Raw genomic sequence first — 136,256 nt, forward strand, 5'->3', positions numbered from 1 at the left:
CAAATGTTTACCTATCAATCTCAGAGATTGTCGTTTTTCAAGATGGCATTTTTGGCATCATCGGTTTGGCCATCCTTTCCTCATATTATATTCCTCTATATAATATAATTTGCTTGTTTACTCCCTGTTGTTATATATTAAACAGGTTGATGCTCTCATGCCGTGCCAATCCACCCAGCAGAAACTAATGTTAATCTAAATGGTCATGCAGACTACAAATGTAAGCTTTTAGCATCATAAATAATGAATATATTGTGTTGCAGGTTGTGAAGGACATTTTTAAAAGCAGTTGCCATCGTTGAGGTGTATTGTGAATAAGAGGGAGATAAACAGACATCAGGGCTGTCTGTGTATAATAGAAGTGGTGAACTAGTGAAGTATGTAGTATGTGAATGTGAATCATGAATGTATATACTGTGTCAGTACTTATATCAGGGGCCCTGTCAATGTTTTAGGGGGTTCACCTATATTGAATGGAAAACAAATGTGATATTTGATGTTTAAATTGTTACTTCATTGTTGTTTATTTTTGTTTTTTGTTTGCTTGTTAGTTGTTTTTTGTAAATATATGCTCATTCCAAATGTGGTCTCTGTAACATCTTCCAAAAATTTGGCATATAATCATGTTTACAACTACATTACCAACTACACACACATTTTCCAAACTACTTATCCTTCTGGGTCATGGGGTGCTGGAGCCTATCCCAGCAGTCATTGGGCAGGAGGCAGGATACACCCTGCACAGGTAGCGAGTCCATCGCAGGGCATGTTACCAACTGATCCAGTTGGTAAAATCTTTTTTGCCATTCTTCCATCATATTTCCAAGTCATCAGCTGTGAGCCTCTGTTTTCATATTTTGTGCTTCATAATGCCCAAACTTTTTCAATGGGAGACAGGTCTGGACTGCATGTAGGCCAGTCCAGAACCTATGCTCTCTGATTACGCAGCCGTGACTCTGTAGGACATGCAGAATGTGAATTGTTGAAATATGAACATCCCTGAAAAAGACATTGTCAGTGTATGTTGCTGTAATATGTTCAGATATTTCAGCGTTAGTGATTCCTTCACAGATGTGAAATTATCCATACCATGGACACTAACTCCAATGCCATAATAGACACTGGCTTTTAAACTTGATGCTGGTAACAATCTGGTCCTTTTCTTCTTCAGAAAACACAACAACTATTATTTATAAACAATTTGAGTGGTTGACTTGTTAGACCACGATACATGTTCCCACCATGCATCAGTTCATTTCAGGTGAGCTCAAGTCCAAAGAATTTGGCTGCGTTTCTGAACGTTGCTGACGTCTTTCCCACCCTGCGTAGAACAGTCTTAACTTGCATGTGTAGGTGTAGTGCATGTTCCCAGACCAGTGTGGTGACATCCATCACAGAAGCATGCCGGTTTTCCATGCTGTTCTGTCTTAGGCACTGAAAGGGATTGTGGTTTTTTGGCCTTGCCTTTTATGAACAGAGATTCACTGAGTTTTGAGACTGTGCAACTACAGTCACTCACTAAGGAACATTGCTAAACTGCTAGATTAATTGGTGATGAATTTTGTGCTGAGCAGGGTTAGGATGTAATGGAATACAAGTATACAGAATACAAAAATCCATAGTATCCGCATTCAGTCAGAGTAGTTTTTTATTTAGTATATTACATATTTTTTTATTTAATATTTTTGTTCACACATATATATATATATACCATCTTTCAAAGAAACACCATCACTATTTAAGTGAAAATGGATGCTTTAGAAACACTGAAGTTTCTTCTAGAGCTTGAGTGGACTGATAAATCACTGCGTTGACGAGTTACTGAACTGAAGAGTCTCCTCAGTACTGCACATGTTCAGGAGTGATAAGCTCAGCTTTGGTAATGCACTAGGCTTGTGCATGTGTTCTGTGGCAAGGTACATACATTTTATTAACTGAAATCACACAGCTGCTCACATTAAAGTCAAATTTGTAAGATTTTGTTATTGGGACGTGGTGAACTGTTGTTTTAGGTCATGATAAGGCAATGGAATTATGGGAGCAGCAGTGGGGTGAAGCAAGTGATGAGTCAAAATAAGAGAGAATTTTGCATTTGTTTTGTATTCATTTGAATTTTAATGAAACATATTTTCAGAAGAATTATCTGAATAAAACTGTCAACTAGTAGCAGCAAGGCACACACACACACACACACACACACACACACACACACACACACACATATTCTAAGCCGCTTATCCTTCTGGGTCGTGGGGGGAGCTGGAGCCTGTCCCAGCAGTCATTGGGTGGAAGGCAGGATACAACCTGAACAGGTCGCCAGTCCATCGCAGGGCAGACACACACACAGACCTATACATTCATCCCAATACTCACACCTAGGGGCAATTAAGCATGTCCAATCAGATTGACTGCAAGTCTTTGGACTGTGGGAGGAAACCTGAGAAGCAAGGAACCTCGACCCCCATCTTTGCTCACGAACACTCCTTGTGTAGCCAAGCATGATTGCATTACTTGTTTAAGTTGTTTTTTGAACACTACGAAACATTTTCAGTCTTAAATTGCCCTTTTTTGGAATCTTTCGCAGACATCAATTTCATATTAATTGTACACAATAAAGTTGATAAGGTAAAACATGAAATATCTTTTCTTTGTTCTGTTTTTATTTGAATATTATTTGAATAATATTGAATATATTATTGAAACCCAGTGAGATTCATAGATTATCTAGGCTCCTAGACTGCCTAAATACTATTAAGTATTGAACAGCAGACAGTTTCTCACAGCTCAATGCAGATAAGACAGAGGTTTTGATTGCTGCTTCAGAAAAGGTTACCCCTGTGATTAAGTCTTGGGCTTCTTTCCTCTCCCGCCCACTCTTACTTGCATAGGCGGTATTTTTAATCAATCCTTGTCGTTCAATACTCGTGTTAAGCAGCTGACCAAATCTTGTTTTTCCTTTTTAAAAGAATATTAGTAAGCTGAGATCTGTAGTTTCACATGCAGAGCCAGAGATGCTTCTACACACCTTTATTTCATCTCACATTGACTGCCGTAATGCTCTTTTTTCCTCAGTTAGCACATCTTCAATGGATTGACTGCAGGTAATTCAGAATGCTGCTGCATGACTACTTGCAAGGTCTAACAGAAGGAAATATAAAGTCCTTTATTAATATTTCTTCACTAGCTTCATGTTGTATATAGGATCTAGAGCACTGCAAGGTCAAGCTCCTGAATATGTCCATGTGATCCACTTCACCCTTTATTTATCAGCTCGTTCTCTTATGTCAAATAAGTTAAATTTACTGTCTGTTCCATGTAACTTGCTTTAAGACTCATGGTGATGGAGCATTTGAGGTCATAGCACCTAAACTGTGGGACGCTCTGCTCACTCCTTTAAGGTCGGCTGATAAATGAACTACTTTACTTACTTACTCAGAGTTTTCTGTTTATTTGTGTTTCATAAACTGTCCAAGCTTTTTTGAACAATTTACTCTGTTAAGAGTTAAGACTAGATTTTTTCATAATCATTAGTAAGCTAATTGTCTGGAAATCATACTGCATTTGCACTGTAATCAGTTTTGCATTTTGATTTTAGTTTTTTTTTTGTCATGAACACATGCAGACTTCATTAAACTTCATTAACTGGAGGCACAGCAGGGCTAACATATGAAAGTGTGCATTTTCAGTTCTCCTCTGGGAATTAGCTTCAGAATTCATTTTGATTTTCTTCAGTAATTACACTCAACAAGAGAAAAAAGAAGCAGCACACCGAAAGAATTATTACCTGAAATTGAAATTCATTCATTCCTGCCATTCAAAAGCGTGTGTTTGTGCAGAGTGAGTGAGTAATCACCTTCGGCTCATTTTTAAAGGGATTACAATGCGTCCCCTCATCTGTGCAGCGCTGGTCTGGCGGCTCTAACACTGTGTAATAGGTATTAATGAAAATCATCACCCTTAGGGCTGGGGGAGTTCTCCCTCTCTGTATAGGCGAGCTTTGAGGCGTCCGTATTTTACATTCATGTTCATTTGTGAATAAACCTCGTCAAAGGGTTGGCAGAAAGAAAGCCGTCCCTGTTTTTCCCTGTTGTTAATGTGTCATCTTCTTTCTGCATTGCAAACCAGGACAAATGCACTAAGCTGTGTACATGAGCCTGTGGTGCATTCAATCTGCTGAACATCTAACGGTTTCGGGTCGTGTTATTGACCAGCGTTCTCTGTTTACATGGGATACAAATGAATGCAACCTGTGCACATGGCTGGCTACTTGCACTGAGGGTCCACATGTGTTTGTAGCATCTCTGCTGTTTTCCATTCATAGTGAAATTGTGGATGAACAGAGAGAGAGAGAGAGAGAGAGAGAGTGAGAAGGGGGGGGGGGGGATCGGTGGTTACTCTCAGAGACTGGTCTCCTTTACCACAGTAGTCTGGCTGCTGGGCCTTAAAGTACTCAGTGAGTAGCAGATCAGTTGCTGAAGAGCGCAGTCTGTATTAAGAGGATTTACCCTCTAATACTATGCATGACCTCTCCATCAAATGCATTTGTTCTGTGCAGAAGTCTTAAAACCTGTATTTTGTACTGTCTTGGACAAATGTTTATTTTGAGGACAGGACCATTTATTAGGACAGGCTTTATTTTTGGGTTGATATCAGCCTGAAATGAATGAAAGTCAATAGAGAGTCTCTCTCTCAAATGGCCTCATTTATATGTATGGTGCCTCCCCAAGTTTCAACTTCATACTGCTGTGAGTGCAGGGACTAAACGAACTCCTACTGAGTTCAAATGTAGGAATTAATATTACACTGCAGATTTTACTCTGAACAGCCTTTACTAAGTTTATCTCAGAGCAGAATTAATTTGATGGTTGATTTCATGGTTTTTATGTATATTAACTCATATGCAATTATGAAATTATCTGCTGATGATGCATTGAGACCAATGTTTGTATGGACCACAGCCAGCGTGAACGAAAAGAAGCTCATGTGGTAATGAATTCCGCCCCAATCCAGTAATCATACTTACCGCCTACTGAGCTTTCTTGATAAAGACAAATTTCAGTGTTTAAAAGGAGTCAGATATAAAGATGCAACATTAAAGTATTAAATGGAAAGCTAATAGCTCTCTTGAGCACATGTAATCAAAGGCAATATCTTTTCCACATGGTCTGAAATATTTATAACATCTATGACATTATCCTTTGGTGATGTATTCATCTCAATGAAAATCAGCTTACTGCTGACAGCAGTTAGAAGAATATATAGGAATGCATAGACCTTCAGAGCTAAACCTTTTTTAATTACACTATGACCAGACGTATCCAGACACCTGACATCATTAATGCTTCTGTGACTGAATGCAGTTAAATTCCCCATAGCAGTGTTTTAACATTGTGAAGCCTTTCCAGAAGAGTAGAGGCTGTTACTGCAGCAAAGCAGGGAACAAACTCCCTATTAATATCCCTGATTTCAGAAGAAATGTTGTATAAGGAGGTGTCTACAAACTTTTGCAGCTGAACTACAGAGACCAAGGAAGCTTTGGAGAATTTTAAGTCATAATAAATGCAGCTTCAGCAATAAGATATGACCTATTTGTGCTTAGAGTTGCACAAATCACCACAGATAGCTCAGCATCTTCAGAAGTACACTCTGAATACCCGGAATTCTTGATAACATCACTGTGTACATCTGGCAGACCTGCGTGAATGTGAAAAAACTGCTGAGTCGTGAAGACACATTGAACTCTAGCCTCTCCCAAATGGTGCTGACTCAGATCTCCCAGTGTTCCACTGTCCTGATTTATGAACCCACTCCATTATGTCCAGCTATTAATGTAATACCTTTGATTTTCCAGCAGTGGAAAAGCAGATGCGCCGTGTGGCACCTAATGACAAAGCTCGCACACCTCTCTGAAGAGATCTGAGCACAGAACTAAGAAATGCTACCAATCGACCAGAGCTCAGCCGCATCACCATTTCTGAGACCGAATGCAAATTAAGTAATATCATATAATTGTAATGTTACATGAGCTGTTGCACTCTCAGTAGGAACTGAATGACGCAAAGAAGTGATGGGGCACATAATGCAACTGTTTTAAAGGGAGGAAAAGGAATCAAGCTCGAAAAACATGTTTGCGCACTGAAAAACAATGATACAACACTGAGTCAGTGAAACATTTATTAACCACATATTTTTATTTATATAATACTATTTCATAATATTTCTTATAATGATGAAATCTAAAAGCAAATGATTCTCTCACAGAGGAACAGATTTAAAACATGGGATTTGTCCCACATTGAATTTAAAAATACAAAGCAAAACAAAAAAAAACCCAAAACAAAGATACATTCTTTCTTGAACTCACTGGATCACTGTACATACATCAAGTTCAGGTGGTCAACCTAAATGACAGACATGAGACAAGCTGTAAATCATCTCCAGAAATACTTCAAACAGCTGCCATAAACAACAAGACTAGAACAGTTCATTTTTTTTTGCTTCAAACACTAAGCACTATCCACATCAATGACATAGCCATGGGTCAATAAGAGAGAGGGGCAGTACATGCACACATTTCAATGGCTCAGCCCTGAACATGTACACATGTGTACAGCTTTAATAAGAATTCCCATACGTCCTCATCACAAACTCTAAAGCCAGCGATCATGCCATCCAGCATCTGAACAGTGTTCCTATTGATCGCCTTTCAAGTGTAAACAAGCCAATAAGGATAGGACTATAAAGACATATTGTGGGTAGCACTGGCAAACACTGTTTTAAGAATGGAATAGTACACATAAGCTATTAACAAGGTCTATGATGCATTTCTACAAAATGCCTTTGTAGAAATCATGTTTACCTTTTTGTTGTGAGGCAGACTGTACCCGTTAGTTTCAATTTTGTATCACTTTATTCTAATTCAATTACTTTTGATCATCAAACTCCTTACACAACTGCAAAATTAGGAAAATAAAAACAGTGCATGAGTTCACATTCCAAAAATACTGCATATAATTACTCACAAAGCACTGCAACCCAAACATCGTACATGCTTGTGAAAATACATCTGTTTAACAAGAACTCATATAAAGTATGGAATCTATTCTTGATATATAGTGTATTTATAGAAACAATATATGGAAATAGCAAAGGTCCAGCCTCAGCTTTAGTCTACATAAATTGAATTATTTCTCTCAATTCCAAATTTTGCAGTGGCCAGTTTCCAATATCAATTTCTCAGTTTCCACCAATATGGCAGATGAAAGATAACAAACACCTCCTTTGACTTGTATGAAGATGAACACTACACTATTTAAATCCATAGCCAAACAGCATTGCCAAAGTGCTTTAACATGCTCAGAGGAGAACACCAACTGCTTGACCCAAGAAAATAACAATAACTGGTGTATCTCTCTAGGAACATGGAATCAGGCTTGTATGAGTCCCACAATCAATCAGGCTTGTATTCTCATCTTAAGGAACCCCCATTATGGATGGCATGTAGTAGAGCTGGTACCAGCTGTTGGGCTCATCTCTGCAAACCACATTTTTATGCAAAACCTTGTATCTATGAAGTGGTAAGTTGATAGAAGGGAAAACATTCTTAATTTTAATACAAGTTATTTTAGACCTCTTCTGTTTTTCCAATCATCATGAAATGTTCCCACACAGAAAACAATGGAATGGAGAAAAAAAACGTCACAAGATTTTGATATGTCAGCATTTCAAATTTAAGTTTAAAAAGCGCTTTCCTTTCCGTTTCTTGACATCTATTAGAAATTTCTCATGAGCTTGTTGTAGTAAGCACATAGGGGACATGAAAAAGTGCAGAAAAACTAGTTTTGGCTTCATTCTTCTCACCACAGTGGTTCCAATTTGATATCAGACATGTGGCACACCAAATATATCATTTTCAAAATCTGCATATAAAAGGCTATACTTCTCTGCTGTTTACTAGGGGAACTAAAATGACAACACACAGGAGCACAATCCACAGCTGGAAACCCAGAAGTCACAAACGACATTTCAGACTTCTTTAGAAAGTCATGCATCAAGTCATCAAATACTACAGTTCAGCACATGAAGACGAATTGTAAACAATAAGCACAATGAAATGCTTCAGAGTGATGGAAACTGTGCTCAGGAGCCATCTTCTCAAACAGGAGGCAGAAGAACATTATTTACCACACATTCTCATCCTTTTCTCTATGCGAGGGACAGCAGGTCGCATTTCAGGCAAGTGTTTTGCACCACCCTGAAAATAAAAAGTAATACTGTTCGATGCAGGGAGCTCTTGTGCCTCAGTGACTCTGCCATCAAACTCCCTGAAATTCACCAGTCACATTCTTCTCTTTCCCCCTGAAAATCTAAGGACCCATCAGGGTTTCAGATTTCCATTCCTCACTCATATCTTAGATATCAGTGTCTTAGTAGCTACTGAATCATTCAACGTACTTACTAGCAAGGCCGTATTAAGGCAGTCTAGGGCTTTGGGGTGACATGCACCAACACATTCATCACAAATGAGAAATGCTGAAAAGACCACTTGACACTGACATACAACAGAATAAAAAATGGCTTAAATTAGTCTCACTAATGCATGGCCTCTCTCCACTAGCACTGATTACATGCACAGGTTAGTAAGTAAGGGGTAGTAAGTAAGGGGGGGGGGTCTTTTTATTTATATTGTTCTAATTTTGATCTGAGAAGTCATCCAGTTCAGGGTACTCAGTGACTATTGCAGGTCCACCTTCCATTTGATCTGACTGGTGAGTACAGGAAAAATGGCTGTGAAGTAGTCTACTTGAAATTTTCTCAACTCAGTGTGGCCAGAGTGCTCCACACAAAAGATAGCCGCACCCAGCGCGTCCGTCTAGTGTGCAAAATGAAAAAAGAGGAAAAAAGGCTTGGTGTACAAAAACGTCCAATGTGAACCCCCACTAAAATGAACATAGGGTAATGCTGACTAACAGTAACTACTTATGTCAGTAATTGTACGCATGTCATAAAGTGAGGTCAGATGCAGTGTAAAAGAAAACTGCCTGTGATACTTTGGATCTAAAATCTCTATCAATATTAGCAAACCTTCCTGATCTTTTCGTAGTTCTTCGATTTACAATAATGCTTGCTGGATCCTCTAGTGGTAGAGGTCCCTAAAGCCCATTAAGTTAATATAGCCTTGATTACCGGAAAAGAAGCCTTGAGAGTAATAACTGACTAATAATTCTAGAGTTTAAGGGGTTCAGCCTCTTCATGAGTATATTGAGCATGCCTCCCAACATTACACTAGAACATGACTTCCTCGCAGCTGCCATAGTCACTCTCCATCATGTCCGAGTCTGCGCGGCTGCGGGGTCGTCTTGAAGGTGACGTGTGGCTGGAGGAGCCACAGTCTGCATATGAAGGCTGGGCCACGCTGAGACGCACGCTGAGCCGTTTGTAGCCAGCCGAAACATTGTCCATGCTACGTGTGTGATGGGTAGGGTAGTAACTGATAGCTGTGTATTCATTTGGACACTGCGAGCTGGGCAGTGGCAGGCCGTCTGGCCCCAAGAAGTCATCCAGGTTCTGGTTACTGTAACAGGGTGGTAGCGGTGCGCGTCGGTCATTGCGCTCCAGAGGGAACGGGAAGCCCCCGAATCGAGAGTTTCGCCGAGAGTCTGTGGATGACATGGTGGGGTATGTGCTCTCTACAATGTCGAACTGTGGGAACTCCTGCATGGTTGGGCGCCCAAAATAGTCTGGATCAGCGGGGTACACTGCAAAAAAGAAAGGAGAGGATGTTAAATTCATGCACTCATTTATAATACATCTGTCAAAAGTTTTAGAACACCTTGCCTTCTTTATAATGTTTCATTTCCACTCAAACAAGTGACAGTTTAGCCAAAATTCTAATTTACACAATTGCCCCTCCTTACACTAAATGCAATCCATCATTGAAGACATGTTTGGTGTCTGAATATTTCAGACTTTACACTTTGACATGCACGAGACAAGTCAGCAAGAGTTTTATTAACATAAACAAACTTGGGGTATATTTTTCAATACTCAACTTCAAACTTTCCTTGATTTTTAAATAATAATTATCAGTTTTCTTTTCCTCTAAACTTTAAATAAATTAATGACTGCATTTCCATCAAGATGTACATACGTAGATGAAGGATTTGATCATTTTTTGTATTATTATATTATACATATTATATTGTTCAATTGTCTGATACAAATTTTTAGGTGCTAAAATTCAGATAACTGATAACATCAGTCGATATGCATTTAGAATTACATTACATGTTATTTTTAAATATACTTATTTTATAGAGGTTTTATTAAACATTCATTTAGTGACTGATATGATTGTCAGTTCTCAACTCTCACATTTCTTAAACAAGCACAAAATTTCAATACTATACATATTGTACCAGAATTCTTTGTTATTGGTTGTGGTTTCTGTTACTTACCTCCAATTTTTCTCTTTATAAAATGTTTTTGTGTGTTAGAACTAGTTATTCGCTAAAGCTAAAAGCCTGGGTTTGGATACATTTATCAGATTTTTTTATTTTTATTTTGTTCAGATTCTCCAGTCTAGCCTGTATAGCCGTCATAGAGTTAAGCAGGGGGTGATTCACACTGTGGGCCCCACAATGTTTTCTGTGATAAAACTGTGGGTGCTCAACACAGATATATCAGTCAGGCTCTAGTGGTAAAGATACTCTCGTAATGAAAACACATATGAACAGACCTTGAAGCTGTGATGTGAAAGCATATTACACAGGGCAGTGTGTAAATTTTGATAAAAGGTGCTCAGTCCTGCTGGTTATGGAAGCAAAAAAAGGGATTTTTTTGCGCAGGTCTCCCCAAGTTATCCGTCCTTCAAACTACCTGAATATCTAAATTTAAACATAACAAATCATAGACTCACCTTCATAACTCGCCTCCCAGTTGTTTTTCACGATGGAATCGTTATCAGAAATGGAGGAGGGAGGAGGTGGGAGGTTAGGGGCCACGCTGCACACCACAGGGCCCTGAGCCTTCTGGGTCCGTGAGCTTGACTGAGCCAGCTCCCTCTGGTCACGTGGCTTCAGGGAGCGGAAGGGGCTGTGGTCCAGGTCATTCCCCGAGCCAATCAGGGTGCTCATCTCCATTGGTGGTGTGTCCTGTCCGTCACGCATCATGCTCTTGGTCAGGCCTGTCGGAAAGTAGCCGTTGGAGTCCTGCACACAGCCAGATTTGTGCTTCTTGTGGCTGATGTAACGTTTCCGAACGCACACAAAAGCCGCAACCAGAAACAGTAGCCCCATCACACCCGCACAGATCTCAGCAATCTCTACATATCCAATTCCTCTTGATATCTGAGGTAATGGATCACAATGGATGGAGCCCTCTGCCATTTTACAAGCAAAACCACTGGGGCAGGGGTTTGGAGAACAAGCGTCAATCAAGGTCTGACATCTGCACAGATAAAAACAAAGGAAAAAGAATGAGGCTTTTAGTGTGCTGTTTTAACCCAGTACAAATATTGTTTCAACTTCCAACATTTGCAAAAATTTAGAAGTAACAGGAGGAACAAATTGCTAAAAATGACAAAAAAAACACTCGTTACTATGCAGTTACTGTACAGTTACCTGGTGTTTATAGGCTCTATGACTGGTTTCAATTTGTCTTTTAATAATACATTCTGGTTTAATAATACATTGGTTCAATGTTCTAAAAACACTGATAATACACTCAAAAAGTGTACAGTCACATTATTTATCACAATAATATGCAACATATCAAATTGCCCACCCCATTCCATATCCTATGGCTCATTATTCATTTGTTACATGCAAAATAATGTAAAATAACTGAAGTTTAGGGAACATTTTTGGAGACCTCTCTGGTGGAAATGTGAAATTGCCTGCAATGTGTGTTTGTAATAGTTGTGCTTCAGACCCCTTCCCTGAGTGGATGAATCTGATGATTGTGAACACACTGAAGAGTATTTATTTAGAAGTTAGGAGTGAAGAATGCGTGTCTGGAACCACAGATAGATTTTTGAAGTTTAAGGGATTTATTAGGCATCCTGCAGTGCAGGAAATTAATTTATTCATTTTTTTGTGGATAAGGATGAATTCATTTATACTGGTTCCAGATGTTTTTGAGCAGCAAGCCCCAACGTGTGAAGTAAGTGAGATAAGTGAGTTTCTGTGTGCTATTACTGAGAGGTACTAAATTCATTATAGAAATGCTTTGTGCATGAGATATGTAAAATAATAATTGCCCTGCAAGGGGTTATTAAATTTGAACGTTAGTATTATTTCCATGTTCAGTAATACAGTCCATACATGAGTGTTCAAAAGCCTGTGAGAAATGTTTGAATGCGAGAGAACAGGAATATACTAGTGAGTTTTATGTGGCAGCTGCATATGTCACTATGCATTCTAATTTTTCACCATCCTCAATATGAACTGACATGCTGGTAAACAGTACAGCATGGTAGTTGGGGGTACTCTGAAAGATGTTGTTCTTTAGTTTATCTCTGTGGGAAATTAGAGTCAGAAATTTTCAAAGCTTGAGCCAATTAGCCAATGAAAGAGGTCAGATATGCGTTGAATTGTAAGGCACTATTCCATTAATTCAAAGGCACAGAAATACATCTGACAAATGCTATAGTGTGCGCACAGATACACACACATATACCCTCACACAGACAATCTATATATACTGTTTGGATTTTGCATTTATGAGGGAAAAGAAGAAAAGCATATGGAGGCATGGTGCTAATTCTCATGCAAACTGTGCTGAATCCACAGTGGCCTTGCCAAGAACATGACTGAGATAAGGTATGTGTGATCACACTGAGCCATGCTACAGTATGTGGTTCTTACCTGCTTCCAGCAGTTTGTTCAGGGCAGTAGCACATGTAGCCTTGGAACTTTGGTACACACAGGCTGCCAGGCAGGCATGGCTGAGACGCGCAGGGGTTGTTATCCAGCTCACAGCGTGCACCAAAAAAGCGCAGTGGGCAGCTGCAGCTCAACTCTGGAGAGCAAAATTCAGAAAACATCGCGTCTTAACTTCAGAAAGAGAAGCTGTCATCCTGGCACTGGCACATCCACAGAGATCCAAACAGAGTTATTTGAATGGAGATCAAACACCAGGACGGAAATCACTGAGCCTGACGTACTAACACATCTTTTGAAAAGGAAATACATTTGGGGTTATTATCTCCCTAGCTTCATTTCCATAATTGTGTTGCAGTGAACAGTGCTTCTGCATACAAATACACATATAGAAATTTCAGCTTAAGGTCACAGTTATGAGAGCGTTCTGAGAGATGCAGCTCAAATAAACCAACATCAAGTGGTCAGATTGGTTAATTTTGTTCCCACTCTTGGTAGCATGCTCACAAAGAAGTTACTTATATCCAGCACAGAGGGATCTTCATCACTTTTTTAAGGGCAATATCATAAAAGAAAGTTGCATTTAAAAATCAGTTACTTGTAGTTTTAAAAGGCCCCTATCCCACATGCTCTACAATTTATTTTTTTACACCAAAGTACACTTCACATTTTTATGGCTTAGAATTAAACAGACTGTTTTATTATAGTGCCGTCAAGATCTCCATACGTAAATGGCCGCTGTTCTGAGTGGCTCCTCTGTAATGTCCCTATTTCAAAAAGAACTTCAGGCTGAAACATACCTTATAACTGCAACATGAATGGCTGGGCTAGTCATGAAGTGCTACAGGCTGAATAGGTGGATAATATGCAAATGCACAAAAAGTAATTTTAAAACTGGCTGTTTATGCTGCTTAGTTCTCTTATATGTCCTGTATTACTTGGGAGTGAATGGTACATTCTGAAACTTTTAGGTAGCAAATGTTTTTGAAACAATTTCATAATATGGGTCCTCTAAATACTTATTATACATGCTCGATAAACAATTTCTGGAAACTTATTTGTTGTTTAAACCTACATTGTCATTAATTTCGTGCTGTGTTAAATATTTCAGGGAGTGGGTTAATATTGCCATATGACCATTCAAGGGCAAATAAGAGCAAAAAGCTCACTTTATTGCAGATATTCTGTTACTAATTAGTACTTTTCATAATGATATGGCAATACAAAATGCTAAAGAGGGTTAAGAGGGCATTATCCCTATTTTAATGCATGCTCATTAATGCATGCAGTGCAATCCTCACCTCCGTTAAAGTTTTCTTCACATGTCCCTCCATTCTCACAAGGGTTACTGGCACAGCCGTCCACTCTGCAACATTGGTACATGCCAAAGAGTTGGTTTCTCTGTGAACCCAGGCGTGTCAGCCCCTCCTCTCTCCTCAAAGACTGGCCGTTAAACTCCACACTGTCCAGACAGCCTTTGAAGCCTGGTGCATGGGCCTCTGCACTGAGGTAGGGGCTAGCAAGCAGCAGGGCCCCACGGGCCTGAGTCAGTCTGCAAGGCTCTGGCAGGACCACAGAATTAGAGTGGGTGCCGTCCACAGTCAGCCTGAGCACGGTTCCATTGATCTCCAGAGAGACATGATGCCAATGTCCATCAGCCACTCGGTGGCCCCTCACGTGTAGGCTTCCAGGGAGAATGTTTCCACAGCCGTAACGGAACAGGACCTCCCTCTCAACCACCTGATCACAGGGAGGCATGTTAAAAAGTAGTCCAAAAAAACATGCAGGCAATGATGAGCTAGAATAACACATTTCAGTATAGAAAGATTATTTGTCATCATTTTCCACATTTTAGAATGACAGTAAAGTTTATCAAAAGACTATTAAAATTATGAAATAACACCTATGGAAGGACGCAGTGACCAAAGATGTGTTAAACAATAAAAAAAATTCTTATATTTTAGATTCTTCAAAGTAGCTCCTCAATGTCTTCGAACTCTCTGAACCAGCATCATAAGTTGCTACCTAGGAATAAATTGCTGCTTTTCCAAAAGGCTTGAAGAAGCTCTACATATAAAATCCAAAATCTATTCAAATCGAGTGTGTCCAAATGTTTGTCTGGTACTGTACATCATCTAGCTGGAAAAACACTTAAAATATGGAGAATGATTTTAACACTACACAACACTCAGTTGGACCTCAAGTTTGTCCTACACAAATTAAATTTGGAATTTGGGCCCCGACCCTTTAAACCTCTAAACATTTCAGTAAAGGAGGTTTTGGGAAAAAACAAAAGGTTTTAGTTGCACTTCATGCATCATACAAAAAGGCTACTTCAAGTTTTTTTTGTCATTGTGCATTGTGAAGTGCGCACTCTATCTGAGTCTAAAAGTGCTTTGAGTGGTGTGCGGGTAGTTCAGGAGGAGAGGTCCCCGGAGCCAAAGAGGAAAAAAAGAGTCCCACCCCCCACCCCTCACCCCCCACCAAAAAAAAAAACCCAGACAGACTGAGCAGACGTGTCAGTTTCTGGCTATTATCAGTGCTCATTAAGCTGCACCTTTTAAAGACTCCAATTACTAACAGCTGTGTAGAGTCTGCTAGGGATGTCATGAAGTGCAACTGCAACAATCCTAGATGATATGCTAGATTACAAATAGAAGAGAAATGTCAGAGAAATATTTCAGAGTCCATTAATCAATCAAATAAATAATTATGATTAAAATTGTGTAATAAAATCTGCAGAAAATATCATATTTAAGTTTCTTCCTTGTACAGGATGTGTTAACATATTTTGATCAACAAAACATCTCATTTGACTGGGAGTGTTTCAATGTTTGCACATGACTGTAGATAAATGTATGATACAGATGTCAGAAAACTCATACTTTTGGTGTAAGGATAAACCTATATAAATTTGACATACTTGCTGAGCTATTCCCTTAATGAGGCCTAATTTTGTTTAGCCGTAGGCTAAATGTAAATGTAAGATTTGTGAAAGAGCAGGCCTGCTTAATTGCCAAGTTCAATCATGCAGAATTAAATAATCGATATATAGTTTGCTTTAACCTGCCTCATACTAGGTAGTTTTAGGTCTGTGGTTTTTCAGTGATTGTGAATGCCGTGAAAGCACCACCGCACAGCTGTGTTTTTTTGTGCAATGTGAAGTGCACACTCTATTTGAGTCTAGAAGTGCTTTGAGTGGCACGTGGGTAGTTCAGGAAGACAGAGGTCCTCTGAGCCGAAGAGGAGGCAGCTTGCTTTCAACCGCATTGGGGCTCCGGGATGCAAGGTCATGATCAAATCAGGAGCATTAGCATGCACATGGACATTTTTTGCTTCCTCAGCGCAGCACTGATAAATAATGAAATCACTTCGGCCTTTCATATTTTTTCATATTTTCTCATAGGTTTCCTTCCATGCATTAGCTCTTCTCTGACTTTCATTAAAAATGCACTGCTTTGCGTACACGCCTTAAATTTGCAAGCATCATGTTAATTTCCAAGAACATGTATTATTAATCATGATCATCTTCACACTGGCCACTTAATTGCTGTGGTGGATTCTTCAGAGAGTTTTGTGGTGTGTGAAGTGCATGCGGCCTCTGATGTATCAGGACTCAGCCCATGGGCTTTGCTCGTTTTCTTTTATTGGTCTGGGCCTGCTGTTTTATTTTCAGTGAGTTGCTGTGTTGGCCTGAGTGTGCTGTGCTGGGGGTAGTGAGCCTTGCGCTAATGGAAGAGGTGCTTTACCCTGGAGGGGAGGACAGAGCGTTTGGGGCGGGGGGCATTCGATCAGACTTTTAAGCTCTTTGACGATTCTGACAGGTAAAAAGGCTGTTTTGGTTTTTGATGTGCCCACATCAAAAAGCAAAACCGCTGGACCACAGAGTAATTGCGGCTAGGCTACAAATTAGCCCGGGGCTAAAGCTAACACCTTACAAGCTGAGACACAGAAAGTGCTGCAAATATTAATTCCTCTAAAACCATTAATTGTACAGCAGTTCAGTAACCTGAAGGTGTCCATGATTAGAGAAATATAACCACCTTACTGTTGAGATCAAAGCAGTGTCTTTGTTGATGATTGGCTGGTGCTGGAATTAAAATCACCTGATTTTTCATATTCTTAATTTAAGGCCCAGAGTAAGGAGAAGCAAACTAAAAACATATAGAACAGGTACACTAAATCCACTTTGAAGGGGAAATAAACATGATTATCACAATTACAGCATCCTATTCTGGCTTCTTGGATCATTTACGGGTATCTGTATCAGATTAGGAATCTTGTTCCCTTTAATAATGTTAGATTGTAGCTGTCAGTTTTCATAAATGTTACAGCAGCTTAACTGACAAGTCACCTTTTCTTCCCTCTGTCTTGTCAGAGGTGGTCTTATTCAAAACGACCCAATTTCCATTTGAATGGTAATTACTCCAGAGGTGTGAGTATAGAAAATAAGAATTAACTGGGGGATAGGTCATTCTAATTCCTGGAGGTTTCCAAGCAATGTACTGCCTGCTTTTTTAACCTGGATATTGATTAGGTCTGTGAGATGATAATTTCCTAAGGCGCAGTGGAGCATCACCACCACTCTGGAGAAACACAAACTGTGCCATGTATCTTGTCACCACATGCGTGGGAGAATTCTTGGATGACCATGTTTAACGATTCTTTTTGAAGCCTTTCTCTAACAATAATACAGACTAGCACTGCCAGGATTTAGAACCCCGAGGCAAATCTCAGAAATACAGAGATGACACTTTTGATATCTCCAGTCTTTTAAACTGAATATTCGATTATGATGTATAAATGTGGACCCTGTGGGAGACATCATATGACTTTATATAGGAGGTTGAGGTTTTAATAAGTAGTACCATGGACATTCTGTATCTTTATTCTTCCTGCCACAAACAGTTGTGGGAATCTTTCTTTTCATAAAGTCTCTTGTGTGGCATCCCCTATGTGTAATTCAAGCTCTAAACATTCTGAGGCCCACAAGGTAAATCTACTTAAGATAGAGCAAGCATGCCCTCAGTACCCGCTTTTGAAAGTATAGAAGGAGAGGCTTCGCCATAACATGGATTGATTTACTGCTTGTGCTATCAAAGGTGCTATAATCTAAATTAAAACATTCTTTGAGATTCACATGACTGATCTAGTCATTCAGAGAATGAAGATGGAAGACACACCTGAAAAATACACTGAGATTTTAAATGATAAGCTTGTCTTGATGTCAATTAATATTTATTTCTCCCAATCTACTTTCTTTTACCCAACGACTGCTGGGATATGTTCCAGCTCCCTCTGCAAAGCAGAAAGATAAGTGGCTTGTGCGTGTACTTTCTTTCAGCCTTAGCAGCTGTTGATTGTGAGCTGTAATACCTGTAATGTTCCCCAGTCAGAAGTGTTAGCGGTCATCACTGTGCCTTCAGCATCAGATGTCTTAATTCGGAGGGACAGATGGAAGTTCTGTTTTTCCTCCTCCATCCGATAAAGGTACTTCAGATAACCATGCCCGTCAAATCTCACAGCGGACTCTAAAATACAGAGAGTGTGAACTGTTAGTGCAATCCAGACTACCTGGGATTAGCAGAAACCGATCAATGCCTTGCAGGTACTTTCTGATGTCACTGCCAAAACAAACTTTTGGCTATTATGTTGAATACATACAAATAACACCTGACCATTACATCAAGAACATAAAATACAGTGAAAACCATCCATATCACTGGTTCATGCAATTTACTCAGACATCAATACATTTATTTGAACACATGTACAACTTTTTATCTGCCCTCTGTTCTTCACATGACGAATCATTGTCTCAACCAGCTATTCGTACTACGTGGTAAACGTCAAAGGGATATTTTTATCTGCTTCTTTATCTGCATGCATCTCCAAAAGCAAATCAAATTGGTTTACAGACATTAGAGAGATGTGTAAAAGCTCTATATAAAGCTGAATTCCTCACACTTTCTTCAGAATAACCAGTATTGTTTTTGTTAGGAGAAAAACACATCTTTATCACTTAAAATATATTTTCAGGCTTTAGATCAAGAAAGAAAAGCTAAGAGTTGGTTTCTTGGCTAATCTCAGTTGTGAAACTTGGTGCAAGGCAGGTGTACTTGAGAGTCTCCACTGATCTATATTGAGTATATGTACTATATATTTTTAGACCACATATTCTCAGAACACTTACATCTTCTCTGACCCAAGAATGTTAGAATTCCTTGTTATCTCTACTGATACCAGAACGGTCATAACAGAGGTGTGGTCAAATGATGTATGATATTGACACTAGCAGCCCTTGGATCTCTGCTAATCTACATTGGAATGTGGCCAGTGTTTAAGAGGCAGGCGCCTACCGTTACAGGAGCAGACACTCTCCCAGTTGTGGCGGGGTGTGATGAAGCTGGCCCTTGCTGTGCTGTAGTGGCTCACTCTCTCCTCGTTCATCAGCACAGAGCTCCTGCAGCTTCGCTCGCGGCAGTCATCGCCCACACAGCCATCCGACCTCACTCTGAAAACGCTCAGGCCCAGGGTGTCCTCAATTTCGCTTAGTGCTACGTCCAGACGCTGAGCACCCACAGGTCGGGCTGAGCCATCCTGAGCCCGGCGCACTAACAGCACCTGCAGGTTGACAGAGTCGGGATCCTGCTGTAGGCTGGCAATGTGTAGCTCCTGCCTGTGGACAGGGATACAAAATTAGTTCCCCCTTTTTTTTTACAGTGTCAATATTTAATTTTTTAACTGACTTTTTAAATTTGATATTGTTAATAGCTTTACTTTGCTTGATATTAAGAATAGACGGCATTTCTGAATTTTTTTCCCCCTGATGAGAAAGGCGGTATTCTATGTGATGTTATCCATGTTGAATGGCCATGCTTTTATTATCTACTAAGTCATGAAAATAAAAACTAACCTAAGAACTGTCTCTAACTGAGGCATTTACAAATGCAACACTATATCAACATACCCCACTTACAGAGGGGGGGGGGGGGTAAGTATTCAGACACTTTTGTTGGTTATATAAATAAATATATACATATGAACAAAAAAGTTAAAAAAAAAAACTGATAGGGAATAAAGTATTCAAACACTATAGTACAACATACATATATGTAAAAGTTAAAAAAATTAAGTCCTATATATTCATGCGTTAAAATAGAAATAAAAACATTCTTGTGGAAACTGAACCACAGGTGACAGGTGTGCCATGCAAAATTTCACTGGGACTCAGGCTAATGATAAGAAAAGTAAGTAAAACGCCAACAGCCACTCAAAAAGTAAAAAGCAGGAGGAACAACAGTTGCACAGAGAACAATAAGCAATGAACTGCACTGTAATCTTCCCTGTTCCTACACCTCACACAAAACTTCTCTACTAAAAAGCATATATGTAAAACATATAAAATTTAGACAAAGCAGAATTATTTTCGGACAGTCTACTTTGGTGAGAGGAAACAACAACAGAACTCTTTGATAACTCAGGTAATAACTCAGCTCAGCTGAAAAAGAAGGTCTGTGAGTATGATCCCAAGAAGACCACACCCACAGTGAGGTAGAAGCATTATGATATGGGGCTGCAAATCTCTGCAAATAGTACTGGTCATTACATATTATCAAAGAAAACACAAATGGAGTGGCATACTGGGAAATTTTAAGGAATAATTTAATCTCAGCCAATAAACTGAATCTGAGGAGAAGATGGACATTTTAACAAGACAACAACCCCAACCACATAGCCAAAATAACTAAAAAAGAAGGTGTGCTTGTATGGCCTAGTCAGTCTTCTGTCTTGAATCCTATTAAATTGTAAGAGACTATCCTTGGAAAATTGTTTTTATGTTCATGATAATGAATTCATCTTTACAAGTGCAAAGTCAAAAGACATTGTGTGTATAAATTGTAAATCTAAAGAGGGTATGTGCCCTGGAACTGTGTTAAATAACAAAAAAATGTCCAGATATTTGTTTACTTACTGTTTCTTACTGTTCTCTTAATTAACTCATTTCTTTTTCTGCTTCATTATCATGAAGCATTTTGGAAAAATACATTTTTCCCATATTGCCCAACTCTACCTGGGGATGTTGAGCTCCGTGCCCAGGCTGCGCTGAAGGCTTTTCCAATGGTCTGCCACAAACTCCTCAGCGGACACCCCAGCCAGCTGCAGGGTGAAACCGTGGTCCAAGGCCTGCTGGGAGGCAGCCCACACATGCACCCGCACACCTGCAAAGACACTGAACTTGCCATCAGACACGCTCACGTTGAGGGAATAAAGGCCGGCCCGCAGTGCCTCTTCTGCCACAATCTTCCCATCCACAGAGTCCACAGAGAACAGTCCTTCATGTGTGGATTCCATCTTGTAAGACAGGATGTCCTGGGGGTCCTGGTCAGAGGCATGAAGCTTGCCTATGACTCGCCTTGGGAAAGTCTCCTCAGTGGTGGTTATGAAGACCTCCAGTGGGGCCACAGTGGGAGGGTACTTGCTCTCCTCAGTGACATTGATTTTGACCACACATATTGATGACAGTGGGGGGTGGCCGCTGTCAGTGACCTGTTAGGGTAACATTCAAACTATAAATTAAATATAGAAAAGTTGATATAAGCTATTATAATAGTGACCAATAATCAATTAAACCATGGCTGTAAAGGTTCTTTTTTCCATCTCCTTTGCAAGTTAATTTCCAACCAGTTGTGAGATTTGAAGAGTAACTTCAAATAAATTGCGTTACGAGTTATGAGACTAAGGTTAGCCACTAATTAACAATGTGCAAATCGCATATCTCTATCATCACACATCTGCCTTAATTTGCACCAATTTGTAAAATAATGTCTAATGTTTTGTTAGTGTACTTTCTGACATTGTTAATTATACGAATGGACAAATACATGGACAAAATTCAGTCATCAGGATTTCTGTTACTGCTGTTTTTAGCTATACAACATAATTTGTTCATTACTTAAAGTGGTTACGTTGAGGTAAAGAGGCAAGACGCAAATAAAAGAAGCCAACTTCACATGCCAAACATACCTTGGCTGACTTACTATATTTAAAAACTGTAAATTAGATTTTGTGCTGAACAACTACTTTAACAAGAGTTAGAGTATAAATCTTTACCTGAATTTTGAGCACATGTTGAGGCTTTCCTCTCTTTGCCAGTGATGAGGAGAGGGACAGAAGACCCCCCTGGTCCACATGAAAGTGTCTGCCTTCGTTCCCTGACACAATGTGGTAAGAAAAGGGAGGGCCATTCTGAGGCGTGTCCCTATCGCTGACCAACAGCTGCAAAATGCTACTGCCCACAGTGTCCCCTTCCTGCCACAGAATAACACAACAGTTAAGAACATGTAGATGCTACAACTTTTCCATCACAAAACCAATGTACAAACATAAGTGGACTTCAATAATCCTCACTGCATAGTGCACACTGCACTCTGGTTAACATGGTGCATGCTCCTATTATAATATACTATTACTTTTCCATGACTGGAGTAAACAGTTGCTCAGATGAAGACCAACAGTGACAAATAAAAAGAATTCTTGAAAGAAAGTAAAAATGATCAGTTTGTTATGTTGCACGTCTGTTTAGCTTTTTCCAGCTCTGTCAGATCAAGAATTTGTCATCAAGATGCCTTCCAAAGCCAAATTCTTCTAGAACAAAAATGAAAACAACTAAAGCTGAAGATCATATTCAAACAATGGGCCTTGAACCACATGCGAGCAGATGGAGATAGAGATTCATATCAATGAGTCTGCATTTGTTGGTCCACATGCTCCACATGCTCCCCAAGCATGGACACCTAGACTGTCCCTATTCCATTCAAGCTGACACAACTGGAGCAGGTTTTTGAAGCAGAGTGCTCAGTTGGCAGAGATAAGCCTAATTGTCACTGACCACCTCCATTGTGCCAAATAGTCTGGCTGCTTGGAAGACACAGACGCCTTGGGTGGAGGCAAATGGGCTGTGAAAAGGATTTCCATGTCAGCAGAGTTGGCCCTATAATTAGAGGAGCTGAATCGGGCTGGGTCCAAAGGGGTAAAAAGCCAGAGAAAATACCACTGTGGACAAAATGGCGCAGGAGCAAAGCTGTATTAGGCATGCCTGACAGGCTTTTGGGGCTGGTGTCTTGTCCCTCCTGCACCTCTGAGCAGTGCTGTGGACCTGTATTAACTCAAAACAAAGATGGGCCCCCTGCTCCTCCTCCCATACCTGCAGAACAAGGCTGTGGGTTGTCTGGGAGAAGACAGGCGGATTGTCGTTGACATCAGTCACTGTAACTGTCACCTGCACAGCTGAAGACAGAGGTGGCTGTCCCTCATCAGCAGCCTGGATGGTTAACGAGTAGTGTGTAATCTGAAATAAGCCAGAGTCAGGATTTAATTAACACAGCTTCCTTGCGTTTCTGCTTTTACACATATGGTACTGTGCGAAAAGTAGGCCTGAGAAATTTATATTTTATGCAGACAACATTTGTTTGCTAACATGAGAATAAATTAAAAAAAAAAAACATTATTTCAACAAATAGTGATTTTATGTCTGTCAGCATGTGAGTTTAACCATTTACAAACCCCTCTTTAAAGCAGCCCAATATTTGTGGCTGCCATCCAATATCGGGTTCAGCTTATCAATACTTCATTAAAGTATTTAGTTCAATCAGGTCATTTGGTGGTTGACTATATGCATGCAACATCTGGGATATATTGAGAAGTCAAACCAAATCTGTGTTCTTCTAATCATCTAACAAGATGTCAACAAGAATATTTTTGAAAAGAGGCAATTCTTGCTCATTTTTACCATATTAAAGGAATTTACCAGGGTTTCTGGTCTAACCTATATCTATATCTGTAACTACATCTTGTAGCATAGAGTTAATTATTCCTTTCCCTGTTTTTAGAAAAGGACAGAAAACTCAGTGACTTGTAACACATTTATAATAGAAGTCATTATGCCATTGCTGAATTCAGATAGTAAAACTTCATGCAGAACACATTTTTATAAACACTTTTATTAATTAAGCTTGAGGAAAGATTAGTTTTCCAGAAGAAAGAGTCTGTGGTCATACATTATCAGCATGTGGTAAGGATGGAATCTTTACAGGCCTCTGCAGGTCTTTAAATCTGTGTTAGAATGTAATGGTTGTACTTTCGGATTTGTGTTATGTAGATATGTATTTAAAATGTTTACTGAAAGAAAATACAGCATATACAGAATTGTTTCCATTATAAGTATAGTAAACTTTAAGACAAAAGGTTTTCAGTTCTTTCATAAGAGAAACACATCAAAATTATCGTCTGATGTCATCGAGGTACTGATGGTATTATAAGTATCCTGCAGTAATAGATTACAATGAAAAATGCAGGAATTTTGTTTTTATGTATATGCACTTATTCTTATATTATGCAGCAAAATTACCCAGATAAACAAGTTTCAAAGATATCTTGGCTAGCTCAAGCCCAATTACATAAGCAAGCTTTAATATTCAAATTATTGTTCTCTGATGAACAAACTATTCTCTTCTGATGATTAAGACAAACAAAACCAAAGGAAACAGGTCCATGCTCATTGTGGGAGGACAGGAACGGCCTGTATTTCTATTCTGGCTTTTCACTCTTCTACAGTGGATGTGCCTACCTCTTCCCTGTCCAGTGCAGAGCGCACTTTGATGTGACCAGTGCGAGGATCGATGCTGAACTGCTGCTGTGGGTCGCCACTCACGATGGAGTAGTGGATGAGGTTGTTTGGAGGCCCATCAAGGTCGACAGCTGTCACCTGTCAGAGAGAAAGAGAGAGAGAGAGACAGAGAAAAAAGAGAGGAGGGCAAAGAGGGATAGAAAGGAAAACAGAAGGGCAGAGAGGTAGAGGGAAAGAAAAGGAGAGAGGGAGGGAGAGAGAGAAAGAGAAAGAGAGAGAAAGAGAGAGAGAGAAGGAGAGGAGAGTGGGCGGCAGAGAGCGAGAAGGGTGAGAGACAGAGAGGAGAACAGAAGGGCAGAGAAGGAGGTAGAGAGAGAGGGAGAAAAGAGAAGGTGAGGATGAGGAGAGAGAAGGGTGAGGGGTGGGGGGAGAGAAGGGCAGAGAGAGACAAGAATGAGGAAAACTTACTATGGCTGAGTAAAGCTGTGTGAACCTCTCTTGGATCGCTGTGTGTGCTTAGGATGGAACAGCTTACAGTATCACACTAACACAACAGTCTGACTCATACAACCACACAGTATCATTTAGTGTGTGTCCAGCCTTTAGGTCTTCCATTTTCCAAACAATCGCAATTACAAATTTAGACTCATGAGTTCATAAAAAATTGCTCCAAATCTCAAATGTCTGGTTTTGATGTTCTAGTGTATTTTTTAGTACATATATTCTCGAATCTCTTGAAGATGAAAGCTTTAGATACTGTTTATCTGATGGTGATGGCTTGCTGGTCTACCAGGTCTTCCACATTATTAGGACACTCGATGTCTCAATCTTTTTTTGTTTTGAAGATTTGAATGGCAGTTTTAGAAACTCCTGTTACTTTCCCTTGACTTTCTCCTTCCCTATGCAAGTATATTATCTTATATCTTATTTCTGAGAAGATATCTCTTTAGCCATTTTTGCTGCACAAAAGAAAGAAATTTGCTGAGCAGCTAAGGAGAATTTGGGTAGTTGCTTCCGTGAATGTTAGTGTCTATTTGAAGGGGAACACAATGTCAGTGATTCCTTTGGGAAATTTCTGTTGAGAGGACACATCCGTAACTGGTTGGTTTTAATATTTGAAAGATCAAAGAGTTAATGTGGCAGTATATGCACAAAATAAATATAGATTTGAAATGTTCCTTTGTGTGAAGCTTTTGTGTAATTTTCTGTTCAATACCTACTTTTTTAAAATTCCTACTTTTTTTTCTAACACTGTAAAATGACTTCATACACAAGCTATATTAGCCTCGCAACTCCATTACAGAATTGTGTGAATTTTTCTTATCAGATCATGTACAACACTATGCTTCAAAAAACACTCAAAATTGATTCAGCAAAAATGAATGACAAATATTAGAGTTGAGGTGAACATCAGCCTTTAAGGAATGCTTGACTGGCTGAGCATGTCTGGGTGAATCTGTCACAGTACATAGGCGTGTGATAGCAGGCCAGGTTGGGGCAGGAAGTGGCCAGCCCTGGCTTCATTTGATAGCACTATCATTGAAGTGGCAGTGACAGGTGAGGGAGGCAGTCAGTGATACCTGCATCACTATGTCTCCAGGAGAGATATCCTCTGTGATTTCGGAGCTGTAGTCTCTACGGCTAAAGACGGGTGGGTTGTCGTTGATGTCAGTGATGTTGATAATAACCATGGCGATGTCAGCCAGCGACGCCTTCCCTCGCGCACCCTCCACTGACAGGTAATACTCACGGCACAGCTCAAAGTCCAGAGCAGCGCTCACCCACAGCACACCTGCAGCACAGAGAGACAATATCACCGTCACTCCTGAGAGCTGTGCTCTCCACAGAAAATGTCCTGGAGGAAAGACAATGTCACATTTGCCTGAGCTAAAGAACAAAGCCCAGAAATCCATTCGATGGCTCTCTGGGATGAAAGCCACTGTGTGATATAGCTCTGTAAATGCAAAGCTACCGTTGCGAATGTTCTTGGCAGAATGATCACGGTGGGGGAAAAGGGCAGTGGGCCGAGTCAAATCAAAGCATACTTCTACCTTGAAAAAGCACAGTTAGCAATTCACTGGCGATGGCATCCAATTAGAGAGCATTCTAAGTTTGAGAAAGATCTAAGGAAGGAAACCTATGACTGAGCTTGGCTTTCATACAAGCGTGAAATGATGCAAGATCCAGTTTTCGGGCCTGTGGTCCGGGAGTTTCTTTCTGGGCAAGTCTGCACTACTGTTTACTGATTAAGCGACAACTCTTCAAAGCAAAAAATGACTCAATAAGTATCTATGAACTTCAAAAGAAACAGTGCAAAGTGTGTTAAAATGAGCACAGAAGAATCGTAATTTACTCAAATTGTTTTTCACTAATAACTCTAGTACTTCATCGTTCATTTTCAGGGGCTAAATTAAAAGTAGGCCACTTATTTAAGAGCTGCTTGTTTCCTTTTCAGACTAAAAGAAAGTCAATCACTTTCAAACAAAAATTAAATAAAATGAAATTAACAAACAAATGGTATGTTAACAATTAACAGAATATATTATCTCCTTTCTGGTCAGCAGTAGGTCTATATTTCAATATGTGCTTTCAATATAAATTTCTCTGGCAGTAGTACACAATCCTGGTGCTAAAGCCACTCTGTCCAACACATTTTAGTACAAACCAAATTCCAAAAAGTTGTAACAGTAGATAAAAAGCTATTTTTTACTTTAGAACTTCACTGCATTTTCTAAGTGCATGCTCATTCTGAAATTGATGCCTGCAACATCTTCCAAAAAGGACTAGTACTTCATGAGCAAGGAAGGGTCAAGACTTGCCACTTAAATAACGTTCCTCGGTGAACAATTACAAGGATTTTAGGTATTCCCTCTACAATGCATAACATTAAACCATTCAGGGAATATGGTTTAAAGGACGGGCTGAAAACCACAAATTAATGCCCTCAGATGGTACTTCACTAAAAAGCAGCACGTTTTCGTGATGGATATCATCGCATGGGCTCAGAATCACATTGGAAAACCACTGTCAGTGAACATCGGCTTTCACTGTATCCATAAGCAAATTATAACTGCACTAAGCACAGTGGAAGCCACATGTCAACAGTGACCAGAAATGCTGCATATGTATGGTTTCAATATAATGGATGCATAATCAGAGAGTGTGGGTGTTTGACTTGCCTGCCTGCAGCCCAAAACTGCCCCCCATGAAAATGTTTTGCAGTTTTAAGCTAAAAAACACAACAATAAAGTCCTTGTACAATTGCACAGCTAAAGACTTACATAACACAAGAATGACAAAAAAAAAATCAATTTCAAATCTGTATCTATTTATGTCTTCATTCCACACATGATTATTAAGTGTTGTTAAAAGGAGAGGTGATGTAACACAAACATGCTCCTGTCCCAACTTTTTTGGAACATGTTGCAGGAATCAAATTTGGAATGAGTGTTAATTTTACAAAAAGCAATAGACTTCATACATAAAACATGAAACATTGTGTTTTTGTGCTGTTGTAATACAGGTAAAATGGGGAAGAAGCACTCCACAGACATTACAGAGAAACACTAGCATAAGGTGTATAACTGAACAGTCAAGATTTTAGTTCCGTACAGACACAAATATTCATTAGGTATCATCCTCTCCACTTCTCTGCAGAAGATTGTGAACACAAAAGAACAGGTTGAGTTTACTAGGCCTCCTGCCATTCTACTTGCACACTTCATTAAAATAAGACTAGATGGCACAAAACACACACAACTAACTGCATTACTGCTTGTTGCTAGAATCCAGGTTTCAACAAGTGCAAAATTGCTCTCCGCAATCTCTCTTTTTATTGATTTTAAAGATCAAGGGCTCTGCTGTGTCACTTAATGGCTTTTCCCAGAGCTCAGCTGCCATGTTATTAACAGGACTCTGTCTGTCCTCTACCTCCCCTCTGTCAATAAAGGTGTGTTTGCTTCTGTGTTTGTATACATGGCTTGTTTTCTATGCAAGAGTGGACAGAGGCGCTTGCACACAAGCCTCTGAGAATAAAAAGTCTTGGTCAATGTCACTGCACTTTTCTATGATCACGATGGTGAAAAAGCATTGAATTCCTGGAACACGTTGTTAAGTAGTGAGAACTGGGTGTTATGGCAACAAATGGCTCATCATTCATGAAAAATGACAGATCCTTGCAGAGTGTAATAGACATGCCATCAGTGCCACACAATGATAGAAAGTTTCAGTGCATTCTCACATTTCTGCATTTCAGGGACCACGCTATTGCTGAAATAGACATGCCGTCAGTGCCACACAATGATAGAAAGTTTCAGTGCATTCTCACATTTCTGCATTTCAGGGACCACGCTATTACTGAAATTGCCCTTGCCTCGTCTCTACACGCATTATGTGGAACCTTACAAAAGGTAACAGCAGAGATAAAATGTGAAACTGTGACATCTACTGGAAGATGCCAGCACAGAATATTACATGGATTTTAACACAGCAGTTAAAAGCTGACTGTAGTTTTAGTCTAGCGGTCCTCACTTTTTGTTACTCTTTATGTTATAGAATTTGCAATCCACAAAAAACTGGATCTGCAAGAAAGCACTGCTGAAGCTGCATTAAACCTTTTGAACTTGGATATTCTACTCCTTAGTGTTTCACATGAACTGAAAATGGAAAAGAAAATCCAACTAAACGGTTGTCAAAAAGATGTTTCCAGCTTGTTTTGTCCCAAACATAATGCAAACCCTGCGTACTAGAGCTGAGGCTGCGTTTAGGCATATAACCAACCATTCTGTGGGCTGATAGCTTTTGGAACGCAAATTACATCTAAATAACCAATTGATTTCTTCAGCAGAATGCCTGGTAGTCGGCAGGGTTTGCAATTGTGAACTGTTAGACAAACAATGAATAAAGAAGTTGGCTCAGTCCAGAAAGAAAAGCGCTGTGGGCTGAAGGCTCAGAGGAGCGGAGATAAGAAAACAGAGATGGGGGGGCCCTAAGCAGTAGTGAACAGAAGAGAAGAAACAAATAAGAGGTTTTGTGGTTCAAGAGCAAGTTAGTACAGGCTCTCCAGCTCTGCCCTTACTAATCCTCAAGTAAAAAGCTTACCAGGCTCTCTAGGTGCAGGGTGCAGTGTAATCTACTCAAGACAACAGCAAGAGACAAAGACTCTTCATAGTCCTGTAAGTCCATTGTCTGTTATTTGTGAAATCGTATCTTGTTTGTTGTCAAGATTGCAACATCTTGCACAAGAGTCACCATTCAAATATAGCCTCGACAACGTTTCATTGCAACTCATGCATTAATATTTACCTGCACAACACACTGCAAGTTACTCGGTTATTGTGATAAATTATAGTCTCACCATCTTAATATGAGTTATAGCTTAATTAAAAGCATGCGGCTAAATAAAAATGCATTCAACTAAATGAATGCATTTGAAAAGTGAAAACATTCTAATGAAAAGTAATGAAATTACTATGGTTATGCATTAGTTTGCCAATTGTGTTTCTCCACGTTGCTAATTAATAAAACAAATGCCATACTGGTGATTATTGAATTAAATCGCAAAATCCACAGGGACAAAAACAGCAATGCCCACTGGTCCCAATGTATTATGTATTTCTAATATGGGACAGACTTAAAATGCATTGTAATAAAGTTGGTCAGGGCAACATTTATCATAATCAAATAATTTATCATGCTAACGCTGGTTAACGCCATGGGGATGGTATGCTACATATTAAAGACATAAAAGGCAGCCTCACCGGTCTCTGGATTAATTTGGAACCTTCCATCCTCGTTGCCAGAGATGATGGAGTATCGGACAGGCTCATTGCCAGTGCCATCTCTGGTGAGTGCGGACACGCTGAGTACTTCTGTCCCTATTGCTGAGGATTCTGGGAGCTGGGCTGTGTACTCAGAGCTCAGGAACACAGGCTGGTAGTCACTCAGGTCAACAACATGCACGGTGACTGTAGTTGTGGAAGAGTGATGATGAGGCAGGCCTCTGTCTGTGGCTTTGACTCGCAGCTCAAAGGTGGACTGAGCCAGCTCATCAGCCAGAGAACGCTCCAGACGTAGGATGCCTGAAATCTCGTCCAGAGAGAAGAAGCCGCTATATGCTCCCTGGAGGGAGTATCTCACTTCTGAGTTTATGCCTGTAAAAGAGGATGAGAGGACACCAACCTCAAACAGTGAATAACAATCATCTTAGTATGTCAATAAAATTCAGCAATTAATAAAATTTCAAGCATGCAGTCATTAGATTTGAAATTAACTAAGATTTATTGTTAATCCTACATTAAATACGTACATTCATGTCCACAAGTATTCAGACAGTGACAAGTTTTTTTGTAATTTTGATCTGTACACCAGCATTGGTAAGCTCAGCAATACCAAAAGGACATTCTAGAGAAGGTTGGCATACCATTGTGAAAGTCTACAATCAAGAGACACCTTCATGAATGTTAATACAGAGGGTTTAACCCCAAAATACTAACTACTGGTAACACTCTAAGAACACAAATTCCATCTAAAAAAGCCTGCCCAGTTCTGGAGCAAGATTCTTTGGACAGATGAAAGATTAACATGTACCAGAATGATGGGAACAGTATGGAGAAGGAAGAAAGGGCCTATGATCCGAGGCATACCACATCTTCTGTCAAACATGGTGCAGGCAATGTTATGGCATGGACATGTATAGCGCTCAATGGAACTGATTCACTGGTGTTTATTGATGATGTGCCAGCTGACAGAAGTAGCAGGATGTATACATCTATACGTCACAGCACAGATGGATAATGATCCCAAACACACATTGAAAGCAACCCAAGAGGTTCTTTAGTGAAAGAAATGGAATGTTCCTAAATGGCCAAGTCAGTCACCTGACCTCATCTATTGGAGCATGTAATTCACCTACTGAAGACAAAAGTGACAGCAGAAAGACCCACAAACAAGCAGCAACTAAAGGCAGCCTCGGTAAAGGCACAGCAAGGCATCTCAAGCGAGGCAAATCAGCATTGGCTGATGTCCATGGTTCCAGTCACTGCTTGCCAAAGAATTGCATCCAAGTATTAAAAATAATTGTTGTATTTACAATTATGTTAATTTGTTCAATTACTTTTAAGCCTGTGAAAATGGAGGGACTACGTAAAAATGGCTGTAATTCCTAAATTGTTAGGGCAATACTTTTGTCAAACCTCGTAAATTAAAGCTGAAAATCTACACTTTAATCATATCTTGACTGCTTTAATTCAAGTCCATTGTGGTGGTGTATAGAGGGAAAATTACAAAAATTGTTTCACATTGTGTTAAAATACTTATGGACCTAAAACACATAAATACACCTACGTTTGTAAAGGAATCACTGACTGGTACAACATAACAAGCCAATCTAAACAAGCTATTTCTGGTTCCTTGTTTTGTAACCAGAACTGTCAGAAGAAGTGAGTAAAAAACTGAAAGTGTTTCATAGGTACTGATGCAAAATGGGGTCAAAGTAGTTCACTGCCGAGCAGATACCTTGGGCCAGTGAAGCAGAAATCATCTAAGCAAGTCACTAAACTTCAGAAATGGACAGAATTTCAGGCTTGTTGCTATTAGACTGGTAAGTTACCTAAAGCATTAAAACTAGAAATTCAAACATTAACTTAATTACAGTGATGCAGGTGTAGTTTTATAATGATCAAAGTAGTACAGGCTTTTTCTGGTCCCTGGTTTTATTACTAGTCAGAACTGTCAGAAGGAATAAGTAAAAAAAAACAGTATTTTACTGCTAATAGTGTTTTCATGGCTGCAAACACATATCTGAGCAGAAGCCTTTGGCCAGGAGCTACAGAGGATCCTGTACATGTTCCCACACATCACCAGGTGTGGTCTGGCACTCCCTAAAAGTGTCTTTCTATACTGCGCTCAATTCCAGATCAAACATTACACACCTTCACTCTCACTCCATACTGTTCTGGCTCGGGGAAAGAAATGGGATCCTTTCACGAAAAAGTATTTACCAAGTGTACATTATCCAAGATCTTTTTGCTCAGTATTACTGATACCAATAAACACTATTTTGGACATTAAAGACATCACAACACGTTTCACAACATGTAGCACAACACGTGCTACTATATTATGGTCACGTATTTAAGAATTGGCATACCTGTGTCTGGGTCTTTGGCATAGATGACTGCTATAGGTGTTCTAACGGTGGTGTTGTCAAACACAGTAACCTCATAGTGGTTGGTGGAGAACTGTGGTGCATTGTCATTCATATCCTGTATCATAAGCATAATGTCCGCCTGACACGAGCGTCCACCACCGTCAGTTGCCTTGACAACCAGGTCGTATTCGGCTTCCTTCTCCCGGTCCAAGACGGAGAGGGTGAACAGCTCCCCTGTTTACAACACAAGCTTGTTTGTGTTATAACTTGTTGTGAAATGTTAGTCATAGACCAGGAAACATGAAGAACATTTCAAATATCATGTTAAGACAGGTTACTTAATACAAATGCTGAGGTGACTCCCTCCAGCACAAAAAAAATATTTCTGTAGCATTCGTAGTTTGTGAGTGAATTTTTCAAAAGGTCATAAAAAGGAAAGATGCATTTTGAAATTTTTGCAATCTTCTTTATGCAGCCTAGTTCACAATTCTATACCTGAATGCAATTCACAGTTCTCCATGCACTGAAATGCATTTAAGATAATTCCAAACAATTCTCATCTTGGTAACCTGATATAGCATGCTGTTAGATTATGGGCTTAGATAGGATGCACTTGAAACCATCAGGACAGATAAAACACAAACCAAACAATAACGATTGATGAGAAGGATAAACATAAGATTTTTAAGCTTTTAAGATGCTTTTAAGATGTTGTGGATGATGTGCTTCAAAAGTAAGAAAAGAAATACCTGATCTCTAACAATATAAAAAAATACCCAACACGAGCAAGAGAAGTCCAAGGAAGCATGAAAAAATCAGTTTTACCAGTTTTGGGGTCAAGATGAAACTTGTCTGCATTTGGACCATGAAGAGTGAAAGAGACTTGTCCGTTGGTGCCAATGTCTGGGTCGGAGGCAGACACCTTCAGAATGAACCGTCCTGATGCAGAATTCTCCATGACTGCTTCAGTGTACAGCAACTAAAAAATGAAGTGTAGGAATTGCCAAAAGCATATTTTTGCATTTAAATATCTTCAGCTCTTAAAAGCACAAATACTAATTAATTTTATGCCTTAACTGAACAGATAAACTCAATGTTTAATCTCAGCATTGACTATTCAGCTTTTTTTTTTTTTTTTTTGAATAACTTACTTGCTCACACAACGGACTGTTGTCATTGATGTCAAGAACATGGACCTCCACTGTGGCAGCTGTTTGAAATTTTCCATCTGTGGCTAAAATCTTGAGTACGTGTTTGTCTTTGACTTCCCTGTCAAGTGAACCTTTGGCAGTAATTCTCCACTCTTCTCCCACTGCGATGACCGAGAATTGGCCTAGTGGGTCACCATCTTTCAAGAAGGTCAAGATAAGACAGCAACATTAAAAATATTAACTGGGCATTTAAAACCACTATAAGCTTCCAGGGGTCAAGCACACCACCATTAGAACACCATCTTAATAATCACAGCAAGACACAATACTGGACACACTTTGGATAGAGATTTGGATTTGGAAAACTACTAATATCTATGCCCCGAAGTTACAGAGCTAAGATACTGTGAACTCTCTACTGCCACATTACTGATATCTGGGACCATAATTGAACTCACCTGTTATATAGCATGTGACCTGTCTGTTGTCTACAGACACATCATTATCAATAGTTGTCAGAGTGACTATCACCTCTCCAGCCCTGCTGTTCTCAATGATGGACCCTTGATAGAGCTCCTCTGTGAACTGCGGTGGGTTGTCATTTTCATCAGTGACTGTCACTTCCACAAGAACTGAAGAGGAAAGCTTAACACTGCCTCCATGGTCAGTGGCCACCACATAGAACCTGTAAAAGTGTTTAGTTTCACAGTCCATCTCCTTTAACGTGGTGATCCAGCCTGTGTCTGAGTCAATGGTAAAGATATCACTGATATCATCCATCTCTGGTTCCAAATTGTATGTCACCTGTCCATTAGCATCCTTGTCAGGGTCATTAGCTGTCACCTGGATGACGGTGGTGCCAGAGGGCATGTTTTCTGCCAGTATGGCTTTATATGGGTCCGCCTCAAACAAGGGCTGGTTGTCATTCACGTCCTGAACCTGGATGCTAACTGACACTAGAGAAGCTACATCGGTGCCATTGTGACTGCCTTGAGCAAGAACATCGATCTGATACCACTTGGTCTTCTCATAGTCAATATTCTTTTGCACCACAAGTGTGCCACTTTCTTCATCAACTGCAAACACTTTGTCCCTGTTGCTTTCCACAGTGTTGCCATCTACTAAGCTGTATATCAGCGGCATGTCCGCATCGGCCTTGACCGTGCCTATCTCATAGCCAATGGGAAGATCCTCGGAGGCTGTGAATGTATACAGTGGTTCAGTAAACCTTGGCAGAGGCACTTCTGGTGGGACTACTTTAACCTGAACTGGTACAGTGGAGTTATAAAAAGGTATGCTTCCATCTCGAGCCTGGACTTTAAAATTAAAGATTTTGTTCTCCATTCCAACCAGGCTCTCTTTGACACTGACCACACCTGTAAAGGGATTAATTTCAATCACCTCCTCTGTCACTTCCTCAGCTTCATCAACTGCGTACGTTACATCCGCGTTCTTGCCGTCGTCAGCATCATATGCCATTATTTGAATAACTGGGGAACCTTTATTTATAGTGGACTGAATGGAGACGTGGTACTGAGATGCTTTGAACTGAGGGGCATTGTCATTCTCATCTGTAAGAATGATCTTCACAGTGCAAAAAGCTACTCTGCCACCACCATCTTTAGCCATGACTTTAATGGCAACCACTCTTTGTGAGGGATTCTCTCTGTCCAAAGGCCGAGCAGTTACAATTTGTCCTTCATTGTCAATGGAGAATTTTTCATCTGCAAGCTTGTTGATAATGGTGTAGTCCACACTGCCATATGGTCCATCATCAGGATCGATTGCAGCTAGGCGAATCACACGTGTTCCTGGCTCTGCATTCTCAGCTAATTCAGCTTCATAAATATCCTGGTTAAAATAAGGGCTATGTCTGTTGCTGCTGGTCATGTCAATGTTTACAGGAGCAGTCTTTTGGAACACACTGTCTGATACAGCAACTGTAAGGTTGTAAAATGGATCCAGATTTCTCTTGCAAACATTGGAGAATGAAATAAGACCAGAGGATTCATTGATAGCAAAGTATCTCCCTTCATTCCCTGAGAGAATCTTGTACTGGAGAATATCCTTGCTATCAGGATCTGAAGCCTGGATTTTGATGACTATGTGACCACAAGACGCCATTTCGTCCAGAGAGGCTTGATAGTGTGACTCACTGAAGTCGGGAGGGTTGTCATTGACATCTGTAACATTCACAATAACATAAGCTTCACTGCTGAGAGGTTGTGTACCATTATCTGTGACTTTGATTTTTAGGTGGAACTGCTGTATGGTCTCATAATCCAAGACTTGCGATGTTACTAAAAGACCACTCAGCGGATCCATTTTGAAAAATTCTGCTTCATTTTTCCCTGTGTCAACTATATGGTAGGTTACATCTTTATTTCTCCCTGAGTCTCTGTCAAAAGCTGAAACCTGTATTACAGATGTGCCTACTGGAAGACCTTCTAACAAGTCAGCTGTGTAAGTAAGGTTACCAAATACAGGGGCATTATCATTTACATCTTCAACATCTATCTCTACTTTGGCTTCTGTAAAAGAACCAGTCACAGAGTCTGTGGCCCGAACAGTCAATAGGTGCTTTGCCTGTGTCTCATAGTCTAGAAAGTCAGTGACACTCAACATTCCTGTTTTAAAGTCAATGTGAAAAAATTTTGAGGGATTATCCTCCACAAGATTGTAGATAAGGCGATAGCCCTCTGGATTTCTTGCTTGCACATGCAAGACAGTTGTGAAAGGAGCAATGTTTTCAGGTAGTCTCAAAGGGTAAAACAAACTTTGAAATATAGGGTGAGAACGGTTTTGCACTTGGACGTACAGCTCCCCAAAATCTGACAGACTAGGTTCACCTTCATCAGAGGCTCGCACAGTAAGCACATACTTATTCAATGATTCAAAGTCTAGAGGTCGTTGAAGGGACACATCCCCAAGATAGGGATCAATCCTGAAGAGATTAAAATGGTCCTCTAGTGTGTAAATTATAGATCCATTTTCACCAGTGTCATCATCAGTTGCCACCACTTGGAAGAGAACATCCCCTGGTTCAGTCTCCTCAGATATCATCAGAGTATGAGGAAGGTTTGATATGATGGGTGCATTGTCATTGATATCGTCGACAAAGACTTTGACATAAGTTACGGCTATACGTGGTGGAGTTCTCATGTCTCTGACCTCCACAGCCACATTATACTCATCCTGCTCCTCGCGGTCATAAGGAACACCAGTGGTCTGTAGCACTCCTGATGTCTGCACAACTGAAAACTTGCCTCCTGGATTCAGAACAGTGTAAATCAATGGTTCATTAAGGTAGCTACCTGTGGCTCTTAGTACAGTTAAAGTTTTTATAGATGTTGTGTTTTCAAGTACAGTGCCTATATATATCCTCTCTTCAAACTTCAGACTAGTTGTTTTGACATAAGTGACATTAACTTTCACCAAGGCAGTGTCTTTGTACAAGCCATCCGAGGCTAAAACTTTGAGCTCATAATAGGACTGTAAGTCAGACACATCATTGACTGAAATCTCACCAGTCAACTGGTCTATTTCAAACACATTTTGGTGATTACTCTCTGCAAAACTGTACACAACTGATGAATCTGCATCAAGAGCCAATACTTGGACGACTTTCATGTCTTTGAAAATAGGAGTTGCGATGGAAGCTGTAAACACAGATAGTGTAAATTTAGGAGAGCAGTCATTAAAATCTAGGACACGAATGGTGACTTTGCATGGTTTGGCAGAGCTTAGAAAAGGCTCCCCAGAGTCCTGCACTTGAACCCTGAAGACAAACTCTGGCGTAGTCTCAAAGTCAAGCATAGATATCAGAGAGATGGTGCCCATGCTTGGATCTATTTTGAACATTTTCTTTGCCTCTGGCTCTTGGATTTGGAAGATTAGCAGAGCGTTCAAGTCCTTGTCAGCATCTGAGGCCTTGATCACCAGTGGGGTGTTGTTCTCCCCCATTACCATGCTGTTCATAGGCGCAGACTCGCTGATTTGACCGTAGTAGCTGTCCTGAAGGAAAGCAGGGGCATTGTCATTTTCGTCTATGACATACACATAGACAACAGCATCTGACGAGACCCCAGCTGTATTTGTAACTCTTATTTGCAGGCGGTAAGAGAGGCACTCTTCAAAATTGAGAGCTTTTTGGACAGATAGCAGCCCGGAGTTGGAATTGATGTGGAAAGTCCCATTAGGGTCACCATCTTTGATCCTGTAATTCACAGGAGATGGACAGCTGGCTGAGACAGAGAGCACTGGAGCACCCAGAGGACTGGCCTCACTTATTTCAGTGAAGTACTCATCCTGGGTGAACTTTGGCGCTGTAAGCTCAGACAGCTTCACATGGATATTGACAGGGCAAAGGTCACTGCGCTGGGGGAAGCCCTGGTCAATGGCCTTCACTGTAAGGTGGTACAGCTCCTGGGAAAGTCTGTCTAATGACTTCATCACACGGATGCTTCCTGTGTCCTGATCAACATCAAAAGCTCCATCCACATTCCCTGTCGGAAATAAAGATTTAAGCCACATTAAGAAATTTTTTTCAGTCTCCCATGAAGTTACTGTTTTGGAGATACTAGGTTTTATTTCTAGCAATAATAAGCATCTGCTACACAGGATTAAATAATAATATACTGGAGAAAAGCAATACAAGCACTCCGTACCTTTGACAATATTGACAGCTCTTATGGTCTTACCTGAGTGAATAGAGTAGACAATCTCAGAGTTGCTGCCTGTGTCCTTGTCCAAAGCTTTGACTCGAAGCACTTCAGTACCAGTTGGAGCCAGGTTGCTGATGCTTCCTTCATAATGAGTGCTCATGAAAGTTGGTGTGTAGTCATTACAGTCCTCTACATGCACCACAGCTTTTACAAAGTTCCTCTTCACTGGAATCTCTTGATCACGAACCTGCATGGAAATGATAGGGTTTTACTTTTGTTTGCTCTTTAATCGATGATATAATATTAGAGATCAATTTCCTTGGTATAAAAAATTACTGTCTGAACAGTTTGTGGGTTTGGATAAAAGTTCAAGCAAAGATGGATTAATAACCACCTAATAACTAATCACCAAATTCCTCATTGTATTGTTCTTGCTGCTCAGTTTTAACATCTGTGGTGTCATGAATTATCTTTTACCATCACAATAAGAGTATGTGTGGAGATGGTCTCATAGTCCAACTTCTCAGTAAGGACAAGCACTCCAGTCTTTGGATCCAGATGGAAATGCTTAAGGCTGTCTGGATGGAGGCTGCTGTGGATGGAGTAGACCAGCCTGCTGTTGGCGTCTGCGTCCTGGGCACTGATTTGTAGGATCTCCTTCCACGGATCTGTGTCCTCTGGAACTCTGACCTCATACTGATTCTTCAGAAACATCGGTCGATGCTCATTCATGTCCAGCACTCGAATGTATGCCTGAGAAACAAGATAAAAGAATGCCAAGCTTGCAGACTTGTCTGAAGAATGCTAAAAAAATTGATTAATGTTAAAGCTTTCAGTGGAGGCTTTCATCCCTCAGTGGAGGCTTTTCATCTTTCATCTGAATTTTGTCTATAATTTTGCCCATTTTCACAAATAATAGGGTGTCTTACAGTGTCAGAAACCACATAACATACTTTAAGGCCTGTGTGTGATGATATAAGCATGCGGTTTGCATGATACTAAATTAAATTTTTCCCAAATTTATCATGTGTTAACTATGGCATTCAAATGAAAATTTGTAAAGATGTATTTCAGACACTGATTCATCTGAATTCATTGCAGACCGAATATCTGTTGCCTGAGGCAGAAGAAATCATGGCCTGTCATATTGAACTCTGCCTGCACTCTGTTTTGGGGAAATAATATGTTCAGTCAGTCATTAACATGTCATGGTAGAGCATCTGCTACACGTGCCCTTTACCTGAGTAGTAATGATTTGAGAGCCGTCTGTGACGCTGATGGTAAGGTTGTAATTAGATCTTCTGGCTGCATCCAGACGCTTGGCTATCGCAATACTGCCCATGTTCTTCTCTATGTAAAAATCCTGGTCCTCATCACCACCTAAGAAATGACACAAGCTGCTGGTTAGAACTGGGCCCCTTGAAGGAGTCCCGGGGCATCTAAAGGGCAACTGTCAGTGTCTCTCAGCAAAGCCCTGCATGGACCTGCGTGCATTAACGGATGAGTGAATAGCATGAAATATTGTGAAAATAAGGCACAGGTGTCATGTAATCTGAAGCAAAGAAAACAAAACACAGTTGAAATGAGCGATAAGCTTACTCTTTGTTCAGAACCAACCCGTTTAATTGAGGGCCACTCCAACATTGTAGACCACAAGCCTATGTGACTAAGCCCTGCTGAAAACAACAGCGCACATTTCATCTGCATTCGTGAGAATGGGGTGTTCACTCACCCTCCTTCTCAAAGAACACAACTTTTAGTGAGTGCCACAAGTCTTCTGTTTTCATGCTCCTTCTTGTGTGTTTTTTTTTTTTTTAAAAACAAGGTCATTTGTAAATGTCCCTTCAGAGTTGTAGAATATACAAGAACAAAAACAATTGTTTCAGGGAAAATATTTGGCATGCGCACACTAAGAACAGACGTCTCAATCAGTAGGGGTAAACTCATGCCTGCTTTGGCAGATGGTGTTTATTAAGAAATCCACCTTTTGAAGACTGGTCTTGTTTAAGAGAGGATAAAGCTACTTTGTCGGCCTTTAACTTCTTTCTCAGCCATCTATTCATCCCCCCAAATTTATCAATTAAGAAGCCTCTGTAGAGATTTATGTAGAGCAACATCCCTTTTACTGATCCAATGGCCATGACCAATTGTGGCTAATGCTGAGCTGAATGATCCTGATGGAAGCTTTGAGAGAATTTCTGAAGACAGCTTGCATTTGAAGCTGTCTGTTTCTAATTGATTCATAATTGGCTTCTCTAGATGGGGGCTGAAGCTCAGCTGCCACAGTAAAGGCACATGTTTTATAAAGAATATAGTGCAGCACACAGCTGTTTCAAATCAATGTTTTGGTAAACTGTTAAAGGTGACTTTTATATATGGCTTTATCTTTTTTTCCTACCCATCTGAGATGATTTTGAGGCATTCTGTAGTACTTGCGCACAGTGATTGTTAAGAGAATAGCATTTGGCTTCAAGGAGTTGGCAAGGACACTGAATAGTACTAGACTACACATTATGTGAGCTACACATTATATTCATATAAGATTCATATTCACAGTGAACATGAATGACCTGGTTTGAGGAACACAGGAGAAAAATATTTGTATATGTTTGTATGATCCCTGTACTAGCAATAGAAAGGAATGCCCAAAGCCAAGTGTAGAAAGAAGGGTAGAAAACTGTGAAACAGTGGAACTGCGATCACTGGAGTGATGGATCACCATCCAAATCTCTGGGGAGCCTCACAGCAACATTCAAACCTTTAGAAGAAACTCTGAGGAGAACAGCAGGGAAGAAATGTTTGAATAAGTTGATGTCTACGGACCTTTGCATACTTGCACGTTCATATCAAAACCTTATTAATTTTTTTTTACTTTTCGAAAAACACTGGCTCTCTATTAAACTGACCAACAGACCAACAAAAACAAACTGATATATAATAAAATTCATAAAATATCATTATATTAAAGGTTTTGTATAATTTACTAAACAAAATCATTCAGAGTGATATGTAAGTAAGAATTACTTACCAAGTAAGAATTGTGATAGAAACCATATGTTTGAAGCATTTCATGCACTGCAAAGCCACTGTTGTACAATAGCTTTGAGATAAGGGAGTAATCCAAATTATATTTTTGAAAATCTCATTATGGAAGTACATGTGGGAAATTATAAAAGACAATAGTCCCTAAACAATTTAGTTTCATATTTAGTGCAATTTTACCATTATTAACACTCAAAAACAAAGAAGGGAAGTGTAGGTAAGGCTTGAAAATATTCCAATATTTAACATTATCGATTGTAATAAATTACATCTTAATATGTTACAAATTATTTTTAGGCATAAAATCATGTAGATTTATGTTTTAATAGCACTTTTCAAATGTGTCTGTATCAACTTATTAGATGTCAGAAGACTGACATATCATGTTGTGAAAATTTCTTGAAATATCATATTTTTTTCCATATCACCTACCAATATGTATGAGATCACTGATTTTATAAGAAAACATGTCTGAATACATTGTAGATATCACAACCCAAAGGTCCCATCACCACCATTATAAAGGAATCTGAGTTTCTACAATGAACCATTACACATCAAACCTCTAAATGACTTTGTTTACATCTTAACAACTGAATTATGTAGAAATTATGGACAACCAGGGAAACAATCCTCTTCAAGTTCAGATTTTTTTTCTATGTATTGTATTATAATACTACTACTACTACTACAAATAATAATAATAATAATATAACAATTATCATATATAAAAATATTACATATAAATGATATAAAAATACACATATCTAATATATAAAATATATAATCTGCATAAAAACTGTAAAATACTGTTTACCACTGACTTCAGAGAAGTGCAGAAAAAATACTGCCATCACAATCACTAGCAGTCTGAAGTAAGATTCATCTTTTCTCGTGTGCAGTGTGTTATTTCTCAAGGACAGGGCTGCCAGTGTTTCCTCAGAGAAAAGAGTATTACAGCCCACTACTTCATGTAGGTGCAAAAATGGTTCTTCTGCAGCCAACAGGGGAACTTTGCCCAAGCATCCAGCTGATGATATTATTCTTGACTTAATTCCATTGAAGCTCATTTCTATACTAGTTGTAGGCGGCTAGGGCTGAGAAAAGTACTCAAGTTCTTGGCGTGAAGGCCAAGGTAAGCCCTTTTCTACATGTGAGGCTGAGAGACAACTCTGCATGCTTAGCCACTGATGGAGAAGAGGAGAGAGAAGGAGACCCTGGCCTGTCATCTGAGAAAATGTGGAGCAGCTGGAGATCTGCCTTTTGGCTCAGATTTCAACACAGGGTGACAAGCTGCAGTTAACTGCTCAACAGAATAGTGCCGTGGTACTTCATATATGAAGCTTAACGTAAAAAACCCTATTGTTTAGTCAAGACCTTAATCCACTTTAAGCAGATATTAGCATACTTAAGTGAAGTATGAGAAAATAAACAGATGTATTTAGGTTTAGAGGACATCACTGCTACATGCTTTGATTAATTAGAAAATTCATTTTACCATGAACTTGTATAGTAATCGCTGTTTCTTCCACAATAAAAAACACACAAGCCTGATAACTGTAATCCTCCAAAAACACTACTCTCTGTTTTCTGAAAGAAATACATGCTCAAAAAGCTCTGTCCTTTGTTTTTGTTCTGCCAGTGCTGGCAGAGCCTGCTGAAGCGGGTTATCTTCAAAAAACACTGGACCGGGTTTGCGCCAGGTTGTCTTGTTTACAGTTACTGAAGCAGAGAGACAGGCAGAACAACAGCACTGTGCTCACCTACAATGTCGAACCAGAGGAGGCTGGGAGTGATCTCTGTGCTGATGAGACCCACTATGTCAGCAACTGGGTCAGTCTCCATGACAGCAAAGGTGAAGTGTGCCTCGTCGAAGGCCAGTGGCACAGAATTGGGCTCCGGCTGAGGCAGCCATTCTACATCCAGACGTGACTTGGACATTCTCGCAGGACTGCCATGGTCTGTGGCTTTTATCTATGACATGTGAAAAGCAAAAAGTTGTGTGAGCATCCCCTATTTTTCAGAAATTTTTCATTTTAAATTGCAAGCATTTGACTGTTATTTGCCAACTTGGTATGCCATGCTGTGAGGTAAGCATGGGCAAACTGGCAAAAATACAACATCACATTACTTGATAACAGGCAACATGACATTTCGTTTTTCTGAAGGTTGCAAACAAATTGGAACGGACAAACAAAACGGCACTGCCTTATTTTTAAAAGGCTATGGAAAACCTAAGAGTACAGTTAAGTTTTAACATTAGCAAATTAGCAAAAGCACTGTGACATAATTTCATGATAACAGTACCATATAATCATATTGCTCATGCCTAACATGATGGTTTAAATAATACATTGAGACAGTGTGAACAGCAAACTATTTGTGATTTTTTTACCGTGAGGATGCTGTAATTGCCTCGTCCAAACTCTCCCTGGGCGGTGACCACCCCTGTTGTGGGGTCGATATCAAACTGCCCCTCCATGCTGTTTTCCAGGCTGTAGGTGATCATGCCATTGGGCCCTTCGTCATCATCACGGGCAACCATCCTGTAGACCTGCTGGGGCAGGGCCGTACTCTGGCGCTCAGGCAGCTTGACTTGGAAGAGCTTGTGGCTGAACTGAGGGCTGTTATCATTCTCATCCAGCACTTTAATGACCACCGTGGCAGTGGAGCGCAGAGGGGGAGCTCCGTTATCAGATGCAATCACCTGTGCAAAGAAGAAAGGAGTAACACTATGTTGTGGCAGTCCTGTTTCAGCAAAGCAAAGTGAATGTGTAATATATAGCTTAATAAGTGATCCAGAGACCTTGGAAAACATGTGGCATCAAAAGCATAAATATTTTGTTCAGCATCAGTATTATTCATAGTTTATGTAAGTAGATCTGCTAAATCCTGCTGGTCTGAGATTCCTATACAGTAACAGTGGTGAATTAATAGAAAAGGCACGACACATTGCAACTGGAAATACTAAAATTTGCAACAAATACTAATACAAAAGCAGAGAAGAGTTAGAAAAAAAGGACACGTGCTTCCTGACTTAATATATGAGAAATAGCAGGTGAACTCACCTCAATAATGTGCTCAGGTTTTTGTTCCCGGTCCAGCTCGATGACGGTGCTGATCACACCTAAGTAAACAGACATTGACAGGCTAATCAATGGCACTGCGCTCATAAGGCTTGGCACACCTGTCTGTGTACCTCAGGCGGACCAATTCGCACTCGCTTCCCACAGCTTCGCTTTCTTAATTGTGTTTATACAGCTCCTCTGTTTACACTGGGTCAACCTCGTGGACAAAGTTTTTCTTTTCCCTCTCCATTATGATCTGGTCAACAGTTCTGCGGTTTTTGCAGTTGCCAAAAGACATAAAAGTCTCACTTTCCCAGCGGCCAAGAGTGTGACAGCGACTAGGCTCTGTAGGTTTGACTTTGAGAGCTGCAGTGGCTGACAGGGCGAGATATGCCAACAAACGCCGCATGCTAAATTAGCATGACTTTTTTGTTTCTTGCAATAGAGCTTTTTACAAACGAGCATGAAGAGGTAAGCTGAGTGAGCTCGGAGTTTACTTTTGACAGATTTCTAACTAAGAACATACCTTAGTAATAAATATGTCTCGTGTTTTGCAAATTAGGCTAGCAGATAAGCTAGCCGTGTCCCAGCCGCATTTACTGCACTCAAAACAAAACCCCGCTGGGCTTTTACTGCACTCTCTATTTAGACAGGTGACTGCTGTACAGCAGTTTTAGTTAGAAAGTGTGGTTTTAGCATTAACATCCATCTGGACGTGGACGTTAAATGCCTCGTAACGCCATAAGAGGCTTCAGGAATGCAGAAAAGTCGGAGTTGTTACCCAAGATAAAAACCGGCGTTCTAACATTATCCTACTCATCGAAGGGTCCTATTGAGCATGCGCAGATCTAGTGTAATGATGTTTCAGACATTGTGCTGTGTTTTTAATGTTAATTCAGTACAGACTCAGCTTAATATTATTACTTACCTAACTGATAAGGAGATTCACGCTATCAAAATATCCTACTTATTCGTTTAATGCTGGTAACGTTTTCTGATAGATTTAAGCTATCAAATTATCCAACCTATAGATTTCAAGCGCTGGTAGCATTTTCTGAAGGGTAATTTAGACCAACTACATTTCCTACCAACAGTTTTGTGTAGGGCACTACTTAAAAATATACAGTACGGTAGGTAGGACATTTTTACAGGGTAGTGCAATTCATCAGAACACCAGCCGTAAAGTCTGATGGAGCCACGTTCAAAGCCATTGTAAATTGTATATGATCTTTGATATAGGTGCTCTATGGCCAACATGCAATGAATTCTGTATTAATGAGTAATTAACACAAAAACACTATGTTGCAAATAGACTGTGGTGGACTATTCCTTTCAACATATAATCTTCATTCAGAATGCTCTGTCGTCCAGAGCTTGAAAATGCTGTCTAGTCTGGGAAACCAGCCCCAAATGTGTTTAACATTATGTAAGATCCCACTATTGTTTAAACTGAGGGGCTGACAACTTGTTTTCTTAAAAACTAAGTTAGGCTAAACACTCGCTAACAGCAGAGACCGCTCCTCCCATTGTTAGTGTTATCTTTTGAATTGAAGAATTTAATGTTACTGGAGTAGGTTAGGTCTACTATAAGGAAGTTATTATTAAGCACAGTATGGGAAAACGAATGTGTTGCATTGAGGCACTAGTAGATCCTGAAATGTTTTCTTAAAACTGTGATTATTTACATGTGAAATGTGTGTGTTTTTGTAAGGGGAAAGTAGCAGTGTTTTTGTGGTGGTAATTTGGTGCACAAGAATACTATTTATAAGATGAATGTTGTGCATTAAATGCTGCTATACTGTGACATGTTATGTAACAAAAATGTTAAAAAGTTAACAACTGCATATGCAGTGGTGGGCTACTGGAGAATAGGTTAGAGGTCTGTAATTGCTCTAAACAGATTTAAGTAATTTATTGAAAATATTTTTTTAAAAATGCATTATTTTGTCATAATTTATACTGTTGCCATTTTATAAAATCAATAATTGAGGCTGTTACAGTGACTTTATTCCAGGTAAGTGGGTTTTACGCACATCATATCTTACTGATCAGCCTCAACCAGCTCATTGCTTTAGTATAAACAAAAAAAGACAGGAGATACACACACACACACACACACACACACACACACTTCTAGGCCACTTATCCTTCTGGGTCATGGGGGAAGCTGGAGCCTATCCCAGCAGTCATTGGGTAGAAGGCATGATACACCCTGGACAGGTCACCAGTCCATTGCAGGGCTAGACAGGAGGTACTTCCTTCTTATTAAACCCTAGTCCACCCTCGATTTGTTTTGTCTTTAATAATTCCACATTGGCTCTTACCCTAAATGAGACAGTTTTGCTACGCTAAGCCGTTAAGGCGGTTAGCTTAGTCACACTGTTCTCTGTAGAAATGAATCACTCAGGCCCTGTTGTAACACAGAGATGCAGCGACCTCATCTTTCGCGTGAGTAAGAGATCCGAACAAGAGATTACTAAAAATGTTTTATGCTGTTAATTTGGCTTTGGAGACTCCATACTGACATTGTGAGCAGTGTTTTCCAAAGCACTCCCTTTTCATTTTCACTATTTCAGCCTTACACCAGTTATTTTTCACAATTACATCTGAATACATTTGCATTACAATGACAATCTCTTCTGTGCAGTATCTGCACTACTATGCAGATGGCCCTAAAATACCAACAAAAGGCTGCTCTTACAAGACTTGTAGGTTGTGTTTTAGAGATACACCTTTGTGTGCAGTAGTCTTTGTAATGTCCCCTGTACAGGGTGGGAGTTTTGTGTCATCCCTGTTAGCCTGGGGTGGAGGTGATGAAGCAACAAAGAAATAAGAAGCCATGAATGGACAAGTACGAGCTTGTGATTCAGGTTAATGCTGTTGTAATTTTCCTAGGGGCTCTTCAAAGGCTAATCCGCATTGCTATCAAAGGTCAGATGTACAGTGCTTTTGGGACTTTTTGTGCTCCAGGGAGCTTGTAATAAAGCTTTACCCCCTGCTGAAAAAAATTCTTAGAATGATAGCGTTTTGTGCACAGTAATTATTTAGTCCATTCACCAAGTTCCTTTTGCAGCACACCTTGGTTACACCTAGTTTGTGCCTGAACTTGTTTGATTGAACTGTCATACTGTGCATGTTATTTCAGTATTGTTAGCCGCTTATGAAGATTTTTACCACAACGAAAGAAAAAGAAAGCGAAATGACTGACAAGGAAAGACCCTTAATTAGAGTTGTTTACCTGTCTTTGAGTCGATGGTGAAATATGTGCGCTGAGAATCCAGGATCTGGAACGTCACCTTTCCCTCTGAAGACTTGTCGGCATCTGTGGCGGCCACTTTCAACACAGATTTGTCTTTGGGCAAATTTTCATGGACTGAAGCAAAGTAGATAGGTTGGGACAGGTCAGGAGGATTATCATTAATGTCCAAAACTTCAATGTACACTTCAGTCCAGGACACCAGGGGTACTGTGCCAAGATCAGTGGCATACACAGTCAGCCAGTAGTGCGGTATAGCCTCCCTGTCCAGAGTGTCTGCCGTCCGGATCACTCCTGCAACATAGAATCATACAGTTTTCAGATATTGAGATATACTGTGCGACAGATAATAAAGATTCATAAGTGTATGGCAACAAATTTATTGTGTAATTTACATATACTTTGATATTCACATTTTGAGGCACTATTTTGCGAAACATTTGCTAATTAAAATGCAGTCTATAGTATGCATGTGCTGCTAATTATGCAAGAATCATAATATAACACATAATTTCTACTTATTTAGGTAAAATTATTCTCTTAAATGTTTGAAAGAAATCTATAACCACAAACGTTTACATGATGTACATACGGAACTGGAAGTCAGAAACCACCCTTTATTTATTTATTTATTCAATTCATAGTCTAAACAGCCATTAAGAATGAGTTATTCATTTCTCAGCATCAGGAGGAAAGCAGAAAAAAAAAAAAAAAAAAAACAAAGACAGCAAAAACATCCTTAACTTTTAATGTAAATTAATGTAAATTGTTATTTCAAGCAATTTCAGAGCATTTCTGTTGGCTTATTAATTGTGAATTTTTTACACAATTTAAAGGACAGCTACTATGCTCAAATGATTTCAAGAAAAATGGAGATATTACAGTTCTTTTGGACAGTAACAAAAACATTTAGCAGAAAATTACAGAGAAGCCTCAGCAACTAAATATAATAATCATTTTTAGTAACACTGTTTGGAGTGGTCATTTACAAATGATTAAAAACTCTTAACAGTCATTAGTAACACATCAACAACATATCAGTGAAGTAGCAGAAGTGCAGCATCTAAATATATTGAAATAAATATCTTGACGATGCATTACTTATATTAAGTAGATGTATTGTCAATATGTTACTTCCAAAACCTAACCTTACCCTAATCCTAAGCCTAACCTTAACTTCAACCCAAAAACTAATCCTAACTCTCATATGTTTTTGACATGCTACTGAGAGTCTGTTGAATGTTTGTTTTATCTAAAAAGGACCCCTCAAAGTGTTTATTGTGTCTTTCCTTTTCCTTTATTACAGCTTTCGTTCTTTTCTATATGCTTCCTTCCAGTTTTTAAAAGAAATCTGCAGGAATATTTTGGTTGCATTTTTCTGCTTCTCACAATCCAAATAATTCCAAACACATTAAATGATGTTGATGTCTGGACTCTGGAGTGGTCAGTACATTGTTCTGAGAACACCTGTAGCTTCTTTGTTTTTTCTCAGTAAAAACATGTTCTTGAAAGCCTCACATCATTTCAGACCCCTAGCACCGAGTTGTCTCAGTGGAAGGACAGCAACACATCTCCTCATGCATAACTTACTTAATGACCAACTTGACTTGAAATAAAAACAGTTATCTCTGATTTTCCTCAGTTCTGTATAAGTAGCGCTTGAAGTTGACCAGGTTTGGTTTCAGCTTATACTACAGAGTAACTTCTAGAATAACAATGACAATGTGGGATAAATCAACTAAAACATCTTTTGAATATAGTATATCCTTTTAACTTGTAAGAGACTAGTATGGATTTAAATACCTATAAACCTGCACTGTAAGAAATTGAACAGGAGCAGTTTCAGAACAGCATTTAGCATAGCAGGCTTACCTGTTTCTTCATCAATGACAAAGACTCCAAGTCCTGTCCCATCATGAATGTGGTATCTAACTACTCCATCTCTCCCCAAATCTTTATCCAAAGCTGTGAGAGTCAGGACTAAAGTGCCTATTTTGGCATCTTCCAAAATTGGAGCACTGTGTACAAACAAGCTGAAAACTGGCTTATTCAAATTTTCATTTACATCCAACACTTGAACCTCTACAAAACATGAGGATGATAAGGACCTGGGGTTTCCATGATCCACAGCTCGAACCGTTAAATTATAAAACTGCTTTCTTTCAAAGTCCAGTTCCTTCTCAAGAGTTAGTAGCCCTGTGCTTGTGTCCAGGAAAAACGTGCCTGCCTCACTGTTCTTCAGATTATAGCTTATGACTCCTCCACTCCCCAAATCCAGATCATAGCTCTCAACCCATAACAGCACTGTCCCTGGAGGGGCATCTTCAGGGACTTTAATGCTGTAGACTTTGGGTGCAAACTTAGGAGGATTATCGTTGATATCTTCCAAGACAACCACTAGATCTGCAGTTGAGATAAGCTGAGGGTCCTCTTTCGCTTGATCCCTGGCCTCAATCTTTAAGTGATAGCTAGGAAAGGTCTCTCTGTCCAAATGCCCGGTCACCCTCACATCCCCAGAGGTTTCATCAACTTTGAATAAGTCAGCGAATGTTAATAAGGAATATTTGATGACTCCATTGTCATCAAGGTCAAAATCCACTGCGTGTACTTTGAATATGCTCTTGTCAGTCTCTGTGTTTTCAGGTATGTTCAGAACATATCTTGGTTGAGAGAATAATGGTGGATTATCATTTACATCCAAAATATTGACAGCAAGAAACTTCCATGCAGATATTTGTGGTGTGCCCAAGTCATACACTGTTATGTTCAGAATATAGAATTCTTTGGTTTCTCTGTCTAATGTACAGACAATTTTTAGGTCTCCTGTGTTCATATCAATGGAGAAACATCCATCCTCATTCCCACTTGAAATTGCATAGACAAGCTTTCCATTAAAGCCACTGTCATTATCATTGGCCTGAAAGTGTAGTATAGATGTGTTGAGAGTAAAGTCTTCCCTGACATCAATGGAGCTTGGAATGCCAAGAACAAACTTTGGAGAGTGACGATTGATTATATGGACATCAGAGAAAGAGTCTTCCTCTTGGGCAGAGAGCACAGGCTTGATTGATTCAATAAGCTTCTCTGTCAGCTGCCTGAACACTCCAGTTTCTTGGCAGTGTGTGGTGGCTTCCTTGCCCTCGCCCGTGACATGCACAGTGACAGTAGTGGGGTCAGCACTATATTTGCCATCTGTTGCTGTTACTTTTAGGGTATATGAAGGACTTTCTGATTCTAAAAAGTCTGTGGGAATGGGCTGTGCTAATGTGATGATGCCAGAGACAGGGTCAATGGCAAATAATTTGTCCTCATTTCCAGACTGGATTCCATAGCGAATTTGCTCCAGCTCATCCAGATCAACTGCAGACATCTCTACAATGGTCTCTCCTGCTGCAAAGTTTCGGGGGATGGTGGCATTGCATGCCACTCTCTCAAAAAGTGGAACATTGTCATTGATGTTGGTCATAGTGATGGTGATGGCACATTCACTCACACGGCTAAAAGGACTACCACTGTCAGAAGCCCAGATCCGAAGATGGTACCATCTCTTCATTAGCTCATAATCAAACTCTTCTGACGTAGAAATCACCCCAGTCAGTGGATCTATGACAAAAGGTAATGGAGCCGTGTTTGCAATGGCATAGGTCACAAAGCCATTGTTGTCCTTGTCCACATCGATAGCCAAGATGGATAAAATGCTACTTCCTATAGGAATATTTTCTGGCAGAGTGGCCTGGTGTGATGGGTTAATAAACCTAGGAGCATTGTCATTCTCATCAGTTACATCGACTATGACATGGGCTTCAGCCTCACCGTGATTTACAGTCACATCAAACTCATAATGAGATTTCTTTTCAAAGTCAAGAGACTCTGAAGTAATAATAATGCCAGTTTTTGTGCTAATTTTGAATTTATGGCTATCTGCATTGCCTCTAATGTGATAAGTGACATTTGGTAAACTGGGATGTATAGACACTTTCAGCACATGGGTTTTTGGAGGGGAAAATTCACTAAGAGTGGCATGATATATTTTTTGCTCAAATGTCAGTGATGTAAATTGGGGAGAAGGAATATGGATGTTCTTAACTGGTGTTAGCAAAGGGGGGTTACTTCTGTCCTTCGCTTGAAGGGAGATATTTAATCCAAATGGGTTTTGTGGCCAGTTAATCCGTTTTGTTGAGACCACTTGAAAGTCGTTACCCTGCAAAGTGGATGGAATAATCTCAAAACCCTTCTCTGCATCTCCTGCAACTATACTCAGAGAGACCACTCGTGCCTTTGCCTGGGGCTCTATCTTGACATTCACGCTTATTTTGTCTGTGTCCATTTGAGGAGCCTCTGCTGTGATGGGTGTGATGAGAGTAAAAATTTCAGCAACCTTTTCGATGTTTACAACAACCGTAGCAACGTTTCCAAACTTCTGCACCCCAGAGATTTTCTTTGTCCTATCCTCTGCCAAAATGGTAAGGTCGTACCTTTCTCTCTGAGTGGCGTTAAGCTGTTTGACAAGCGTGACGGTGCCTGTGAAAGGATCAACAGCAAAGGGATGTGATCTAGTGGTAAAGGAGTAATAAAACTCGGCATTGCTGCCAATATCAGCGTCCGTTGCACTCACTCTCACCACACTTGATTTCACTGGTGTGTCCTCCCTGATCACCACGTTGTAGGAGGCAGGGTAGAAGAGCGGTTTGAGGTCATTTGTATCAAGCACTTGGATCGATACCTTTGTTCTTGCCTGGTACTCATAGGTGCTCTCTGTAGCTTCAACAGTCAGAGTGTAAGCATCCCGTACCTCTCGGTTGAGCAGAACAGGAGAGAGTGAGTTACCGCTGCCGGTTGTTATCCTCAGGAAGCAGAAATCCCCCACGGCTACCTCCTCTGCTTTGAAAAGGCCATCATCATCGCCAGCGACAACTCTGTACTTGATGTCCCAGAACGGATCAGAAACTACAATGCCCATTCGTACGCGGCTCTCCACATAGGTCCTGGGGGCAGAGTTTTCATTAATGGTGGCATTATACAAGTGATGGGTGAACCTCAGAGGAGAGCCGTCCTTTTCCAGGCTCCCCTGACATCTGGCTATGTACAGCAGAACTGCTATAACACTGAGCAGTTTAGCTCTGTCTGTCAAGGCCATTCTTATTGGCTCCCCACAGAGCCTCATACCTAAAGAGGGAGAGAGAGACAAATGTGAGTTGAATGTCTCAGCATGTCTTTGTGAGCGGGATCAGTGAGCGTGTCAAGTCACAGGTCGATGATGAATCATTTTTATATGTAAATATGTTGTTACAAAGAATAGGTTAATGCCAACTAATGCAGTTCACATCACTGAAACCACACACACACACACACACACACAGCACAAACCCCCATAGTCTCTGTTGCCAAGTGAAAGCCCTCAGTCAGGTATTTGGTTCCTGTTCTAACATGCCTTGACAAAAGCAGTATTATATTGTCTGAGTTTGTGAAGAAACTTGGAGCTCTTTTAGACAGGTGATACATTTTCACACAATCATTTTTTCTAGACTATAAAACATTATGTATAGATACCTATTGTTTTTTGTTTTGTTTTTTTTTTTAGAACCCAAGGAAATCAGTTGATAGTCACCCATGTTCAGTCATATGCAAATGTTTGGGTGCAAATGGCCAGATGACATTTTGTTGATTTTCTAAGTGAAAATCATTGAACACGTCCTCTACAGAGAGCACACTTCTACACTATTACTGATTATTTGCTGAATTGGGGAAAAATAAAATGTGCCAAAGGCCCATATGTTTAACTCAAAGCAAATAAATAGAAATGGTGCTCAAAAGTGCCAGGTTGTTAAAGATGTTTTATTTAAAGTTAAAAAAAAAACACATCTATTTATTTTATTTATCTACATTAATTTCTTGACAGGTTATCTGCCTTGTGAATTCAATCTCCACTTCTCACTTTTTAATATATTCTAGTTTAAATTTAATTATAACTTCATCTTTAATCTTATACAGCTTTCTCAATCATTTTAAAGTCATCTACAACTCTGTTCATCAGCTTGCCGCAAACTAATTTAAATCTAAGAGGGAGAGTAATAGCATCATTTTGGAATCATTTTATACAGACATCCACAAAAAAACAATTTTATATGAATGAAAACAGAGGTTTTAAACTTTTGATCTGCACTGTATGAAAGAGATTAACAGAGAGAGGAAAAAGAGTGTCTTTTTAATTATTCTAAGTTAATAGTATAAAGAAGCTTAAATGACAAGGTCCAAAACTCTGAGACTAGTACTTTGCATTCTTTTGCTATTTAATACAGAATTTCACATTGCAAATTGTATTATCAGTGTAAACAAAGTGAAAAAGTTGAATCTTTGAAATATTTGCAGCAATTGCATGACTTCCTAGTATTTGTTAAGTTTAACGACAATTGCATCTGAACTGGCATGATTTCCACAAGATTGTACAGAGGCTTCTGATAAATAGATCAAATCCACCTGAGAGTCATCTGAACACAAGCTTCAATGGAAGAGATAAGACTAAAAAAATCAGGCTTTTTATGCAGAGGCCTTAACATGGTCAATTTTTCAAAATTCTAAAACAAAAACTAATAATTAATAATTAATCATTTAAAAAAATCCCCATTTTCAGTGTGGTCTCAGACTTTTGGACCCTGTTTTAAGTGGTAAACTTGTTTTGGCCTCATTATTCAAAAGTGTCAGGGCAGGTTTTACCTGCAATAAAAAAAACACTTGGTCAGTGTGTGACTACTTTCAATTTGCTTGTTCAACATGATAGGAACTTAACAGTAGGTTTGCTGTGCGCCCTTCCTCCTATGCCATCTGTGACCGCATTAATTTATGGAGATTTAATTCAGAAGAAAGAATGAATACAGCCTGCTGTTAGTCTAAAGAGCTGGTTGAAGTTGTGAAGCTGTGAACCCTGCAGGGGAAATGCAAGTTGCAAATTGGCAAAGCGAATGAGTAAGCATGTCTGTTAGTAATAGGATGTGTTATGTGTTCTTGTTCCAAGTCACAGCCCACAGTATCAGCTACCTGTAGCCACATGCTCAGACCAGCAGCAGAGGCTTTCACACGTTTCACTATGAGGGCCCAAATGTGTAAAAGTGTGAGCTTTTCATGTACTATTCATGTAATGTTATCCATTTGTATATAAGCGGCAAAACCTCACCCTGAGTTAGCATTCTTACCCTGAACTATGCTTTGAAGCATGCACATGCCTATATGTCTCTCACTTTTGGACAGAGTGGGCCATGGTAAGGAATATTTACAGTAGGTAGGCTTGCTGCTTTTGTTTCAATCCTAATGCTATTTTAAACAACTCAGGGCCTTGTAAGCCTCCAGAAAAGACGTAATGATTTCTGTGAAATAAAAAGTCAGAATTTTTTATTTAATAGGATCATCATGCTTGTTGTATTTAAACTCTGAACATATCCTAGTAGTACTCTTATTTCATTACGCTTTGGTTGGAAACATAGTGGTTCAATTATTAAAGCAGCCAAGGGAGAATTTTGGATTTTCTTCTCCACATCATCAGCCAAGCAAGCACTCCTACTGGTTAGTAGTTCAGGAACTAAGGAACTAAAGGTCTAAGGTGTCAGGTTAACCACAAACACAATTAAGAACTGACAGTAAAATAAACCAATCATTGATTTACAATGTAATTTGGTTCACAATGGTTGGGACCAGTTTTGTGAAAAAAGAAAGAAGGTACGCTAGGATTTCTGGAAGCCTTCACTGATTGTGAGTGGTAGCCTGATCAGTTTGCTAAGTCAGGTGCTGTATTATAAATAACGGCCAAAAAATTGCCATGAGAAATGCTGTTAGCTTAGTGCTAACATACTACTAGAATTACATACAGACATTATCTTCATAGAAATGTTTTTTCATTGTTATTTTTGGCAATTTTTGGTTAGTTTTTGTTAGTTGTTAGTTTTGGCAATTATGGCCCAAACCTAAGGTCTAGCTGTAGTGATGGCAATTAAGGTGAACATTAATAATAAAAAACAGTGCTATTTTGTCAAAATCCACTTAAAAACAAGCTATTTATATTACATACAATTTAAATAAAGTGAAAAGTCTATTGTCAGGTAACTGTTGTCAGTATAACTGTGCCTTCATGTGCCTTTCATAGAGGAGTTTTGTGGGTTTGTGCAGGAAGAATACCACTTAATTACTACAACAGCCTTGGTATGTCATTCTAGCTCTCCAAACCAGAATTATATTTGATTATAAACAGCAAAGGAACATTGTATACACATTGCAAGACAATACTGTCATTTGTTTAGAAATGTTCTATAAACATGAAGTGTGAAAGTGTGTAGTCTTTGTTTCTGGGAAACACAGTTTTTCACCAAAGCCTAGATGACTGTGACTAGAATAGACATCATTTTTTAACTGAAAGTTTAGATTAAGCCTATGCATTGCATGTTGGATAAATATCTTCATTTGCACTGTCATTGTATTTCCAACTAAATCCACTGCCTGTCCATTTAATGATAATCCATAAATACACCTCCTGCAAGCTCACTTGTGTCCCCACCCAGAGACACAGGGAGACAATGATCTAAATGACTAGGAAGGGTCCAAAGAATGCATAATTTGGGCAAATGGCTTAATTCCAATGAACCCGGAGGTCTCTCCAGAGTTGGTGGCCACATGGCTTAAACATACTAGTTTAAATTGTTAGCAGTGAAGTTATCTCATGGGCCCATCTGTAATGCACACATCAGGTCATCTCAAGCTACATATAAATCATATTGCACTGCCAGATTGAATGCATTCTTTCTTCATATGAAGTCTGAATTTCTAGTTAACTGCTGCATTCTCTGACATTGATTTGAATGGTCACTTATCATAAGACATAGATTTTCATGCATTTGAAGAGACTATCATCCCATCATATTTAAAAGCACTGTGAAAATTCAAAATGTTTTGAGAAGATACATTTTAAAATTCTGCATTTTTTTAATGTTATATTTTAGTTCAAAATCTACAGTAAATCTCTTAGTTTGCACCTTTCGCTCCCCTAGCAATGACAGAACAAAGTGAAATGTTAGTCATTTCTCATGACAGTGAGGCATGAGCCATTTAAATGTAAATGTATTACGGTATTGTACATAAGACCAATTTTATTTGGGTCATTCCATTAACTACAGACATTTAAAACAATACATTCAAGACAACAAAGTAATTCAAATGCAAATAGGCACAAAAGTTTAGAAATCCGTTGCCCACACGCGTCTTCACAGTAAACGTACCTGAGATCCTCAGAGAAACTCCTCATGGAACTTTTCCCAAAACTTCCTACAGCTTTGGTAATTTAGTATTCCAATGCAGCTCCAAAAGTTGTTCTCGTTTTCCCATAATGCACTTAAAACGAAATCAAAATAAAAGAGAAAATCTTCTGTGTGTTTGCATAGGCTAATTTGCTTTTACTCAAGAGTGAATTGTGAGCTGCCGTGCTGGTAAGACACCTTGTTCCCTCAGGACGTTCCTGCCCTCCCCAATCTGTCCCGCCCTCCACCCCCTTTCCTGTCCAACACCCAACCAGGCACCCAGGCACATGTCGCTCTCACTCTCTCGCTCTCTCTCTCTCTCTCTCTCTCCATTTAGGCTTTGGGCAATGAGTGACTCAAGATCTTTCTGTTCAGAACTGCACACCAACAAATGATTTTTTATCAAAGGTAACTTGTTTGAGGTGGTAGGTGTTTTTTCTCCTAAAAAGTGGACTTTTTAAGGATCCAGAAACCAAATTTTCTCTTAATTTTGGAGTTTGGTGAAGTATGTAAGCACTGAAATTTCAGAACATGCTTTTTAACTTCCCCAATACATGCAGTGCATATATGAAATAAGAACTAAACTGCAAAAACAGCCTGTTTTAAATGAATTGTTTTTATGATGTCATAAAAACCAAGACATTTATGTTTATCTGCCTATTCAGCCTAAATACAGCAGTTTAACCCTGCCCATTTATACTGAAGCTATAATGCAGCCACAATACAGGGCAGCTATGAGAAATGGCCATGTAAAATGAATTATCATGCTTAGCTTAACATCGGGGAAGAGAATAAAATGCAAGAAAAAAACATAGGATATGTGCCCTTTTCATTTCACAAACAGAGTATTTTATGTGGGTCAGTCTATGACCTGATTGTATTATATTATTAAACACAGTAATCGCATGGGCCTTTTTCCTCTATCCTCATCCAGCACTTTTGGTGTCTGTTAGTTTAAAATCAATAGACAACAGATACTTTCACTGAAGTGCAAATATTTTTTTCTCTGAAGCAGAGTTACATTTCTGTAGATTACATTTGAATTTCAGCTGACAAGCAGTGTTTTCAGCTGATAAACAGTTTTCTCAGTGCTGTCTCTCTCATCTGTAACTCTCATCTGGTATTGGCTAATCTGTAATGCCATGTTCATCCAGACTTTAAGTTCAAATATTTATTGAATGAGTGGCTGCAAAATCTAAGCATACAAAATAAAAAAATGTATCTTGAACAAAAGGAATTAACCCCTTTTAACATTAGCCATAAAATGCAATTTCTACGTTTTGTGAAGGTCTTTAAGTTGAGCAATGCATTTTCATCTTTGATAGTGTGTGATGGAATACTTTTAGATGAAAATCTGTATGATTTACATAAGTGAAAGCTTATGTATTTTTGATTTGAATGGTGATTGAGCAAGTCAACATTTATGAAAGAGTTGCACATGTTTGTACATGACAAAAGATGCAGCTTTGCTGACATTCATCTCAGAACGACGGTCTTTGTGGAGAGCTGTGAATTGTTTTGACTGCAAGGGTCTCTTACCTGCCCCTTCCATTCTTCATTGCTTGCTAGCAGCTCAGTGAAGAGTTCTATTTCACACACAGAGAGCCAACAGTGTTCTGATAACAGAGTTAAAGGAAATATATTCTATTTGATTATATTTATATAAAATAACTAAGTCAATTTCCATTCAGCAAGCTAAAAGCTGTGCAGAAAGCGGTTACAGTGTTTCTGCATAAACACTGCTAAGTGCATGCAACTTCCTGAAACCGTCTCAAAATTGCTTTATTATCTTTTATAGTGTTGTTGGTCAATGCCAAGACAGCATGTGGGGACTTGCAGATGCTGAAGTATATCAAACCTGGAGTATACACAGCTGGTGTATATTAAACCTTAGTTTTGAGCATAGCTTAGTGCTAATTAATTAATTAATGATATATATTGTCAATGTTAGCATAATTCATAAATTAGTTGTAACATTCTCTCCTTAATTTGAGAACAAATGTTCTACCAGAAAGAGGCAGGAGGCAGGACAATATTTTAATCTCTGATATGATTTTACAATTTGAAGGATACAAATTCTTTGGCAGAGGCCCAGGTCTTGGAGCATTTGGAACCTCACAAACAGGGACAGCAGGGGCAGAGACCACTTTCTGGACAACCCAACGGGGACCAAACTGGTGGTGGGGTGAAAGGAGGGGAACGTCAAAATGTCAGCACCTGAAAGCAGCAGAACAGGTACGTAAGTCGAGTCATTTAAAGACAAGTGACAGGAGTCTTCATGGTAGAACATCTACTAAAGTTTCCATTTCTGCATTCTCCTTCAGTTTTCTTTTATTTTGTTCATGTTGCGTGTGTTTAACACATAACACAGTGACTGTCCCACCTGCTGGTAAATAAGTACCGTCATTTTTTATAAAGAAACATTTTTCTAAAGTTGGATTGATTCACTGTTCCTTATTTTATTATGCTATGCTTTTTGTTGTACCACTTTTGCAGGTTGCAATCGCCAGGCTACAGCCTATACAGGAACAGTGCACTTGTGCTGTAGGGACTGATCATATGTACAGGTTTTGTACATTTGTACAAGTATATGATATAACTGCCACAAACAATGTTACAAAAGACAGATTTTCACACTGAACCTCATAGACATGACATATGGACTCAAATACATAGTAGCAACCACCTGGGATACCATACCAACACCTGGCCTAGTAACATATTAGCAGCCACCTGGGATAACCACAGTGGCCAAGCAGCACCTACGCAACCGTCTGCAATGCCATAGCAATGGCTTAGCAATGCTTTAGCAAGCGCCTGGGATACCATAGCAACACCTTAGCAACCACCTAGGATGCCTTAGCAGCAACCTAGCATCATATAGCAACAGCCTAGCAACACTTTAGCAACTACCTAGGATACCATAGCAATGAACTACCAACACATTAGCAACCACCTGCTATTGCAATGGCTTTGTCAAGCCAACTTAGTTTGTTCATAAACTTTCCCTTCTAGTTTAGGTTCATTTTGACCCCAGCATTATATTGCAGTGATTATGCTTTTAGTTTAAAGATTGGCTGAAATTTTGGTCTTTGTTTTTTTGGAGTAGGCTGAATGACCCCACTTGATCCCACCCATCCCCCCGACTCTACCCCTTTGTCTCAATTTGCAAGAACTGAGGATTATAGTCTGAGAACCTTCCTCGAGGGCAGGAGCTTTCTTTGTGAAATGTAATAGATGCCTTCAGAACTGTGGACATGCATGATCAAAATATTCTGAAAAATCAAAATCAACAAAATACCAGAGAGCCAATTGCTCGTTTTGTGTTTCTATCATTAATAATGAAATTAGTCTGTAATTCACAAAAGAAAGCACAAACACAAAGTTGGTCCAACCGATACCAAAAGTAATGAGCTTTTATGGGCTGCTGTGCTTCTGCTTACGCCCTGAAGGAAATGATCTTTGTCTTACTGTTATGTACACAAAGATCACTGCTCCCATTTGATTAGCTGCTGAGTGAAGTGTCAGAGTCACTTCTGGAAAAACTTCTGGGGAGAGCTGAGCATACCATACCTTCAGCTTTACCATACATCAAAGTCATAGCGCTCTAGGGAGAATAATGTGTTGATAAGATCAGTTCTACCTTCAGCAACCTTAACCCCAGCCATTTTAATCTGAAAAAGTCAATCCATCCCCAGAGCTATGCTGCAGGCTGACACCACTCTTTCCCTTACTGAGCTACTCAACTGAGATGATGTAATCGGGGTCCACACATGGTGCCAAGTTCATCCTCGAAGTGGAAGTGGGTGAGCACATGGACCCAGCGAGGAAGGGAGCGGGCATGGCCCACAAATAAGACTCAACAGACGGTGGGCACCAGGCCACTGGCAGCAGGTGGACTTAGCAAACGTGTACTTTGAAGACGGAGTGAAAAATGTGCAGCCCTCGGGGCACGAGAGGAAGATTTAGAAAGAGAGCCACCTGCATCACAGTTTTTGTGCTGCCTCTCAGTCAGCCAGTGTTTGCAATGGATTAGAGGCTGTTTTCATGGCAGTATTTGAAGAGAGCATTTTAACAGTGTCCTGTTGTCCTCCATTTCTGCTCGATGACTTAAATCTTTTTAATTATTGGGTTCTCAGTGCAAACTTATCTTGGAATAATAGGTAAGCCATGAATCAGACAACATTGTATAAATTCTCACTCCTCCTCTGGCCCTGGATTTATACAAGGTTGCCAAGTTATTTCTTAACATCCTGCTACTGAGGGCTTCATTGTTGGGTATCAAAAGAAGCATTCTGTACATTTGAAAGAAGAGCACTGCTTGAGTGACAGTTGTTTGCCCTCACTCTCATCCTCTCTCTTGCTATGGTTTGACCTTGGCACATTTCTACAGGACTATTAGAATGATCCGTGTATTCCCTAATACATCTTCCCATAGATAACGCCTTTCCTTTCTCATGTGTGATCTATGGTATCAGTCACATTAGTCACTAGGTGACCTATATTGGTAGTCAAATGTTTGAGGCTTTTGTAATTTTGTGTAATTTTTGTTCTTTTGTAATTTTTCTAGGAATATTTAATTTTACTCTTACTTTTGAAGTAATGGAATACCTATGGATTTGTTAACATGAAGTTTTTTCTTATACTCTGAGCATAATTTGCTTTATGTTCATCAACGCGCCTTCCCTGGTATGACGATCAGGTTCGGCCTATTTAATAGTTTGACAGATTTTTTAAAAATATTTTTAAAATAACATATTGAAAGCCTTTTGTGGATTAAACACCTGAAAGCTTTGAGTGCCGGCATCACTCTTAAAGGGGAACTCCACTGACCTTTCAAAAATTCATCAGGTTAAGGTGTAAACAAGGTCAGTCAAAGCAGTTTGGTGGGAAATGCTCCATTCTAGAGAAACCTGCCAAGTCAGAATTGTTCACAGTGGTGATAGGAAGCATCCGAAAGCTTCCTCACAAAAACTTATTACATGAATTGGTTAGATATATGCTGCATGATATCTGAGACATTGTTTTATGACATTTTTTGAAGAAGTTTTTGCTTAAAATGTATTTGTAATCCATTTGTTTTACTTCATTCATTGTGAAGGGGTATGTCCAGGGCATTGTAAGGTAAAATAATTGTCTTTTTTTCAGATTAATCACTAATTTACCATCATCAGTATTACTAGAGACATCATAATTTTACATGTAATACTGAAAGAAACATGTGTAGGTTCACTGGTGATTTTAGATAATAAATAAAATGGCTACATTTGTGTTGTAGACATGGCAACGTCTGGTTCCTGTCACCACCACTGTTCAAAAAATCTGTAATTTTATCTATAACGAATCATTTCACATCAAACCACTCTGAAAGACTCTGTTTAGCACTGAATTATTCAGAATTTTTGGAAAAGTGAAGAAATTCACATTTAAGAATAAATGTGCCAAAAAATTAAACAAAGGGAAACCATAGAAGAACCACTTTTCGTTCAATAATCACTGTTTTAACACAAATCAGGCATAACATTATGATCACCTCCTTGTTTCTATGCTCATTGTCCATTTTATCAGCTCCACTTACTTGGACCCCCATGGACCCTCACAGAGTAGGTGCTATTTGGGTGGTGGATCATTCTCAGCTCTGCAGTAACACTGACGTGGTGGTGGTGTGTTAGTGTGTGTTGTGCTGGTACAAGTGGATCAGTCACAGCAGTGCTGCTGGAGTAAGATGATGTAAAGTCAGAGACGATAATCTGCTGCACAGTTTGTGTTGGTCATCCTCTAGTCCTTCATTAGTGGTCCCCGGATGCTGTTGGCTGGATGTTTTTGGTTGGTGGCCTATTCTCAGTCCAGTAGTGGCGCTAAGGTGTTTTAAAACTCAGCTTCTTGACAGCTACACATCCTTTCAGACTCGAGACATTGAGTTGAGGATGGACAGAAACACCTGTGAAATGTTTCAAGAGTTGTTTTGGCTAATGTCATTATTCCAAAGGGACTACTGTTATTAATATTTATACATGCTTTTCCTCACAATTTACCTGGTTAGTTTTTAGTAAATGCAATTCTTGCAACAAACCAACAAAGAAAAATCTAATTTGTCTCTGGTGTCAGGTACTGATTATTTTTCATAAATTAATAATTTGGTGATTTTTGTGTATGAGTGCTTGACATGAATTATAAGGAGCAAACAAGAACAAATTTAAGAAAAAACTAAGGAAGATCTGAGAAAGAGGCTCAAAGGATATTATGAAAGAAAGCTCAGGATGTTTAACAGTGTGTTCAGTACATGCAGAGTGTGCAAGATGAAAGCTGATCATTTCATTCTCTCTCTATTCTGTTCAGTTCATGGGCTATCAAAAACATCTGCCCCAGGCTTTCAGGTATCTGTCAGTGGGATGAGCAGATTGATTGAGGCACACCAACTGTCTTCACAAAGTAAACAGTGTCCAGCAATCACTGACCACATGGGCTGCCTGGCAAGTCACTGGCCTCCTAAGCTATGTTTACGAGGCAGCAGTGCTGCTGACAGCTGGATAGGTACCATTATCAGTCTGCTAGAAGGGTCAAGAAAACTTCAAATAACTTTCAGTGATCCCTTTGCGGCCTCTTTATTCACACTTCAAAAACTGAGTAGAATCCAGCAACAATCAGCATATAAAGTGAATACTATTGAGCAGCATGTCGATGCTTTGGGAGTTGTGTGTTTGTATACGTGTGGAGGCCGAGAAACAGAGAACATTGAAAAGAAAGAGAATGTCACAGACAAAGAGAGCATCTCTATACCATTCTGAGCATAGAAGCCACAGTAAATCTTTTTCTTTAAGGGCTGAAGGAATTATCGTGCAGATTTGCCAAAACGATGTTTGTTTGCTTAAGAGTTGTTGCTTTGAGTAAACAGATGTGGCTCGTAACTTGTCACCAGATGAAAAGTAATTGCAGTTCATTGTAATTGTGATTTCCTCCATGACTGCCTACATATTTTTAAACTATTGTTACAGTTAAAGAAAAGTTCTTAAGCCTAGCCATTAAAAACACATCAGTGGTATGTGTTATCATGTGTTGATACACTGTCCTTAATTATCGAACCCATTAAACTCTTAAGCATAGTTTACTGGCTTGGATGTATTTATGAAAAACATTTACCTTATGTGAATGTTCTTCACACTTGGACATCACCTTTACAAAAATAGTTTTATGATGAAAGGTTCTTTAGGGAACCACGTTTCTTCTGTGGCATCACTCCACTACCAATAATTAAAAGGTTAAAGTACCCTAATACTTTCGGCAGCCACTTTGAATGACACTTTCCTGGCAGTTTCCTGACACTTTATTGACCCAGTTACTCATAACCTCATTACAAGTTATAAAACAATTTGTAGTACTTACAGAATAATAAGTTTTAAGATTAATAACTGAGTGATGAGCCAAAGTTTTACGGAACCAATAAGAAAGCAAGTTCAACAAATGCAATGAAATATGCATGCATTTTAACTCTGGTACTGTGGCCCTTACTCCTGGTTTTGGGGATCCCAAGCTCTCCACACTTGTATCATTTCTGTCCTGCAACATGTCTGATGTACCTCATCGATTAATTATCAAGCCCTTCACAAATGAAAGGTGGCACAATTCAGAGCAGGGAAAGTACAAAAAAATGTGCTGGGCCATGGGTCCTTGGGACTGTTGCTCTAATATGCCACTTGAAAAATACTGATGAAGACATCAATAAAATAACTCGGCATGGAAGCAAAGAAGCGAAACGGCACCTCTGCAACCTGTACAAATCAGCCTGTACAAATCACCCACTTTATCAAGAACTGTATAAGTGCATACAAAACAAACACTCCAGGATCTGTCAGTGTAAACACTTTCACTCTGTGTATACCAGCAAGTGGACTGACCTCTCAGCATGCCTCTGCACTGAGCAATTACAGCGTAATGTTCCATTGTGTATGACTCTGTCTCAGCAAAAGGAATGCATTAGCTATCTCATTAGAAAGAGAACACTTTGACATTGAGTGGCTGTATGCGTCCTGCATAGTGATCCACACTGAGCTCTCAGAGGCAGCAGAAGGGGGCCTATGCAGGGCTTAGATTGTCAGCCTGCTGAAGCTTTGGCTTGGCAAGGCGACGGCAATTGAGAAATACGCTTGCTGACTATTTATGTATGGTAATAAACATTGTGGCAGCAACTCATCAGAGCAAATCACTGGATACAGTGGTCATTTGAGAAATATTGCCATGACCTTCTTGGTCTTTATTCAGAGCTGTGTTTGAATAGGCCAATTAATTCAACTGCTCTTGGGCTCCCCATGATGACAACTATCATTTCATCAACATCACTGGCTCTCATGACTACACGTCTTTCTCTATTGTATCGTTTGATCCACAAAGGTGCAACGAAACAAGTCAATGAACTCACTGGGTTAGCAAACATGCCGAGACATATGGTGTCACAGCTGCATGTAATGATGAGCAGGAGTGTGCTGCTCATGAAAGAATGTCCAATTAGCCCTTTAAATCAATGCAATGCGATGCAAAAAACATTTTCTACTGTTTAATCTACTTTTGTTCTTTAATAAAGGGATGTTGAAATGCTATTGCCATATTTATTTCAAATGTAAAGAACAAAATCTAACAAAACTGAAAAAATATAGATGTTTATTTAGTTTGTGCCACAAACTAGGAATTATACACTTCAGTGGCCTTTTATTGTGTGTCTGCTTGCAAATTTATCATCCTGCATCCTATTCATTTTAATGGAAAGCTCTGGAAGATCCGTGTGGTGCATATCTGTTTTTCCACCTGTTAGCAGTGAGAATTTGGAGGGGAAAATGTTGATTGGATATTGGCAAAGTTTGTGTAATACAGAGCAAAATTTATATCATACAGAACTAAGGTAGCCAGCTTTTTAACGACAGAGAGTGAAATAACTTGCTGACTCACATGAATGACTAATACCCACTATTTATATAAGACAAATTATAAAAGCATAAGAAATATTATAAGCTTTTGTGTAACATTGATTAAAAACAGGAAATGGCAAATAGCATGATTACTGCCCCAAATACATTTGATATGGTTCCTGTTCTTTTCCTTTATTTTCATAACCAAGACAACATAGAAAAGCAGATTAGCAGCGAGCAGAGACATGCAAAGAATGTGATGAAAAAAGAGTGCAAGTGGATGCATACTGTAATGAAAAAAATCAATAACAGTCTCTGAATTTAATTCTGAATTCACTCAGAAACTATTGCAGTGCATCCAACAATGAAGGCAGCATTGTACTTCTTTTATATAGTGATAGAAAACATGGTAGTACACAGAAAGCTCCAACTCCACATGCTGATACATTTTACTATGCCCAAAGAAATGCATGTCATAACTACTCTGGGACTATATTAGACATTATCTTGTATCATTTATTCATTTATTTCTTTACTTGAAATCCACTTATAACATTTGGTTGTATGCATGGTTGGACAAAATACTTTGAAAAAGTAGTAATGGCAGAGTACTGAATACACTGCCCAAAATGTATTAAATGATTTATTCTGTTATAATTAATAAAAAGTTACATATTAATGATGCTAAATGTATCACTCACAAACATGTGTACTACTGAGGAGATTATTAGTTTGATCATCACTGGAAGAGATTCATTAACATTGAGATTAATAACTGAGTCATTACATTAGTTTATCAGTCTACTCAGGCTTTAGCAGGAACTTTGTGTCTGTTAGGAACCCTGTGATGGAAGTTCCCTTTAGAGTTAATCTAATTAGCATGTTTGCTACAATTATATGTGCTTATTTTAAAATAGTTAATAAACAAGCATTGGTTGTGTTTCTTTGGGAGATTTATTATTATTATTTAGTTGGTACGTTCTCAAAAAATATTCTCCTCAAGTCTAAAATGTAACTTTTTTCTGAATACTGCCTTTATAAAATATAACTTGGACTAAATACACATACGTAATTTCTGTATCTTGAATATGCATTCCGAATACTTGTATTCCATTACATCCCAACCCTATTATTATGTGTTATTATACCGTTAAGACTGATATACAGTACTGTATAAAAGTTACTTACGAAAGTTATATTACAAAAGTAGTGATTTTATGTGTTAACATGATGATTTGGAATCCTGGTATTTTTTGTAAATAATCATAAAATATCTTCATACAACATCATACATATCATACAATGTCTCTTTTGGCTCAATTAATACATTATTAAGATAAAATAGGGGTGCTGCTGATGGAATTTCACAAATCCATGTGCTGGCATAGGGCATTTAAGAGGCATCAGTGGTCAGCAACTCCATACTCTTGAGATGTTCATGATACATTTTATTGTTTTCTATTGTTGAAAATTCAAATATTTCTTACCAGTTTAGTAACTATCTAGATAGCTACTTACTTGTTACTTTAGAATAAAACAAACAAGCATTAATGCAGTAAAAGTAGTTAATTATATATATATATATATATATATATATATATATATATATATATATATATATATATATATATATATATATATATATATGACGTTTTTACAAGCAAAATCACACACAAACCTTGCCCAGATAAATGCCTTTAGACAAGTTGAATACGTGTTTAAGACTTTTGCAAGTACTATATGTGAATGGCCTTTGTTCTAATTGCCTGTTCTGCATTGTGCATCATTCAAAATGCAATCTGGGCTTGAATGTAAAGACCAAACTATTAAGTTCTCATTTGGAAAACAATAAACAGCACAATGTTTAATAATTTTTTATCACATTGCACCAGCAACCCTACAGTAGCAACACTCTTTATCATTTTAACATGAATGGGTGGCTATGTTGGCTGAAGGGACAACTATATATATATATATATATATATATATATATATATATATATATATATATATATTATATATATATATATATATATATATATAATATGTATGTGTGTGTGTGTGTGTGTGTGTGTGTGTGTGTGCGTGTCTCAAATGACTCCAAACGATCTGTTTCTGCAGCTCAATATGCATACATGGACAGTATGGACCAGGAACAGTATATATAACTGTATATATAACTGTAAATGACTGTGTAAAAATTTTTACATACTTCATCGCACATTTCTTTTCAAATGTCAAGAAAAATGCAGCTTCCCACAGTACAGCTCCTTTAAATTCTAAAAAATATGTTGAAGCAAACAGCTTGATGTTGGCACTGTAGCCCAACTCATGAAACTTAATACCTGAAGCACTTCCAATTCAGGAGAATGCTGCTGGGCCATCTTTTTCCTCTGAGATGAGAGCAATTTTCTGTGAACAGGACCCTTTGTCTGTCAGAGTGCAGGAAATAAATTGAGCTCTTTATTGTTAAACACTGGCGGTGTGTTTGCTGACAAGCACACACACAGAAAAATGTGGATCGAAGTTCGCAAAATGGGAACATCTTTTTTCGGGACTCCTTTATGCATGCTTTGTTGTTTTGATTGTGGTGGGGCAATCGAGTAGAACTGCCAAAGTTGAAATAAGAAGCGCTGTGGATGGCAAGTGCACCGGGTTAAGCTTGTGATAAAACTTTAGCGAGGTGCTGTCTGTCAGGCTCTCAGAACACAATGACAGTCCGCAAAATACAGAAAAGAGCCTGAGCAATTTGAACACCTGAACATTCTCACAGGCTATTTCATATTGTAAGGCTGATACTTCACCATGCCTCGTTGAAGTTGAACATGGGGAAATGGTACTCTTTTAAACATAAAGGTGCCTAATGGGTTTTTGACATGGTTGTACGATTCTAGAAAAATTTCAAGCAGTACAAAACAGGTTGGGATTTTAATTTGAGTTATTGTTCAATGATTTTTTACAATAATTGTTCAAACTATGTCATTTCTTTGGGTCCATAATGATTGTATGATTTATTTCATACTGTTCATGTGAAATGATTGTGGTTTGATGTGAAATGGTTAATTGTGAAGAAATTTGCTGATTATATTTCTTTACAGTAGTGGTGATAGGTACCAGGGGTCACTTTGTCTATAGCCCCTGTGTCAAACACAAGGCCCTTATGCAATCCTATTCGGCATGCAAAAGTATTTTAATTTTCGATTAATATTAGCCCATTTCACAGTGCGCTGCACTACGATCTCCAGCATGCACTGCAATGTAATGTGCACTTCAACTCTCCTACTCCAACAACAACAGTCTATGGGACAATGGTTACACCTCAATTCTACACAGTTCCACACCAGTCAAATCATCACTACCTGCACAACACACCACCTGCATTTCAGCTGCAGTTCAACCAACATGCTATATTACATGGATTACATACATACATTATATAGAATATACACTTAACATTTGCTCAGCAGTTGAGCCCATGTATTAATGAACTTGCAGAAAAGAAAAGAAGTCAGGGGTCTAGTTCAAGCAAATAGGTACGTTTAAAAGGCTGAGCTCCTAGAAACATTTAAATGTAATGTCCATGTAATGTTTCAACATCTACTAGTAGTGTCTGTATTTTACTATTGATGTTTTTACGTGTTTTGAATAAACAGTGGTCAGCATGGGTTATAGCAGTAAAAACACAGGTGTTCTCTGGCCCACAGATTTGTAGAGATTTTTAACATGGCTCTTTTAGTGGTTGGATTTGACACCCCTGGTCTACAAGGTAAATTCAGCCATTTTATTTACTATTCACATGTGAACCTACACACATCTTCTGAGGTTTTATATGCAGGGTAATAAATGAAAAAATAATAGACAACACCCTGCAGTACCATAATGGATTTAAAATGACATGTTTTTGGCCCAAAACTGATCTCAATACTATTGTAAAACAATCTCTCAGCCACCTGGAAGCGTTTTTATAACCATTTCGTGCAACAGCTTTCTGTGAAGTAGCTTTTAGATGTGTAACACAGTTCCAAAGTGTCTCACCACCACTGCAAATAAGCAAATAAGTTCCTCCGGAATGGAACACTTCACATCTCACACCTCTGAATGACTTTGATTACATCTCATCCATTTCATTATGCAGAGACTTTAAAAAATTGATGGAATTCTCCTTTAAAATGTCAAAAAAAGTATAAAAATACAGTTGTTCTCTCGTTGGGTGAAGACAGCTTTCTGGTGGGTCAAATCAATCATCCATGCAGTCCAACATCCCATGGGCCTACTTTGGGGGTCCTTTAAATTTCATAAGTGTTCTTCACGGTTTAAGAACCATCCATTGAAAGGTTCTTTGGGGAATGAATAGTGGTTCATCTATGAAGTTGTTCCAAAGAACCCTTTTGGCACCTTTTCTTTTAATGAATGTAGAAAAATGAGTCGGGTTCACAGTTAGGATTTTTTCAAAGAGTGCAAATTGCCATGCTCAGTCAGCAAAACTGCAATTACAAACAGTAATGGAGGTCTCATGAGTAATGTTTACTCTTCTGTGACATACATATTCACTTCGTCTTGTATCAGATTAGTTTCTGGGAATGAAAATCTCATCCTCAGTGAAACACAAAGAGACACACGCTCATGCTGTGTGGAGTCACTGTTCCAGGCTGAATAGGATGTAATTATTGGATGTTAGTCTGAATCCCGTTTGCCGAAACCTCCCATTACGGCAAACCATAGAGCGTAAAGACCTGAGTGCATAATCCTCATCTGATCCACTCTTACCCTCCATCAACATCTTGACGCGGTCTTCTAATGCCCCTCGGCAGTGCGGCTTGTTTGTGCAGCACCAAAGGCCGTAATTAAAAACTTGTGTTTTCCAGTGAGGGGGAGGACTTACTGTACAAACTGCCAGCTTTAGCAGTTAACAAGCTGAACCCCAGCCTTTTTATTCAGATATTCATCTAAAGGCTTATTTATTAGGCTGCTAACATAAGAACTTCACAACACATGCATAAGCATTGGCAACAAACAGTGTATGTCTTGAGTATTTACCAGCATACTCTTAAAAATAAAGGTTTCTTTAAGGTTCTTGGCTTCAAAGTCCAGTTACTGATATAGACACTTTACATTATGTGGAGATTAAAAAATAGTTCCTCACACATCTCATATCCAAAAATGGTTCTTTATGGAACCTCCACCGAAAAGGTTGGAGTGAGATTGTTCTAGTTTAAAGACCAAAAATACCCCCCTCTGATGACAAACTACAACTGCTTTCTTTTTTTTAGCTTGTGAATGCAGTAGCAGGCCAGATAGCTAAAGTAACTGCCAGGTGGCCAAATATACACTGCTCAAAAAAATAAAGGGAACACTCAAATAACGCATCCTAGATCTGAATGAATGAAATATTCTCATTGAATACTTTGTTCTGTACAAAGTTGAATGTGCTGACAAAAAATCACACAAAAATCATCAATGGAAATTAAATTTCTTAACCAATGGAGGCCTGGATTTGGAGTCACACACAAAATTAAAGTGGAAAAACACTACAGGCTGATCCAACTTTGATGTAATGTCCTTAAAACAGGTCAAAATGAGGCTCAGTATTGTGTGTGGCCTCCATGTGCCTGTATGACCTCCCTACAATGCCTGGGCATGCTCCTGATGAGGTGGCTGATGGTCTCCTGAGGGATCTCCTCCCAGACCTGGACTAAAGCATCCGCCAACTCCTGGACAGTCTGTGGTGCAACGTGGCGTTGGTAAATGGAGCGAGACATGATGTCCCAGATGTGCTCAATCGGATTCAGGTGTGGGCAGCGGGCGGGCCAGTCCATAGCTTCAATGCCTTCATCTTGCAGGAACTGCTGACACACTCCAGCCACATGAGGTCTAGCATTGTCCTGCATTAGGAGGAACCCAGGGCCAACCGCACCAGCATATGGTCTCACAAGGGGTCTGAGGATCTCATCTCAGTACCTAATGGCAGTCAGGCTACCTCTGGCGAGCACATGGAGGGCTTTGCGGCCCTCCGAAGAAATGCCACCCCACACCATTACTGACCCACTGCCAAACTGGTCATGCTGAAGGATGTTGCAGGCAGCAGATTGCTCTCCACGGCGTCTCCAGACTCTGTCACGTCTGTCACATGTGCTCAGTGTGAACTTGCTTTCATCTGTGAAGAGCGCAGCAATCCTGGTGTTCTCTGGCAAATGCCAAGTGTCCTGCACGGTGTTGGGCTGTGAGCAAAACCCCCATCTGTGGACGTCGGGCCCTCATACCATCCTTTGTGTAGACTCATGCACATTTGTGGCCTACTAGAGGTCATTTTGCAGGGCTCTGGCAGTGCTCCTCCTGTTCCTCCTTGCACAAAGGTGGAGGTAGCGGTCCTGCTGCTGGGTTGTTGCCCTCCTACGGCCTCCTCCACATCTCCTGATGTACTGGCCTGTCTCCTGGTAGCGCCTCCAGCCTCTGGACACTACGCTGACAGACATAGCAAACCTTCTTGCCACAGCTCACATTGATGTGCCATCCTGGATGAGCTGCACTACCTGAGCCACTTGTGTGGGTTGTAGAGTCCGTCTCATGCTACCACGAGTGTGAAAGTACCACCAACATTCAAAAGTGACCAAAACATCAGCCAGAAAGCAGAAAGGTACTGAGAAGTGGCCTGTGGTCCCCACCTGCAGAACCACTCATTTATTGAGTGTGTCTTGCTAATTGCCAATAATTTCCACCTGTTGTCTATTCCATCTGTTGTCTATTCCAATTGCTGTGAAATTGATTGTCAATCAGTGTTGCTTCCTAAGTGGACAGTTTGATTTCACAGAAGTTTGATTTACTTGGAGTTATATTGTGTTGTTTAAGTGTTCCCTTATTTTTTGAGCAGTGTATTATTGCTTCTGCAACTGTAATAACTGCCTTACGGTCATTATTATCAGAGAAAGGATCACCCAGATGACAGAAATGAATTGACAAGGAGGGAAAAAGGCTAAAGTCTAAAGTTAGCGAGGTAGCTGGCCATCTAGATACCTGACTTGAATTGGCTTCAGGATTGGTTGAAATCACAGGGATTCCCAATGCTTGTAAGACATATTTGCATGACACAGGTTGGGTACTGGGTGTTGAGAGAACACTGATTAATAAAAATATGAATATTGTATTAAATTGTGAATTCTGTCAAATGTATGAGATTGATGGATATAATGCTGCACTAAAGAATATTGCACTGGAAAAAAAAACATTATTCTCTAGTTTGAAATGTGTTAAATTGTTATGGATGGAAAATGAATGACATTGAGTGCATCAAAATCATTCACAAAACCCGTATGTGTGGTTTTTTGAATACATGTAAATATAAATAGAAAAACATGTCCATTATTTTAGTATAAAATTACGGTTAAAACACTGCATGTCATTATTGTAAATATATGCAAAATAATACAACTCAAGTGTTGCTTATTGACCTCTGCACTGGACACTGACCTTTACACTTAATGTGCAATACAAAGAAATGGATTATTTGTCCTAATACAAGAAATAAATGACATAAAAATGTTGAATAAGAATAAATGTCATACAAATATGACAGATAACATTACATTTAATTTATTAATTTAATGTATTAATTTATTAATCTAGTACAACAATAAGAATTTTGTTTTAATACAAAATGTGTTCATGAAAACTGTGTTCTTAAAAACTGTTCTTGGAAAATCACTCCTTCTTTTTTGCATTTTGACAGATAGAACCTTATGATTCCTATCAGAAAGTGAATTCTTTAGGATTAGAAGGTTCTATCTGCAATTGACCTGATCCCGAAGAACTAATTTACAAATATGATGGGATTTTAATATTGTATATTTACAATACAATACATAGAGTATCTGTCATTTTCATGAATGAATAGGACGTGTTCCACATATCAGTTTTGCTATTTGGAATGCAAAATCTTTGAAGCTCAGTATCTCAAAACTGCTCCGAATGCAGATACTAGAACCCCTTAATTCCAAGAAGACAACACATTAATGCTTGTTGGTTTTGTGAACACTATATATTCACATAGATAAAGTGCTACTGATGATTTGATAACTACTGTAAAAATTAAATGTAAGATGTGTAATTATGAGAGCGAAGAACTGAAAGCAGAGTCACAGTGTAATCATGTGTTATAATGAGGCTAGATACGTTGCGCCATGGACACTGCAGGTTGTGCAGTTAATCAGATTGTGAGCGTAGTTCTGAAAAGATACTATGAATGAGCAGGCTGACCAATATGGCTCTCATTTGTTGGTGTTACGTGAGCCACCCCACTTCCCCTGTCTCACCCTGAGAACAGCAGAGATGGGAGCATCCCGGGGGTCCGGGACAAAGCACTCAGCAGTCTGACGTGACAACACTATCACCTGCTCCTGCTCCGGCCAGGCCAATAGGGGCGGGGGCTTCTGAGGGCTGGGTGTAGGCCAGTACGGGAAGAGGGGGTGTGAGGGAAAAAAGGCAGATGGAGCGGTGTAGGGGGGCGAAGGGACGGGACCCGGCCCAACACAGCACGCGCAGGAAACACAATCAAACTCCCAGCAGACCTGCTGAGCCTGACACACGCCACAGCTCTCTCTCTCTCTCTCTCTCTCTCTCTCTCACATACACACACACACACACACACACACTTTCACACAGCCACAGAGCCATACACGTACACTCACTCAAACCCTTTCTGCCTTGCTTACAGTTCATTAGAATTGCTTTGTTAGCTTATACAGAAACATCGCCATATGCTTCTTAATGAGCATGTGCTGATCATTAGGGAAACTCTCAGTAAGCAGTGTATACAACACTGACATATTAGAAATATGATGTATGCATGTACAAACTGGAACAAAATAATTTGATTAAGATATATATATATATATAAATAAAACAAAAGAATTACATGAACAAAACTGCCAACCAGTAACAGTGAAGAACAGTGTGAAATAAGTAACATTGCTTTTTATATATTGTAACTTACTGAATCAATTTGGAACAATGAATTTAGAATTTAGCCATTGCTACTTTCTCAAAAAAGAAACACAGATGGCCATGATTCTGCTGCAAGATGTGCTCTCAATTCAATAAACCAGCAAAAAGGCACATACAGAACATCAAAACCATGGGGGAGGTCACCACTAGTCACATACTTCAGCCTGACAGAGACTAACTCCAATACAAACCCTTAGCCCCCACATAAATAGCACAATAAACATTTACATAACTTAACTCCAATAAACAGACACAACATGTTCCTTTATTGGAGGGCATGCGGTATCCTGAGCTTTTGTGTGTGGCTATCTGCCCAGCCACAACTCCAGAATCTTGGACGTTACAGTATTTTCCTCAACCCTGTTTACAGTACTATGCAAAGTCTTAAGCCCGTAAGCAAACATTAGGCACCTATTTCCACACTGTAGCAATAATTAAGTTTTTGCTTGTAAAAAACATCAAATATTTTAGTATATTTACAAAAAATATATAAATACAGTAGATAAAAGTAGCACAAATATCTAATTTTCAAAAATGTAGTTGATATCTTCTGAGCTGGTTTGGCTCCAGATATCTGCTTGTCCATATATTTCCTTCTAATGTTCTCACATTAGTGTGCATTAAAATGGAATTTTCTTGTGTTCATAAAGCTTTTTGCTAGAGCTTTTAAACACTTCAGCGACACTGCTGGATTGACAATAGTCCACCAACTAAAAATTTCCAGCCCACAGCATCTTATGGGCAGCATCCTGTGACCACTGATGAAGAACTACAAGATGACTAACACAGGAACAGCTGAGCTATTGTTTCTGACTTTACAATCTACAAGGTCGACCAACAAGGTGGGAGTGCTTTATGGAGTGGACAGTGAGTGGACACAGTGTTTTAAAACTTCAGCAGCATGGCTGTGTCTGATCCACTCGTACCAGCACAACAAACACTAACACGCTGCCATCATACCATCAGTGTCACTGCAGTACAGCAGTATAGAATGATCCAGTATATATGCATTTTTTGAAATAATATTCCAGGGTTCAGAAGCTATATACAAAAATGATAATGCACCATCTAAGCTGTAAGTGATTGTAAGAGTTAGTAAGTAAGCCTGTCTCAGCTGAGCAACATGGTCTGATCAGTATATGCCAGACTTAGGCCATTAAGATCTCTAAAAATCATCAGCAAGACCTTGTAGTCGATGCTCAATTTAGCAGGAAACTAAAGTAAACTGACAAAGACTGGAGTAATATTGTCAGACATTCTCTTCCTGGTAAAAACAGGATCTGTTGTATTCTGAACCAGTTGGAGCTGATTTAGAGAAAGAGAAGGGCAACCAGTCAGTTGCACGTTACAGTAATCTAATTTACAAATTATGAAAGCATGAACTAATTTCTCAGTATCCTGTTGGGTTAGTATGTGCCTTACTGTTGATATTTTTTTCAAGTATTGTAGACCCATTTTGAGCTGGATTAGTTTTACCAGTGAAGGTGCTGTAATTTGATTACAGAGAATTCAGTACAAATCTACCATGTCTGTAGTTCTTACAAGTCTGCTAAATAAGTAGTTCTGAAAAATATTATCTTCTATAATTCAGCAAATCTGGAACTCCTTCAGTAATAGTTCAGTTTCAATCAACTTCACAGTAATGTAGTAACAAAACCAGGTAACAGATATTGGCACCTCTGGAGATGAGACTAACCACTAAAATGTAGCTCTTGGCAAAGTTCCTTTATCCTGAGCATAGAAGTAGGAGTACTGTAATCTACAACATTTTTGTGGACTAATTAAAAGAAGAATGAAAATAAATATCTTGTAAATATTCACACAAGACAGAGCCATAAACAATTTCAGCCCTGCTGGGCAACATTTGTTAAGTTAAATCGAGTCAAAGTCAAGTCAATGTTTATTCATATAGTGCTTTTTACAGAAAGAACTGGGCCAAGCCCCCATGAGAAAGCCAATGACAAAAGTGGAAAGGAAAAACTCCTTAAGAGTAAGAGAACGACACCTTGAGAGGAATCAAGACTCAGAAGGGGGACCCATCTTCCTCTGGTGAACACCATATAGCAAACAATAATACAAGAGCAATGTGAACAGAGAATAAAGTTTTAACAATTGTCCATCCATCCATCTATCCATCATCTTCCGCTTCTCCGGGGTTCGGGTCACGGGGCAGCATCTTAAGCAATGAGGCCCAGACCTCCCTTTCCATAGACACTTCCACTAGCTCTCCGGAGGGGATTCTGAGGCGCTCCCAGGCCAGCTGGGCAATATAGTCACGCCAGCATGTCCTGGGTCTTCCCCGGGGTCTCCTCCCTGGTGGACTTGCCTGTGACACCTCACGAGGGAGGCTGATCCTGAATCTGGCTGATTCTGGCTGAGGGAGGCTGATTCTGGCTGAGGGAGGCTGATTCTGGCTGAGGGAGGCTGATTCTGATCCTCGGTTGCTCAAACTGGCTTTTGGAAGTTTTAACAATTGTATAAAATATAAAAAGTAATAACCAAAGGCTTCACTGAACAAGTGAGTTTTTAGTCTAGACTTAAAGGGTCTGTGTATGAGTCCCGAACACTGACTGGAAGATTATTCCAAAGCTGAAGGGCTTTGTATGAACAGGTTCTACCCCCGTCTAAGCCAGCACCTTGTGATCTAAGTCGGCGTGATGGTTCATAATTAGAGATAAGTTCACTCAGGTACTGGGAGGGTGAGGCTGTTTGGAGCTTTTTATGCCAGTAAAAGAATTTTGCACTCACTGAGCTTTACTAGCCTAATGTTTTTCCATCTGGTTTGAATTTGAAAATTGTTTTTATTGTTTGTTTGGATCTGTTAACTCTAATCTTAAGACTAAAGTGAGTGTCCAAGCTATGATGCTTCGATCCGGACTGTCTGAGGAACCGAACCTCTTACAAATGACTTCTTTGGTAAAACTAATCCTGCTCAAATAGGAGTTGAGAAATACCAATGATATGGGACTCAAATACATGCATATGATTGTGAATTAAGTATTAAGATCAAGACTTAAGAATTGTATTATTAGAATACAATATTAAGAATTGTGTTGAAAAAGTGAAAAAAAAAAGTTTACCATTAAAACATATAAGGACACCAAACATGTAGCAGCTTATTACAGCACAGTGAATGTCATTATCCAGTATAATCACCAATTCACTCTTTAAATCCCTGGATTATAGTATGATTGCTAGCTGGTGTTTAGATGGCTATTGCAGCTGCATGCAGTCTGTTTCTGTAGCTCCCATTGTTTGTTGTCAGTGCTGAAAACTGGTTTAACCAGGAACCTCTGTTTTCCAGATTTGCATTGTGCGTTGATAAAGCAACGTATTTCACTGTGCATAACTGTCAAGTTTTGCACTTACAATGAAGTCCTTGTTGAAAGAGAAATCTAGAAACAGCACTAATTCCACTTTAAAATGTCTTGATAAATAACATGGACTCAATTTCATATCTAACAAAACTTTGCCCAGAGGGTCACTGTGTAGACATCCTGTGATGCTTCATTAAAAATTTACACTTTAATCTTCATTAAACCCACATCACATTAGTCTCTGAAAACAGTTGCCATTTAAATCCGTCACATTACAAGATTGATGAACCCCATAATCTTTTGTTCTTTTGCAGTATAAAGCTTTAAAAGTGTTCTTTCCACCCACTCATGACTCTCAGTATTAGGCGCATGGCAATGCTCCATTTGTGCTCTATACAGATGCCACGTTTCTGTGCCAGCGATTGCTCACCGACAACCTTGGTTCCAGTTTCGGGTTTGCTTGTAATGACAATGTAGCACAGCAGCAGATGGTCAGAGTGTGACTTGTAGACGGTTCTGGTGAGATTAAGTGGTAGAATTCGTGTTTGAAATAAAAGATGCTCTGTGCTGAAGCTATGGGGGCTTGCTTTCGTGCTGATAGTGGCAAAAAGAGTGATTGTACGTGTGCTACACCAAGCAGATAAGGAGGAATGCTCAGGGCACAGCAGAAATGTTTGGAGGAGCTCATGGTCATGAACTGCCCAGACACCACCGTTCACATGCACACACATTCATACACTAAGAAAAAATGAACCAAAGGGGTTTCTTTGGTTTGTGAAATGACAATATGTCAACAATAATTGCATTTTACACTGAGGTAAAAATATTTTAATCCTTCCTTGTTTGCTTGGATGGAAACGTGGCATAATTTAATTAAATTGGTGTTCCAGTGTAAAAACAGAGTGAAAAATATTGTTCGTCATGTTATTCTGTGTTCTATACTGAGACTATACTGCAGCCTCATCAGTTTGACAGTATTCACAATTTTATGGCACTTTTTCGCTCTTCAGCTGTTATCACTTTTTTATATCATTTTTTTTTGTTCATCAGTATTCTCTCACTACAAAACCCATCATGTACAAATACATCATACAACACACTGCATGAATCTCTGTGGGGTCAAGCAATCTTGACTACTAGCCTCCCCACTGATCTATAGGCTAATAAATACCAACCGAGCTAGCATTAATGTACCTCTAAACTAGATTTTTTAAACAATATTGTAAAGAAAACATGATCTTTCCTAGGCACCAAATGCCAGAGGCAGGTTTTTCACTCCTTTTATGCCTTTTTCTACCTCCTAAGTTAAGTTGCATTCACCAGGTAAATAATAATCAGCATGGCCCCAAAAACTTGGCTACGGCAGCACAATTGTAGGAAGTAAGTAAACAAGTTTACAACAGATTAAACGTTGTATTCATTTTTCATTTAGACTGGACTGCCCCTTTTACCCTCTGGGGTCTGAGAGCTTTTTCTCAATGTTTGCATATCTTTTTAAATCCCAGTTTAAAGGCATTTGCATGTAACATGATATCCAAATGTTTCATATCAAAATGCTTTGTTATGTTCATCACTGCTTTCCAAAACCGCTGCAGAAACTTCAGCAGCTGTAAACATATTGAACGATGTGTCACATGTGTCTCCAATGTCGAAGGAATGAAGGATGAAGGGTTTATAATATGATAGGTGAGTGATTTCATGAGTGTCCATTGGTCAGTTTCACACAAATTGTACACGGTGAGAGGCAGATGACATGTATCTCAGCAACTCTTCATAGCCTCATAACTGTGGATGTGAGTCATGTACATTTTCACAATAAGATGGAATCGAAAAGTTCAGATGCTACAGATTCAGGAAATGAAGCATATTTCTGTGCTGAATTATTGCAAAGATAAAGCAACATGTCACTGCTGTCAGAACTAAATCTTGTTTTTTTTTTCAGTTTTGAGCTTTTGACATAATTTGAAAGTATCAATTGTCCTAAACAGTGTGTGTACATTTTATAATGACTAGCTAAACCAAAATGGCCCAGAATCACTTGGAAAAAGTCTGGTTACATTGGCTCATATAAAAAGTGAAGTATGTTTTTTCCTTCTCTGGTAAAGTCGTCATTTTGGAGATAAAAAGTTTTGTTCCAACAGCAGCAATATATAGAAATTTATTTGAATTTGACAAGCAGGCAAGTTTGTGGACTCCAAAGAGTTATGTTTATACAAAGATCTATTTTGTGAATGTAACTGACAAACACACCCACTTATGGGTCAACGGTCAGACTGTAAACATTGATCTACCTGTAGGGAGGGTATACTTATATCCTCTGCCAGTTATTTTCTGGAAGTAATACCGTGCTGTGACATGCTGATTGAGTGAATTCAATTTCTATGTAATTACATTAACTCAGTATGCTCTGAAGTCCTCTCCTGATTTGTGCTTAGGTAAAGTACATATTTAGATGGATTTGTATGAGAACAGAATCACATCGACCTGTCTTCTCTTTACTTATGGATTTTTAAACACAAGGGCACCTGCAATGCGATTTAATTGAATTTCCACACCCAATTACAGAAATATCCATGTCCCCACAGCATACACTTATACTAGGCATGATAAGGATACCAAGGTGTGCATTGTGGTAAAGCAATTGTTTACACAAGATCTCACCACCAGCACTGATATATGAGCACCCCCAGTCAGTACAAATCTGGAATGTAAGCATAGATCAGTGTCTTAAAGGGAGTGCTTCTTCCACAACCTTTCACTCACTCCATACTCCACCTCCACACTCACAACAAGTTCCACTATCAGAGTATCTGTTTCCTCCTCAGGCCCCAGCCAGTCTCAGGACCCTGTACGGGCAAATGCATCTCCCACTATTGCTCAATCATGTTCAAAACACAGTTGTTGTTTTTTTTGTCCTCCTATGCCAGCCAGTTTTCAATCCACAACTGAAAGCAGAACGGCAGCTATTTACTCAGTTTAGTGATCGACAAACAGGCAGAAAAAAGGGTGCTGTAGTACATTTTTCCCAGGTACTATTACGTACCCCTTGGTGCTGAAGGGTCAGAATATTATTGGGTAGTTTATCACAGCATAACTAAAGCTAAAGTTTAGAATTGCATGAAAAAAATTATAACTTATACTTTCTGTGATAGGACAGAGAGACAAAGTGGTGGTGGTGTGGGGGCACCAGCAGGTGTCTTCCACATCTAACATAGACTTGGTTAAAGCAGTTATACTTTTAGGCAAATGATATGTAAAGCAGGCAAGCTAAGTGCACAACCGCTGATTCATTGTTACAATTCAAAACTGCTATAATGCAGATCTAAATGGGCTCAGACACAAAGCTGAACACACTATCATTGGTGAGATTCAGTCAACAAAGATAGTGCCCCTCTCAATGATGTCAGCAAGAATCAATCTCAGGCCGGCCAAAGGCCTGAAGGTTCCCAAATGGCCACCTTTCACCCAGTTTTGCAATGATGGAAATATCCTGTTCCAAATCTTGTACCATACAGCATAATAAATGCACTTTTACTTTACTACTTTGTTAAAATTACAAATACAAATCTAGTAGCACACACTGCTTCTTGAAAAAAAAAATCCTAGTTAAGACTAGTTAAGATCAGTTCATTTGAATATATCCTACAGACTGAAGAGTATTGTCCTGAAGAGTTTTCCAGTATTCTTAGTGATTTTATTTGTTTCTATTAATTAACTTTAATTTATGAATATAGCTCTCTTAGCAAAATCTAATTTTTGTGTCATAATATACTCTCGTGTTAAATTTGAAGTTTGAATGCATTTTCATGTAAGTCAAATATGTGACTTCTGATTCGCTTCATTACCCTGAGTCATTCCAGCATGTCTGCTAAAGTAGCTGATAGATGGGTATAACAGGTTCTTGTCTCATGTCAGAGTGTACCTCTCAAGGAACATAACACAAACCTCAGGGAGACACAAAAGCCAAAGAACTATTATTCCTAGGTGTTAGGTATGTGTTATTAAGCAAAACATTCTATATTTCATCCAGGATTACTTTTTGAATGAGACACAATACAGGGCAGCCAATCAGAATAGAGCTCATTTACATAGATCGGTTTTAAATGCGCAGTAACAAAAACTGCCTGTTTAGTTTTTTTAGGATAATGAAAGGTTAAAAATTGAGCCTCTAACTTTTTACATTTAGTGGCTATTTTGTAAAAGAAATGCTACACCAGAGACCAGATGTTACAGTGATGTTACTCTGCTTTGAATTTTGGAATGAGTATATCACTGTAGCACACAGCTTTGAGTGGCTTATCTCATATTACTTTTACATCAGACTGGAGGACAATGCAGATGTTTTCAAAGATTTGCATGCAATGTGCAGAGGAACATTTTGTAGCATCCTTTGAGCCTTAGACTGATGATTGCTAGTGCCTTTGAACATTTCAAAAGAACTGAATTATCTACTATTGTCATTAATATAATGTTGATTTGCATTTGAGAACTAAACATGAAGCTAGACCTTCTTTTTGAACCTGTGTATGAAGATATATGATCTGAAAAACTCCCATGAAATTGAACCTGATACCTGACTTTTAATTTAAGGATGCACAGGGTGGCATAGACACCATGCTTTACCATGTTTTTCTCCTCTGACTGCTACTTTAAATTTTAACCAAAAAATCTGACTTAGTGCTGCTTTAATTGGTAGAAGCCAAGCAAATTTCAAAGAATTGATACTTTCAATTTTAACCAAAAAATCTGACCTAATGCTGCTTTAATTGGTAGAAGCCAAGCAAATTTCAAAGAATTGATACAGACTTTTTTTTTTTTTCAAAATTAGTGTTGCTTTTGGACTGTGGTATAAGTGTAGACATCCGCATACACAAATGTCATTGAAAATGCAGCACATAGTTTTGTTTTATTTGGCCATTTAAATGATTTACCTATCCTCTATATGTAGCGACTACTGTAGAAAAGTTGCAGTTGGGTTATGTGTGGAAGCTCTCTGTGACATTTAAAAAATGTCTCTGAGGGTCTGTAAGAATGCACACTACAGCATACACTATAGCAGTGTTGTTTGGTTACAAATGCAGGCGGTAGTTTCCAGTACCGGCAGGAACACCATCAGGAACAGAATCTGTAATAATTGCCCATCTTCAGTTAGAACTTTAAAAACTAATGAGCAGCTCAAAGTAATGCCATAATTGAACGCAACTTATCTATAAAGTCAGGCTGTGCTCTGGTGGTTTGTTTTCCAAATATTATTTATGTGCCTATTTTGAGCCAGAATCAGACCGGATATCAACATCTGTTATACAAAGAAGAAAATTAGGAAAAGTTTTATAAAAAACATCTGTGGAAAATTTGTAATCATGTAATCATGCAGTTATTTATGTACAACCCCAATTCCAATGAAGTTGGCACGTTGTGTAAAACATAAATAAAAACAGAATACGATGATTTGCAAATCCTTTTCAACCTATATTCAATTGACTACACCTACAAAGACCAGATATTTAATGTTCAAATGGATAATCTTTATTGTTTTTTGCAAATATTCACTCATTTTGAATTTGATGCCGGCAACACGTTGGGACAGGGGCATGTTTACCACTGTGTTACATCCTCTTTCCTTTTAACAACACTCAATAAGCATTTGGGAACTGAGGACATTAATTGTTGAAGCTTTGTAGGTGGAATTCTTTCCCATTCTTGCTTGATGCACAACTTCAGTTGCTCAACAGTCCGGGGTCTCCGTTGTCGTATTTTGCGCTTCATAATGTGCCACACATTTTCAATGGGAGACAGGTCTGGACTGCAGGCAGGCCAGTCTAGTACCCGCACTCTTTTACTACGAAGCCACGCTGTTGTAACGTGCAGAATGTGGCTTGGCGTTGTCTTGCTGAAATAAGCAGGGACGTCCCTGAAAAAGACGTTGCTTGGATGGCAGCATATGTTACTCCAAAACCTGTATGTACCTTTCAGCATTAATGGTGCCTTCACAGATGTGCAAGTTACCCATGCCATGGGCACTAACACCCCCCCAGACCATCAGAGATGCTGGCTTTTGAACTTTGCGCTGATAACAATCTGGACAGTCCAAAAACAATTTGAAATGTGGACTCGTCAGACCACAGGACACTTTTCCACTTTGCGTCAGTCCATCTCAGATGAGCTTGGGCCCAGAGAAGCCGGTGGCGTTTCTGGGTGTTGTTGATATATGGCTTTCGCTTTGCATGGCAGAATTTTAACTTGCACTTGTAGATGGAGCGACGAACTGTGTTCACTGACAATGGTTTTCTGAAGTGTTCCTGAGCCCATGTGGTAATATCCGTTACAGAATGATGTTTCCATTTAACCTGTTCACCTGTGGAATGTTCAAAACAGGTGTTTTTTGAGCATTCCTCAACTTTCCCAGTCTTTTGTTCTTTCCCTGTCCCAACTTCTTTGAAATGTGTTGTAGGCATCAAATTCAAAATCTTTGTCTACAAATGTCTTTGTAGTGTATTCAATTGAATATAGGTTGAAAAGGATTTGCAAATCATCGTATTTTGTTTTTATACATGTTTTACCTAACGGGTTGTAGTTGACTGCATAATGAATTACAGTTCAATGTACACACTGCAGTTCTGATCATTTGTGTGATGTCATACACTGACAAAAGTATGTTTTAAATATAAAGGCTGGTTTTCTTCCTGCAGATCAAGTCTTTTCATCAAATTCAAACCATCATAAAATATCCTTTTCTTCTTACAAACCTAAATGGTAATGTGGAATTGATTGAAAATTTAGAAACTGCACTTTTTCTCTACTTGTTTCACTGAGCTATGTATGTAAGATAATAAATATGAAATTGCACCATTTTGTTGCCAGTGATAACTTTGTCTTCTGAAGTTTAATCTTAAAAGAAAAATTACTATGAATTATTGAGTAACTTTGTACTATGATTATTAGAGCTAGGCATTCAGTTTGGACGACAAATGTCAAGCTAACGCTGGTGCATGTGAAAATCTTTTGCCCATTCTGGATTATTTGAAGTTTATAATGATAATTTCTAACTACTGATTGAAACCTGGTTGGTCTACTGCTTATATTTGCACTCAGTGAACTATCTAGGATCAGGAGGCCCAGATTACTGCACAAAATTGGTTCCTCCCATTGTGAATAAAAATGTAGACCAATGTCCTAAGCAACAGAAGAGCAAGCATGGCTGTATCTTCCTAGACATGAAAAGAAAAAAAAAAATAGCTGGACAGTTATCTGTCCAGTCTTGCGAGAATATCACTCTTTTGTTTCCAACTAAACCATAACAATATAAAAAAGTATTACTAAAAGTATTATTCAGAATTTTTCATAAACAAGCAGCTTTTGTGTCATATATATTAACGACCTCTATTCTGATTGGCTGCCCTGCAATGTACCTTGTTCAGAAAACAAGATTAGGCTGAAAAGTTCCTTATAACTTCACTGTGAATGAACAGAGCTAAATTGCTTTAGGCTGAAAAGGCAGATGTATGTAAATGTGTTGGTGTTTGTTACATCACAAAACAGTGATTTCAGAGAAAGCTCTTTTTGCTGCTTAGTTACCGTATATGGGCTGTTTAATTAGCATACTACAACAAATAAAAGAAACTAAACAAAAATCAAGGATAATTCAGTTAATATGGGCCCTTTAAGAGTGTTAATCCTTGCAGAGTTAACTTCAAGCATGATTACTACATGAAATAAAAGTTATAAACATGTATTTACGTGTATGTACAGAAATGTAGTTTCTAATGTGGACAGACATGCACATGTGGGCTCTTGTGGTTAAAGAGGTTGATGATGATGCGTGAAAGATGTGTGTTTTTACCATTTGCTACAGTATGTTTCTAAAGTAATGTCAATGAGAGAAGTTGTTAGTTGTCACTGGCACTGGTGTAATTATGGTAAACAGTTTGCCATTGTCTTTGCATGAGTTTCTCCCATGACATGCCCTGATGAGTTACAGCTTAGTGCATTCCTCTGGCTAAAGGATGCATCACAGAGAGAGAGAGCTGTGTGTGTGTGTGTGTGTGTGTGTGTGTGTGTGTGTGTGTGTGTGTGTGTGTGTGTGTGTGTGTGTGGGTGCGTGCGTGCATAGGGTTGGTGGGGAGGTTTGTGAGAGATGTACAGATTGTTCAGGACAATTTGACAGAAACAAGATAGACACCGCCATCCGTTAGCTGTATCTCACTTATGTGTTTGTGTGCTGTGTGTGTGAAATGATTTATAGATGAATGATTGGCCACCTTACAAAAGGATCAGGGAGGAACATGGCGTCTGTGTGTGTGTGTGTGTGTGTGTGTGTGTGTGTGTGTGTGTGTGTGTGTGTGTGTGTGTGTGTGTGTGTGTGTGTGTGTGTCTGTATATATAGTGAATTCTGAGTAATGTGTTGCTTTAATGGACCACATCTTGGACTTTGTCCAGTAGGGTTTTTATGATTTGGCATTTTCACGGTATGATAACCTAGTCAAAAGAGATCATGGTTTCTCTGTATCACTATATAAAGTAAAAAAGTTATAATGGAACATGAACATCACATTTTTGCTAAAAAAACATTTGATATACTATGTAAACAGTGTTAAAGTTTCAAACATTACAATCACTCCCCAGTCCATGCAGTGCATATATGAAAACCAGACTACACAACTGTTTTGTGCTGTCGTAAAAACCAACACATTTATAGATATCCACCTATTTAGCCTGCAGCAGATTGGCTCCACCCATTCATGCTTTTTGAATAAGATACAATACAGGGCAGCCAATGAGAAAAGAGCTCATTCACACATATCAGCCTTAAAGGCAGAGTAATAAAACAGCTTGTTTTATTCTAAGGGATGAAGAGAGGTTGGACAAAGGAATTATGATTGTTTGGGGTACATAAACAAATGTCACAAATGGACCTCGGGATAAAAATAAAATCCAAGTCAGTGCAGGATATGGCTGGGTTCTTTCATTTATTACATTGCCATTACCTTTAGACATTATTTTGAAGAATTTATTTGCCCTTTTTTGGTGAAGGAAGAGGTGTACTAGAGCTTGATGGTATGGTACCTGACAAAATATCAGGTTTCTAGCAGGTGTTGTGACGTGGTTTGGGAAATGTTTGCTATTTGGTCGTGTGTGTGTAGTGTGTTGTGTAGTGTGTAGGACAAAGGGTTCTTAACAGCACATCTAAAGGGTATTATACAGTAGTATAGTGCAAACACCAGTTGGGCCAAGGCCAAAACAACAAATAAAACTAATTCCACTCAAAATAATAAACAAAAGACAAACCGCTTACCGAACAGCCTAACTGACACAAAACACAGACAAAACCCCAAACCTAAACAAAATGGCAGCCAAACCTTACACCTTGCAAAGCCATTTACAAACATGCCCATAAAGGGAATCTGTATACAAAATATACAATAAGCTAACAAGTTTAAAAGGCTTGCATCAAGGTCAAATACAAAGCCACAAGGCCAAACAGTCAAAGATCCATCAAACAAGTAATGAACAAATAAAGAAGCGTGAGGAAGCAAGTGAGCAGGGGGTATTTCACAAAGCTGGATTTCTCAGTTTAGCTAGACAACTTGAAGTCAAGACTGTCCAATATATTCCTACTGGACAAACCTCATCTTTGTGCTTATGTAATCTGGCTAACTGAGAAATCATAATTTGTGAAAAACTCCCAAAGCCTCCTTTGTTCTTATTCCACATGTGAATATAAGCAGCTTGATGATGTGGACTGGAGTATGGACCGTAATAAGTGGTGAGAGCAGAAGACTTGGACTGAATGATGGAATGATGCTGACAACTTAGGAGATGGAACAGAGGCACAGACAAAACAAATACAGAGTGAAACATAAAACATACAGTATCGAGCTTGTTTTGTTTTCTGATGAATGATTTTGTTGTGTAGATTTTGAAGGATTGTGCCTACAGGCACACACTCTCACTCTCCAGCTCTGTACTTTTCTAGTAATCTTATAATCTATAGTTGTGTTCAGTATAGCTTGTGAGTGTGAGGAGTTGGTGGATGTGCCTTAGAACAAACTGGGGCATGAAGTTCAGTACATCAGTCTCAGTCACATTGTGGATGATGAGCGGGAATTGTTGGGTCGGTTAAATGATTGCAGCATATCTTTCCGGTTGCTTGTCTTAACATTTCGCAGTAACAACTGCAGTGAGAGGAAGTTTAGTGCAGCTTCACTTTAGTAAAGCTTGACGTGCAAAGAAATACACACACACCCACATCTTCTAAGCTACTTCTTCTTCTGGGTCGCAGGGTGCAAAGAAATATTATTGCTATAATATAACTAATATAATATAAATATAAATATAAAAAGGATGGCATGCCCACTCCAGGTAAGGGGAAAGGACTTGCCCCAGGTAGAGGAGTTTAAGTGTTTCAGGGTCTTGTTCACGAGTGATGGGTTGAGGGATCGTGAGATTGGCTGCAGGCTGAGACAGATGGCAGCAGTATTGCAGTCACTAGACTGGACTGTAGTGGTGAAGAGGGAGCTGAGCCATAAGCCAAAGCACTCTGTTTACCGGTCGGTCTACATCCCGACCCTCACCTATGGTCATGAGCTGTGGGGAATGACCGAAAGAATGAGATCGCGAATACAAGCGGTGGAAATGAGCTTTCTTCGCAGGGTGGCGGGCTACACACTATTTGATAGGGTGAGGAGCTCGGCCATCTGGGAGGAGCCATTGAGAGGAGCCAGCTGAGGTGGTTCGGGCATCTGATTCGGATGCCCCCTGGTGGGGGTGTACCTGGCACGGATAAGGCCCCAGGGTCGTCCTAGGACCCGCTGGAGGGATTACATCTCCAAGTTGGCCTGGGAGCGGCTTGGGGTCCCTGGGAATGAGCTGGAGGAAGTTGCAGGGGACAGGGTCATCTAGGATTCTCTGCTCTCCCAACTGCTACTGCGACCTTAACTGCACTAAGCGGTCAACAACGATGATGATGATGATGATGATAATATAATCCCAGTATAATATATTAATATAATATAATCCTAGCGGAGTGGGCAGTCGTGGGCTGTAGGTTAGAGAACCAGCCTTGCGACCGGAAGGCTGGTGGTTCAATCCTCTGTGCCAACAGTCTGCGGCTGAGGTGCCCTTGAGCAAGGCATCTAACCCCCAACTGCTCCCTGGACGCTGCGGACAGGGCTGCCCACTGCTCCTGGCATGTGTGCTCATTGCCTCCTAGTGTGTATCTTCACTAGTGTGTTTCACTGCAATGATGGGTTAGATTGCGGAGATGCTATTTCCCCATTGTGGGACTAATAAGGGTCTCTTAAATACCACCTTTATGAAAGAAATGTGTTTTCTATTATGTATATATATATATATATATATATATATTTTTTTTTTTTTTTTTTTTTTTTTTCCTATATCCACAATTGTCACAAATCGATATACAGCAATTTGAATTGTAAATTTTCAAATACACACCCACACACACATTTTCTAAACCGTTTATCCTTCTGGGTAACAGGGGGAGCTGGAGCCTATCCCAGCGCTCATTGGGCAGAAGGCAGGACACACCCTGGACACGTCGCCAGTCTATTGCAAATTCTTTAAATACTGTTGGTGTATTTCAGATGTGTAAGATACCATTTTATCCCAGCATCACATTTTCTGCCAATCAAGCACTTAGTAATAAAGCATAGCTCTGTGAAACCTTGTCTGTTGGTGCGTGTGAACAGGCTTTAAATTTAGCAGTACCAGATAGGCCTGATTAGGTTGGGTCAGGTCATGTACATTCACACAAGTACAGATGTAGAGATTCAAAGGTGCGCTCCAGGAAAAATACTATCTGTCAGCACAAACTGAGACTAAACAACATTTGTTTGCTTGAGATAAAGAAAAGCATCTACAATCTTTCAGCTGAAACATCCATATCAAAGTGCCTTAGAAAAGGGCAGCAGGGAAGAGACTGGGTAAATGGGTGAAAGCATTGTGTGGGGATAGACACAAGTCCCTTCTTGGTCTTGAGCTGACAGGAATGTGAACGAATTGCCTTTGAGTTATCCTACTGCAGTTTGAAAAATGTGATTAACATCTCATTTCAGTATGGTTTACCGCATCACTTCCAAGACTACAATCTGCTTCTGTAACAATGTTTAGAAGATCAAGAACTGAAAAGCGTTGTGGGACTTGCTTTCTCACGGTTTATTCTGGGAAGAGAGAGAGCACACATGACAGTCTTCTCATAGTTAAGTAACTGCCTGCCTGACAGTATCTGAAGCATTTTTCTAAAGCATCATTTTTAGTTGGTAAAATGGCTCTCACTATCTAAAGAAAAACCTTACTTCAGCACCAGTCAGGTGCTCACACTGCTTTACACTAGAGTATTGTGAGTTGCAACTTACTTACACAGAGAAATGGTAAGAGTGCTATCAGGAAATGCAAAGAGAATGGAAAAGCAGTGCTAGACCTACAGTATACAGTGCTGAAATGAGCACTGGCTGGTGTATACTTGTGTATAGGGTATATATGTATTGGGTAACTACTACCAGGAAATGCATCCTGAAGAAAACCTAGCATGGAAAACAAGGCAATCCCATGGACAAATTACTTATAAACTGCCCTGTACTGTAAATCACTAATGGCTTAAAAGACTAAATAAGTAATTATGAGAGAATTCTAAATCTTTACATTGAACTTATAATAAATAAATAAATAAATAAATGCAGAAAATATAATGATATGAGGACATATGATATGAAGAATGATGGCAAAATTATATTGTCCAGTCCTTCTGGTGGGTTCACAGTCCTGCTTTACAAAAAAGCAGGTAACAAGAAATGGTACAAGAAATGGTAACTTTAAAGGAATAGGAAAAAACCTACTATACTTTTAATGTAAGTCAATGGAACCAGACATTTTCCCATGTAATTTTGGGCCATTTCTTTTGGTCAATTTATCATGAAATTTACACACAATATAAAGGACAACAGACGCTTGTTATGTCACAAATTATGTAAAAAACGGACAGGTATGTGGTCAAGTCAGAGTTTATTTAGTGTTTTTTACATGCGCTTTCGCAAAGCAGCATGCACACACACACACACACACACACACACACACACACACACACACACACACACACACACATATATATATATATATATATATATATATATATATATATATATATATATATATATATGCTTTTCTTTTAATGTAATTTAATGGAACCAGACATTTCTTTTGGTCCATTCTTCATAAAATTCATACACAATATAAAAGGCAACAAGCATATTCAAAAAATGAAAAACAACAAAGGGTTTTGTTCTGACAAAAAAGAATTATAATAATAACTGCACTACTGTTGGTTTTAATTATTTCTCTCTTATTGTTAATGTTACTTAACAATTGTGTATAACTGAGTGAAACTAAGTGAGATTTACTGATTAAATGAAAAAAGTACAGTGACATGTTTGTTTGGTTAATGCAATCTAGTTTGGGTAAAACTTATTTCTTCCCATTGGCTCCTGGCCCATCTTTTTGCATGCTGGGTGTTTCTTTCCTTTGCTTTACCATGAATGTGCCTGCCTGTCTGGCCTAATGTTGTTGGTTATAAAAGGGCAAGTTAAGTTAGCCCTGCTTCTGAGTGTGGTTCTGTGCTGGGTGCATACAGTGATCACATTCACACTGAGGGATAATGCATCACTGTTTGGCAAAATTGTCAGAATTTGTAGATCAGAAATTGCAGTGTAATTAGCTATTAAAATAAGCAATCAACTTGAAATTTTAGGTTTAACTCATTTAAATAGTTAAATAGTACATAAATGAGAAGCATTTATAAGACACAGAAATATGTATTAAAGTTATTCTTTGATTACATTGAACATTGCTGGTTTACATGTGCATTATGATGTGTGTGATGATGTGTCTTCCAAGTTGTTCATGTAATGTTGATAACAGTAAAATCTGCAAAAATCTGAAAAAAAAAACATAAATTGTCCCTCGAGGCAATTTTACCGCAGACCGTCCTGATTGTACCTCTATGCCAGGAGTGGCTTTTAAAAAGTAGATTTTAGGCCAAAGGCTTTTCTGAAAACTACCGTAAAACCCTAGAACCATTTCATACAGTAACTGTCCATGAGGACACTTTTATAGGCGTTAAATGTTTCAGACACCTGGTTCCTGTCACTATCACTGTGAACAGCTCTGACTCCATAAGTTTGTCTTGAACTGAGCATTTGTCTTGAACCGCTCCGATTGACTCCATTTACAGTTCACATCTGAACCATTTATGCTGAAATTTTGGAAAATCAGTGGATGTCCCCTTTAACAGTGCATGTTATTCAAATTCAATGATTTGAATTTGTGCCAAGCAGTGGTCTTGTTTGTGGCATTCCATCAGAAACCTGCGTCATCTCGATCATGCATACGGCATATCTACACTCACCCCATCTCAGACTGCCTTTGCTTGACACGAAACCAGCACATTTAGTCATAGACATAGAGACATAGTTTCAATGGAAATGGAGGCCAATGGATATATGAACCCCATGTCCACAAATATGATGGCTGTCAGTGCTTTGAACACATACTAACCAACAGTGGTGATGGCTGTTTGTTATTGTGCATGAGCTTAATGGGAAAATACCCGCAGAGATGATTGTGAAACAGAATTCCACAATTTATGTCACATGCAGCATAACAACATCAAAAAGAGCAGTTTTATGTGACGAGTGAAGAGAAAGGAGCCAGACTAGATTTATGGCATCTGTGCAAAGATTTACTGCATCAAAAAAACATAAATGTCACATCAAATATGTAATATGGAAACATTCAAGTGATGCATGGAGCAAATGTGCCATTCCCTGCAAGATGATATACAATACTCCATAATCCATTAAGAAAAGGGTTATTATTGTTGTCATAATAAAACCTCATATCTCTGAAGTGGTCAGTTTACAGGAGAGGGGGGAAAATGTTATTAGCTTTAAAAGTTTTTCTACCTTTTCAGTCGGTCCGTTCCTCATGAAACATATACAAGACAAAGTGAAGTTGGCATTACTAAATATGGTAAAACAAACAAACAAACAAACAAACAAACAAATAAATAAATAAATAGAAGTTGAAATTTATCTTACATTTAATTTTTTCTCTGAGGTCAACTTGATGTTCGGATGGGTATCTGTACCAAAACACACACACACACACACACACACACACACACACACACACACACACACACACACACACACACACACACACACACTTTATAAAACGCTTACTTTCTTCTGGAGCTGGAGTCTATCACAGTGGTCATTGGGCCAAAGGCAGGATATACCCTGGACAGGTTTCTTAATGTCTTCACAGAAATGGAGGAGATGTTCTTATGTAGTACAATAAACTATGTATATATATATATATATATATATATATATATATAAATATATACATTTCTAAATAAAATCTGATAAATGGACGATATACTATATATGGATGATATACGATATATTACTGATATATGATATATGGATGAATGCTTTAATTAATCAGTCATTTTACGCTTTATAAAGTAAGAAGATGGATTCAAGTATGTGAACATCTTACGTTTTAAAGCAAACTCTACTCCAACAGATTTGTTTTCCCACCATTTTCATGTAGCTGTTTTTTTTTCTTTGCATCCTTCATGCCCAAAGAACTGTGGGTTACACCTATAGGTCTGGAAGGTACATCTGACGCAGCCTTGAAATCAGAACGTAGGCATCCCTAGGAACGTAGAATGGAATAAGCTGAAACACTCTTACAACTTACAACTTCAGTGTGAATGGGCGGGGATAAACTGAGGAAGGCCGAACATGCAGATCTATATAAAAAAATTGTTAATAAAAAAATAATTAAAACAACAAACTCCAAATGGACTGCTTTTGCTGCATAATTTCCATGTATGGATGAATTTACTATATTGTACTCCTTTTGCATTTTTGAATTGACCCTGTATTTTAATAACAATTGAACATTCCATTTTATCACAAAACAAACATAACGCTGCTGTACCTTTTCCAGATGTTTTGGTTGTGACAATTATAGCTAATTTGGGGCAAAATGCAAAAATGCAAATTTTCAGATTTTCAGACTTTATGACACATTAACTACAAAACAATGGGATCCAACTGCTCACCCTGTGGCCATGAGGGACAGGGATGAAGTCTCACTTCCTGCTCTAAAATGCAGAGGTGTGGCTAAAATAAGGCTCCACCTAAGGACTAAAACTCTGTTTTCAGTTTCAGTAGTGGCATTAAAACATGGACAACTTATTTAATAAAGTTATTTATATATTTTCTTTTATTGTGGTACAGAAGTTCAGAATGGTTAGAATTAGAATAGTCCATACCAGCTTTATGGGCTGTTGATTGAACAGTACGTTTTGAAATTTTAACAATATTTACATAATACATCAAGTACTTTTATTTCAAAATAATGAGGAAAAACAGTTTTTACATGATATAGGGTCATTATAAAAATCTCAGTTACAGCCTTCACCAACTGAGGGACAATGAGAAAAGGAATATGAAAAGAAAACCTTGTGCTACCAAAGAATAAGACCATCGGTTCAGGCAAATTAGTCCACTCTCTGATGTAAATCTAGAACCTGTAACCCTTCATTACATCTCTACCAAGTATGAAATTTGACAAGTGGTATTTTCCTGAGTAATATGACCAGTTCTGTAGTGTGTAGTCTGTTCGGCTCAACTGCAGATGGAGACATGAGGAGATTATTGTGCGCATATGGGGCTGGCATTTACCTGTGCACTCGCACGCAGAGAGATTAAAGGTGACTCATGCACACTTGCAGAGCTATCATATGGCTACTATACAGTCCATGACAAGCAGTGTTCCACCAAAATGAATTACGGCACAAAATTCAGACCAACTGTTTTAAGTAGGAGTAAATGAATGACTTCCCATGTTTGGCTCCTGTAAATGCTTAAATCACTGGTGTTGTGAGTCATAACTCATATCTGGTGTCCTGACTTGCTTACAGGTGTGAGCTAGTGTAGACTTGAGCAGGCAGGCATGTCTGTTTCTGAACATCAGAGAATCCTTAATGATACAGTACCTTGTCCACCATGCCCCCCCCCGCCCCCCCCCCCATCAAGTAATTTTATTTTGTATGCAATAATAAAAGAGAATTAATGAAAAATCAAAGAAAATCTTCTCCTCAGTTCCTCACTTCTCCTCAAATTAATCATTCATTCATTTATTTTTGCACTGGTCTACACTGAGGGGAGTAAAAACTTGTATGAAAATGTATGACTCACTGATAAACAATACTAAGAAACTAAGGCAAAAAATAGCAGGATAAGCTTTTTTGCAAAAACAAACACAACAAGAAAGACTATAAAAGCAGGTAAAATCAACTAAAAATGAACAAAGCAAACAATAAAAATTACTGTTTAAAAATACTAAACAAATAAATACACACACACACACGCACGTATACTTGGGTTCTCTGGTGGTTTGGGGCCCTAATGTACTGCTTATGCCATTTACAGGGGGAAATAAGAGGCCCTGGAGTCAATGATATACACATAAAGTAGTACTATGTGATTTTACAGCCAATAAAGTACTTCATACAATCGGTTACATTCTAGTTCAAAATATCTGACAGCTTTATCTAGAGAAATGGCAGCTGCTCCAGAGTCGGTTTATGAGGAGCCACTTCCTGTTTCCCCTGTTATATCAAAAATATGACTGCAAAATGCCAGAGGGCACCTGCAAGCGAGTCCTCAATGAATGGGAGTGAATGGAGCTCAATGGCTAAACACACACACACACATACACACACACGCACACACACGTTTTTATATTATCCTACATGTCCTTTATTTAAACTTTTGACTTCTCATGGTGAACTACTTTTATACTGAAACCTGTCTCTGATAATTGTTTGTCCTCAAGCAATAAAATAAAATAAATTAAATATCTCTGGCCGCTCGTTAACGTTTAACAAGGAAGCAAACAGCAGTGCAACACCGCCATCTTGTGGCTGAAACTATTATTACATTTAGTCATGAGGAACGTTTTTGCTGCTTCTGCTGTTTTCGGTCTCCTCCGGCCTTTAGAGGGCTCTCTATTGTGCTGGAATGCAGATCACGGAAGAAAATACAAATAACCGCTTGTGTTTGCCGGCCCCTGCAGTGAATGCTGAGTCTGCAGCGTGCAAAGATCGCCGCTTTGGAGATCCAAGTGCTCAAGGCTTAGCCTGCAGTAGGAAGTGTCCGCCGTTTATTCTTCACCGTTATTGTGCTCTTTTACCAGCACGGTGTGAAGTTTAGCTAGACTCTGGTTTGTAAAATGAAGAGCTCGGTCCCTCTTTTTATGACCTTTTTCACTGTCAGCGTTATTTTAATGCACGGGAGGTGTGACGAGGAGATCAGGAGACCGCGGAGATTAGCTCAGGTAAGACTGGTCCGCTTGTCCATATGAATGCCGAACCTGCAGTAACTGATCATGTCGAAAATGTTTTCCTCCTGGTCAGATTTTAGGATTTTCCTGGGAGAACTGCGGAAAGCCTGACGACCCAGCTGTTTTGAAGGCTCTTAAACTGTCTCCAGACCCGATTACTATTCCCGGAGATTTGACTGCGAGCGCATCGGGCAGCACGTCAGTGGCGCTGGTTTCTCCTCTGTCTGTAAGTCCGCCCTGTTTACAGCTGTTTAAAGCACATGTGCCAACCTTCAGTCCTCGCGGGTCTCAGCGCTGCAGACTTCAGGCGTCTGCCTCCTTAAACGCGCCTGATTCTGCGCATCAGTGATGAAAGGCCTAATCGCTATAGAGCTGTGACTTGAGAGGATCCTAGTCTTACATCATTAAAGGAATAGTCCAACTTTCTCCAGATTTAAGAATGTGCTGAAACAATTTAGCAGTTTTTAATGGCGTATAGGTGCTTTTTGATGCCATGTTAAACACCAGCATTGCCTTTTTAAATGATAATTACCTGTTTTGTTATATCATTCAACACCAGCATTGTCTAGTCTTTGCATGGAATATTTTATAACACTTATAATACAGAACTTAGTGATTATCCAGCAATAGTGTATATGTGTTTTTAGAGTAAGATAGGTGCGGAAACAGCTGAATAATAACAAGGTACTTCCAGATAAAACTTACTTAACCGTTTCTGGTACTCCACAGTTCTACCAGTTTGTGTTGCATCATAAAGTTTGATGTGCCTAACATCATCATCTGAGTTCAGAGGCTTTCCATGTGGTGCTTTCTGGTGAAAATTCTGTTTTCCTGGTCAAACCAAGACCATTTGAAAGCAGCATTATGTTTACTTAATTACATGAACTCAAGAAAAGTTTGATGGATTTTCTATTGAGTATTTAGTATGAACTTCTTTTTGGGTTCAGTTTCATTATGTTATGTTGGTAAGGGGAACTGAACTTTTTCTACCTTAATTTTATATCCGAAGATCCCTAAAGGAGAAGACTGCTGGCCTAATGAACTTCAGTTCATGTCTAGATGCTGGTTGTTCTAAGAAGTTGTGCTGTAGTTTTATTCTATTTTGGTTCCTCTGTGCTTAGGCAGTTTTCTGACCTGGTGCAATGTCCTCTTGCACATCTCCTCTTGTGTCTTCCATTTGAGAAATGAATAATAGTTCACTCTTTACATCAGTCTCTTAGGAAATTGAGCAAGTTTTAGATTTTCAAATATGTTGCATCTTATTGTAAAGTTTTTTTTCTGCGGTATCCTGGGCATAGTTACAGTTGCTAAGCTATGAAGGACCAACTGGGTGAACCTGAGGCACGCCAGTGCTGCAGCTCTACTCAGTTAAGAACACAAAAGACAGCTCATTTATTGTGGGAGAAATGGCTAAACAATGACCTTTGCCTGAATTTGAACATCTGTTTTCCCCTAATGCACAGCACAACATCATAATTTTTCAGGGTCATAGTTCATCATAGTTTTCAGGGTCCTCTCAGAATTTTGAGACATTCTTGGGGTCCAAGACGTTAATTATGTCAACAAGGTGTTTCACACCTTGGTTTAGGCTACTCCACCCACAGGACAGGGGTTTCCTATCCCAGCACTGGTGACCCGACTTTGTGCATGTTTTTGTGTTTTGTCTCATTTATCACACCTGATTCAACTCATTAACGAATGGACAAGCTCCTCATGGTCTGAGTCAGGTGTGTTGAGTAGGGAAAATGCAAGCGTGCAGAGCATGTGGTCACCAAAACTGTGATTAGGCACCCCTGTTATTTGGTCATATACTGTAGTAGACTCTATCACTAATGCAGTGATGCATTATCATCCAGAGGTCATGCTATTATTTCTTCTTATAGTAAGACCTGACACAGAGCAGAATCAATATGATCTAACTCTGTTGGGATTATTTTATTGTCTTACTCTGTTGAGTTGTAGGAGCACACATCACCACAAAAAGGTGTCTGGCTAATTGGTAAATAGGAATTTCTTACTAAGCATTTGTGGAATATGTTACATGAGTGTCCTGTTTTTATGTTTGTGGATGCAGACCATTTTTAAAGAGGATTTTTTTTGTTTCACAAAATACTATTGTTAAAAAAAGGAAAGAACAATGACACTGAAAGCTTGGGAACACTTTGCATGAGGTTTAATACTACAGCTTGTTAGCTTCTGCTTTAAGAATCCATTGTTCAGTACCAGCATTGTCTAGTTTTCCTGTGGCGCATTTTGTTATATAGAACATTGTGATTCACCAGCAATGATAAAGGTTTAGTCAAGTGTCACACAGTCTACCCACAAACTTGAGGAAGTAGATGGTTCCGCTCTCTCTACCTTTTTTCACCACTGCCCTTTTGCGTAAGCACACTCTAACTTAGAGGTTTGTTTTGTTCAAATCTATTGGTCATGACGTTGTTGGTTATATAGACTATATAATTTATGAATGAAAAGTGAAATAAAAAAAGTATGTTTATGAGCTGGTTTGAGCTTAGTATGATGATGGTTCAGCCCATGGAACTGATTGTATCTCTTGTGCTTGTTGCTCTGTATTTGTTTTCCTCCTTGTGACGATCACATGGCTCTGTAGAATTCATAGGATAAGCAGACTTTATCTCAACAACTGCATAACAGCCTTTTTCATGGCATCCTGCAGGCTATCCAGACTTTATGGTCTTTTAGAAATAAACTGTGATATTTTTTTTTTTCCACCCATAACACTTGGTGCTGTTATGTTTCAGGTGAATGTCACGATGGAGAAGGAGGTGGCTGGAATCTGGGTCAAGATACCGTGTGTCGAGGAGATAGGGAGTTGCCACTATCCGGATGGCTGTGACATATTGAACCAGCTCATTCCTCCTGGCCAGGACTGCCCTGAGCCCCTGCACACATATGGTCTCCCCTGCCGCTGCCCCTTCAAAGCAGTGAGTGTCATTAGAGTCTTATTGCATATCTTTATAGCTCTTTCATGTGCACATAACATGGTGTATTACTTATTAGCTGTATAAAAACAGTGCAACCAATTGAGTTATTAAGAAATAGAAGTTTTAAATGGGGATCGGGTCCTGCCGAGGGATCTGTGAAGGTTAAGGGGTTAAACACACCTTTTGAAGGGGCTATATCATAGAAAATGTAATGGCCTTTGCTTCTTTATACACTTGATGCACAATGTGAACATTTGTTAAAGTTCAAAACTGTAAAGTACCACTCCTTAGTCCATACAATCTATATACAGAAGCTAAGCTGCAAGAACAGACTGGTTTAAGTTTGTTTTAGTTGTGATGTCATAACCATGAACACACATAACCACCCATTCAGCTGCAGTCAGCACATTCATATTGAGGGTTGAAGTGATGCAGAGTGTTGTAACTGCAGACAGTCTGTAGGAGAGTTATTGCAGCCAAAGATGTCAGGAAACTGTTAAATGCTATTTGTGGCTGTCAGAAAGTCAATGTATTATTGAAGCCTTCCAAAGAATACAGTCATCTGAATAGAGCAGATAAGGTGTTTTTTTTTTTTTTTTTCTTTCTCCCTGAGGCCCTGACGATTTCAGTCATTTTGGCCTGAACTGCTTTTAATTTACATACACCGATCAGCCATAACAGTAAAACCACCTCCTTGTTTCTACACTCATTGTCCATTTTATCAGCTCTACTTACCATATAGGAGCACTTTGTAGTTTTACAATTACAGACTGTAGTCCATCTGTTTCTCTGCGTACTTTGTTAGTCCCCTTTTACCCTGTTCACTACAGGACCACCACAGTACAGGTATTATTTGAGTGGTGGATAATTTGATCATTCTCAGTACTGAGAACACATCCTCTACAGGACACATGCCTCTCTACATTTTTATGCATAATTACTGTTATCATTTGCTGAATTTAACATATGGGGGGGGGGCAGCATGTTTCATGTTAAATGGAAATAAATAGAATTTGTGCACTAAACGTAGCAGAAAACTGCCATATTTAAGTTTGTTCCCTGTAAAGGAGATGTTGGCTTATTTTTACTTATCAAATTCCATGTTTTGTTGATTTTCTAAGTGTTTGCACTTTTACACATGACTGAAAAAAAAAAACAGAACAGATGTTAATCATAATGGATAAAGAGGAAAATGGTTGTTTCAACTGAAATACAATTTCAATAAAATACAAGAAAAATGTAGGATGTGGCCCCTTTGAAAACAAGGTAGGAGTACTACATTCTCTCTTCTGTTGTTCCCTGTCTATGTGGTTTATAGTTTTTCATCCATCATTGTATGTATTCTAAGTAGCCGTGACAAAGGTGAAGTTAAATAAAATAGCAGAGACATAACAAGACATGAGCTAGTGATAAACTTTTATTGAATTCTTAAGAGTAATAAATATATTCTAAAGCTGAATGAAACTTATTTAATTAACTATTATAATCTGTTCTCTGTCAACAGCTTTCTCAACTGCCTTAGTGAAGCATCTGAAAAAATTAGTAGAATGGATCCTGGATCCTTCCGTACTAAGTAATTTTAGACCAATTTCAAATCTTTAGTTTTTATGTAAAGTCTTAGAAAAAGTTGTTTTCAAACAATTACATGTGTATCTAATATCAAAGAAGTTTGATATGAAAAGTTTCAATCAGGTTTTCATTCTAACCATCGTATTAAGACAGCATAAGTTCATGTTGTTAGTGACCTCAGCTTTGGTCATTCTATTCTGCTCTTGTTGTGCAGTTCATGTTGTTAGTGACCTCAGCTTTGGTCATTCTATTCTGCTCTTGTTGTGCAGTTCATGTTGTTAGTGACCTCAGCTTTGGTCATTCTATTCTGCTCTTGAGTGCAGCTTTTGATACTGTTGATCACATGATTCTAAGCCACCATCTTGAACACTCTTACCTCTCAGGCACAGTTTTAGAATGATCTAATTCATAATTAATTAGTAGACAGTTTATGGTTTCAGTGGGAAATCATTCATCAAAAAAGTAATATTTCTTGTGGAGTCCCACAAGGTTCAGTTTTAGGTATTTTGCTTTTGTCTTTGTACATGTTACCTCTAGGTGATTAGGAAATGAGGAACTGATTAGGTCATTAGGAAACATCAATTTTCCTAGCTAAGCTGATGACACACAATTATACATTTCCATTTATTCTGATGATTAGGACTCTGTAGACAGGCTTAGCAACTGTGTGTCAGAAATTTCTCAGTGGAAGTTGCAAAAAACTGATATTATTGACATCCTTTACAACTCTTAAAAATGCAACAGCACTCATCCTAACAAAAACAAAAAGAGAGCTCATATCATTCACGCTTTGAAATGACTGCACTGGCTACCTGTGTCTTTCAGGATGGATCGGTAGAAGTTCTGTTACCAGTTTTTAAAACTCTGTGTGACCCGAAAGCACCTCAAACATCTCAGAATGTCTGTCTATGTTCCAGCATGTGATTTTAGATCTGCGGATACTGGCCTTCTGCAAATACCTTTTAATTTAATTCAAACTTTACATCTCCTTGTATTTATCTTTTTAATTTGATCTGTGTCATTTTCTTATGATTTTACCTTAACAGTAATAGAAAAAGTAGGAGTATTATGTTTAACCACCTGCCTGTATATAAATAAAGATTACTATTATTTTGGTCACACATATAGTTGTATTAAAACACACGGCTTTTTAAATGGAAAAAAAATCGATTAACTACACAAAACATTGTGATTCATAATTTTAATCACCTGATAGCCCCAATTCTAATACATTTGTTTTTTTTTTTTCCTCTCAAGGGGGACTACAGTCTGCCTCAGTCTGATTTCTACGTGCCAAATATAGACCTGCCCTTCTGGCTGACCAACGGCAACTACCGTGTGCAGGGGGTTCTGGGAAGTGCGGGTAAAGAGCTGGGATGCCTCAAAGTCAGCCTGACCATACACTCAGGATAATGATGATGATGATGATGATGATGATGATGATGATTACCAAATCAGGGAGACAGTTTGGGAAACTTTAAAGCAGGACATCTGCATTCTGTTCCATGGTGACACATGGCTGTTTAAAAAAGGCAGTCATGAGAAGCTTGCACATCCAAATAGCTGATCCTTTTTTAAATATCGTAAAGACAGAAAATGGTACCTGATGACTTCAACTACTGTTATTCTTTTGTCAGTTGATAGTGTGATATGATGATAGATAATCAAAACACTGATTAGGTCATAGAAATGATGCATCACTGCACTATTGACCTGAGATGATTAATGAATAATGTAGGTGCATTTTTCAAGATTCAACAAGGCTTTTAAGATAAGTATTGATTTTATTACTTTAAAGAAGAAAATTAGCCTTTATGATTTTAGTTTTTAAGCTGTTTTTTAATTTTTTTGTACATTTTTAAAGTAATTGTTTTAGGTACACTGTTGTAATTTGAATGCCTGCTGTAACCCAGAAAGGGAGAACAGTCACTGCCTTGAGGGTTTTTTTTTCTCTGGTGTGGGAGATCTTATGATGGCCAATCATTTTCTGTTTTTGCACTCTGATTTATGTGTTATTTATCACTAAAAGCTGCTTCCTAACATTTCTTAAACATAAGCTCTTTTAAATAAAAATGTCCAACTTACAATGGAAGACTCAAATAAATTGCTGTTAGATTTGTTATATTTTCTACCAGCAGTGTTTTATCACTGCAGTGCATCTAGAATACTTGCTATATGTCTTTAATATTTAATTTGTCAAACGCTTCAGTAAAATTAAGTTCAAGTAACATTCCAAAGTCTCTCCTCTGTTCTTTTATCAAGTAACCAGAGTTGATTGAATCGTTTTTCTTTGAGCTAGTATATAAACAGCCTTATTAATCTTCTCTGTTTATTGAAGATCTGGTGGATTTCACTTGATGATGTTACTTACAGTATGTCCAGGAAATGAAGTACTCTTTCTTTGGTCATTTGTAAATAAAAATCAAGGGGAGTTGTTTTTCCATTTGCGAAGTGCTCCCAAACATAGGTGCTGGTGTTCTGCACTTTTGCAGTAGATGGCGCCAAACAGTTTTTATTGTTTATTTATTTATTTTTTTACATTCAAGGTTAAAAATGAGGAAAGTTGCAAAAACACACTGATCAGTACAAATCAATGCAAGGCAATGCAATACAGGTAACTTACAAAATTAAACTTTATTTTTTTGTTTTTTAAAAAATTTTTTGGCAAAAGCAGATAACCCCAGTTTTTTCAGAGTTAAACAAAGTCCCGTAATTTATACAAGTTTCTTTTAAGTGCTATATTTAAAATTCTTTAACACAAAACAAGTCTGTAAAGTGGTGAAAATTGCAACAAAATGAGCCCATTATTGGGCAATATTAAACATCTATAAGATACCTTAAAAAATCCTCAGGCTGAATCCCAAATGGTTCAAAAAAATCTCCCCATTTTGGAGAAGCTGATTTACTAAGAATGTACATTTTTTTTTTTTTTTTTATATACTTTTTTTTTTTTATAATTGAAAAACGCATTTTAATTAGGTAAATTGTGACAGCCCTAATTTTAAGACTATATACTACAACATATTCAATTCTGTTTCTTTTAACACCTTTTTAGGAACAAAATACAGTATAATACCAAATTATTAAAAAGAATCTTTTTTATTTGTATACAATTTTATCTTTTGGCTCTCAGCCCTTTACAAGCAAAGCACCATTGTGCCACAGGTCACAGTTTGGGCACCCCTGATTTACATTTTAAAGCACAATTATTGTTGACTTGCTGAACTGAACTACTTTTACACAGGGCCACAGTTTGTTTCAGTATAAACTTTGCACATTTGTTTGTGATGAATTTGTTATGCTTGTTTTCACTTATGTAGACACACAAAAATGATAGCTGCCTTAAAATGAAGCTATTTTCAAAATGTTTGCCAGCTGTAAAAATAATGCTCTTGGGGCTGAAGTCTGCACACTGCAGTTTGCAGGAGGTGGGGTCGTAAAAGCTCAGTCCGGTCTCGTCTCTTGCCATCATCATTCTTGGAATTCCTGATTCTGCAGAGCGTGTTCCAAACCCTCTTCCACCAGCATCATTCCAGATGTGCAGGTGGAACTCTCAGTAGAGAGGCCTACCACAGACAACAAAATATGTGACTCGACTAAATATCACCCAGTCATTTCCTTGCTTTGTTCTGTGTTTATTTAATAACATCAATGCTTGTTATTAATGAACATTTCTAATGGTTAAATGTGTTGAAGCAGAAATTATATGCTTGTTATGTGCTTTTCTACTAAGTTTGACTGTAACAGGCATGCACAATATGTCCAAAAGTAATGAATTTAGCAATTAAGGTGCAACCATTGTTGAGACAGGTGTTCAAGTGTGCACACAGAGCTTGTATAATCTCCACAGAAAAGCCTTAACCACTAGAATGGTCAACCGCAGATTTGGCTGTGGAGCAGTAGATCGGTGTTCTCTGGAGTGATGGAGCTCAATCTAATATCTTTGGGATCAGTTAGAGTGGCAGCTGTGATCCAGAACCGATCATCCATCATCATTACCTGACCTCACTAATGCTCTTCTGGCTGAATGGAATCACATCCACACAGCAACGTTAAGAGTATAAACTTCTAACACATTTGATTTCAGTAGAAATGGTGGATAAGGTGATCTCTCTGAACGTCTGGGCATATAGTGCATGCTGACTTATGTATGTTAGTCTATTTATTATGCTAGATGTGCATTTTTACTGTCAAATATGCTATGATGATATATTCTGTATGTTTTATGGCAGTTTTACTATGTACATTTAAATGCAAGCCACATAACAGTCAGCAGGTGAAAATTAGCCTGTTGGGTTCGATCTGACTGTACAGTTTGTTAATATTGTCACTGTCCATGAGAAATAGATGTGTTAAATCAATATATTAAAAATTAAATGAGTAATGTCTGTTAATAAATAAATTATATTAATGCTGCCAGTTCGATCCCCTGAGCCAGTGAATGAGAGTGACTGAAGTGCTCCCTGGGTGCTGCAGATAGGGCTGCCCACTGCCCCAGGCAAGTGAGCTTACTGCCCCCTAGTGTGTGCATTCACTAGTGTGTATGTGGTGTTTCACTGCATGGGTGGGTTAAATGTGGAGGTGAAATTTCCCTGTTCTGAGTCACTTCATTATAATCATAAAAAAGAAGCCAACATTAGTTGTATCCTGTCATTCATGATGCAGTGCATTTTGAGTGTTCAGTGTCTAAAAAACATCAGCTGTGTTCCTAGTCTGTGGTCTAGGTGGGCTGCATTTCGAGACCACTACATCATTGAAAGATGTTCCAGACAGAAGGACCATTCTCATACAACTGAGGGTGCTTCAGGAGTATCCCCTGCCACCCATAATCCTTTGCACACAAAGCGACCCAAAGAAAGTTCAAGAGAAGTGCTGACAAGTGAGGTCATCTACTATGCGTTGTTGAAAAAGCCAGTAAAATGTATAGTAAACTATACAGTGCACTGTTTCTTTAGTTGTGCATTTAAGAGGAATGCACTGATGTTCAACACTTTTTACCCTGCAAAATAGCATTTAATTACAAACAAAATCATGTTTTTCTTGCTACCTTACTATCATTCACATCAACAGTATTTTCTCCACCAAATCTTGAGCACCTACTCCTTTCTGCAGTAGTAATAAAGCAGCCTTGGTGGACCATTCTGTCTTGCATTATGTCATATCAATGAGGAATCTTCTAAGCAGCAGTCTAACTTTCGGAATGCAAATATCATTTGGACAATTGCTACTGCATCGCATTGTAAGGGATTGTAAGGGTGCAAAGGATATTCTGCTGTTTTTGTTTTGTTTTTTTTTGTTTTTTTTTTTGCACTCCAATGGCACGATTCCAATTGCACTGCTGTATACAGTGAATAGGTTATAGTTCTGAACATTGCATGATACTTCATGACCACATTTAGGAACTACTGTAAGAAAGCAAGTATATCTGTGCTTTTTTGTACTGTTTGTATACCTGTAAGTTGGTAATTCACTTTAGTTTTCTTCAAAATCTAAAAGCTTTAAAACTAGACATTTCTTCAGTCATTTGTAAAGCGGTCAAAGTTAGTGTTCCTGGAGCTGTTACCTGTCTGTGTATGTGGGTATGTGAGTGAGAGAGTGAAAGCTCACACATGGTCTAGAAGGCAGTGGAAAGAATGTTATCTCTCAGCCGACTGCGAGGTCAAGTCAGACTTTTTTTTAAAGAGCTCAGAGGCGCAAGAGTATTCCAGCTTTTCTCAGGTTGGTGTACCATATACATCTGTTGTACAAAGGCATATAAACATACAAACCTTATCTGTATGTCATACACATACTTGTATTTACAGTCTTTGTCCATTTTAGGTCTATTTACCTTATAGGTGCACTTTGTAGTTCTACAGTTACAGACTGTATTCAGTGGTCAGGACCACACAGAGCAGGAATTATTTGGGCTGTGGTTCATTCTCAGCAATGCAGTGGCACTGACGTGGTAGTGGTGTGTTAGCATGTTGCACTAGTATGAGTGGATTCTACTGCTGGATTAAGTGTATTGCGTAATAATGCTGTCCTTGAGAACTTTGGGACATTCCTTCACCTTTAACATGATTGCTACTCACTAACCAATGGTAATGTCTTTCATAATGACACCAGGCAAGTGCATGAGAACCTATTTGCAGCATCATTATCTAGAGCTTGATTTATTTTTATGAACAATTATTATATCTATAATGTACCGTGAAAGCTTCTTTATAAATGTTGTTAACCATGTGTTAGATGCTGGGTGTCGTTTAACGATCTCTCCAAATCAGGAAAATCTGTTATTTTTCTAACCTCTCCTGGCCTAATTCTATCCCACAGGTCTTAAACTGCAAATCTGATTGTGAATTTCACTCCACAACTTAAAGAAAATTAAAACAAAGTCTTTCAGCGTGTTTTGATGTGAAATGCTCCATTTTAGAGAAACTCAGAACTGTTCACAGTGCTGATGATGGGAGCTCTCTCACAGAAAGTTATTACATGACATTGTTATGAATATGTTTATGCATCACTTTATAACCTGAGTTTAAGCTCAGGTTACAAAGTGATGCATACATTTATTACTGGATGAGATGAACACACAGGGTGTTATAAGGCACAAACAGTCTCCCCAAAGATTATTTTCTTTCCAAAGATTATCTTTTCAGAATTACCACTTTTTTACTGTTAACTATTTTTGTCATTTTTCAGTTTTTCATATTTCAAATTTCATGAAGAATGGACCAATATAAATGGGCAAAATATAATTTCTAATATATATAATATAATCAGCTTGCTATCAGTGCACAGTTCAAAAGCCAGTATTCACAATGGTATAGGGGTGTATTAATGCACACGGCATGGATGACATGCACATTTGTCAAGGCATTGTTGGTACTGAATAATATAAACATATATTGGCAAAATATGCTGCCATCCACGTCTTTTCCAGGGAAGGCCATGTTTATTTCAGTAAGACGATGTCAAACCACATTCTGCATGTATTACAACAGCACTGCTCCATATTAAAGTACTCTGGGCACTAAACTGACCTGCCTGCAGTTCAGACCAGAGCAATGTAAACATTTGTAGGATTATGAAATGAAAAATACAACAAACAAGCCCCTGAACTGTTGAGCAGCTGAAATCCTATATCAAACAAGAACAGGAAAACATTTTACTTTCAAAACAACAGCAGTTGGCCTCGTCAGTTCCCAAATGCTTGTTAAAAGAAGAGTTGATGAAACACAGTGGTACACATGCCCCTGTCCCAACTTTTATGGAATGTGGTGTTGGCATCAAATTCAAAATGGGCATATATTTTTCAAAAAACAACATTTTCTCAGTTGCAACATTTGATATGTTGCCTTTATAGTATTTTCCTTTAAAAATAAGGTTTACATGATTTGTGTATCATTGCATTCTATTTTTATTTACATTTTGTACAGCATCCCAGCTTTTTTGGAAATGGCATTGTACATCTTAATCCACAAAAGCAGCAAAACATTTATTCAAATGGAAACCACAGTGTGACCTGAGAAGGTCATTCTTGCTGTCCTATTTCAAAGAATTTTCAGAGCCTAACAAAATGAGTTTCAATACTTATTACTTCAAAATATGCCTTCTAACATCTTCAATTGTTGCATACACCAAGTTGTTGCAGTGGCATTTGCATAGGACTTCAGTAGAACCCACTGTGTGCACTGTTTTTAATATTAGATTTATATACACATCACTGCTGATTGGGTAACACATCTGACACACCCATCAAACCAGAGAAAACACATCTCAAAGCTGTCGCAAACTGTGTCGCCCCGTTTTGATGAAACATGTTGTTCAACATGGAAACCATAGCAAAATGGTGCACGACGTTCTGAGATTGAATATTCCACTAGTTTCCATCAACACCTCTGTAAAGAAATCTGATTTGATTTCTCTACAATGAACCATTTCACACTGAACCACTCTGAATGACTGTGTTTACATGTCAAGCATTAAATTATGCACAAAACTTTTAAAAATCAGTAGAATTTCCCATTAAGTCCCTGTTTGTACTGAATGTTACTATGAAGGAAGCGTGCCCTGAGAAGGGAAAAATAAGCTCAAGCTTCATGTTAAGAGCATGACCTCATATGTGATTAGCCTGTATCTTTGGCTTATCCCCCTGTTTAGCAGAAACACAGTGCTTTATGTGATTGTGGTGTTACTGTTCCTGCAGATAGCAGTGTAAATCCTGACTTATCAGACAGCTTGCCACTTTGTTATTTCTGCCAATGAGAGCACGGCCTGCTGCTAACTGAGACTCCACAGCTGCTGTGCCATGGAAAGTTCCTGTGTTCACACACAGCAACAACTGCTCTATCTTTTTATATCAGATTAGGGCCCTCCGCTATAAATAGGCTTGGGTTTTGAGAAAAATGAAAGTGTTTCAAATTCCCAAGATGATCCACAATTGAGGTAGGCTATCACACCAATGCTTAATATAAACCAAATAAGAAGGCCAAGAGGCCAAAAATAGATCTTGCATCTCTGCCAGGGGCACTGTAGCATATCATAGCCTACTGTAACCTTTTCCATTACAAAGTTATCAGCTCAAGTCACGGTGAGAGACTTTATACTGCTGAATACAAATTTAAGATGATGATTTTAAAAGCCTGAAACTGACCAAAAACATTTGAGCACAGAAATCTGGCTTTAAATAGTCATGAGCAGCAGTGGACGAAGTGAGTTAAAGTAGAGATACCCAAGGTAAAATATTACTCCAGTAAAAGTAGAAGTTCCTCCCTTTGGACCACCACTTGAGTAAAAGTACAAAAGTATTTGCCTTCAAATGTATTTAAGTATCGAAAGTAAAAGTACTAAAAGATTAATTAACTTAATTCAACATAGTTACGAGTTTAATAAAAACTTGCTTTAAACACAGGATCACAATGAGTTTCCTTTACTATATTGCATCTATAGTGTCTCTGTTCATAAACATAAACTAGCAAAAACTAATTTGCTATAAAAGGAAATAGTGTATAAATTCAGAAAAAAGACTCATGCCAGTCACAACTGCATATGTGTACATATTTCTATATTTTGGTCTATTTGCACAAAGTTAGGTTAGTTCCATCATTTATGTTAAGCTGCTGCACTGTGTCGGTAGGTCCAACAGGTCAAAACAAGCTCAAAACAAACTGTGCACTGAGCCCTGATTGGTGTAATTGTTTCACGCTTCTTTCATTTTGACATGTTACATTTTTATACACACAAGCCAAAAAGGAACGACAGATTTCGCAAAATGTAGTGGAGTAAAAAGTAAGATATTTGACTTTGAAATGTAGTGGAGTGAAAGTAAAAAGTCACCCAAAATGGAAAAACTTACATTTACTTAGTTACTGTCCACCACTGGTCATGACACTTTAATAATAGTTAAAAAATAACAAATATTATGATATCAAATCAAATAAAGCAATGCAAACACAAACCATCTAGGCTGCCATGGTTTAGCTTCTTATTATCATTGTATGAATTAAGTAGTAACTAAAATCATAATTTATCTAGTAGGATTGCAGCACAGTATGTACCTTTTCTGACAGTATATAGTATAAAAAGAACCTTGAAAAGCAACTTTGTAAACAAGTGTACTAAAGCTGATATCCTTTGATGTCCTATGTACATTTTTACAGTTAAGGAGTAAACATATGTGCATTGCTACATTCAAGCTAACACTGTTGTGCATTGAACTTGCATCATAAGACTGGCAACATCACCAAAATGCCCAGCTCAAAAAACGCAAGCATTGTCAAGTTTGGTGATTAAGTTGCTTTAGCAGAAGTAATCTAACATTTGAGTAGCTGGTGTTATATAACAGTGTTAATGTATAGCATTAGGCTTCCTTTCATGCAATGTCATTTCAAACCACTGGAGTGTTGGCTTGCTCATCATAGACACAACATTATTTGTATTGTGACTCCTTATTCAATGGATCTCATGATATATGACCACTTTTCATTACCACAGAGCAGCAATTTTGAAAAACACCAGAAGTTCCTTATTTGGGATTGACGCCAACAAAATGACTTCAGTGGTCTGTGACGCCTGTGGAAAAAATGATTACATAAGTAAACTAATTATGCAATATCACTAACGCCATAATGCAGGCTTTACACAATGAAACTTCAGTTGCTTGAAACTTATATGAAATTGAATGGCACCATCCTGCAACTTACTCAGCCACAATAGCTACAAGTTTTGCTGGGAGAAAAAGATCTGATTCCTCAATATCAGGCATTTAGAAAAAGTGCTGACCTCTGTTTTACATATTCAAGGTATCTCAACAAATTTCCTTGGCAAAGTCAATGAACAGTCTTGGTGGTAAGGGTTTCAACTTCATTAAATTAATTTCATGAAACAGCCAATCAAAAAGCTGATACAGCATCACGTGGTCGTGTCGACCGACGTTTTTATAGTGGATTGTATTAATATAGTACGACATTCTTATTGCTTGTTTCTGAACTGCTTCGTGTCAGGTTGCACTGAAATGAAGTTACATACAACTAGTTGCATTAAAGTTCAGTTTACAACATCGAAAGTTGTATTTTCTAGATGAAAAAATCCAAATCATTATTTCTGCCATGTAGGCGAAACAAAACCTGTCGCTTCACTTCACAGTGACAATTGAGCTGCGCAGCTTTCATGATAATTAAGGTAAAATTCAAACCCTACAGTGTCCAATCAAAGGCGCGTTATTATACTGCTTTTGGGACTTTTTTGGCCAAAAAATGGTCATTTTTTCTTTGTGCGGCGATGTAGTGCGAGAGGTCTGTGCAAAACCTTTGTAGCCATGCTTAAAGAGGATACAGGTTAACGAGCTGAAGCGCGCGTTCCCGCCCCTCGTTTACAGCGCCGCCGCCGCCGCCGCCGCCGCTGCTGCTGCTGCTGCGCGTTCACGTCCCTCAATCACGAGCCGCAGAGTTTCAGTCTCTCCGAGTTGGTGTTGAGGGGCTCATGCTGAAAGAGCAGTAGTCTGAGCAGCTCTTCTGCCTCACACGCCGAGCTTCGAGCCAGGAGGCCAGGCAGAAAGGCATGGGGTGTCACAACAGTAAGATGTGTGTCCACGTCCGGCAGAAAAAGGTAAGTTCAAAACTTCAGTTTTCACGTGTTCACTCGGTTCACAATTAACAAGCACACCGTTTGAATGAAAAGCCGACAGACTTCATGCTTATACTGAGGCAGGCGAAGCTGGAAATGTGACATTTTAAGAGCTCTGTTTACTGCTTCATTTGAGCTGCTTAACCACTTCCTTTATTATTATGAGTGGGCTACCAGTGTGTATGTGTGGAAATGGCCATTTCAGACTGAAGTCTACCTCGACGTGTGAATGTCTTAATGAAAAACAGATGCTGGGCGTGCAGACTATGAGCTGTTTCACTTCGTTTGGGTCTAGTTTTTAATAATGTGTTTTCCTCGTCCACGCAGAAATTAGACTTTGGGGCTCAAAAACCAGACAAACAGATGTTCCGTCTTTTATTATGAAATACCGTTAGCCTAAAGTTAGGGAGCAGATTGTATCATGAGCAGTCCGGAGTTTTTAATGCTATTAATTTTTTTTTTGTTTTGCCTAATGCACCAAAATACTCTCAAACAGCTTTCTTTAATAAAGTAGTGAGATAGTTGATGGGTTGCATGTACTCAGTTACACTTTCTTAAAGGGGAAGTCCACTGATTTATATATATAAATTCAGCATAATTAAATGGTTAGGAAATAAACAAAGTCATTCTGAGTGGTTTTATACGACGTGCTCTGTTTTATAGAAGCCTGCAAGGTCAGAATTGTTCACAGTGGTGGTGATGGGAACCAGACGTCGGAAGACTTTAATGCCTCTGAAATCTACCTTGTAGAAAGCCATTACACTAAGTGGGATATATGTGACCTGATGGCTAAGATACTGTTACACTTTTGAGTTTCCATGTTTAGATGTTGGATGTGCTGAAGAGTTCTGCATCAGTTCTAGAAGTTATTCAAGTGCTTACATGTGCTTGGCTTTTACACAAGTAACAGTATTTTACTTCAGTTTTGGTTCAGGTTACTCTACCTCTGATTTAGAAGTGAATAAAAAAGATTCACAGTTTCAACAAACTGTTTTGGTCACACTTTCCTGTATGAAATCTTCGCCCTCAGGGAAAGCTCAGGAAAGCTTTGCTTAGCCCAGATTGTTGGCAGATTTAGCCGAACTCGTGTTATTTCTGACGGACACAGCGCCCTCAGTACCTCCCTACGACTTCTGGTGTGACCCACATACAGGCACCATCCAGGCTGAGTTCCTCACGTAGACATGTGAGTGCGTGGTTCACATGAGCAACTGGAGAAGTGTGAAAATCTCCAAAGGCTAATGCAGGCGAGCCTCACTTCATTCAGAACAACATAAAAACACACAACCACATGTAGGCCAGTGAGTAATAAAGCTAGGGGTTCATTAATGCTGCAGAACATTTGGTGCCCTGCTTCAGAGGGCTGGCAAATGTGGAATGGCTTGTTGTGGTTTAAGCTGCTTTAGGTCATTAAAATAATGCCTTGCTGAGTTTTCCATTCATGCCTTATTTGTGCGGTGTTACAGACGTTAATATCACTCAAAATACATATAATATGGTGAGCAAGGTTGCTGGAGTTTTCTGAATTCTCAGTATGATGGCCTCATCTGGCTTGTGGTTGTAATTTTTACACGGTTTGGTTGTTTATCCTAAACAGCTCCATGGAAGACTTGAATCCACTGACAGATATGCCTTCACTCTTAGATTTTCATGATTAAATTACTTAATGCAGGCTCCAAACCAGAGTTTGAATTCCACGCAAACTAGTTTTCTTAAAGTGGCATGGTGCTGATTGAAGTTTTTATAATAATAATTAGTAATTTTATTTAGTCTTTGTACAAAATAGTGACCTATTTTGCCTGGTTTTGATCTTGATTTCCATGAAAAATGGAATATGAGAGGGACATACCAGTTTTACGATGTTCATTTCAATACATTGTATTGAAAAAGTTCACTTTTATTTTACATAACACCCTTTCAATACACCCTTTGTGTTGTATTGAATTGATTGTGTAATTGAGTTTTTTTATATTTTTACATATGTATAAGAAAAGGGTTTTGTGATCTAGTTTCTACTTTTAAAAAGCAGTGGCCTACTATTTGGAAAATTCAACTTTGAGTGCAACTTTTCCTCAGTGAACTGTGTAAAGTTGTTCACTTCTGAGACATTTTGCACCAAGTGGGTATATCTGACTTTTGACTTTGGCACAAAAGCTTCAAAACATTGAATCAGCTGTGAACAGCACTGGCTTTAAACATTGACAGTTGAACTACACATTCCCTCAGGTGGCTGAGGAAGTGTTCCCTTTGGATTTATAAATGAGCGCCCGTATTTCAGCACATGTAAAACGAGTGGAAAAGTGTGGAAAATTTGACTTGAAGGTGAAAAGCAAAGGGAAAAAAATTACCATTTTTGGGCTGGTGCCGTTTACTGGAGTAGTTTATATGATACGGTTCATGTGTTGTCTTCTTGTTTAGTTTAGGATGGCCAGCCACAGTCTGCGGTAAGAACCATGGCATTAACAGGAGTTTCCATCCTGTCCATCTGTTGATATTTCTTGCAGTCTTAGATCGGTGATTTTTAATGCTTGGTTCTTGTGCAGTGGTTGCTTTCCCCTCTAACACACCTGACATGAATGTGAATATGGTTTACATTTTAGACTGGGACTGAAACTGAGAATAGCTTGATAGTTACTGCTTGTAATGGGTATATCAATGCATAAAGATAAGAATGAAGAATCTGAGATATAAGGGTGGTCTTAGTCCCATTATTAAACTATGACTTGGTACATCCTGATCAGTATGTTATGTATTTGTATGAGTGTAGACAGTTCTTCATGAAAAAATCACTAGCACTTTTCTCAGGGGGATCACACTGTGTTGGTTGATTTACATGACGGTGAGTTGAATTACTGTCGCCCAAGAATGCTACTTCTATACCACTAGTAATCCTTGCTGCGATCCCTTAGCATTGTAAATTTCTCTAGATTGTCAGCTAAATATGTGAATATTAATGTGTATGATTTTATGGTTATGGCCTTGTAAAACTAATGTGATTCATCTTTAGGGTTGTCTTGCACATGTTGCACATCACATACTGTTGAATTAAAAAATTGGGCAGCTCTGGTCAAGTCCATGTTTTGTTGGATGGAACTTTTGTTGAAAAGTTAGCACATTCTCACTTACACTTCTGCACATTTTATTGCATAAAGTAACATACATTTTACTCAGTTAAATTTTATGATTGACATTTTGTTACTAATTCCTTTTTTCGTTGTTATGTTGGTGACAGAATTAGAGCTGTTTTGCATTGACCACACTCTCTGGAGCATTTATTTTAGACAGAGAAAAAAAGAGAAGAATAAAGACCAATAGATTCAGTTCCTGTGCTGATACAGGCTGGACATGCTGAAGTTCTGGCGCTTTTGTACTTTTGTACTTGAGTCATTATTTTACTTAAGTATAGGTGTAGGCTGCTCTACACAGGTGTGAGTGTCAGTCAAAGCTGTTGATTTATATACCTCTTTGAGACAGCCAACTTATTGTTGTTGTAGGTTAGCTGGGAGTAAATAAGACGTAGTTGACATGCTTAAACTCGCTTGCAAGCATGCAGTCACAGTGTCTATACTGAAATACGCAGCTGGGTGGAGTTTGGTTGGACATCCAGGTGCTGTTCTCAATGTGCTGTATTACTGCAAGGAATTTGTGGATGAGGTCATGGTTATGTAATCTTCAGGGCATACAGCACTGATCATTTTAGGCCAGTTTGGAATGTGATAAATATCTGGCCATGAGATGTGACTCTTATGTTTAGATTCATAATAAGTAACTTCTACATAATTCAGTGGTTTGGGGGGGGGGGGGGGGAGAGAGAGAGAGAGAGAGATAAAGTGTCTTTTAAGTGTTTATATGTAATGTTTAAGAGGGTAAAATGGTGGTAAATCTGATAAAAGTATGCTTTCTATGGGAACTATTTTGCCTTGTAACACCCTGCATGTACTGCCCCACCACAAATGTATTTAGAAAAATATACACTTAAAGCAAAAACCTTCTCCAAACTCCCATAAAATAACGTCTCAGGTTTCAGGCAGCGTATTCATAAGTATTTCATATGATAACCTTCTGTAATGTAGCTTTTAGAAGCATTAAACTCTTCAGACGTCTCGATCCCGTCACGAATACTATGAACAATTCTGAATCTGTAGAGCAGTGAGACCATTCTCAATGACTTTGCTTATGCCATAATCTTATAATTATGGAGAATTTTTTAAAAATCTTGATGTAAGCTTGTTGTTAATGTAATAATCATTGTTTATTGATGGTGACTCTTTTTATTTTTTTTTATATTATTACTGTCACAAGCAATCTCTTCTATGTTGTAAATTCAACCTTTTATCTCTTTACACAGAAAAACAAAGCAAAAAATGATATACATCTAAAGGAGAGCGGCGCTGCTCAGGATGGAAGTGGTGAGTGGTTTCCTGTACCTGACATCACATCATATAAACAAAGAAGGGATTGTGCACTTGGCGCTCACAGTTAAACAATTTCACTTTATACAGCTAAAGAACTTTTGTCAAATAAACAGGCCTGGATAACACTTGCATTGCAGCTTGACTCCTCTCATTTATGTTTTGGAACGGCTCTCATCCCCTCTCCCAAATACCAGCAACTCTCGCTGGGTATTATTGTGTAATTTTTCACTGGACTGATGAAAGATGTGTTGCATCTCTCAAGAATGCTTTTTTTTCCCAGGACTGTGTTGTTTGGCATGACAGTGTTTAGTAATGTAGAGACCTGCTCATCTTTTGTGGTCCTGGGGCATTGAATTAAAGCTATAGTTAATCCAAAAAAAAAAAAGAACTAATTTCCAGCTTACCCCAAACATAGCCACTTAACCAGTGCTTATTTGGTGTCTTGCCTCTTTGTTTTGCACTGGAGCTACATTAATATAGCCCATGAGTGCTTATTAACATTGTGCTAACTCGCTGCCTAAATAATCACATCTTTACATCAAGCCACGTTGAGGTGTTAATCTCAAGTAAACTTGCTTATGTGGTTTTCAACAACATGCACATGACTGTTATCTGTTTTAAGAATCGGGTGGTGTATGGTGTAAAAAAAATCAGCATTTTTTAAATATTATATTATTTATTTATTTTATTTATTTATTTATTTTTAATTACAGATAACAGTATGTCATAGTGTCAGAACCCACATAACTGTGTTTGAGATTAGTTGAAATTATGATTTTGAGTGATGATTTAGGCATACAACTTGCATGGTACCAGTTGGTTCCATTACTTATTGCTTACATTACTAGTTGCTTTAAAAGTGATCGCCATTGGACAGATTGTGTTTTGTCAAACAAATATTTGATGTATTTCTCATCTGCGCTTAAACATTGTATTTTATTAATTTCACTGAATTTGTAACCCTACAAAAATAAATGAAATGCTAATCCAAGAAGATGTAGTTCCAATGTCTACATTTTGTCATTATTTATGTATTGACATTGGCAAATATGTAGATGAAAAAATATAGGATACCAGTCCATGATTCCTGTGTCATCGTGAATTAGTCTTACCAAATTGCTCATTTAACCCTTTTAAAGAATAAGTCTAGAAGTGGTCACCTAGACATATTTGATTATTATCTGTAAAGCAGATGTGCAGTATACTGTCTACAGATTTTTTACATCATCTGATTCAGCACAAACGCAGCTTTTTAGTAATACCCTTTGTTGTATGCATATATTAAACATCAAAGATGAAAGTAGTATCCAACGTAAAAACAAACAACGAAATCATACAGAATCAAACCCTTGGAATAAATAATCCAAACAGTGAAACATCTGTGACCATTTTTCTCAGCACTGTCAGTAGGCGTTTTTAATTAATGCTCTTTTTTGTGATGTGTTATGTAGCTGTATAGAACCACATCCCATTCCTGACATTGCTCATGTCTCCAGCCTCCACCTTACTGACCTCAGACAGTTTACACACAATGTAAAGAACATTTTCAAATTATGTGAAAAACATTGTTTCAGACCCTATAGCACACTGGAAAGCTATAAATGAGTGACCTTAATGTTCATTGAATGTTAATTGAATGTGGGGTAGGAGGATCTTTAAATGTAAATCCTTGCTTTGTTTGATTAACTGGATGGTATTTTTTTCCTTTGATTGGCTTTCAAAAAAAAAACAAAAAAAAACAAGTGTGTAGATTGATGTGGCTGCTGCACACTAATCTAAAGGACAGCCAATACAGTTATAAAGTATATCTGTCCTGGAAGTACACACATGGAGCATATTGGTGGAAAGCTCCACTTCTCTAGTTGAATGTGGAATTTGATGTTTAAAATATTTCAAAGCATTTTAAAGTTGCTTATATTTAAATGTATCCTGTCATGTTTAAATACAATGTTCGTCATGTCAAGATGAGCTGTAGAGCAATTGAGATGTGCAATGGCTCACTGCACTGTGTTGTCGTCCTCCAGGAAAGCTCCCTGTGGAAGAGCAGAACACAAGCCCGGAGACACTGCTGGAAAAGTATGAACAGCAGCTAAAAGTTCTGCATGCAGTTCTGGCAGGGTCAGTTAAAGAGCGAGAACAGCTCCTGAAGGACCATCAGCAAGAAGAACTCTGCATGCTTGTCCAAAGAATCATTGAGAAGGTAAAGCTCTTTTGTGTGAAGGCTAATCCCCTGTTTTATATAAACATGTCTGTATTGGCATTTAGGCACTAAAAGTTACTACTTGTCCTTGAAAAAAAAATGGTTGTCTTCAAAGGCATGTAGCTTCAAGCAGAGTGATTAGAGAACAACTACTCATGATGTCAGCAGGATATATATTGTGAAACTGCCGCCGATAATAAACAAACCATGCTTTTCCCATTACAGAGTCGTTGGGAACAGTGCCGATTCTGAGTGCATTTGTTGTAATGTCTGTTACCACTCCCTCTTGTGCAGAGCTTGGAGTGAAAGTGCTTTGGCACATCTGTCTTTGTAGCAACCTCTGACCAGCAAAGCCAGACCTGTTCACTGGGAGGCATGCCATTCATGGCCTTGTAAAGTTAGCTGGCTTTGTGTGTGCAAACACGCTACAGACAAAAGCTTGTTTTATAAGGGAAACAAAAGATAGCATGTTTATTTACTCTGCAGTGAGAGCTGAATCCCTTAATTGATGGATTTGTATAGCAGACAACCTTGACGTTTACCATCAGTTTTATTAAATGACAACTGAACAAAACTGAAATATATGCCTTTAAATTTTATTAAATTCTGCAGTTGCACCCTTGATGGAGAGGACCCTGTTGTATGCATGTGCTGGAAAATCTCAGTCATGATTAATGTAGAGACTTGAGTAATAAACCCAAAGTAAACTTACTGCTGTTTTACTTGGATTGTAGAGAATTTATGAGATATTGGTAATGCTGTTGATTAAAATCACAAGTTAAATTGAAAATGAAAGATTGTGACTTCTGGCAGAGAGGAAAAACAGAAAAATGGACCCAATTACTTAATAAATACAGTTACGGATTTGGCAGAAGTTTTTTGGATCATGGCTTTACATATTAATATTACATGTACAGGCTCAAAAAAAAGGTCAGACTTTAAGTCTGAAAGGCACAAGCAACATTATACTGATGAATATATCATGACCGTAGCAGATAATTCAGTTATATCCTCAGAAGACATGTCCTTCACCAAATTTTGACCGCGTTCTATGAAAATACTCTTTGAACGCACTTGTAAAAGTCAGATTCATCCACTTGTGGGGTCCAAGCATAAACCCACATTACAAAATGTTTTTCCCCCATGTTGTGTGCAGTTACATATTTCCAACAAAAAGATCTCCAAATCCCCAAACCATATGCAAGGTTGCATTAAAATACTAGTAATTAAATAAATCAAAACACAAATTATACACACAAAAACAAATTCCAGATTATGGAGTTTTTCTTAGCAAAAGTCTGCCGATCAGACATAACATTATGGCCACCTCCTTGTTTCTGCACTCATAGTCCATTTTATCAGCTCCACTTACTATATAGGTGCACTTTGTACAATTACAGGCTGTCGTCCATCTGTTTCTCTGCATACTTTGATAGCCCCCTTTTACCCTGTTCTTCAGGGATCAGGACCCTCACAGAGCAGGTACTATTTGGTAGGTGGATCATTCTCAGAACTGCAGTAACACTGCCGTGGTGGTGGTGTGCTAGTCTGTGTTGCGCTGGTATGAGTGGGTCAGACACAACAGTGGTGCTGGAGTTTTTCCACCTTAGTGTCACTGCTGGACTGAGAATAGTCCACCAACCAAAAATATCCAGCCAATGAAGGATTACTAATGAAGGACTAGAGGATGACCAACACAAACTGTGCAGCAGATGAGCTATCATCTCTGACTTTACATCTACAAGGTGGACTGATAAGGAAAGAGTGTCTAATTGAGTGGACACAGTGTTTAAAAACTCCAGCAGCACTGCTGTCTCTGATCCACTCATACCAGCACAACACACACATAACACACCACCACCATGTCAGTGTTACTGCAGTGCTGAGAATGAAGGTGGTGAATCATAGTACCTGTTCTGTTAGGGTCCATGGGGGTCCTGATCACTGAAGAACAGGCTAAAAGGGGGCTAACAAAGTATGCAGAGACAGATGGACTTCAGTCTGTAATTGTAGAACTACAAAGTGCACCAATAGAGTAAGTGGAGCTGATCAAGTGGACAAGGAGGTGGTCATAATGTTATGCCTGATCAGTGTAAGTTAACATATCCTCTCCAGGGAGCAATATGCTGTTAATATGCTGTTTAATATGCTTAATATTAAATATTAATATGCTGTTTTTCTGCTAATTGTAGTGCACGTTTTCTGTTTATATTGTGGAATTTAACATGTTGGAAAAAAATTGAAACAAAATATGAAATAAGCCTTTTTGACATCAACCAATCAAAATCCCAGTTTAACCAAAAATTTTAACTGTGAGTCTTTTGCTGAGCATTGCTTGCTCCTGTGTCACCCAACACTCTCAAACACCTAGCTACAGTTTACAGCTCTGAATCTAGACTCAATCTCACTGCTCTGGTACAGCAAGTATGACTTTATCTCTGCTAAGGGCTCAGTAATGTCAGTAAATGTAGGGAGGTTCACTAGTTTGTTTTGGAAGTATTGGAACACAGCTTGTTGTAAGTATGAAAGTAGCCAAGCACACCACATAATATTAGATAAATATAGTATTTACAGTTAACCAGCTCTGAATGTATCAGTCAAACCAGCTCAATAACATAGGAGTGAGAAATGCTAGAAATTATGAACATATTAAATTTATGTAGGTTATTTTTGCTTCTGTGTCCAAAAGAGAAGATACAAGTTTTTGTTTTTTTTCTATTAGGATCTCAGTTTTGTTTCTGGTAGACTAGCAAGCTGGCATCTCCTGCAATGTTTTTTCCTGTTGCAATGCTTGAATTATACTTGGCAAACACCTCAATGTTTGTAGCCTATACCCCCATCCACAGGAGTGAAAATCAAGGTTCAGCCCACCTGTGAATTTGTTGTACCCATCTGAAAGGGCCCATCTTTCCACTGGTACACAAGTAAGCTGGGGTAAATGGAAGCATCAGAGGCTTTTCATGCACAACAGTTGTACATTCATCATTTCCTGTTTGGTTTATAGCCACATCTTCTTTAGGAGCAGCAGTCAGAACCTTGCTGTGAACCTTATGTACGTTTAAATTATTTTAGTGAAGTGGTGTGTTAGCCTTTTTCAGTTTAAGTCAGCGACTCCATTTTGTGAATCTGCATGGCTATAAAGTGTTTTATTAATCATGTGGTATATCATCATATTAACAGGTGAGCAACGAGATTGCTTCTGAGCTCAGTGCTCTTCATGAGAAGCAGATGAAGACCTCCTCAGAGCAGCACCAAACAGAGGCAGAAGGTCCGAGCCTCCAGCAATACCAGCAAGCATGCATTTTTCTATTTATGTACATAGAGAGAATAAAGTGGATGATTTGTCCTCTACAGAGAAGCAGCGTGCACACAATGAAGAGAAGAATGCTTTAAAGGAAGCACACATGGCAGCTGAAAGTGCTCTGAAGGTACAGCATGTCACTAATAAAGCGCTTCTAAATGGTTGTTGAAGGTTACCATTTATGAAATCTATTTGAATGGAACTTTATAAACCAGGCCTTGATGTGTCATGTTGCACATTCCATTGTGACATTTGAAAGTGATCTTGTGGTGTGAACTTTGTATGAACTCTCGACAGGGGCAGATTGAAGCACTAATGGCAGACTTGAAGCTGTTCACAGAGTTAAAGCAGCGAGTGAAGGAGTCCACGCTGAAGAGAGACCTTCAGAGAAACATAGAGGTGACAACTGGAACCAATGTTAAGCAAATATTTGTGTGATCTAGTGTCATGCTTTCAAAAGTAGTGCAGCGCAACAGTTGCAGAATTCTTTGTGAATCTTGCTTGTTCTGTGTTAGACTCACGGCAGTCCTGGTGCATTCTGGGAGCAGGAGCAGGAGAGTCTGCTAATCGTCATAGAGATGAAGAGGGAGCGTTTACAGGAGCAGGGAAGCAAGCTGCGGCAGATGGAGGCACTGGTATAAACTCCCACTCACCATTTTTGGTCAGGATGGAAACAGCTGACCTCCTCCTCTTGCAGTCTCAGGCTGGATTTAAAGTGCTAGTTCGCAAAAATGCTGAGTTACATTATGCTGTTGTTAGGGTTGTGGACAAATTAAATACTGATAGATTAATATTATACTTGGTATTGGAGGCTTTTGTGAAATTTTTGGTTAAATATAGTTTTTTTTTTTTTTTGCACCATTTGTATGTTTTTATATCATTTGAACTCAATACTTGTACTTTACATTGCGTGACAATTTCATAGTGACTGGACCAATAGAAATGTTGCAAAATTGCTTGGAGTACAGTTTCTTTACATTAACTTCCATTAAAAAGTAAATGTGTTTTTTTTCTCTCCTGTAATGTTACCATTTTTGACCTACTTGTTTTTCTTTGGACATAGACAGTATATTTCTTTTTCTCCTGATGCTGAAAACGAATAATGTCAGTTTTGACAGGGAATTAAATAAATGAAAGCATGGTCTGACTTTTGCATTGTACTCTACATTGATAGGCTTTTGGTTTAGTGGTGCAATGAAATACTCTAGAATAATAAACCTACCAGTCCTTTATCAGATCATTCATCATATTCTTTCTGTTTCATATCCATGCTGTTCATAGTCAAAATATCTACATCCCTGTGTTTGATTAACAGGTTTCCTCAGTTTGTTGAACAAATCTTCTATGCTTTTTCCTAGGTTGAAAAGAACCTTGCTCTGGAGGACCAGGTCTTGCAGGTTTTGCAGCAGAACGAGGATCTGAGAGTTCGGATAGACAACTATCAAACACTAATACAGTATGCATTCCTATGGCATGGTTTCAGTCACCCTCAAAAGTTTGAGATATTTGAGAAATGCTGTCCTGTACTCGGTCATGCTCCGTTGCTGCGCTAACACACTTGATTAGTTGAAGTAGGTATATAAAGTGCTGAACATGACCAAACTTTGCTGGATTCCAACCTCACAGGACAGGAATTTATGATGTAGAAAACATGAATTAGTATATACCACCACCTAGTGGTTACCTTTGTCTTGCACTTCTTATGGTGCCCATTGAAATAAGAATACTTCAAGAGGGTAAAGAAAGCTAGGTGTGGACTGCTTGCACTGTTGACCTTTTATTTCTTTCTCCCTTTCTCAGTCAACTGTCCAAAGAGCAGAATGAGCTGCAGGAGGCACTGGAGAAGCAAACCCTGCAGACGCAAAAGCTCAGTCAGGAAAAAGAGGAGCTGCTCTTTAAACTCCTCAGCAAACAAGGCTCATGTTCCTCTTTTCACACACCAGCCATTGTCCCTGCAGGAGTGTCTCCCAGCTGACTTGGCTGGCCAGCTCACAGACTGGATTGGACTTAACCCACCAAAGCCTGGTATTGACCTTCAGAATTTTGCAACCTGTGCCTCACTTTGACCCTGCTGCTGTTGGTTTATATCCCAACAGCTGTTTTCAGGAAGCAGTGGTTATTATTGTATGATGAAGCTGACTTGCAACGTGAGTGTTTGAATCTTCTCTGAAAGATAAATGTTACCGTGTCTTTAGAAACTGATGACATTTTTGTACTGTAGATTTTTCTTTTTTTTTATGTGATGATCTGTTCCCTTTTGGAATAGCAGTGAATCTAAAACAGAATTTATACTGTGTACATTTTAGTTTCTTTTAAAATATGCTAACCTATTGGAGATTTTATTGCCAGATTGTTTATGGTATTCAGCATTAACACAGAAATTAATTTTTCAATTGACAGTTATTCCTACTCCAAAGACAATCATCAATTTTTCTTTTTTGTCTCACATTTGTAGCAGCCGCAAGCACTTGTATGGTTTTATTTTTTTGTTGTTTTCAGATGCACTGGCACTTTTACAGCAGTATTTTCATATGTGTGTGTATATATAGACAAGGGAGAGTGTGGGCCTCTGGATCTTGTTGGCAAGAATGGTTTGTTTGTGTGTTACACCTTTTAAATGTGTCATTTCTGGGCACCCTGATCTCGTAATAATAGAAACATGACTGGTGAATCACTGGAGAAAATCACAGATTTGTGAATACATGAATTTCAGTGGGAGACAACCTCATGTTTCGAAAGATGTGTGTGCACAGCAGCCTTGGGCAAATGCTAGAGGATTGCTGCTCATTTGCTACTATTTTAGTTTCCTACTGTGCAGCAGTGTAGGAATGAACAGGACAGTTGTTACCTTTTGCTCAGAATGGCCGTTTTGAGTGTTTGCTTGTGTTTTCTTTTTTGTTCTCCTGTCGCCAATTTCTCTCTCCTTGTACTCATGTAACCAATTTTTATGTTCTGTTGTATGTTGGGTTTTTTTTTAAACCACTGAACACGTGCCTTTTGCTTGGGGCTTTCCAAAGAAAAGTAAGCCGCAATAAAAGCTGCATCTGGGGTATTTGTGAAATGCGTTAAGCGTTTGAGGAACATTTATTGGAAGAAATGTTGGAAGCAGATGGACTTTTATTTTTAGGAGTGACACAAGAAGCAAATTACTGCATGCTTAAGTTGTCTTTGAGGTGGAACTGTGGCAATGTTTTGTAATTTCTGTATATCAATTTTCAGGATGAAAACAAGGTAATTCTGGAGAAACGTAGTCACAATGGTAATGTCTGGAACCGTACATCCGAAGAGTTTATTGCCTGTAAATGCTCCCTCACAGAAAGCTACGCAAAATTACAAATGCATTGCCTGACTGAGTGTTTCACCATAGTTTTGAGAAGGTTTTGGCCTAAAACATTTTTAAAATATGCATGGCAGAAGACACGTTCTGGGTGTTGTAAGGCAAAATGGTACCTAGATATACCATTTGTCCCTGGTTCTAATATTTATAATATTAACATCATTATATGTAAACAGAATATATATATATAAGGATTCACTGTAGTTTCGGATGGTAAATAGAGCATCTAGGAGCCAGTGTTTGCAGTTTGTTGTGTAGACATTGCAACCTCTGTTTGTGTCACCACCACTGTAAAGAAATTGGAGTTGTTTGTCCAAAGTGAATTGTTTTAGATCAAACCACTCTGACTTTTTACATCTTAGCCACTGAAATAAGCAGATCTTTTGCAAATCAGTGGAATTCAGTGAAAGTCAGATCAGTATTTCAGTGTACAATTTATGTATAATGTTATTCAGGGCTTTAGCCTCTACAGCTCCCAGGTCTCTTACATCCTAAGGCTTATTATTCTTTAAATACATGGAAAACAGTTAAATTCATAATGAGTTTGTAAGAAATGAGTGAGAAGTTGAATCTTGCATTTATCATTGCTGTAATGATAAAATATGTCCACTAGGGGGCAGAGCAGTGATACTGAAAGGAAGTTTTTTTTTTTTTCTGCTTGCAGGGCTGGAAGCTGTAATTAAATTACTATTACTGTTATGCCTGAATGATGCTATGGTAGCATTGCAATATGGCATAGATGAATATATAACATCTAATAGAACTTGCCAGGATCAGGTTAGTGCCTGCACTGATTGTAGCATTATTCTGTGTTTGTACTTGTCTTGCTCATACATTGTCCAGTCTGAAGTCAGACGTTTCAGAATAACACACTGATTACGTGCACAATGGTGGAAAGTATATTCTATAGAGCTGCAGTGGGAACATATTGAATAGAGAGGAAACGTCTTTATTTTGACTACATGGTCTGTCACCCTACAGGTGACATGAGCTCATGTTGTTAGTTAACAAGTGACCCTTTTAGCACTGAGTCAAGTTACTGGAGCCTCCACTTTCACTCTGGTCTGCACTGGAGAGTGATTAGTGTGTTTTTTTGTGATCTTCACAAACAGAAGTGAAATGTGACTGACATTCCGATTGGTGATGTTTGCCCTGTTGTGCCCTCTGTTCCCCCTTAAACTCTCTGCTCACTTTGGGTGGGGGGGCATGCTGTCTTTTTCTCCATCTGCGTCCTTGTGGAACGGCTGAGCGGATGTAAGAGGATCACTGGCTCTTTAGCTGTTTGACATGTCGGGACAATACCTGCCCAGGCAGCAGGATAAGTGTGGGTCAGTCCCCTGTAGTGATGTCACACGGTTCCCAGAGCATTTAGCAGGCACCTGGGAGGATCTCTGGGTCCCCAGAGGAAGAGCTTGAAAGGGATACAAACCCAGCACAACACACTCGCAGCCCTGAAGTCAACACAGCGTCCTGTTACGGCCCCTTTCATAAATAGAGGTGCTGACCCACCTGCACTTAACATTTCTTACCAGAAAAAAAAGGTGGACGAATTAAGTGGCCTAGCCTCTTTCTAACAGCTTGACGCATCTTGCAGCTCTGTTGCCCACAAGGAAATCTGATATACATGTTGAAATTTGCATATATACTTATAATTTAAGGGTCAAGCATATATTTTAAATTATATGTACATACATGTTGTGTAAATATATCTAAGTATATGTCTGATACACACACACACACACACACACACACACACACACACATTATACTAATATCCACTCAGTGGCCCCCTGGACCCCCTTTTGCCTTCAGAACTGAATTCTTCATGGCATACTTTCAACAAGATGTTGGAAACATTCCTCAGAGATTTTGGTTGGTTATTTGAGTTACTGTTGCCTTTCCATTATCTGGAACCAGTCTGCCCATTCTCCTCTGACCTCTCACATCAACAAGGCATTTTTGTCCACACAACTGCCGCTCACTGGATATTTTCTCTTTTTGTGACCATTCTCTGTAAACCCTAGAGAGGGCTGTGCGTGAAAATCCCAGTAGATCAGGAGTTTCTGAAATACTCAGACCAGCCCGTCTGGCACCAACAACCATGCGACATTCAAAGTCACTTAAATCACCTTTCTTCCCCATTCTGATGCTCGGTTTGCACTTCAGCAAGTTGTCTTGACCACCTCTACATGCCTAAATGCATAGAGTTGTGGCCATGTGATTGGCTGATTAGCTATTTGTGTTAACAAGCAATTGAACATTGTACCTAATAAAGTGGCCTGTGTGTGTGTGTGTACGTATATGTATGTATGCATGTGTGTGTGTGTGTGTGTATATATATATATATATATATATATATATATATATATAAAATTTGTTTCAATGCTCATTGTCCATTTTATCAGCTCCACTTACTATGCAGATGCACTTTGTAGTTCTACAGTTACAGACTGTAGTCCATCTGTTTCTCTGCATACTTTGTTAGCTCCCTTTTACCCTGTTCTTCAGTGGTTAGGACCTCCGTGGACCCTCACAGAGCAGGTATTATTTGGGTGGTGGATCATTCTCAGCACCGCAGTTACACTCATGTTAGTGTGTGTTGTGCTGGTACGAGTGGATCAGATACAGCAGTGCTGCTGGAGTTTCTGTCATATATTGTTAAATATGTGTTACACACATATGCTTGTATATGTTGACGTGGCTGAAATATTGAGAAAAAAATTTAATTTTAAATACAATGCTATAGGCCACATACGTGTTCACATGTGTCTAATACGGCATAAAATTTAAGGGAAATCAATATATATAAATACAAACACATGCCCTTTATTTGAAATCCATGTATACCACAAATCAGATTTCTGTATAGGTCATAATTGGAAAAAAAAGAGTTTATCAGTTCATTAACTACAAATGCATTTATAAACTAAAACATGTTTCTTTGTGTATCTTGAAAAAACCTTAATCCATCTCCTAAAATAATTCTGAAAGAGCTAATGCTCTGCAAAGACCCAAGGAAGTCACATGTGAAAAAGGGTGCATTAGAGCATTACATTAAAGCACTGTATTAAACAAGTACAAACTGCTTGAGTTAGTGATGCTTAAACAGTATATTTAAATCCATTAATATGTTGAATGGTCAGTTGGTGTGCATTCAGCTTATAAATAGCACTTAATAATTAAATTAACTTAGGGCAAGGTCAGTCGTGTGAGGAACTGCCACAATATGGTCTTAACTGAGCTCTAATCTAAAGGGGGTGTGATGCTGTGACATAGGGCTGGGCAATATGACAATATTTATCACTTGTTATCATGATAAATGGCATCACAACATGTCACGGTTTGCTTTTCTGAACATATATGTTCGATGTAGTCAGTACCTAAAAACACTTTCCAACTGCTTATTTGAAAAGGAGAGCATAAATAGTCCAGTTTAACTGGATTTAGTGCAGCACAGTACCTGAAATGTAAACGTTGAATAATTGGATTTCATTTCTGATCTATTTTTTTAATGTGACACTACTTTGTCTGTTCCATCTTGGCAGATTTCAGAAAAACCTAAAAGAAAATGCTGTCACCCAGCTCTATGATGAAGTATAGCTGACTGAAATGACATACATAAATAAATGTTTTATCTAAACATTAGATACTAACTTTGAGAGTAAAATACATTTTGCTTTCCTTTTATTTTTGTATCAAAATTAAAAAGGTGGTTTATAAATGTTTTAGACCCTCTGTGCTCAACTTCAAGCCCAAGCTCACTCAAGCCTGCCAGTGATTCCGACCACACGGTGGCAGCAGCAAGCTCAGCGTATTTCTACTGCAGAGAGACAAACTCCAATAAACCACAAACTTAATGAATATTTATCGAGAGCATCAGTTTATTGTCCTAAATGAACGAACATTTGTTAATTAAACTGTGAGAATGTACATCAGTGCCATGTTCTCAGTTCTGATAGTCTTCTTCAGTGGTTCTGTAGCACTCTCTGTTGGGCTTTGTCTACCTTATAGTAATTATTTCATATGCATTCTGGTGTAAAATTATTTGGCCAAATTATGCAAGACCATTCATGAGAAAAAAGCCATCTTCCTTTCTATTTAGGCCTTCAGCCCAAGACGGTATTGAGTTAAACATGGTAGCTGAATGGGATGGTCTACTGAAATAGGCCCTATTACCTAAAGGAGACCTCTGTAGGGCACTTTGAGGGAAGGGCACTTACACAGCCACAATCACTTTAAAGGGCCCTACATGGGCAACATTGAAAGGACCAACCAATGGAAACCTTTGCAAAGCTGTTGCTCTGATGGTGGCGTCAAGTTTGGTTAACAGTTATAAAAGAATTTGGCTCCAATTTAACTTGCAGTACATAGGAAGAGAGCTAAAATTTCAACTGTCTGTGGGTCCCTGAGGACCACTTTGAGAACCACTGCTTTAGACAGTGTTAAAATGAATCATACCTGAACCTTAAATTAGGATTTAAGTGATGTATTGTGGTTGGTGTGAGGCTTTCATACTGTCAAAAAAAAAGAAAAAAGCTAACAATCAAAACAGTGTGTTGATATTTAAAACTGGGACGTTGATACCCCCCTTGATCTCTTCTGAATGTCTCGTCATTAGCGAAAAGCACCACAATCAGCTGCATATTGTAACTGGTAAATGAGAGAAATGGCATGTTTTCCTGCTTGTTTCCATAGAGAGTGGGACATAGGCACGATTGCTGTTTATCTATAGGCTGGGTTTGTTTTGGAGGGGGCAGAAAACCTCCAGGACATCTCGTTCTCACATATAGGGAAGGTTTTCTTGTAGCTGTATACCTGAATTGCACTCAGTCCCCTAGCGCATCATTATCGACATGAATTTTACAGGCAATGTTAAGCCTATGTGCCCTTCTTATCATAATTTGTGCACTGCAGTATAATAGAAGGCATATTCATTAACAGCACTGAAAATAATGTGTTGCCATTACATCTGCTCCCATCCCAGTTGGGTTATGTGTGAAATGCACTTCTTATTTATTTAAAATTCTATTATGTTATTACCGGAATGATAACTCCTAAATTGTCAAGAGCTGAGGCAAAAAGAAAAAAAGATTCTTCTCAGAATATCAACCCTATTGCTATGTGCTATTTGGGGCTTCTGAGGTGTTCCATGCCACTAAGGCTTAGAACAAAAAAGGTGAAAATTGCACCCTAGGGAAAACAGCTTTGATTAAAAGGTGTAGTTACTCACCGCCCCCTTTTTACACGCCATGTTCAGCTTTACTTCCTGAGCTCGGGGTTTGGCTGATCTTTATTTCATTTTGGTAGCATGGCCTTCCGTTTTTATCTGCAAGATGTTCAGCCCCCTTCCTCCCTCCTCCCAAGAAAAAAAAAAGACCCTGCTTCAGTTGGACTTCACAGATGGAGCAAAGTAGACCACAAGTAATGAGATCAAATTCTTCTGGTTTTAATTAAACCAATTCATGCTTAGTAAATGAAGTCCCATTAAGCCGTGGCTCTGTATGGTTTACTGGACTTACCTGCAGTACTTTAATTACACTATGTTTTTAAATAGTGTTTTTTTAAAAGATGAAATAGATGGCAGTTTGCTGTTTTACTGCTTTGACATGAACAGACGCTGCATTAAAGGGGAAATTTGCTATAAAACTTGAGCCAAATATATAATAGGGCTCAACGTAAACCCACCAGAAAACAGCAAGTGTTCACATAGGCAACTCTCCATGTAGGCCTACAGATGGCCTGCCTCACACATACAGTAACTCCAGCCCATATACACGCCAGCTGGATGCTTGTTCAGTATTTGCTTATATTGTGCAAATTCTGAAAGACTATAAGCCTGAAAACTGTAACACCGACTCAACCTCTTTTAACTGTATAGTTTTCTAGTGTGGTCATATTTCCCAGAATGTTGTGCCATGCTCATGAACTGCAGTAAGAAACCACAAGAGGTTGCTGTTACAGTTCAGCATATGTTAGCCACAGTTGGACCAATTCCTGCGGTTGCTTTCGATCAGATAACACTGCAAACTTCTATGTTAAAGCCACCCTGTCAAATTTGTCAGGAATGATAGCATTGCACAACCTCCCGCTGAATAAATCACGAGTCTGGAAGGCACCATAACTCCTGAATCAGAATTAGCTAATGATAAGCTTAAGCCAATGTAGTTCACCCTGTGCTGAGGAAACCTTTTGCGAACTGTTGTCATATTTAAGGCCTCAAAATGAAGACATTGCAGCCAGGGAATTTTTGCCTTCCTGTAAATGTGTCACTGTGTCTACCGTTTACTTTACGCCATGGATGAAATGGCAATTAATGCCATAAATATGGCTGTGATAGATTGGCAGGATATATTAGGTAATGAATGAGTCATTTGTGCTCTGTTTGATGTATGTGCTGTAAGCTGCCCTCACACTCCTCCATATGCCCTATATGTCTTCGTTTGCCTGGGGGATAAGGTGAGCTATGACATTTTTTGCATATCTTCCGTACAGGTGAAAACATGTAGAAGAAAGAGATTAGTTAATGGTGCACGCCTGCCAGCAATTTGTCCCCAACAACATATACATTCTTATTTAAAGTGTACCAGAAGTGCTTTGGCAAACACTCTCAAGAGAACTAACGACAATTATGTTGAAAATTTATTGCAGGTTGTTTTTTTTGTTTACTGTTGTCTGATGTTCGGAAGCTTGGGTATTATAACAAAGCATCTTGTATTCATGCAATATGAAAAGCCTGAGACTGCTGTGTAAGCCTCCAGGGTCAGAGGGCACCAATGCATCTTAAAAAGCTCTTCCCCAGTGAGTCTGAGCCTGTGCATACTGTGCAAGATATCCTCCACAGGCAAACTAATTACATGGATCAGGAACTCTGTGTGGCTTTATAAACCTGCCACCAGGGATCTTCCTACTAAGCTTTATATGGAGTCACCACAGAGCACAATGGGTTGCAGTGTTTGAAGTGATCGAGCTTTACGGGAATGATCAGCTTACAGTAAAACTTAGTGATGGTTGATATATTGTCTGTCTTTTTAGTATTAGTGTTACACAACACTGTTTAGCTTTACACAGAAATGTCATTTCCAGGGTCCTTCAGATTGTTTTGAAAGAACAGTTAAGTAAAGAAATCTGTGCAACAATGATATCATTTGGGAGTCTCTACTGTTTCCATATTTACCCTGAGAAAATCAGTAGCAGTAACAGTAACCTGACATAATAGAGATCTCACATAATCAAAATAGAGATTTTAATAGAGATCTTAGTAAAGTCTAGTTTCATGCTCAGATTTGCAGAGATAATAACACCCATCATCATTCGCTAAACTATCATCTCTTCTTCATCTCTCCTGTATCTAATGTCTACCTTTTGTCCAATGCTATTTCTTCTCAGTAATTTTGGGAGAGTCACCATTAAGTTTTTTGAGCCATTAAAGTCTTTTGAAAGTGTTTTCTAAAGTATCACTTTACAATAAGAGTACCAAGTGTTGTGTTTAAGACCAGTAGAGATGAGTCTGAGTCAAGAACAAGACCTGGAAACTTTGGGCTCGAGTCAAGACCAAGAGTGTAGTAGTAGCATCAATAGCGAGACAAAGCAAAGACCAGATGAAGATTTTTTCAAAATGCAGAAATTCAAAGGACAAAACAATTCTATTTATTTGTAATACATTGTACATTCATAATCATTAATCACACATTAATGTATAATATTTATATTTTATAATATATATATATATATATATATATATATATATATATATATATATATAGTAAAATATAATGTTAGATAATACATAGCCCAGAAATATTATTATTGTATTGTAGTCTTCTTTTGTAGTCAAATGATGGTGAGGTTATTTGCTGCATCTTCTTCTAAGACTTATTCAGAAGTCACCACATAAAGCCAACTGAATACAAAGCAAACAAAATACCCACACTTTTATTATTAAATGAAAACATGGTAGTAAAAGCTTTCCAATCTGCCCTGAGGGGATAATGGAATTTTGGAAATAATAAACATCAACAAACAAATAGTACTCAATTAAGGCATTATGGAAAGGATCAGTTAGATGCTTGACCAGCAGTGAACAGGTTTTGTGAAAACATGTAGAGAAAGGACGATTTATTCTGCGTGAAGGTTTTATTGACATTTAGCCCCGTAAATAGCCAAAAGTTTTATTACATACTTCTATAAACTAAGCATAGCTCAGCTAGTTTGCATTGAAGTCTCTGTAGTTACAGAATAATAAGCCTTAGTGTAATAAGCCTGGGATTTAAAGAGGTTAACAATGATAGAGAAAAGGTTTCAGTTTTTTACACTCAGCTGGTCTCAAGAGCAATTTCCATGTCCACCTTACTGCAAGAGAAGACCAACTCAAAATGATATTGAGACTAAAACAATCCAAGACCGTCAACACACTAAAGACCAAGACTCCATTCAAGTACTACAACACTAAGACACATTAGTTTTGAAGTTTATTAATGGTTATCAATTAGATTTAAACATAAAATCACTGATGAGCGGTTACAACACATCAATAATAAGGGTAACCGTGTGTGGTACAACTGTTGCATCTGAGGAATATAAGTATTTGGTGAAGCAGCAGATTCAGTGCTGACTGACGACGAAAAGTAAGAGAAGTAAGCAGCAAGATCTGAGGATTAACAGTATAGATGAATGCAGGCTCACTTTTCGGCAACCAACAGGTCACTGTTGTCCTTTTTATTTGTGTTATAAATGCTTATTAATTATTTTTTAAAGCTTAAGCAATAGCCATTAACAAGTAACTTTTCATAAGCTTAGAGTAAGAGTAGTCTTATGATACTTTGTAAGATTCTCTTTAGTGTAATGTCAAGACAAGAAAACAGAACAGAACAATGCTAATATGCTAGTTCCGACCATGCCGTCAACATTCGGTTGTAGGATAAGACACTATATGAGTGTAGGAGGGAAGGGAACTCTGAGAACTTTGGATTCTGGGCAGCTTCTGCTTATAACTCGATGGCTGGACTCCCTTTTGATGAATAGAGATAGGATTAAGAAATGAGAGAAGAACATGGAGGAAAATAGAGTGAAATGGAAGGTAGAGATGGAAATTTCTAGGACTTTAGATTGGGAAGAGGAAGAATTTCAGGCATCATGCTTCTCCAAAAGCTTAGTTATTTCATAACTTAGTTCATTGATGTACTTGGAAAATATCATGATATTTAAATTTACTAATACCCCAGCACTATTACAACTCCTATAGGCCTCTGCAACTTAATGCACCCTAGAATGGTTTTAATGGAAATGCATTTACTCCCTTAGTCTTATTGTTACCTGGCATGCCATCATCTAGGTTTGCGTAGACCTACGTATGTCTGTATGTGTCTGTTTGTTTCATAATACTGGATGTTATTGTGATCTTGGCAGGCGTGGAATGGGCACGAATGTGCCTGCGGCAGCGAGAGTGGATCGTGACGTGGCCCTGCGAGACATGACAGTTGACGGAGGAAAGATGCAGCCCGACCACATTCCCACTGTGCCAAACATCATCAGCCACTTCCACTCGCAGCCGTTCTCTCTCTCACTCTCTCTCTCTTCACTGCCTGTCAGCTCATGTCACCTCTCTGAGATGAAACAAATTAGAAGTCAGCCATCGATAAGGATCGTTGTTCATTTTTCTCCCAAAAAGAACCCTAAGCAAAACCTTCCAAGCTGCCAAGACCCATCAAACTGTTAGCACTTTCCCTCAACCATATTCCAGCGCAGCTCAGTGATTTATTCAGCAGTAAAGGACAAGTCTCCAAATGAGTGTTTGCACCTCTGGAAAAACATGTTAATTAAATTCTGATTACCACATGATTTGAATAAGACTTTAATTTTTAACCAAAAAATCATTTGTAAACTGTTGTTAGTAAAAAAAAAAAAAAAACCTTGAAAATCAACAAAAGTGAAAAATTAATCTTTATTGCATTTTGCTGATGCAAATGACACAGAATGTGCCTAAAATTACACATCAAATAGGAACATATAAGCAAAAACAAACAACGCATCAACATCAGAAGAGGAAAACAAACAGAGAGGTGCACAAAGGCGTTTAAGGCTTAATTGTGCTCACCAGGGAGCCGTTTGGGCTAGTTAAAACGTCTATTTAAGGGCCCCTCACCTTCAGGGACTGCACTGGAAACATACGCCACCACAGGAAGACCCCAGGGGCTGGGGATCTTCCCCCCCTCCCTACAGCTCCTCCACCCCAGACAAAGGGAGAGGCACCCTGCCTTGACACCTGTCAACACATTAGGTGTCAAATAAACTGGCTTTCATCCTGGACCAGCAGGTAAGCAACTGAAATCCCTCGTTCGACATGATGGCTTTCACAATGGGAGCTGGCCACTTAGGCAATCCATTCCCTCAAATCTCTGTGAATGAGTATAGCAGTTGGACTCATTAGCAGATCACGTGGGCAAACCAAGTCCACTGAGTATTTTCAGAGCTGATCTGTTGTCTTATTGTAATTTGCTACATGCTGTGTCAGTTTCTGATTTGCACAGTTTTACCGTTAAAACCAGTGAAGAAACACCCCCACTCCATTACCTCGTAACTCGTGTTTTATTAGTGTAAATACCCAGAAGTGATGC

At 38.7% G+C, this 136,256-nt stretch overlaps 3 protein-coding genes across 3 annotated transcripts; 2 read left to right on the forward strand and 1 right to left on the reverse strand.

Moving 5' to 3' along the window:
* Positions 1-6,168: 6,168 nt before the first annotated feature.
* On the reverse strand, positions 6,169-57,330 carry fat2 (FAT atypical cadherin 2). Its single transcript, XM_017690040.2, has 25 exons — positions 57,101-57,330; positions 49,713-53,006; positions 47,823-48,134; positions 44,585-44,643; positions 43,912-44,223; positions 43,280-43,490; positions 39,715-39,854; positions 38,952-39,227; positions 38,511-38,721; positions 34,269-38,315; positions 33,811-34,007; positions 33,485-33,638; positions 32,660-32,893; positions 30,270-30,662; positions 26,091-26,302; positions 24,511-24,648; positions 23,089-23,232; positions 21,996-22,193; positions 20,956-21,431; positions 19,241-19,560; positions 18,258-18,412; positions 14,183-14,621; positions 12,867-13,020; positions 10,919-11,448; positions 6,169-9,758 (listed from the first exon to the last, which is right to left on the reverse strand). The coding sequence occupies exons 2-25, from the start codon at positions 53,002-53,004 to the stop codon at positions 9,286-9,288; spliced, it is 13,077 nt and encodes a 4,358-aa protein (XP_017545529.1). The 5' UTR covers positions 53,005-53,006; positions 57,101-57,330; the 3' UTR covers positions 6,169-9,285.
* Positions 57,331-96,460: 39,130 nt separating this feature from the next.
* Positions 96,461-103,513, forward strand: LOC108417738 (ganglioside GM2 activator). The gene is made up of 4 exons (XM_017690038.2): positions 96,461-96,761; positions 96,841-96,993; positions 99,530-99,712; positions 102,539-103,513. Exons 1-4 carry the CDS (start codon positions 96,657-96,659, stop codon positions 102,692-102,694), a joined length of 597 nt encoding a protein of 198 aa, XP_017545527.1. The 5' UTR covers positions 96,461-96,656; the 3' UTR covers positions 102,695-103,513.
* Positions 103,514-112,166: 8,653 nt separating this feature from the next.
* On the forward strand, positions 112,167-125,372 carry ccdc69 (coiled-coil domain containing 69). The gene is made up of 9 exons (XM_017690035.2): positions 112,167-112,372; positions 116,739-116,799; positions 118,830-119,005; positions 122,186-122,273; positions 122,360-122,433; positions 122,604-122,705; positions 122,822-122,941; positions 123,665-123,762; positions 124,107-125,372. Exons 1-9 carry the CDS (start codon positions 112,325-112,327, stop codon positions 124,279-124,281), a joined length of 942 nt encoding a protein of 313 aa, XP_017545524.1. The 5' UTR covers positions 112,167-112,324; the 3' UTR covers positions 124,282-125,372.
* The last annotated feature ends 10,884 nt before the right edge of the window (positions 125,373-136,256 follow it).

Source organism: Pygocentrus nattereri, chromosome 8, assembly GCF_015220715.1.
Source record: "Pygocentrus nattereri isolate fPygNat1 chromosome 8, fPygNat1.pri, whole genome shotgun sequence".
NCBI lineage: Eukaryota > Metazoa > Chordata > Actinopteri > Characiformes > Serrasalmidae > Pygocentrus > Pygocentrus nattereri.

Excerpts from the sequence above, each read along its gene's own strand:
- ccdc69 (XM_017690035.2), top strand. The coding sequence starts at position 112,325 with ATGGGGTGTCACAACAGTAAGATGTGTGTCCACGTCCGGCAGAAAAAG. Across the intron at positions 116,800-118,829 it reads CGCTGCTCAGGATGGAAGTG|GAAAGCTCCCTGTGGAAGAG; the intron begins GTGAGTGGTTTC and ends GTCGTCCTCCAG. Across the intron at positions 122,434-122,603 it reads CAGCTGAAAGTGCTCTGAAG|GGGCAGATTGAAGCACTAAT; the intron begins GTACAGCATGTC and ends AACTCTCGACAG.
- fat2 (XM_017690040.2), bottom strand. The coding sequence starts at position 53,004 with ATGAGGCTCTGTGGGGAGCCAATAAGAATGGCCTTGACAGACAGAGCT. Across the intron at positions 48,135-49,712 it reads TGTCATTGATGAAGAAACAG|GAGTGATCCGGACGGCAGAC; the intron begins GTAAGCCTGCTA and ends TCTATGTTGCAG. Across the intron at positions 19,561-20,955 it reads ACGGAGCTCAACATCCCCAG|GCAGGAGCTACACATTGCCA; the intron begins GTAGAGTTGGGC and ends CCCTGTCCACAG.
- LOC108417738 (XM_017690038.2), top strand. The coding sequence starts at position 96,657 with ATGAAGAGCTCGGTCCCTCTTTTTATGACCTTTTTCACTGTCAGCGTT. Across the intron at positions 96,762-96,840 it reads GACCGCGGAGATTAGCTCAG|ATTTTAGGATTTTCCTGGGA; the intron begins GTAAGACTGGTC and ends CCTCCTGGTCAG. Across the intron at positions 99,713-102,538 it reads GCCGCTGCCCCTTCAAAGCA|GGGGACTACAGTCTGCCTCA; the intron begins GTGAGTGTCATT and ends TTTCCTCTCAAG.